This window comes from Neopelma chrysocephalum, unplaced genomic scaffold (genome assembly GCF_003984885.1).
Source record: "Neopelma chrysocephalum unplaced genomic scaffold, ASM398488v2 Primary Assembly neopelma1_95b, whole genome shotgun sequence".
NCBI lineage: Eukaryota > Metazoa > Chordata > Aves > Passeriformes > Pipridae > Neopelma > Neopelma chrysocephalum.
In genome coordinates this window covers 954,137-1,095,882 of record NW_020897758.1, presented here as the reverse complement: position 1 = coordinate 1,095,882, position 141,746 = coordinate 954,137, and the positions used below count along the sequence as shown (strand labels likewise).

The window sequence follows — 141,746 nt, the reverse complement described above, 5'->3', positions numbered from 1 at the left end:
ACACTGACCCAGTGGAGTGTGCAGGAGAGCCCAGGGGCTGTGGGGCACAGAGCCCAGGGCAGGGGGCAGGGGCTCAGAACCCAAGGGCTGTGGGGCACAGAGCCCAGGGGCTGTGGGGCTCAGAGCCCAGAGCAGGGGGCAGGGGCTCAGAGCCCAGGGGCTGTGGGGCACAGAGCCCAGGGCAGGGGGAAGGGGCACAGCCACAGCCCAGGGGCTTTGCAGGCAGGAAATACTGTGAGCTCCTGCCAAGCCTCACCTGCCCAGGAGAGAAGGTGTGGATCATTGTTGTCATCCTGGTGCATTGTTTCATTCTGAGGATTTTTATCAGAGGTGTCACTGGCTGCTCCAGCTCCGTGTCCTCCTGTGACAGGTTGTTGCTGATGGACCACTCAGTGCTTCTCACCAGCAGCAATGGCAGCACCACCTCCGTGGTGAGATGTCCCCATGCAACCCAGACATCCCCAAGGGAATGTGCATCCTGTCCTAGCTTCTACAGAATCATGGAATCACAGAACTGTTAAGGTTGGAAAAGACCTTTGAGATCGTGGAGTCCAACCATCGACCCAGCACCACCCCCCTGTTCACCACCAAGCCATGGCCTCAAGTGTCATTTTCACACATTTTTTGAACACTTCCAGGGATGGTGACTCCACTGTTGCCCTGGGCAGCCTGTTCCAATGCCTGCCTTTCCATGAAGAAATTTTCCCAAACATCCAACCTGACCCTCCCTTGGCACAGCTTGAGGCTGTTTCCATTTGTCCTGTCCCTTGTTCCCTGGGAGCAGAGCCCGACCCCCCCCCGGCTCCCCCCTCCTGTCAGGGAGTTGCAGAGCCAGAAGGTCCCCCCTGAGCCTCCTTTTCTCCAGGCTGAGCCCCCCCAGCTCCCTCAGCTGCTCCTGCTGCTCCAGCCCCTTCCCCAGCTCCGTTCCCTTCCCTGGACACGCTCCAGCCCCTCAATGTCTGTCTTATTGTGAGGAAAATATTGAAAAAACTATAGGAAAACTGTGGAAAACCTAGAGAAAAAACCCCCACAAGCCTATAGCTATAGAAAACCTATAAAAAAGGCTATAGAAAAAGGTTTTAGAAAACTCTGGGCTGCTAGATGGGAGCCATGGGAACTGGAGTTGGGGTGGGTGTTGAGGATGGCAGGCTTGAACCCCATTAGTTTCTGTGCTGCTTTCTCTGATCCTCTGGCCTATCCAGACACTTCTTCCTCCTCCTGATGTTCACACCCCACAGCTTTGTCTGTGCAGCTCGTGGGTGGAATTCAATAGGACAGTGCTGGTTGCAATCTGCACAAACTTTGGGAGAAGCATTTCCAAAGCCACCCGAGGGACTGATGCTTTCCTACACCTGCAAAGGGGCCTCGGGCACATTGCTGGGGAGCAACCATGGCTGGGAGCAAAGGCTGTGACAGAGACAGTGCCCCTAAATCACACCTGCATAGAGGAGGAGAGTGACTCAAGGTCAGAGAAATCACACCAGGGAGATTGGGGATAAATGATGGAGGACCAAGATCCTCTGGAAGGGCTGGAAGTGTTTAATGAGTCATTGAGCATGTTGACTTTATTCAGCAGGATCTACTCTTTGGGGTACATGGTTCTGCCATTTCTTTCATTGCTTCTGGGCCCAAGAGAATAATTTTTGTCCATTAACAAAGGACCCTTTGAACCCCACAAAGGCAATTAAGGGATGGTATCAGTTTTGGCAGCAGCATTTTGCTGCTTTGTCAGGAATTTCTGCAGGTATTTTGGACAGAGACTCCCTCTGCCAGACACAACAACTGCTGTGGGAATAAAATGTAGTGCTTTCTTGGATAAACCCTGGTGCCAAGCAGGAGCAGAATGGAGCAATTACAAGCCAGGTATATCTGAATGTCTCTGAGACCTGCAAAGGGTGGCTGGGCAACAAACTCCCCTTCTGGGGCAGTCCTGACATCTCCGTGCCTGGAGCAGAGCTGGCATTTCTAAATAAGTCCTGAGCTCTTCAGAGCTGATAGTTTCTCTGCTGGGTGAGAAACATATCAGAAGTAAAATATTTGCTCAAAAAAATCCACGAATCTTTTAGTATCCCTTGGAAATAAGTGACATTCGCAGGGAGAGAAAGTGATGCCTCTTCTCTCCACAAGATATTGCAAAAGATCAAAAATCCCTCAGGCAGAACATGGTTTTCCCTCGACTATGTATTGCCACTTGACTGAAATACAATTAAATTATGTCGGGCTTTGATGTAACAAAGAGGTTCCCTGTGTGTTTGTGTGGGCATTAACAGGAGTATTTTCACAAAGGTCAGGCTGATGGGGGGGCAAATACTTTCCTGGGCTTGCTCTGTGGCTGCAGGAGGGGTCTGGGCCAGGTGAAGAATCCATCAGCCCATCCCACGAGGGACGTGCAGGGGGGTCAGTGCCATGGAACACTCCACATGAGCCCTGTGGCTGCTGATGTCTACAGGGGGGGTTCAGAGGGTTTCTGTGTTGTCAGTGTGCCCAGATGTGGGACCACATCTGCCTGCAGCACCTTCTGAGAGTGGAGGCCACGAAGCCCACAGAGCCCTGGTGTTTGTGGGCCGAGCTCTGGCTGGGGCACCGGGCACTGCAGGGAGCACCTCCTGCAGACTCACAGGGGCTCACACACCTCCCGTGCCACGGCCTTGGCTCTCTGCTCTCTGTCTTGTGTCTGTGTTCTGTGGACACCTCCAAGAAGGGCTGCAGATCTTCCCAGGTATCAGCATCAGTGGTTTGCACCTGAAACCCTCAAGCAGAAGAGTCCCAGAGCACTGCAGAGGCTGCTGGCTCCCACACACCAGCACAGCTGACCTTGCCCTTCCCAGGGGCAAATGCAAGGGCTCATTCCTGTTTGTCACAGGTGCACAGCTCTCCTCAAACAAGCCCACTGAGGTGCTGGCTTTCTGCAACAGGACCTGCTGGGTACCACAGAGCATCTCCATGTGGATCTTTACATGGCAGAGTGTGCCAGTGCCCCCCGAAGGCACCTCCACTCGGTTTTGAGAGCTGCCTTAGTCAGATGCCCATTCACAAGCCTCCTGCCCTCACTCTGACCTGTGGACATGCTTCAGAAGCATTTAGGAGCATCATGTCCTGCAGAGGCCTGGAGGGTTTATCATCAGCTTGTCAAAGCAGGATTTGATCACACTGTGGGTGTGCCCTTTGCAAGCAGACTGGGGAGGAAAAGCTGAGTCACCTCCCATTCACGGGCATCCAAATACCAAAATGTCTATGAAACAACTCCAGAGCTGCCTGTTAGATAAACATTTTGGTGGGAGCAAAGCTAAGGTGTTGGTGGCATTTGTCCTACCTAATGAGTGATCACGTTTGGAGTTTGGGTCCTTTCCAGAGCCTGTGAGGAGAGAGACAGGCACTATCCCTGCTGTGGGATGGACTGGTGATGAGGGACAGTGGTGCAACCTCACTCTGTGCTGCTGTCCTGGAGTGGAGGGCACAAAAAACACATTGGGCAGCTCTCACACTCCCCTTCCACTGACAGGGCAGGTCTAAGCCCCACAAAGGAACAGCACAGGGTGGATTTCAGACATGAGTCATTACAAGCAGGGAGGAAAGAAGATGAAATCTTTTTCATGCCAAAAATATCAACGTTGCAGCAGCATCTCCTCCTCAAGCACCATGAGAAAGTGAGACATCTTTACACCTTCCACCTAAGTGTGGTTTGCACTCAGTGCCCCCTCCAGAAGCTGTTTTTACCTGGCCATGCTTTGGGGGATGAGTCAGGCTGCAGGGACACCTCGGAGCTGGGCCTGGTGCTCCCTGGTCAGATCTGCTCAGCACCAGGACCTCTGGCTGTGGGTCCTCATGGACCTTGCCAGCAGCTTTGGGTGGCAGAGAGAGGTCAGCAGCCACAGCCCCACATGGTGGCCATGGAAAGCAGACCCACAGGATCTCTGACACGTTCAGCCTGAAAGGGTTAATGGGTTAATGGGTTCCTTCAACCATCAAGGGAAGCAGGAGGTCTAAGATGAACATGGAGCCGGTGCTGCTGAGACTGTTCCAAGTCAGCAGCAATCCCAGGAGTCCTGATGTGCCTTGGGCTCACCTGTGAAGCAACTGAACACTGGGGCTGCTTCAGACTCACAGCCCTGGCTCTATGTCCTTCTCAGCACCTTCAGCCTTAGGAGGAAGGACCAAAGGCTGCCAGAGGCACTGACTGCCTGGTCAGACTCCTCGAGTAAGGAGCAAACCCATCTCCTGTTGCAGTGGCAGGAGAGTCCCTGGGACTGGGAGGAGAGAGGATGCCCGAGGTGAAGAGGACACAGCTCAGAGGTAAAGATGCCATCTGGCAAGGACATGGAGGTGTCCTCCAAGGTCTGAATAGCCTGTGCAGCATTTCCACTGCTGCACCTGCAGATCTGCTCCCAGCTCACTCTCTCAGTGCCCTGCTCTGCAGACACAGCTGCTCCAAGGCTTTTTGAACAGCTTGAACTTGTGTCCAGGAAAAGTGTCCACTGTGCAGGGATGTCATTGGAAGCATCTTGGACACTGCTCCTAGAAGTGTCTGTAGGTTTACAGAGGAAAACACTGCTACACTGAGTGCAGCAGCCCTGCCAGGACACCTCTGCCAGGGGCACATTCAGGAGCACGGGAGCAATCCCAGCAGGATCAAAAGGCAGCACTGCCTGTGCCCTGGGCCAGGGCTCAGCCTGGAAGCAGCTTGCACAGGTACAGAGGGGAGCAGGTCCCACCTGGGGGATCCAAAGCCCCAGTGATGATTCCCCCACCCTGCAAGCACAGCAGGCTGTTGTTACTGACTCAGGAAGGCTTCTCTTTATGATGACCTGTCACCAGAGGGATGGGATGTGTGGTTTGGCCCCTGCAGTACTCCAGTGCTACAACCTGTAGTCTTTCCTTGTTGTGTTTGTGTGCTGATATAGGTAAGAACAGGCACAAAATACCAGGATGAAGAGACTCAGCATCCTCAGTGCCCTCTGAGCAGGTCGCTGGGGGAAGATGCAGCTGAATGAATCTTGGGAGGAGCAAAAAGAGTCCAGGATGCAACAGTTCTTTAAGCCCTTTTAAGCCTCCACTGTGAATTGCTGCCTGTAGTCTGAGGCTTAGGCCCCAGCCAAGCACCTTGACATGAATCATAGACTGTTTTGCAGAATAGAAAAGATGCCAGAAGAGCAAAGCCAGAGAACCAGTGCCCAGTGCCAGGCTTCCAGCAACTGTGCACCAGTGGGTCAGGCTTGGTTCTACCACCACTGGATGTGGCCCACAGTTCTGAAGCTACAGAAGAGAAAACAAGATCCAAAATAAATGAGGTGAGAAGTGAATGTGAGTACACGCAGGCAGATAGAGCAACCTTTGCTTTTCACATAGCATGTGATACACAAAAAGGTCTAAGAAGGCTAGAGGCTGGTGGGGGGTCCACTAACCAAGTAATTAAAGTAGAAGCAAAAAGAGAAGAAGAGAACAATGGAAAGTTTTGAAAGACAAGGGTAGAGAATTGCAGCAGAGAGCAAGGGCACTTCCTTCAAACAGCACCATGAGGTGGGTCAGCCCTGAAGGGCAGACACAGCCACCCCAGCAAAATGCACCCTCAGATGAATTCAGAGAGGAACTGGGGCTGGATTAATCCAGGAGCTTCTGCAGTCCACACATGACACAAATATTAAACCCAAGGAAAATGTGAGACCCCAGCTGAGCCCTGTGGTTCCTCTTCATGCGCTTGATTCCTTGCTGATCTGAGTCCTGACAAGGTCTGAAATCAGAAAAAAGAGAGAAGCATCAGCTGGGATCACACAAATCATGGAACTGTGCAGGAGTGCTCAGACCCCAAGGGCACCATTCCAATGGCAGCAAGGCCTTGCCCTTGGGTGAGGTGGCACCTTATGTCTTCCCTTGCTCCCACAGACTTCACCATGAGGATGTCCTTCCTGAGAATTGCCTCCTGTCCCTCTCCCTCCATCACCCCTCAGACACAGTCCGAGGGACTGGCTTTTCTCTTTCTTTGTCTTGCTTTTCGTTTAGTGAAGCCATTAATTTCACTCACACTGGCTCAGTACAAATACAGTCCCACCAGCCATAACAGATTTAGACTTGTGGCAAGGCAAAGGGCATCAGGATCTGGTTGTTTCCTTAATTGCTGTTTTTCCTCTCTCCATTTTGAACTGTCTCTCATTGATGAGGAAAGAAGAGGAAAATCTTGTCGTTCTATCTGGACAAAATTAAGCCAGACTCCAGCCCCCCTACAGTTTCCTCATTTTCAACCAGTGCTGGAGGAATGAACCTCTGATGGACCTCTGCCTGCGCTCCGAGAGCACTCCAGCTCTGCCTGTGGAAGACTGGAAGCCCATTAATGGCATTTGGAGGGATGCAGTCCCGGGGTGGACACCTCTCCTTTCCCTCACAGCCCAATGTGGGAGCAGCAGTGCACAGACCACGGCTCCACAGCTCTCCTACAGAGCCAGCTCGTGTCTGCCCTGCCCAGAGCATGGGCTGAGGGACCTGGCACCAGGCCTGCCCATGGACAGACGTGGAGCCCTGCCTTGTCTCCCCGCAGGAGTTGGTCCAAGGGGAATTTGGGGCTGAGTGAGGATGGATAATCAGTGAAGGTCAGCCTTGGAGGTTCATCCTGCGCAGCACATCAGTGCTCTTGGATGGAGCTCGTGTCCCATGACCACAGGAGCCACTGTGGTGATGTGTGAGCCCAGAGCTGGCCCTGTGGTCAGGCAGCACAGCCCCCCTGCAGAACCCCTGGGTGGGTGGGAGCACCTTGTCTCTCTCACACCCGTGTGTCATACTCGGCACTGACCCGTGCAGGGGAAGAGCCTGGGTGAGCTCAAACATCAGCCTTGCTGAACTGAGCTCCCTGCTCACCCAGTTGCTCCATCCCCCACGGCTCTCTGAGAGCATCCCTCCCTCCTCTCCCTCCCCTCACCCCGCTCCAGGAGCATTCCTGCAGATTGCTTTGTGGTAATTAGCACATCGGTGGGGCTGCGAGTGCAGAGCGGGGAAGTGGAACAGGAGGAGAAGCTAACGAGGTCAGAAGACAGCATGTGGCATCCCCGCGAGGAGAGGGAGAGGATTCAAAACCTGCTGCAATCAGAGATGCACCTGCCTGGGATGAATCCCCGGGGCCAGGAGAGCGAAAGGAGAGGGAGAGCATTCCATGCTGGAACAGACGGCGGCGAGTCTTTCTCTCCCGTTTGTTTCAGAGACTAATTAGGTCAATGTTGCCCTTGCAGATTCAGCCTGGAAAGCTGAGTCTGCCTGTGCTGCAGATTGCAGGTCCTGGCAGGCGAGCAGGGAGCAGGCTGGTCCTGGGCACGGGGACAGCAGGCTCTGGGTTTGTACAGGGTGTTTGGTGCTCTCTGCTCTTCGGTACTTGCTTGATTTAAGAGGCTTTTCACCCCCAAATTCGTGGCAGAACAACATTGCCACTTCCCCAGCCCCACACTGGCAGATTGACTGAGAGGCAAAGCAGATCTGCCTGTAAGCCCCCATTGCAGCAGTCACAAGGTGACCAACACTGTGTGTCCCTGGGCTGCTGTTCCCACCACACTCCCAGGCTGCGTCAGCCACGGCCTCTTTCACTGCAACACTCTCAGTGACCCCGATTCTTTCATACCACAGATATTCTGGGAAAGTTCTTAGGGATCATCTCCAGAAACCCGAACTTAAGGAGCATTTTGCTTCTGCGTTTGCTCTCAGTGGTGAAACACTGAGCTACAGAGTAGAACAGCGGTCAAGGAATGCAGCAAAACCAGGACGGGCCAGGAAGGATCAGCATGGAAGAGAGAGCAAAAAGATCCATCAGCATCCACCACAGCCATCATGGGTCTTCTCCAAAAAGATAAAGGTAAAATCAAGATATTACATACCCTGAGCATTTCACAATTTTATTTGACAGTAATATACAAACACAAGCCCTAAATCCCTGGGTATGAAGGTATGAAGGAGATTGCAGAGGGAAGGAGAGAGGAAATTATTTCTTACAGGGGTTATTATTGCCCAGAGAAGTTGCTGATGGATGCCCCATCCCTGGAAGTGTTCAAGGCCAGGTTGGACGGGGCTTGGGGCAATTTGGTCCAGTGGAAAGTGTCCCTGCCCATGGCAGGGAGTGGAACAAAATGAACTTTAAGGTCCTTTCCAACCCAAACCATTCTGGGATTCTATGATTTCATAACCTACCACCAAGAAATCCTTCCTGGCTCCTCTGGAGCACAATGGAGAGCAGAACTGCTCACTCACTGGACACAGCTGTGACCAAATCTGTCAGTTATTACCCTTTGGGATGGCAGTGGCTCCCAGATCTGTGTTGGCGAGGGCTGAGTTCCTGACAGACAGGCAGCTCCCAGCAATCCCATTCAGAAGGGCATTTAACCAGGAGGTGACAACCCCTAGGCAAGTGCAGCTCAATGCTGCTTTATGGGGGAAAAGGAACTGAATGCTGATACCCCCCCACAGGGTCTCCTGTCCCCTCTCTGTGCCCCTCTTGCACACCCAGTGCCTGTGTGCACACACCCCATCCTCTCCTCCCACTTTAGCAGGCGCTGGTAAAGTGGGTCACCCTGTGGCCCCAGACAGCTCCTGTGTGACCCCTGTTCCTGTGGGAACACATCAGCCCTTCAGCAGCTCCCCTGCTCGGTTTGGGCTGTGCTGTCCTTGCCTCAGCTCAGCCCCCGTGGTCTCCCACCCGGGCAGGGAGGGCGGTTGGTTCCCACAGAGGTTCCTCCAGGCTCCAGTCACAGCATCTCCATGCAAATGACTTCCTGGGAAGCTGGCAGCGTCCCTTTGACTGTTCCAGATCAAAGGTGCTTGCCCTGGAAATCAGAGGCAGGTTTTCTTCCCAGCCAGCTTGGCTGGTTGGCTGTTGGTGAGAAACACAGCCCAGGCACTGACAAAACTTGCAGGGTCCAGCAGGAGCCCTTCACCAGAGACACCTTCCTTCACTGGTTCTTCATTTGCACTCCCTTTCTCTCTGGACTTTTGAATCCTGAATTCCTTCCTCTCTGGCTCACAGTGGGGACTGGTGATGGGAAGGCAGATTCCTCCTTGCCCTGGCCCAACTTGTGGGACAGCCCCGAGGACTCAGCTCCTGGGTGAGGAGAGTGTCCCTGGTTGGAGCAGGATGCCCGTGGGAAAGGCTGGCACCCTGGGGCCTGGCACTGATGCTCTCCCCCCTCCTTGCTCCAGGCAGGACCACAGATCTCTCTTCCAGCTCTACCCAGCAGGTCACGCTGCAGTGACAATCCCTGTTCCCTGCTACCTCCCCCTGCAAGAAATCCTCTCCCCACCTTCTCTCCTCCCTTCTCCCCTCTTTGCTGCTGCCCTGGTGTGGCAGGAGAGGGAGCAGGGACAAGACAGAAACCCTGTAAGGACATGATGGCTGTTGATCCCTCCAGCACTGACCTACCTGGCATTTATGTTATCAGTCAGAAGCCCCACAGCTCCCCCAGCCCCACAGCTCCCCCACAGTCCTACAGCTCCCCCGAAGTTGAACAGCACCCCACTAGTCTGGAGGGGCAGGGACAGGACCCAGGGAACGGCTGGAGCTGTGTCAGGGCAGGCTCAGGTTGGATCTCAGGCAAAGGTTCTTCCCCCAGAGGCTGGTTGGGCACTGCCCAGGCTCCCCAGGGCAGTGGGCACAGCCCCAAGGCTGCCAGAGCTCCAGGAGGGTTTGGACACCGCTCTGAGGGCCAGGGTGGGATTGTTGGGGTGTCTGTGAAGGGCCAGGGGTTGGACTGGATGATCCTTGAGCGTCCCTTCCAACTCAGGATATTCTGTGGTTCTGTCATTTGCTGATTTGTAAGTGAGAACAGTTTAAAACTTTGATTTTGTAAAATTCTTTCTCACATGGTTCTGGACAACACAGACTGCTGGCATCTCACCTCTCCAGGAGCTTTAACAGCAAATCTTACACACTCCTGGCCCAGGCTGTGCCCTCAATCTTGTGCCAGTAACAGTCAGGCCACCCTGTCCCAGCAGCTGGCACAGTCTCTGCAGAGCTCAGTGACACACTCACCCCTGTATTTAACTGTGCCGTGGCTGAGGGTGGAAGGGAGTGATACCTCAAGAACCACAAACACCACCTTCTGTAGCTGCCAGCTGGGAGATCAGGTCCTTGGTGAGTTCAAGCTCATGTGCTCACACAGGGTCCATCCCATGCGCTCCCTCCTGCCCTGGGTAGGACCCAGGCTGAGATCCCAGCCAACTACCTCTCCATTTCACAAGCCCTGAAACCCCTTCAGACACAGACTTGGGACTCCAGTACAGTTGTTTCCAATCCCATCCACTCACCCATGCTGCTTTTCATCTGGTTTGTTTAGCCTGTCCCCAGCAAGTGACCCATGAGGAGCCTGGCAGTGTTTGTGCTACTGCTGATTAGCAAATCACCGTGTGACCCGCTGGGAAAATCCAAGTCAAGTCCTTGTCTAGCTACTGACCCATGTAAACACCAAGAATTACTCCTGGGGCTGCAGTGGCACAGGGCTGAGGTCAGGAGATTAAGCTCCAGGGAGTGAGCCCTGCTTTGCTGCTCAGTGACAGCATCTGCAGAGAGCTTTGCTGCCTTACACTGACAGGCACCACCTTCCCTCCTCTGCCTAACTCAGCTTTCCCAATCCTCAGGAGACAAGCCCAGAGCACCCATCTGTTTGATCTGCTCCCCTCATGGGTCTGGGAAACCAGCAAGAGGTGCAAACAAAACAAAAAGAGGTCAGAGAAGAAGGAGAGAGAGAAAACAAACACAAAGGAATGATGGTGTCCCGATGCCAGGGGTGGCACATCACTGCTTTGGAAGCAATCCAAAGGGAAGAGGGCATCTCTCACCCCCAGAGCCTGCCCTGCAGCAGCTCTAGTCTCTGAACTGGGAGTGAGCATGGTGGGATCACTGGGGCACAGAGACAGTGAGGGAGCAGCACGAGCTGATGTGATGGACTCGGTGTGACAATCCTGCTGTCCCCGCACGTCTCAGGCCACAAATGCCGAGTCCACTCGCAGTTGTGCCCAGGCCTCTTGAGCACTTACACCAAGTTTCCAGCTGCACCTCTGGCTGTGTCTTTTATCCTTTGCATGCTTGGAAGCAATTATTCCAGCCAACTGGCATTCCCAGTGCTGGTGATTCCCAGCGCCCCGGCAAATACCGGAGCTGCACTTGTGAACTGACGGCTCTCGGAGGGGACGTCGCACCAGGGACACAAAATGAAACAGTCTCTGCTCCTCCTGCTCCTTCTGTGTCTGCTCCAGTTATTCCACATGAGAGGCACAGGTGGAAGGAGAGCAGCTCCTCTCTGATATTTGCCAGCAAAAGGGTGAGTGGGGCACGTGAAGGGCCAGAGTGACCCAAACTTCATGGACAGAGACCAGGAGGAAAGGGACAGCAGGCATGGCAGGGGTGCACTCTTCAGGATCCACTGGATCTTCATTGGATCCATTGAGGCTGTGGGGTCCCAGCTGGTCTCCATCCCTTTGTGCAGAGGGTGATGGTGTCTGGTGCCTCCTCGCAATGACAGTGTGGTAACACTGAAGTTTTACCCAGAGTCTCTACCCAGGAGAGGTGTCAGCTTGGTTTATGCTAATCTATATTTCTGGGGTTACAGGAAATGGGAGACCTTTCTCCCACAGAAAACATGGGCTTATCAGCTGAAATTCATGTTTTCTAGAGAAATTTCCTCACTTCCCCATGACTGCACCTGGCTGGGGAACCAGCTGCTGGGACACTATTGCTCCTGGCACGGTGCCTCAGACAAAGAGGATGGATTTACTGGGACTTAGTGACATTAATAATAGATAGTTGTCCTGAAATAGTAGTTTTGTCTCTATCTTCCAGCTCCATATCAAGAGAACACTCACCTCCTGGGCAGCATGTAACCACTTGTGTCCATAACAGAGCTGGGAACAGCACAGACCCACCCGTGCACCAGCTCTGGGTCCTGCTCATGTTGGCTCTGCCACACACACATTGTGCTGCCCTGGGTCTCTTGCCCTCTCACCTGAACCTCCAACCTCTCCCCATATCAAGGGGATAATTAATAAGACATGTTTTCCTTCACCTTCATTGTAAACTGATAACCCACCAGTGTCTCTTACATAGTGGAAACATCCTTCACCTGCCCCATGGGCTTATCTGATACCTGCTGCTCACCTTGGCTCAGCATAGGAGCTACCAGTGGGACTCTCCAAGGAGGTGGTTTCCTGGTTTTTGCTGATCTGGGTCACTCATAAATTTAAAGTTGAATAAAAAGCTGTTTTGCCTGATAAATATGTGCACACGGGATTTGCTTCAGTTCAAGAGAAAGTAGCAATTTCTTTGACTAAAATTTGCTTGGAAGAACTGTGGCTTATAGAAATTAGTCTTGCAACACCCCCAACTTGGAGACCTGCTTTCTGCCTCGGTATGGCACTGCTTTGTTATTCACCTCAGCACTCAGAGTTAATTGCAGAGCTCACACTTTCTCTTGGCTCACTCGCTTCCTGCTGTTTCATGATTCATTACTTGTAAATGAGTCCCTGTGGTTCCTGGAAAACTGATTCCCAGCCTCACAAAATCCTCAGATCTGTCCTTTGGCTGAGCTTTTGCTGCTCACGCCTGTGCCTGCCCCTGCTACGGGGGAATCTGTCACAGAGTTACAGGTAGTAGCTGCCCTTAGAAGAATTGTTTCCTCTTCTTGAAAAAAAGAGATCTTTTCTTTGGAGATTCCAGAGTTTCCATTGACTTTGGGACTGTGAAGTGAGATCCCTGCTGGGCAACAGCTCCAGGACAAAGCCACGCATCAGCTCCAGACAGGGAGATGGGAGTAAGATCTAGAGACAGTGCAATTGCACTTCCCCATGATCCCCACATCAGTCCACTCATGTCCAGTGTGGATCTTGGCCCAGAACGGTTCTCCTGAACCAGAACACCACCAGTGCCCAGGGACATCCTGATTGTGTTTCTAGGAAGAGTAATTTAAGCATCACCTCTGAACTAGAGCAATGACTGTTGTCATCCAAGATGGACAAAAAAGAACCATCTCAGACTGGAAAAATGAGTTTTGTTGCAGTTTGCAATGAACCCCCCAATTTCAGGGTGTTTCTCCTGGAACAGATGAAGCACCTGCTCCAGGACTGTGCATATGGTGAGCTCCTGCCACCCAGGAGAGCAGAGCAGGCTGGGATGGGCAGGACACTGAGAACTGGCTTCTTCTCACCGGTCACCAGGTTCTGAGTGGGAAAAGCCTCACCAGGATTTGTGTGACTTGTCCATGGCAGGACAGGCACAGCCTCCTCCATGTGCCCCAAACTCCTGTCCTGTGACCACCACAGCTCCTGGTCTTGAGGGCTCAATCCCAGGATCCAGTCACTTGACACCCAGAGCCTGACACCTCTTTGCTGTTCCCTGGGGAGGACATTGCTACAGCAAGAGCTGCAGTCAGGGTGAACCCTTCCATCTGTCACAGTGGCTGGTGCCCTCTTCCCCTCAGAATACCAGAGTTCAAATTTCTGGAGAATCATAAAATCCCAGAAAGATTTGGGATTGAAGGGATCGTAAAGCTCATCTCATTCCAACCCCCCTGCCCTGGGCAGGGACACCTTCCACTAGCCCAGGTTGCTCCAAGCCTGGCCTTGGACACTTCCAGGGATGGGGCAGCCACAGCTTCTCTGGGCAACCTGTGCCAGGGCCTCCCCACCCTCACAGGGAACAATTTCTTCCCAAAATCCCATCTATCCCTGCCCTCTGGCAGGGGGAAGCCATTCCCTGTGTCCTGTCACTCCATGTCTGTGTCCAAAGTCCCTCTCCATGAAGAATGAGGCAGTCATGGTAAGGAGCACTTACTCCTACGACGATTTTTAGCACTGCAGAGATGATACACAAGACACAAACCAGCCCAAAGAAGGACTCCTTGGATCATCTTCCCTGGGCCCATCTCAGTCTTCCCAGAGGTGAAGTTTGAGGCACAAAGGCAGAGCAGGTCACCCTGTGAAAGATCCTCCCAAGCAAATGGAGCAGGAGCACAGGAATTCCCAGCACTGGCAGGGCACCAGCTGAGCCAGCCAGGCACTGGTGTGTGAGGACAGGATGGTGCCTGCCATGGATGTGACTGTAGGGACATTAACAGGACCACAGATCCCTCTCAGACCTCCTGGAAGTAAAAGGAGGAGGAATTTGTGTTTTCACTAGACAAGAGTGCAAGGTAGGAATAACCTTCTCAGCCCAGGGTTGGGATTGCTTCCAACTAATCCACCACCTCCCAGCAAGGAGTGAGGATTAGGGATCAGTCAGGAGTTTGTGACACAACCTGGCAGTCATTGGGGGCATCTTCCCTCTTCCTGGGGGAACATTTTAAAACAATCTGCCCAGCAAATGTGTATATGCACAGCTCTGCTGGTGAGTACCACGGGAATGGACCATTTGAGGGTGGGTGACACAGCCCTCTGTGCTCACAACCGTGCCCTGTTCCTACATGGATGTGCACAGACTGCTTCCCCCTCTGGAGCAGGTCCCAGGCAGCAGACAGGCATGGGGGGAATCTTCATCTCTGGACCAGCATCCTTCTCCTTTGTAGTCAGACAATGACAATGATTTCAATTTTGTTTCACTTTCTTCCTTGTCAACAACATTTCTTTTGTCCCTTTCTCCCTTTACAAATGTTAATTTCTGTCTTTGTCTCAGCTGTAGCTGTTTCTTATAGCTGTTCATTGTCTTTTGCCAACTGAAATGAAATCCTCCTCGATAGACAGATCTGAGAATATTACCATCATGCTGCAACTTGAAACAAGCACAGCTGCAGCAGCTGCTCAGCTGAAGAGAAAGACGCAAGAACAACAGGACTGTTGGTTTGAAAAGCACCTCCAACCCAGAAGAGCTTTGGGGCCATACTCTGCCTGTGTTCATCAGAGTGGTGTTCCTTTATCATCTGAAGCCAGAAGGAATGCCTAGGGACAGAGTTGGGCAGAGTTTTACATTCCTGATGAATTTGCATCAGTTGGGGCAACAAGAGGACTGGGAACTATGGGCCAGTCTCGGTGCCCACATAGGTCATGGAGCATGTCCTCTTGGAGTCCTTATCCAGACATATGAAGGATGGAGAAGCAACCACAAAGAGCCAGAATGGGTTTACCAAGGGCAAGTCATTGTCAGGCACCCCCACCTTCCACTGCAGGATGGGCAAACCTGCACGTGGGTGGCTGAAAACTGGCCAGACCACTGGATTTAACAGTCCTCAGCACAGACTGACAGCTGGTGGGCAGTGAGGAGGGAGTGACCCCAGGGGGACAGCAGGGTTCACATCTTCAACATCTGAACGGTGACAGAGGGCTCACCCTCAGCAAATGCACAGTGCAGAATTAGGGGTTGTGTCAGAGGAGGTGGGATCAACCACAGGCACCTGGCAACAGGACCTTGGGGGGTCGACAGAAACCTCTCCTAAGAGAGTTGCAAACTTGTGGGGCAGAGTAATCCCGAATATCCAGTGCAGACCCAGCCAGATGAGTGGCAGAATGGGAAGGGTCTGCGTGTCATGGTGGGCACGAGGTTGGGGGTGACCCCACGGGGTGAGCTCTCACTGCAGATAAGGGAACCACTGTGTCACCCTGGGGCAACATGGCCAGTGCCCCAGGTGCAGCCCAGGGACCACCCTCCTTCCTCAGCACTGCTGAAGCCACTCCTGAAGTGCTGCTGGACTCCCACCTGGAGAGGGGATGTGGGGAACCCAGAGAGGGGCCAGCAAAGGGACACCAAGTGCCTGGAGTACAACAAGAAGAGGTCAAAGAGGCTGGGCTGCATTAGTCCAGATGAGAGGGTAAAGAACAATGTGACTCTTGAAGTTAGAAACAACAACAGAGCCAAAATCTTTTTGCTGGGGGCAGATGAGGGTGGGGAGGCCCTGGCACAGGTTGCCCACAGAAGCTGTGGTTGCCCCATCCCTGGAAGTGTCCAAGACCAGGTTGGATGGGGTTTGGAGCAACCTGGGCTAGTGGAAGGTGTCCCTGCCCATGGTAGGAGGGTGGAAACAGATGAGCTTTCAGGTCCCTTCCAACCCAAACCATTCTGTGATTCCGTGCTATTACAGGGGGCAACAGGAAAAACACCTGGTGGTATCCAGCTAATATTGCTGAGGATCCATAGCTACATGTTGGACCCTGAATACCTCACACTGTTGTAGGAGCACCTGATTTCTGAAATGGTTTTGCTCATTGTGGATTCTCTGATGTCTCGGTAGGATTGTGAACTTTTGCCATGGGTGGAGCATTCAGAGTGCAAGCCTGGATTCCCTGGCATGCCTTTCAGAGGAAATAATCCACTTAGTTTAACTTTTCAAATGAAGCAATGTCACAGCTACCAGAGAAAGGCAATACTGCAATACTCTATTGAGGCTTGGGACCTTCCTGAAATCCAAACTGTGGGAGGTTGGAGCAGCCTGGGGATATGTGTCTCCACACACTCTCCTGGGAATCTTCTGTTCTTTGCCATAGAAGAGAGGATCATAAGAGGAACTTTCAGTTAGACCCAGAACAGCTCCATGGGTGTAATGAAGCATCTGCTCAGTCAGGGACCATAGGCAGAGACACCTTAAATCCAGACTGGCTCCCTGCTGGTTGCACACACGACTGGGATCACTGGTCTCTTCCTCGGCCCTTCACTCTCTGCCACACATGGGCACCTGTGGGCATTTTATTCATCCTGTAGCTGACCATGCTCTGAGCAGGAGGTTGAACTAAAGACCTTCTGCCAACATCTCCCAGGGTCATTGTTTCTGCTGACACCCCCCTTGGCTTCCCCCTCTGCTCCTCCCAGAGGGGCTGCTGCCCTGGGTGATTCAGGCAGGGACCATGTGTAACATCCCTGCCAGTAACAGCCTGTGTTAGTAGGGACACACTTGGCACAGCCTTTCACCAATGGATCTTTTATCAATGGACAATGCCCTCAGGCACATGAGGGATTTGTTAGAGTGTCCTGTGCAGGGCCAGGAGTTGGACTCGATGATTCTCGTAGGTCCCTCCCAACTCAGGATATTCTGTGATTCTGTGATCTCAAGACCTTTTACAAAAGTGTTGCTCAAAAAAACCCCTTTGCCACTGGGAAAGAGGAAGATGGGAAATGGCACAGAGTCATCTCTCAAAAGGGGATAGGTCCAGGTGCTTTGGCTTTTGGGCCAGCTGGTCCCTTGTGTCCAGATGTGCAAAGCAAACAGCCACCTGGATCCCCCCTCTGCTTGGAGCTGACCAAATGTATTGGTAGTTGGCATGTGCTGGAGAGCAGAAAACTGTGAACTGTGTATGGAAAGTTGGCTCTGAGGAATTTTATCCCATTTCCCTGGCTCTTGACTCTCTTGACAACAAATAACAGAAACATGGCCTGAGAGAAAGCTTCAACAGATCAGTCTGACAACCAGTTTCTCCAGTTTAATAACAGAATAGGAAGGAAATACCACTTCTGCTGGATCTGAACCTGCCATAATTCAGTTGGATCTTCCTTACTTTGTGTATCACAAGGAAAAATGGATGGCCATTCTCTGCTCATCTTCCCTAGATGACTCATCAATTTTGAGGTCTCTCTTACCCTTTTCAAGGCCTCTTTTCAAGGAGGATGGGAGCTCTGCTCCAGGCTGCTCAGATGGGAGACACTACAGACCTTTCATAATTTTTCTTGCACTCGCCTGTCTGGATGAGGAGTGGAGTGATGGAGTGGCTTTAGTGGGCACTTGGCATCCAGCTGGGGCCAACTCACCTCACACATATTTCCTTGGTGTGTGATTTTCCCAGCCAAGAGCTGTAGAAAACTAGGCCACTGTGCCAGTGTTGAGAGAAGTAAAGTGCTGTGGCAACACACAGAGTAGGATGGAAGAATCTCCCTCATGATGACATATGGAAGTTGAAAACAAGAAATTATGTGAGTTTGGGCTAGCCAATGACTTGGTAAGAGCTGAGGGACAGCTGGGTTGAGATCCTTCAGAACTACACTGTTGGCTGACCACCCAACATAAAGAAGTGCTTATATCAGAGCTAGTCTAGGCTTTCTTCTCGTCAAGTACAGGTGGGACTGGCACACATCTCTTGGGGAATTACATTTCCCATCCTGAGGTTTCCTTTCTGCTTATGGTCCCCCTTCCTGGACCCCCCACTGCAGAGAACATGAGCCAGCACACCCATCCCTCACCATCAGGGTGGGTGTGTGGTACTGTACCTCATGGACCACTGCAAGAACAGGCAAACACCCTCCCTGACCCCTGTCTCCCTTTGCAGACCACCTTTGGAAAGGCAGAAGCAGAGCAAAACCATTATTGTGCTAAGATGTATGTGGAAGCACGGGAATACCCCAGTGAGGCCTGTGCAGTGGGATGGCTCTGGGTTCCAATTCATCTGCCGAGAACTTTCTGTGCCTTTTGTCAGAGATCCAGAGGTCTCAGAGCCCCCAACTTCATGCAAGTATAAACAGCAGCTGCTGGCTGAAACACAAGCATCTCATCTTGAAGACTGTGCGTTCTGCTGGGCAACAGTCAGGGGTTACCCAACAGTCAGGGTCAGTCAACAGTCAGAGTCAACCAACAGTCAGGGGTCACCAACAGTCAGAGCCAACCAACCCACACGTCCTGTCCTGTCCCTTGTCACAGAGAGTGAGTGCAGGGCAGGAGTGGTCATAGCACAGCGTGGGGGCTCTTGGATGGGAGTTGGTGGTACAGGAGGCAGGAGAAGGAGCTGAGCAAGTTGTGTGAGGGCACCCAGGGGAAAAGGGACGTGGTCTGGGGTCAAGAAAAGGGTTTGTAAAATGCAGTTCCACCACCACACAGTCAGTGTGAAGTCAGTAAAATGGAGTCAGGGCCATGGCACAGAGACCTGGAAAATCAGGCTTTTCAGTTCCTATAATCCTGAAAAATCCTGATTCATCTTGAAATAGGGAGTCAGAAAAAGCAGCATTGAGAGGCAGCTCCAGTGGCAGCGAGATGAGGCTCAGGGACCACATGCAGTTCCCATCAGCCAGGCACTGTGCCCATGCACAATGGGGCATTTGTGTCCACAGTCATTGAGACAGAGATGCAGAACTTCCGACTGGGAACTTGGAGAGAGGTTTGGGCTCACCCTCAGTTGCCCAAGCCAAGTCCTGTGTCACTCCCTTGGAAATCATGAAGGCTGAGGCTGATGATTTTATCACCCGAGCTGAGTCTCACAGTGAGAGCTCACAAACATTCTGTCAAGGTTTTCATTTCCCACTTTCTGAAGAGAAAACAGTTTTGGATCATTCAGATTCATACAGCTGGGGATGGTGCCTGGAGCTGTGGCAAGAGCAGCGAGACCTTTATGTTGCTGGAAGGACAACACAGCTTTAGGTATGAAAAGCCTCTTGGCACTTTGAATAATGTACTCTCGACAAGGATATGGGATTTAATGCTGACAAAACACCTTTGGGGTCAGCTTCACCTCAAACAGGTGAGTTACCATGGCAGAGATCTGGTAACTTCCAAGTGTCTGCTCCTTGTGTCCAGCTCCTTAATAATTTAGGGATGAGGGAGGAAAAAAAGGAAAACAAAGATTAAAAAATTGTTGCAAACAAAATTCTGTAGTTGGCTACAAAAGTCTAATAAAGGGAAAAAAGGGGGCTTACAAGAAGGCTGGAGAGGGACTTTGGATAAGGGCCTGGAGTGACAGGACAGGGGGGAATGGCTTCCCACTGCCAGAGCGCAGGATAAGGTGGGATATTGGGAAGAAATTGTTCCCTGTGAGGGTGGGGAGGCCCTGGCACAGGTTGCCCAGAGAAGCTGTGGCTGCCTCTGGATCCCTGGAAGTGTCCAAGGCCAGGTTGGACGGGGCTTGGAGCAACCTGGGCTGGTGGAAGGTGTCCCTGTCCATGGTCTCATGAGATGGTCTTTGAGGTCCCTTCCAACCCAAACCATTCTGTCATTCCAGGATTCTATAAAAATGCAGACCTGTCTCTGCTCCCTTGTCTCAGGACTTTCCTGCTACCATGTTGCCATTCACACCAATCTGAATAAGACCAGGATGAACCAGAAAAGGTTATAGATAATCCTGTCAAGTTTTTGGTTCTACGTGCTATAGTTCAGCAACTCAAATTTACCCAAAGTGCAGTTATTACCTTCCAGCTGCATTACATCCTACAGCTCCAGTGCGCACAAATGCACTGTACAAAGATTGAAATCTCTCTGGGTATTGTATGATTTTGAGAACAAAAACTGAATATCTTCCTAGGCCACCAAGACAAATGGCAGAATCAGAGCACAATCAGCTGCAGCTGCAGAACCAGGACACGAAGGAAAAAAGACTTTTCAGCACTTTTGCTTCCAAAGTAAACTTTCTCCCTCAAGCTGAGCAGAACAGCACTCAGAGGCCCACAAAAAGGGTACTGATCCCTCAAGCTTCCAGCAGCCACCACTCCAGGGATTTCGGAGGAGGTTGATGGTATTTAGTTGTTTACAGGACTGAGTCCAAATGGACTGGAAAGCTCAGACTCTGGGAAGCTGACTGATTATGTTGTGGTAACCAGCAGAATGCCTCAATTAATTCCTCAATTAAATCCTCAATTAACTTATCAGATGTAGGACAGGCTGAGCTGGACAAGGCAGTTGATGCCTCAGCAGAATCCTTTGCCAGGCTGGAAGGAATGTGGAAATGATTCAGGATTAAAATTCCTCTGGCCCATCGAGTTTGCCCCAGTGCAAGCACAGCAGGACCACAGCCCTGGGCGGTGGCAGGGACAAAAGCTGCTCTCTGATCTGCCCCCGTAGCACAGCCCCTGCTCACTGCTGGACTCTTAAGGCCATGATCAGCCTTATGCTAGAGAGATCAAGATGAGAGATCAAATAAAGATGTCAGTGGTTCCCCTTGGAGTGAATATTGCTGAGTTTACATTCCCGACGTTCCCATGGGCCGCTCGCTGCTCCCTCTCTCCTCAAACAGAGGCAATGGATACCTGCAAACAACCCAGGTGTGCTTGCACAGAGCTCCCCTCTCTTCCTGACCCAGCTCCTTCTAGTCCTCCTGGCTGAAAGCAATCAGCCCTGTTGCCCCTCACACTCTGAGGTGTCCCAGGGTTGTGGAACTCCCAGCTGAGCTCTCAGTGTCCCTGATGAGATGTGGGAGCTCAGTCCACAGGTACCGCCTCTCTTTTCTCACCTTCAGCCCCTTTCAGCTCTTTATGCTTTCATGCCTTTCACAGAGCTGGTCTCTTCTCAGCAGGGTTTGGGTTTACAACCCGCTCACATCTCACAGCCTGTCCCTGTGGGCAGGAATGTTCAACTAAACGAGCTGGAGCTGGAAGCAAGAGCTTGGCTGCAGCTCAGCAGGAGAGAGCACCCAAACCCTCTGACTGCACTTGAGGGTTTCTTCTGTAATGACTCACTTCGTGCAATGTAAGAAATTGAGGCAGAAATTTGTAGCACAAGTGTGTGAATTTTTCTTTATTGACAGTTAAGCAAAAACAGTATAAAAATTAGCTATGAAGTGGCCTCTAAATGAAAAACCCATTACATCTCCATCAGCCCAGCAGAAACAGAGTGCAAATGGGTTTGTGTCAAGAATGCAAATGGTTTTATTACAGGAGTTTTGATTGAATTAGCTAGAAGCTCAAATTATCCTGCAATTGAATTAACTGAAAGTCACTGTCTTTCTCACACATTTCACAAAAATTTTAAAGAGCACTTACAGAAGGGTTTGGTGTCTTTAGGGCTGTATGACCTATGAGTGATTTGTCCTTTCCCGTGAAGTGCCTTCTGAGCCGTCCCACACTGCCTGTGTGACACTGTCATTATCAACCAACAAAGCGTGTGTGCACCCAGAAAGGGATTGAAATGCCTCAACTGTTTTGCCCCTTCAAAATTAGAAACTAAATGGCAGAGCGGGAAGGAGAGGCCATCAGCACAATCAGGTTCAAAGTGTAGGAGTCCAAAGAAACCAGTGCAACAGAGTAACAGACATTTCAGCCTGGCAGGTGTCCCTTAAGTGGCTGCTCTGTGGGGCTGTTCTCACCCTTTGGGGTGGGTAAGGGGTGTCACTGGTGGTGACAAGCTGTTCACAGGCACTGTGCTGCTCAGTCATAGCGTGTGTTGTACTGCACCTGCAGTGCACACAGACACATGTCTCACTTAGGATTTTTGTGTTTGATCTGGTGGCTCAAAGCCCGTCCAGCTGCTGAAAGAACCACCCCAGTCCTGCTGATCCCCTGTTCCTGTTACCTGCTGCAGACAGAGGATGGTTGTTAGAGGCAAAGCTTTTTGTCAGACTTCTTTGACTTCGGGCACTGACAAAAACACCCCACCCAACGCTGACCCCATGGGTGTGCCCGTGGAGCTGCCATCCCTCTGGGTGGGACAGCAGACCCCGCGTGACTTGGGCAGAGCACGAGCTCACCTGCCCTGTGAGGTTTCCTTGCCAATTCGGCTTCACCTCTGTAGAAGTCTATCCAAGAAACCCCCAGGGCATTCTTCCTCTCTCAGTGTTCAGTGTCAACCTGCATTTCCTTCATTCCCTGTCTGGAGCCTTTGTTCCTCTCCTCCTCTCACCCAGCTTGCCAGAAAGAGACTCTCAGGAGTGGCACTGTGGGACCTCATCTTTCTCAGCCAGGAACACTGGCCTACAAACAACTCTGCCTGCACATTTGCTCTCGTTTTCTCCAACCCTCTCTCTGCTCATGCTCATGTCCTCTGTTTGCTTTGCCCTTCATCAGTGGAGCTCCTTCTGAGTGTGCTGAGCTGTTCTGAGCTGCTCTCTGGCCAAGGCCAGGTCCCAGGGCTCACACACACCGCTGTGCTGGCAGCACACACTCTCCTGCTGATGATCACATATGCTCTGCTCCGAAAATGGAAGGAGGATTCCACCATTTTACAGGCAAAAAAACCTGAGGGAAAGGGACACTTGAGTGAGAGTCTGTGTCATCTGTTCTCTAAATGACAGTGACCTTGTCAGATTTGTGTTGTGGAGTGAAACACGGAGATCTGATCTCACCCCTTAACTCTGCCCGAAATCCTATGGGGCCTTCAGCAAAACACCGAGTGCCTTCATGCCTACATCACAGGATCATAGAACCACAGAATGGTTTGGCTTGGAAGGGACCTCAAAGACCATCTCATCCTGATGAGACCATGGGCAGGGACACCTTCCACTAGCCCAGGTTGCTCCAAGCCCAATCCAACCTGGCCTTGGACACTCCCAGGGCTGGGGCAGCCACAGCTTCTGTGGGCAACCTGTGCCAGGACCTCCCCACCCTTACAGCCAAGAATTTATTTTTAATATCCAATCTAACCCTGTCCATTGGCAGTGTAAAATTATTGCCCCTTGTCCTGTCCCCAGGAGTCCTTCTCCCTCCTTTTCCAAACTTGTGGGAGAACCCGACATTCTCCCAGAGTTGTCTGGCTGATGCTGGTCCCTAAAAGGTATTTCTTGCACCTTGGAACCCATTTGCAGCTCCAAACCTGCCCCTGTATTATTGGGACAAAGGAGCTCCCTATGCCTTGAGTAGAGCTGAATCCCACACTGAGGTGAGACTATTCCCAGAGGAATGGGAAGGCTAAAATATTCTCTGATTATGCAGAAATCACCTTTGCTACCAGGCAAGTGTTGAGTTCAATCATTACAATGCAAATATTGTCAGTACAGGTTTAGAGACAGGAACAGAAAGAGGAAGCTTGTGGACAGAGCTTTAAGTGAGATCCAGCTGGGCTGTTTCCTGTCATCAGTGAGCTTGTGGGACACTTACAGTCATGTGGCAGAGAAACAGTATTCAAAAAAAATATTCCAGTCTTTGGCACATCCACAGAAGCATCCTGAATTAGGGACAGGTGTAACTTCACATCCCCAAAGCTCCTCTGGGATTCTGGTGTTCCCTCACAGGGTTTCCTGTGACACACAAGTCTCCAGTGGATGGTCTCACCTGATTTACCAGCAGTGGTGGCCTCTGTGTGTGACAGCCCAGATGTGACCAGATGGCTCCCAGTCCCCATGTGGGGAGAGGGCTCACCTTGGAGTCCTGGCTGAAATTTGTCTTTCACTACTGAATATCCTGCACATGGTCACACACAGACAAACACCTTTCCTATAGCACATACCTCAAAATGTTCCTCTTGGATCAAGGCTGAGACATGATGGGAGCCAAAAAGGTGCTGGGGGAACGATAAGCCTGGTGTATGTTTTAATTCAAGGAAAAATGTTAGAGAGACACATTTATTCTTTTCTCTGACTTTTCCGTTGAGGATACGAATTGTCTGGGAGAGATGTGACCCCTCCACATGTGTTTGGGCAGTGTCTCACCTCCTCCTCTGGACCTGGCACTCCTGGCTGGCACAAACAGCAGGCATTAAAGTAAACCTTGGCCACACTGTTTATGTATTGTACACTGCAAATAATGAGGCCAAAACCTGTTTTGCCTCTTGGCACGTCGGCGCTTTGCTGAGTGTTCCTGCCCTGCAGAGCTCTTGCTTCACGTTTGCTAAATCTGACCCTTCCTGAGTGACTGCTTTGTCTTGCACTGCACTGACCCCTGTTCTGTGCCTGGCAGTGAGGCAGGTCCCACCCCAGCAATTCTGCCTATTTACCACACGCCCAAACAGTGTCCTGCACTTCATCAAAACAGCAAGACACGTGGGACTGACAAGGGCATGAGTGGCAGGGATGGCTTGGGTTTGCTTGTGGAACCTTCAGGCACACCCTGCCATCCCAGGGTGAAGTCACCTCCACAAAGGTTCCTGCAGATCTCTCACCTCGCCCTTCCAGCTCTCAGTACCAAGCCTCTTCTTGAAAACTCGGTTCATTACCACAACCATGACTGAAGAGCAGCTCTGTGAGATAATTTTATAATGTCTCCCTCTTGCTCTTAAAAGGAAAGGGAACAATTAGTCTCCTTGGTCAATAAGAACAGAAGGTGTTATCTGGCAGCAGATAAAATTTAAGTCTTGAAAATACAAACCCAACAGTCAGTGCATGAAGATTTGGACTCTGGTCTGAGAGATACCAGAGAAATCCCCCAGATGAGCAAGCTCACAACATCAAAGAGGTTGAGGAAAATATGGAAATATGACAGGCTAAAAACATTAGAGGCGGATGATTGAGTGCAAACCCTGGCCAGCTTGTTCTCTGTGGATAGGATGATCTCTTTTCCCTACACCATTCTTTTGCTTGAGTGACTCACTACAGAGTCCTTGTCCCAGCTTTCCCTGGTCACTCCCAGAGGCACCTTACCAGGCTACAGGACTCACAGACCCATCACAGCACTGCAGATTGTTAGAAACCTAAATCTCATGGTTCATGTACCAGGGCCAGGCAGCCCTCCTGGGAGCAGAGGTAATTAAATTTTGCTCAGTCATGCAGGTAGAGAAACAGCTCCTGCCTCTTGTCCTTGCACGCCTCCGTAACATCCTGTGCCTGGCAGCTGGCCTTGCCTCTCCAAAACCCATGAGCTGGAAATCCAGAGTGCTGGAGGAGCTGAGGACATCCCTTAGGCTTCAGATGGTCTGCCTGGTCTCTCTCCTCAGAAAGAAGGTGTAACAGAATCACAAAATCACAGGATGGTTTGGATTGGAGAGGACCTTAAAGGTCATCTCATTCCATCCTTCATGGGTAGGGACAACTTCCACTAGATGAAGCTTTCCTGGCAAAGCCCCCACCAGCATGGCACCCATCAGGGAAGCAAACTCCATTTTTTAAAGGAAAACATCTCATTCTGTGTCATTCATCAAATCTGCATAAGTCTTTCTGTAAACATGAGGGCTGCAGCTGCACCCTCACCAGCCTGGCCAAACAGTGACCAGCAGCTCGACCAGCATCTGTCCCCCTCTGACACAGCTCCATTTGCCGTGTGGAGGAGATGAGGGACCCAGGACAGGGCAGGGTCAGCCCCTCCACTGTTGGACAGTCCCACAAGGGGGCTAAAGCTTCATTTCTCTGTGACTGCAGGTACAGAGGACACAAGACCACAACTCACCGGCAGAGTCAGTAATGAAACGAGAGAGCTCTGACGGCCATGTTATTGTAGATAACAAAAGACTGTCCCAAAAGGGTCGGAATCCTTGACTTCACCTTACACGTGAGAAACTGAGGCACAGAACTGTGACATGACCTCCCAGGGCTGAGGACTGAGAGCTGGTCTCAGTCCAAAACTCTGTCCAAGGGCAGCACAGGCTTCAGCACACAGACTTGAGAGTTTAAATCCCCATCACACGTCTTCTGCACCTGTAGAACTTTTTCTTCCCTCCCACCTCTTCTCTGGTGATGCACTGTCCCACTCTCAGACAGCTCTGCTCACTGCTGTCTCCACGTCAGGTCACAGTTCTCTGGTCAAAGCATTCCCTTCCTAGTATGGATGAGTTCTGCAGCACCTCAGTGAGTTCAACTCCTTTTCTCCCAGGAAAAAGGCAGCTCTTCACCATGGAGAAAAAGAAATAGATAGGAAGAGGCCTGAAGGTGAAAATCCCCTGCCTGAAAGAATCAAGGGTGCATGCAGTGCTCCAGTATCCGGTCCTGAGTGCAGCTCCGAGGTCACCACGGGTGTCACCACCGCCTGGCTGCCTCCCTTTGTTACTGTAGAAACTCTTTTACTGGTCCATTCCACCATCTAGTGGAGATCTCTGGAGACGACACACACCAAGGCAACAGGGCAAGAGCCACCACAGAACACAGAACCATGGAACAATTAAGGATGGAAAAGACCTCCAAGATCGTCAGGTCCAACCTTTGCCCACCATGTTCACAAACCAGATGATGAAGTGCCACTGCTACTCGTTGTTTGAACACTTCCAGGGACGGTGACTCCACCACTGCCCTGGGCAACCTGTATCAATGCTTAACCACTCTTTCAGTGAAGAAATTTTCCCTAATATCCAATCTAAACCTCCCTGGTACAACTTGAGGCCATTTGCCCTCCTGCTGTCCCTTGTTCCCTGGGAGCAGAGCCCGACCTTCCCCTGGCTCTATCCTCCTGTCAGGGGGTTGCAGAGCCAGAGGGTCCCCCCGAGTCTCCTTTTCTCCAGGCTGAGCCCCCCCTGTCCCCCAGCCACACCTCATCTTGTGCTCCAGAGCACTGCACATGTACAGTGTGCACTCCTTCACACACCCCTTGTTCCTCCCTCCTTCCTACAGTATTTTGTATTTTATTTAAGATCTGCCAAGACCCTTTGGTTACTCAGGGTAACCTGATGTATTTACTTTGCACTTAGATGAAAACTTGATCAAGTTCAGAGCACAAGTGTAGACTTGTAAAGGATTTGAGCACTTTACACGAACCCTGATTAATCCTGCACATGGAAACCTCGAGAAGCCATAGGCAGAAGATTCACAGGGAGTGTCCTGCAATGTGGAAGTGGGAATGGACAGTGTTTGCCATTTGCCAGTGACTCCACATTGCCCCTGTGAAGTTTATATCAATCATGAGGTGAAATCCAGTGGTCAGCACACAGTGGAAACCAAATGTGGAAGAGCTTCACCAGTGTGTTCCAAGGCCTGGCTGGCACTGCAGTGGCTTTGCTCCATGTGCTGATGGGAATTGGTTAGGAAAAACTAAAAAATGGGGATTATTACAGTCACCTCTACAGAAAACAGACCAGCATCATACCTCAGGTAGTACACACCTGAATTACTAAGAATGAGCTTCTACTTCAAACCACCAAAGAAGCCTTTTAGAAGATATTTGGATCACAGCAGGAACTATTTCATCACCGCTTCAGCATCCACAGAGTAAGAAGTGAGGGTGAATCTGGAGTAGGGCAGATGACAATCACCCTCATGCTTTCATTTTGAGATGCCTGAAATATTCTGTACTTAAAAATCAGCCAAGATGCTTTTCACAGGTACTCAGAGGCAGAGATATCCACGGCACTTCAGCAGCACATAAAATGCTCCACCTGGAGGTGTCCAAAGCCAGGTTGGACAGGGCTTGGAGCAACCTGGTCTAGTGGAAGGTGTCCCTGCCCATGGCAGGGGGTGGAACTTTTTCTGGTCTTTAAAGATGGTCTTTAAGGTCCCTTCCAACCCAAACTATTCTAGGATTCTGTGATTCCAAGTGTCCAGTCTGTTCTTGGTGATTCCAACCTTCTCCTGCAAAGCCCTCTGCTACTACCAAGGGATAGGTCAGGGTGGATGGGGATGGTGACAGGGATGTCCTCACCCACACCACTGCCATTTGGAGGGCATTTGGAGCAGGCACCAGCCAGAGGAGCATGAGCTGAAACCCACCCAGCCCCATATGACTGAGACAGGTACTAAATGTAATATCAGACACCTGTGGTGATGAGCAATACCAGTAACAATAAAGACAAAGTGTTTTCTGTGCAGTGCTGCCCAGCATGGGGTGGCAGCCAGCCCCCAGAGCTGCCAGACTTCACCAGTAAGGAAGAATACAGTTACTCCAGTCAGGACATTTGCAGCCTCCTCTTAGCATGGTCCCTCCTGAAGATGACAGTGTGACCTATTGGAACAAAATTTTGAGAATGGGATTTCAGTTCAGGCAGTGAGTCTTTTCTCTATGACCAGTGAAAGAAGTGGCTAAGGATGACCCTGCTCTGGGGTGTTTCTGACAGTGTGTATTGGGTTTGCATGGCCAGGTTTTGATAGCAGGGGAACTATAGGGGTAACTTCTGTGAGAAGCTGCCAGAAGCTTCCCCCATTTCCTGCAGAGCCAATGCCAGCCAGCTGCAGGACGGACCAGCAGCAGCTGGCCAAGGCCAAGGCCATCAGGAATGATAGGAACACCTCTGGGATAACATATTTGAGAAGGAAAAAAGTTGTTGTCCAGATGAAAATTGCAGCCAGAGAAGAGTGGAGCGAGAACATGTGAACAGCTCTGCAGACACCAAGGTCAGTGCAGAAGGAGAGGTGGGAGGTGCTTCAGGAGCCGGAGTTGAGGTTCTCCTGCAGCCCGTGGTGAGGCAGCTGTGCCCCTGAGCCCATGGAGGACCCCACAGGAGCAGGACTCCTTGAGCTCTGGTAGGTTTGGTACATCAGGAGGTCCAGAGCAGTCAGTGACCTCACAGGCACCATGGTCTCACATGAACCCATAGACATGTCTGCCAAGGTACCTGTTTGTAGGACACCCCACCTCACTCCACACTGAGCCAATTGGAGCAGCATTTCATACCAACATGGCACATAAAACGCCATCACCTGCTTCAAAATGTTTGTGCACCTTTGTCTTCTCCATCTGATAATTCTCTCATATCCTCTTCAGCTGGAGGATAAGGGCCCACAGAAGCAGGTTTGGCCAACCTTTTGCTTGCAGAGCAGGGCTTGCATCCTGCAGACATTAATAATAAGCAATATATTAACATAACAACATAGTAACATATTATGTAATTTATTATCACTGTCATTAACACGATATACATGTAACATCACAATAAACCTTTTCCTGTACCAATAGGCCCCTGAATAACAAGGAAGTTCAAGTGAGTATTTGAGGATTCCAGTCTATTCATTCCGTGCATAATCCCAGTAACACATTAACATTCCCCAGAGCTATGCCAGTCCTCCCAGCAATGCTTTCCAGTTAATTTGTTTTGTTGTTAATCAAATCTGGTTAAATAAACAGAGCGGATCCATTTCATCTCATTTTACATTTCTGAAAGGAAAATATTCGGTCTGTATTTTACTGAGAGCTGAAAACAAGGCACTCTGAGGGCAAAACTTACTAAGGCAAAATTAAGGGTGCGACACACACATACACACACACACACATACCTTCCCCCACTTCTCCTCCAAAAAGTTGACGTAATTTTGCATAAGTTGAGATATTAGTGATCTGACTTTTCTGGGTCACTGTTATTCCACACCATTTAATGTTCATAATAGCTCCCACTGAGTGTAGTTCTCTTCTGAGCACTACAGGATGTCTGACCCCTGAGGCCTTAATGAGGCACTGAGAAAGGGATTTGTGCGTCCAAAAGGAGATGCTCACATCTAGGTTACACAAACCCCCCCAAATGAGGACTTGCCTTCAGCCACAAGGCATGAGTCTTATGGCCTACTCATGAAATGGAAAAAGCTGGGACATCTAGACCCAGCCCTAGGAGAGCTCAGCCTCTCTGTGCCTTGTTGGGATATGCCCTTAGATAGTGACAGCCCGAGCAGGAGGCAGGGCACAGGCACACCCTTCCCTGCTAGGCACTGTCACCCTATCTCACTGTCCCCAGACCCAGCAGCAGCATTCCTCCTGCTGGAAATGTTTTTCTCACTTAGGAGCTACTTGCAGAACAGAAGAAAGTAAGAAGGGCACTTCATGGAGAAAGAGATCAGCATGGCCAGGCAATTCTGACAGCAAATGCTTCCTGCAGGGCGGCACCAGGCCCTGAACTCCTGTGCACACTGTGCAGCTCACTGTGCCAGCAGCGGGGGGAGAGCCCCTGGCCCCGGGAAAGCAAGAGACAGCTCTGCCCACAGAGCTGGTCAGCACACAGGGGACCACGTCCACGGAGAAATGTGCTGGCACACTGGCAGAGGAGACCAACAATGACAGAATCCACCTCAGGAGCAGCTGAGGGAGCTGGGGGGGCTCAGCCTGGAGAAAAGGAGGCTCAGGGGGGACCTTCTGGCTCTGCAACCCCCTGACAGGAGGGGGGAGCCGGGGGGGGTCGGGCTCTGCTCCCAGGGAACAAGGGACAGGAGGAGAGGGAACGGGCCTCAAGCTGTGCCAGGGGAGGTTTAGATTGGATATTAGGGAAAAAATTCTTCGCTGTGTTAAGGAAACTTCCCAATCTGACCGTTCCTGAGACTCTCTGGCAGTCACACTCCCAATTCCAGGCACTTTAACTGCTGGGACCGAAGCCTCTCCAGTGACCCAAGGGAGTCACTGACTCCCCACACACCCAACACTCACACAGTCAGACCAGGTTTCCTCACCGGTTCCACCCCAGGTATCCCATAGCAGACCCTCAGATGCCTCATTCCATAATGCAATTTATTCATGGTACAGTAACACAGAAACAGCTCCAAGCTGGTGCCTCAGAGGAGGGGCCCTGAGCAAAGGATCCCTGAGCTTTTATACCCTCACAATCCACAAGTGAGCAAGTCTTGCTCTTCCGAGTCCCCTGCTCCTGTCCCCCTCTCCATGTCCATCCACCTTGCTGACATCACCTCCCTTCATGTCCTTTGTTATCCCAAAGGTTGGCAGTTCACACCCAGAGCTCAATCTGCATCTCAATCTGCAGCTTGCAAACTGAGCTACCTGCCAGAGGTATTCCTGAACTAAGGCACGGGTGGTCAGGCACTGGCACAGGCTGCCCAGGGCAGTGCTGAAATCACCGTCCCAGGGTGTGTTCAAAAAACCTGTGGATGTGGCACCTGGGGACATGGTTAAGGGGTGGGCTTGGCCTGACAAGTGACAAGAGGACATAGTCTCAAGTTGTGCCGGGGGAGGTTCAGGATGGATGTTGCGAAAATTTCTTCACTGAAAGGATTGTTCAGCCCTGGCACAGTGAAGTCCCCATCCCTGGATATGTTCAGAGAAGGTGTGTGTGTGGCACCCGGGGACATGGGTTAGTGGTGGCCCCGGCAGCGCTGGGGGCACTGTTGGCCCCACCGATGTTAAAGGGTTTATTCCAACCCAAACCGCTCCTCGGCTCCGAGGGCTCTGAGGGGGCCGAGGCGGGGCCGGGGGCGGAGCCATCGCGGGGCTCGGCCCCGCCCCTCCCGCCCTGGCGCGCGGGGACCGCCCCCCCCGTACTGCGCAGGCGCCGAGGGGCAGCCGCGCGTGCGCCGCGCCGAGCACCGGCCTCATGCGCTGCCCCGGCGAGCTGCTGGGGACCGGCACCGCGCGCGCTCCGCACCGCCCGCACCCCCCGCCCGCGCCGTGCGCGCGCCCGGCGGACACAGGTGAGGGCGGCGGGCGGGACCATGGAGGCGGCGCGGGGGGGGGGGCGCGGACCCCACGGGCGGCTCAGCGGGGCCGCGGCTGTGGCGGGAATTTGTGGCGGGAGGAGCTGGGAGGAGGGGACGGGAGGAGAGACGGCGGGGACTGGCCCTCAGGGGCCGGGGGGCAGCGGGGACAGGCCCTCAGGGGTGGGCGGGGGAGCAGCTCGGGGGTCGCTGTCGGGAGTGTTGAGCCCCGCGCTGAGGCGGTGCCGGGTGTGCCGGTCCAGGCGCGGGGCAGATGAAGTACATCCTGGTCACGGGCGGGGTGATCTCGGGCATCGGCAAGGGGATCATCGCCAGCAGCATCGGCACCATCCTCAAGTCCTGCGGGCTGCATGTCACCTCCATCAAGATCGACCCCTACATCAACATCGACGCCGGCACCTTCTCGCCTTACGAGCACGGTGAGTGCCCCGCGGGCGGGTGCGGGCTCTGCCGGGTGGTCCCGCGGCTGGGCCTGGAAGGAGCCATCCATCCATGGGCTCTGCACAACCCTTCGTGCCCGCTCCTGTCTGTGGCACCCCGGGCTGGCCGGCGGGGCTGCTGTGCCCCAGCCCACAGCAGGGATGTGCTCTCTGCTCTGTTCCTGCTGCCTGGTTGGGGGGCTCAGTCCCCAATGCACTAGACCTCTGTTGTATAAGGCTTTTAGTTTTATTTACCGCTTCTAAACTTGCCGTGGCAGTCAGAGAAGGTGTTTCTTTGCGCTGAATTCTTCCATTTTTTTCTGTGGACCGTTTGACATGTGTGCTGTGCCCATTGGTGTGTGTGCAGGGGAGGTGTTTGTTCTGGATGATGGAGGGGAGGTGGACCTGGACCTTGGGAACTACGAGCGCTTCCTGGATATCCGACTGACCAAAGACAACAACCTGACCACAGGGAAGATCTACCAGTATGTCATCAACAAGGAGAGGAAGGGAGACTATCTCGGCAAAACGGTCCAAGGTAATGCAAAGCTTGTTTTCTGGTCTTAGAAATACATCTTGTAGTTCAGTCCTGGCTGGATGTTTTTGTCTTTCATCTTCACTTGAGGCTCTGTGCAATCCTGCATGTTGGGACTGTGCTGGCCTTGGGTGCAGCTGTCTAATGTAGCCAGTGATAACTGTGAGCAGACATGCACCTGGGGGTTGGTTGTAAGCTGGATAAAATGGTTATTGTTTTTGGTAATTGTCATGTCTTTAGAGAACCCAGAGGATCTTTGAGGATCAGATCAGTCCCTTCCCTTTTTAACCAATCTCCACAGCTGGTTTGCATTAGGACTTTTACAAACAGTTAAAAACAGAGTAACTCTCTCTGCTTAGAGCAAAGAACAGTTTGTACTTGAATCTTTTAGCTTAAAGGAAATGTTACTTACATGTGTTTAAATTGAGGCAGGATTCCATTTCCTGCCAAGACACTTGAAAGTCACAGCCAAGAATAATCACTTCAAAAATGCATAGTTCTTTAAAGACACAGACCCCTGCTCAAGCCATATGAGAAGCCCTGGCTGGTGATTGTCAGTAATTTGCTCTATAATGAGTTAAGAGGGAGAAATGTGTGTGTGTGGGGGGCTTTAATCCTTGCCTGGCTTTCTTTTCCAGTCGTTCCCCACATCACAGATGCCATACAGGAATGGGTAATGAGGCAGGCACGGATTCCTGTGGATGAAGATGGCATTGAACCCCAAGTTTGTGTCATTGAGGTTTGTAACTAGTAAATAACTGATAATTTTGCTTCTTGTATGGAGTAAACTGAACCATGTGTGTATTTTGCATAGTAAATTTTCTTTACAGAAATGTTCCACTTTGCATGTTATTGAATGGGTTAAAAATCTCCCTTGGTAACTTGACTTACTGGGACTAATCTTTTGAATTGCAGCACTCTCTGTGAGCAGTGACAGGACCCTAGAGAAGGACATGAAGCTGTTTCAGGGGAGGTTTTTGTTGGATCTCAGGCAAAGGTTCTTCCCCCAGAGGCTGGTTGGGCACTGCCCAGGCTCCCCAGGGCAGTGGGCACAGCCCCAAGGCTGCCAGAGCTCCAGGAGGGTTTGGACAACACTCTGAGGGCCAGGGTGGGATTGTTGGGGTGTCTGTGCAGGGCCAGATGTTGGACTGGATGGTCCTTGTGAGTCCCTTCCAGCTCAGGAAATTCTATGAATTAACCTCTAGAATGAATTTTAGGTCTTGTAACTTAATATGCCAAAGTCTGAGTTAATCGTGCTGTGCCTTCTTCTTCCTTGGTGAGTGGAGGCTCCAAGTCTTGTCTTTGTTCCTGCCTTTGTATAAACACACTATATAGTTCCTAAAACTTAGCAGAAATTTTGCTTCTCAGTGCCACCTAATGTTCATAAATCGTAATTTTAACATCTAAATCTTTTCCCTGAAGAGAAAGTAGCGGTAAAGCTGATGTCTCTGGAGAGGTGCTGCCCGTATCAGAAGCTGTTTTTCTTGTGGCTTTTTGATATTTGGGGAAATGATGAAGGTAAAATAATAGTTGGAGTAGATTGGAGGCTGTGGACATAGTGCATAGAGGTGACAAATCCTGGTGCTTCGCATGGAATAGGATCACAGAATATCCTGACCTGGAGGGGACACACAAGGATCATCCATCCAACCCCTGGCCCTGCACAGACACCCCAACAATCCCACCCTGGCCCTCAGAGCATTGTCCAAACCCTCCTGGAGCTCTGGCAGCCTTGGGGCTGTGCCCACTGCCCTGGGGAGCCTGGGCAGTGCCCAACCAGCCTCTGGGGGAAGAACCTTTGCCTGAGATCCAACCTGAGCCTGCCCTGACACAGCTCCAGCCGTTCCCTGGGTGCTGTCCCTGCTCCCCCAGAGCAGAGATCGGAGCTGCCCCTCAGGAGGAGCTGTGTTTGTGTTGATGCTCCTTTGGGGAATCAGAGGGAGGTGCTGGGGAGATGTTTGTGTGTTGTTATGTATGTTTTCATGTGCTGTAGCATAGAACTTGCAGGTGATGTCTTGGTCCTGAATTCTCCTGTGTTTTTCCCAGCTCGGGGGCACGGTGGGTGACATCGAGAGCATGCCCTTCATCGAGGCCTTCCGCCAGTTCCAGTTCAAAGCCAAGAGAGAGAACTTCTGTAACATTCACGTCAGCCTCGTTCCCCAGGTAAAACGTTTTGGTGCTCAGAGGCTTCCTCAGTCCAAAACTTGCTTCCTCAGATAGGTGTTTCTGGAGTGCTGTACTTCCAGGTACTGTTCCTTTTGTATTTCTCTGCAGAAATGCAGAGATTACATGGTTACCTATTAAGTCTTGCAGGAAGTGAACAGAAACTTTTAAAAGTGTGCAAGTGTGTAATAAAGGCTTGGGAGTTGCAGCAAGTGCAGTTTCACATCTCTAACTGCTGTTTTTTTCTCTATGGAATTGTCTCCCAGCTTTTGCAGGTAAACTTGATCTCCAGGGCTGAAAGCTTTCATTTTCATTTCCTTTGCGTGGCCTGTAAAGCTACTTCATGGCCGTTTAGACATTAATAAGATTATATTCCAAGCTCTTCCTGGAGTTCCATAATATTCTTGTTTCTGTTTGCTTTCCTCTTCCCCCTGCAAGATTTACATTAGCTGTTGCTCATGAAATATGCTGGGTTACTTCTGAAATTTGAAAATATAATATTTTGAAAGAAAATCTGGTTGTTTTTTTTTTGTCCTAGACCATATTTTTAATGTGGTTTGATCTTTAACAGTAATTTCATAGACTCTTACATCTGACTGCTGTGTGAGCCGTAACAATCTGAGGGGCTCTTGGGTCAAAGATAAACCTAAGAAAAGGTATTATGAAGTGGTGCTTTGATAAGAATCAGTTAATTAGGAATCACAAAGAAAAATGAAGTATCTTTGTGTGCCAAGCAGGTGAGGTGAACTCCAGTTAATACCAAAAACTTATGAACATGCTTTATGCCATATGATGCCTGATATAACCTCAGCTGTATTATCTGCTCTGGTTTTGGAGACAATTTGCAGTCCTGGATAAACAAAAAAAATCTCTAGTGCAGGAGTCATTGCTGAAAAAATTTTCTGTGGTTATGCTGAATTTGGGAGAGCATGAGCATTCCTTGTGTTGGAACTGCATTTGACAGAGCAGGTTGATAGTTCCTGGAGTGCAGATCAATCTTTCTTCTCTTTCTTTCTGCTTCTGTCCAGGCCAGGTGATTTACAGAGAAAAATCAGAAATATAAAATATTAGGTATTTGTCAGAAGCAGTGGATAAACCTCTGTCCCTCTCCTTCCCATACTCCAGTGCAGACCTGCTTACTGGGCAGAACTGGGACTGAGGTTTCTGCTGGTTGCTTTCAGTCTTGGAGATTAAAAAGGCAGCACACAGGGGTGCATAAGATTCACGTGATTTGTCCAAGAACTGAGGCAAAGCTTTTGCAAGATTAGGAGCGGAGAGTCCTGATTAGCCTGATGAATCATTGCTGTGTATCATCACCATCTGATATCCCAACTCCTGCTCTTCTCTGCACAGCCAAGCTCGACAGGAGAGCAGAAGACCAAACCCACCCAAAACAGTGTTCGTGAACTCCGAGGTCTTGGTCTCTCCCCAGATCTGGTAAGGTTTGCTCACGGCTTGGAATTTAAAAAGGCACTTCTGGCATGTTGCAACAACATTCTTGTCTAAATAATGCTTACGTTGAGAGCTCTTGTGTACTGGTGATAAAAAAGGAAAAGTGACTGAGTTGGTCTGTTTTTCCTCAAATCAGAGGCTGCACAAAGTCAGCTCTTTTTCCAGGTTTATTGTATGAATGCCTGAGTACTTCTGTTGTGCCTCACAGCCCTGATGTTGCTGCTCTGTTAGATTGTTTGCAGGTGCTCCACTCCACTGGATACCTCAGTAAAAGAAAAGATTTCCATGTTCTGTCATGTTGAACCAGAACAGGTAAAGATTGTTTTCTGCACTTCCTTGCAGTGAATATTCCAGCTGTTTGTCAAACACTGAGGGGAGTTTTATATGAGTGTAGTGGTTTTCTGTTCTAGCTCTGTGTTTTGGTAGCTGCATAATTCATTTGCTGCTTTGTCTTACCTCCCTTCCTTACACATGGACCTGGTGCTAAACCAGTCCTTTCTGTGCCAGTACCCAGGTTTTCTTATAAAGGAGTGTAAGCTTAGAGAATTCAATGAAATCCAAGGTAATTTCTGAACACCTGTTTTGACTTTATTTATCCTTCCACTTTCCTTTTGTATTCAAGAAGAATGAGATTTTCCAGTATTTAGAGGCCAAAGAGTTGCCCAAAATTAAGTTTAAAGGATACGTGACTGTGTTTCATACACTGCTCTTCTGCCCAAGATATCATGAGGAGAGATTGCACTGAGAAATTGAGATGGGATTTGGGAGAAGCATTGCTTCACTTGAATGTTATGTATGTGCAGAAATTCCATGTTAGCATGATCCTTCTTATACTGAGACTCAGAGCACAGTCTGGGGTGGACCTTGGAAAATAATCAAAAAGTCTGTAGGCTGAATATTAGCACTTTCCAATCCAGCTGGAGCTTGAAAGATTTTGTCTTTTTGTGAAGGTTTTGAGTGTCACTTCACAGTCCCAGGTTCTGTCAAGTCATTTTAATTAGTTTGCTCTACAACAAGACCGAACTTGAGTCCTGCGCATTCAAGCACTGCATTCAGAAGTAGCTGGCAATAATGTTGATGTGTCATCAGCACAATATCTACCTCCTGTTGGCCAGGAACTCAAAATAAGTTGGCCCTTGTCGCTGTCTGGGAGGTTTAATGCAGCTCTGTGTAGTTGTTGCTCTGACTGCAGTTGTGCAGCAAACAGCCCTGGCTGTAGAGGAGGAAAATGTGCAGCCGGGGGGTTCAGTGTTGAACTCTGCTTTCATTTGAGTCAGGAGAAATGAGGATTTAAAAATAGTTGTGCCAGTGTATTTTGGATCCCTAAAGTACAGCCTCATTCTTGATGGACAGGTGGCAGTTGTCCAGAGCCACGTTTTCCAAGGAAGCCCATTTCAGTGGAGTAGAACTGTTGATGCAGGTTTTCCTCATTGACCTAAGAATTCTTTGCTCTTAATTGTTTAATCCTAAATTGGATGAAGGACACCCTGTAAAATGTATTGCTGTATTGGGATCACAGATTTCCCTGGGTTTAAATCAAACTGGGAGCCCTGGTTAGGGAGGACAGTGGAGGGAAGCAGGAAGCTGGGCTTGTGGTGGTTTGGCTGTAGTTTTAGTTGGGATTCTGTATCACAGGAGTCTCTTTGAAGTGTTCTTTGAACTTTGCTGTGTGCTCACATAACTTGCCAAGCAGCTGTGCCTTTCCTGCTGCTGGGTTGCTGTGTTATAGCCCTTCCCAAGGAGCTCCAGGGAGCAGTAATACCTGGGAACTACTGCAAGATGGCCTTTCCAAGCATATGGAAACTAATATGAAGCTATTCCTGTGCTGCTCTGTTATTAAACACATGTTATTGCCTGGAAGTTTAGGTGGTTTTCTGCTAGAGACAGGAACACTGAATCTCTGTCTAAAAACAATTGCTCAGGCACTGGATTCCTGTGTTTTAATGGCACTTGTGCTTTATGAACAGGTCATCTGTGTTCATGATGTCTCCTCTATCTACCGGGTTCCTCTGCTGTTGGAGGAGCAGGGGGTTGTTGACTACTTCAGGCACAGGCTGGACCTTCCCATCGAGAGGCAGCCCAGGAGGATGCTGCTCAAGTGGAAGGAGATGGCTGACAGGTGAGCTGGGCACTTGGACTTCAGGCTCTAGTTTGGGGTCTCTTCCTGGCTGTTGGTGGTGAGGGGATGAGTATTACTTCCTGTTCCTCAGGTGTTCTTATGTGCTCACACTGTTCCTTCCTCTTTGCTCAGAGCCCCATCCAAACCTTGAATGTTTCCAGGGATGGGGAATCCTCAGCTTCTCTGGACAACCTGTGCCAGTGCTTCACCACTCTCGTTGTAAAAACATTCATCCTGATCTCTAGCCTAAATCTGCCCTCTTTTAGTTTAAAACCATCACCCCTTGTCATAGCACAACACCCCTACTGAAAAGTCTGTCCCCATCTCTGTCATAAACCCTCTCACTCAAAGGCTGCCATAAGGTCTCCCTGGAGTTTTTTCTCCTGCAGGCTGAACCACCCCAGCTCTCTCAGCCTTTTTCCATAAAATCCTGTGAGACAAATGTTGTGTTGATGGTGTCCTGTCTGTGTCAAACCCCGTCTGAAGCAATTAAAAGCTGGACAGCTCTGCCCTCCCTTTTTATACATAAAACTCTCATAACATAACAAAGTGTCAAAATCTTTTGTAGGCATATGGAGACATCAGGAATGTCAATAAAAAGTACCTTTGAGTGTGCTTTCAGGCAGGTGAGACAAGTGTTTGGTACCTGTTCTGTCTGAGAATCCCTGAACACTGCATTTTTTTCTTGTGAGGAGTAGACTCCGTGTTTGGGGGGAAATAGTGAACAGAGTCTTTTCAGTTGACATTCAGGCCCTTTCTGAAACCTTTGTCTCCTTATAAGAGATTAGTTTTCAAGATCTAGATGTTTCCCTTTATTTCTGTGCCTGACACAAGCCAGGCCTGTCAGTAACATTCCCTTTTGATGGGGAAAGCCCTCGGTACCAAATGGGTTGAAGGGACCTGGCAGTTCTGAGATAAACACTAAACAAACTCTTGGCTGTGGCCAGGAATGCTGTGTAAATCCCATGCTGCCAGGTGATGGGGAATGCAGATGTAGGCAGCACAGCCCTAGGACTCCAGAATTCCTTTCTGTGTTTGCAACTGCTGAAGTGAACTCAGTCAGCAGCACCGTGGGAAGATCCTGTGCAGTACAAACATACACAGAGTTGTGCTTTGATCCCCGTCACTGCAGCCTTTGAATGTAGTACAGCTCCCTGAAAACACAGTTTGGTTTGGATCTGCTCAAAATGGCTTTTCAGCATAAGGAGAGACGAGTTAATTTGTATGTGGCTTTCTGCAACTGTTTTCCTCTGTCATTGCTTTGATTTTGATCTTGCTTTGATGTGTTTAAATCATAATTATTATAAAAGGTCACTCTTTCAGAGTCGTCAGCTCTGCTGGACAGACTTTGAAGAGCCCAACTGTTTGTTCCTTGAAAAGCTGAACAGAATGTAAGTGAATCCCATCTTGTCTCCTGTTCCTGATGGAATAACCCTTGTGCTCTGGTTTGCTGTAGGTACGACCGTCTGCTTGAAACGTGTTCCATTGCACTCGTGGGCAAATACACCAAATTCTCCGATTCCTACGCGTCTGTCATCAAAGCCCTGGAGCACTCTGCCCTGGCCATCAACCACAAACTTGACATTAAGGTGGGGCTGGCTCTCTGTGTGTAGACAAAATTCCCCCCCTCCCATCTTCCTTCCACCTGCAGTGCTGCTCATCCTAATTCAGATACTCACAAACCCAGAGACAGTAAGGGGAGAAGTTCCAAATTGTCCCTGGATTACAGCATCTAAACAGCTGTTGTCAGGCCTAAAATGGCTTCAGAGCAAACCAGCCCCTCATGCTGTGAGCTGTACGAGGTGTCTGTAATGGATGGAAGCTCCTCAGTGCTCAGGATAGAAGGAAGGCACTGTCTGCTTTAATTTCTGACATTTGTTGCAAGTGAGCCTTTTTAGGGTTTTTGCCATTAACCTTGTGGTACTTGCAGCTTTTGTGTACTCTTGCCTCAGGCTTTATTAAGGTTTTCATGCTGTTTTGACTGCATAGGTGCTTTTAGGGGTCTTGGTTGTAGCTGGATGCTCTGAAGAGGTGAAACATATATCTGTTGCCAGAAATTTTACTTTCATTTAAATATACTTTTTTTAGTGTTCATCAGTCTTATGTTGCCAGAGAGTCATTGAAATAGGTGATTGCTTTATAACAGCACTGGTCTAGGTTTGGGCTACTTTTCAGCTTCCAAAATCAGTCAGTAGAGGTGAGAAGAAGAAAAACAAGTAGGACTGGTGAGGTGCAAACCCTGCATGAGCAACTCTGGGTAGTCCCTGACACAGCTGTATCTGAGTGGTTCAGAAGGGGAGTGAGTTCTGCAAGCCTTGTATGTGGAGATCTTATGTTACAGAACTGATTAGCAGCACTGCAACCTCCCCTTCCCCAAAAAAAACCCAAAACCGAGGCAACAAAATGGTTGTTTTAAAGGGTTAACAGCCTGCCAGAACATCCAGAAGTTGAGGTACTGGAATACTGGAGATGAGACACTGGAAAAATTGCAGGCGTTTTTTCCATGTTCACAGCACCCTTTAATTACAGAGGCCTGTGTTTTACCATATCCTGTTTCTTCTGCAGTGCTTCTTGGAGAGGATGCATATTTGAGGGAGTGATCCAGTTTTTTTTGCTGTGTGGTGGTTTGTGTCTGCATGGCCCCATGTTCCCACCTCACTGTGCTCCGTTCACACCTCACATTTAACGTTAGAGTCTGAGGTTCTTGTCACAGCAGAGCTGCAGAGAGGGGAAGAAAGAATCCTGGCTTCTCTTTGTGCATTGGTGGTAGGATGGTGGGGAAAGCAGTTTTGTTGGCTGACAGATGGGAAATCAGCCCAGAAAAAACACAAGTATCCATTAGGAGACAAATGCAGAGCTCTCCAGGGGGAATGATGCTATCTTAATTTAATGAGAATTCAGGAGATGCTGTACACTGCTGTGGCAGTATCTCATCATCCTGTTTTTGGATTTCTTCCCAGTACATTGACTCTGCTGACCTGGAGCCCGACACGCTGCAGGAGGAGCCCGTGCGGTACCACGAGGCCTGGCAGAAGCTGTGTGGGGCTGAGTAAGGCTCTTCTTCCCTGGCCATTTCCTTGGAGCATGCCTGATAAACCTGCTGTTATTGACAGCTTTGGAATCAAGGGCCTCCCTGGAGACTTTCCTTAGGCACTGCACCAGCACTGACATGGCCCCACACACCTCTCTGGGGACACTGAGGATAAGATGTTAAATGGAGAATTGTGAAATAAGTGAGGGAGGTGGTGAAAGGCAGCAGTGGGGGAAATGGTCGTGCAGGTGAGGATGTGCCCAGACTCACCTGCACGATCAGGGGGAAACAGGGTGAGAGGAAATAAGGAGAAAGGAAAGGTCCTGATAAAGGCTGTAAAAGCCAGAGTGGGAATGGAAGGTGTAAATGGGGTATAAACTACTTTAAAGTGTGAGAAGGTAGTATGCAGAGGAGTGCCAAGAATTAGCACAAGGGGGGCCTGTTGCCCCTCAGGGTTTGGGTGGAATCAGGAGAACAAAGAACCTGCTGCAGAGTTTGGTGTTAGGACAGCCTGACTGCAGCCAGTGACTTCCTCAGCACAGACCTGGCTGGGTGGTGTGTCTGCAAACACCTTTGGTGCAGAGCATGAGTCCCACATGAACCATTCCAGTATGGTAACCTGTGTTGTATTTGGGGTCCCTCTTGGGAGGGTAAAATCGGCATTTATAAAATATTTCGCTGACAGTTCAGTGACATTTTCTGTGACTGTTCATGTGGAGCCATATGGAAATGGTGCTGCAGCCAGGCCTTGCCAGGAAGGCTACTTCAGAGCCCTTGTCAGGAGGGAGGTCTTGCAAATCCAAGATTTTATGGGAGGGAGGTGGTACATGGGTTTGGGGGAAGCACACTGGTGAGCCCATGTGAATGGACTCTCTTCATCTTCATGCAGTGGAGTTCTGGTTCCTGGTGGATTTGGTGTTCGAGGAACAGAAGGCAAAATTCAAGCTATTTCCTGGGCAAGAAAACAGAAAAAACCCTTCTTAGGTGAGAAACATGCTTCATCCTCAAGAAGAAATAAAGCAAGGAAGGAGGTTGAATAACAGCAAGAGCTCCCCTGGTTTTCATTGGTGTGCAGTTGTGAAGGCTGAGGAGGGCAGGAATCTGTGCTCAGCTGAACTGGGAATGCAGCCTCATCCCCAGTGAGCTCTGAAGTGGTTGGAGTTGGCTGGGATGGGATGACAAGGAATCTCTGTACTAAGGGGGTGGGAGTCTCAGAGGAAGTTTCAGAGGAGGCTGGAGGGATCTTGGCACCAAGAAACTCGTGACTGCATTGCAGTGAAATGGCTGTGGTGAGAGACTGGAACTGAGGTGTGAGCAGGGGCTGGGGAAAGGGAGGGCAGGGCACAGACCCCTAAATCCCAGTTGAAGGTCTGCCTCATCCAGGTGTTCCTCTGGCTCGGGATGCTCTGTGAAGGTGTGTGTGCTTTGCACTGTGGGCTCAGAGGGGCTTGTCCTGACAATCCATGTCCTGCCCTTCCTTCTGCAGGAGTCTGTTTGGGAATGCAGTTGGCCGTGGTGGAGTTTGCTCGCAGTGTTCTTGGCTGGCAAGGTAATGGCACAAAACCCTTCCTGCCTTCTGCTCATTTCTTGGATTGCTTGAGTAATACCTGTGATTATTTTTTTTAAATACCTGTAGCTTTTAATGTTTCCCATCTCCTTTGCTAATTCAAAGGAAAAAGAACAATTGCTTTCTGAGCTCCACTGCTTGGACTGAGCAGGTCCCTGTTAACAAAATTCTGTTCACAGAGTGCTAAATTGAGTTCTCAGCCTGACTCAGTCTCACCAGGAGTGAGGGAGGGGAAAAGGTGTTTCTTGGAGCATTCTGCTCCCTCCTTCCCTGCCTTTATTTCTGTATTTGAAGCTGTTGCATGTGTGTTTTTCCTGAATGACCCTTGTTGTTCATCAGTGGCTGCATGAGGTGGGTTGCCCCAAGATTGCAGCCTCTGAAATGGATACCAGGGAGTGCTGACAGCCCTGTTCCTGCTGCCTGGGATGGGCTCTGTGCCTGTGAGGGGCTCAGCATGGTTGGGGACAGGAAGCAGCTGAACCTGGGGCAGGTCCTGTAAGTGCCTGTCATGGTGTGAGGGAATTTGTAATTGCTGAATGTTATGTTGCAGATGCAAACTCGACGGAATTTGACCCCAAAACTGCTCATCCAGTGGTGAGTTTATGGTGATTTGCTTGTAATATCCTTATGTACTGTGTCAGACTGCTCTGCACATCCCTGGGCATGTTTGTCCAGAGCAACTGTGGCTGCCCCATCCCTGGAAGTGTCCAAGGCCAGGTTGGACAGGGCTTGGAGCAACCTGGGCTAGTGGAAGGTGTCCCTGCCCATGGCAGGGGGTGGAACTGCATGAGCTTTAAGGTCCCTTTTAACCCAAACTGTTCTATAATAGTCATAGTGAATTCCTTGGAACACTGGTGGACAGATTTTTGAATCTGCATTTCTTAGTCTGCAGACTCTGTGCCTCATACAGTGTCCACCATAACAATTGTCTTCTGCTAGAATTAGAAATGCTACTCAAAAGGAGAAAGTCCTCGAAAACCAACCTGTGAAGTTATTTATCAAAGTATAAGTGATTGGGGGTTTTGTTTCTCTAATTTGCTGTGTGTTTAACATGTAGTTCAGTAAATAGCACAGAACTGGTGTGTGGGATCTGTGTAGACTCTGACTTAGGCTGTTTCCTATGGGAAAGCCTCCTGAAAAACCTTCCATATGTTCTGTGCAGCCTTTACTAGAGTAACTCAGCCAACTCACCTGGTTCTGTTGGTCTGCCTTGTCAAGACACTGTTCCTTGGGGTGGTTTGCTTGTTTTTTGCATGAATGTTGTTGGGTTTTTTTCCCTTTAATGTTGCAGAGTCTGCCTGGGACTGTTATTCCTCCCCCATTCCCACCTCTCTGAATGTTTTTCACAGGTCATAGACATGCCAGAACATAATCCTGGGCAAATGGGTGGGACCATGAGGCTTGGCAAGAGGAGGACACTCTTCCAAACCAAGAATTCAATCATGAGTAAGGCACTTCTTCCCTCTTCTGGGAATGTTTCCTGGGAATGGCGTGCATGTGTGGTGGGTATGGGGAAGTTAGACCTGGGAATGTTAAAGCATCCTTAAATGGCAGGTGTTCAGACTGTTCCAGTGGGGAACATGGAAATAGGGGAATTTAGTCCCCTACAGAAGTGTCAGGTGCTGATGGATGCTGTTCATATGGATGTGTTCAAACTTGGTATCACTGCTCTAAGGAACATCTTCCTCTTGGTGCAGGGAAACTGTATGGAGATCATGATTTCTTGGAAGAGAGACACAGACACAGATTTGAGGTAAAAATGCTCTGGTAAGTATTGAGCTTTTCTGTGTGATCCAGACACAAGAGATCATGGCTTTTCTTGCCTCTGCTCTTCTAGGTCAATCCAGAATTGAAAAAGTGCTTTGAAGAACAAGGTCTGAAGTTTGTAGGGCAGGATGAGGAGGGAGAGCGGATGGAAGTGGTTGAGCTGGAAGGTGAGTCCTTAAGCAGTTGGTTTGTGGGTGTAGGATGGACAAGGGAAAGTGGTCAGAGGGTAATTGAGCAGGTTTTTTTGTAGGACCAGACCAGACTCTCTCAGAGTGATTCCATCCATGAAATGACAGTAAAAAAAGAATCCCATGTGCTGTCCATTAGGGACAGAAGGCAGGATAGAAGTGACACTTCCCCATCATTAGGGCTTCAGCATGATCAGCATTTCAGCTGCAGCTCACAGGCTTGAGAGATGTGACCCGAATGTTTTGTTTGTTCCTCCAGAGCATCCTTTCTTCGTCGGTGTTCAGTACCACCCCGAGTTCCTCTCCAGGCCCATCAAACCATCGCCCCCATACTTTGGGCTCCTCTTGGCATCTGCAGGGAGACTCACCCATTACCTCCAGAAGGGCTGCAGGCTCTCACCCAGGTGGGTTTAAGAAGGACCCTGCTCAGCCCTGTCACAGGACACTGCTGCTTCCTGCACAATAGACTGGAAAATCCTCTTGGCACAGATTTACTGAGGATAACTGGTGGCATTGCAGCACCTCTTCTTTCCACTCTTTCTTTGGAGACTCTTGTCTGTGTGCTGGGGCTGACTGGGGCCACAGAGCTGTCCTTGGCTTCAGGGAGAGGAGACCTGCAGCCTCATGCTGCAGGTCAGGGATGTTTGGGGAAACTGAGGCAGGGCCTTGTCTTTTAGATGAGTGGAGACCTCGTGGCTTTTCCCCACGTTCCTCATACAAGTCCCAGGTACAGGTTGGTCTGTAAGAAACTTGTTCCTGCTGCTGATATAAAGAACAGGTCCTGGTGGTTGCAGCTGACTTCTGCTGACTTCAGCTTTCTTTGTTTCAGTTTGCAAAGCAGCTGATGTTCTGGGCAGGTTTAGTGGTGCAGTTACTTGTGCTGCTGCTCCCAGTGCCTGCAGTTCTGCTCGGCACTTGGGCACTGTGCAACAAACACCCACCACGTGCTGGGGACCCTTCTGCTCCTCCCAGAGAACACCGAGGAGCTGCTGAGTGCTGACAGGCACTAAACAAAAAACCAGACTGAATGCCAAGGAGAATTAGCACTGACTGTGTCAAACCCAGGCAAGTGCAATGCCCAGAGGAAAGTGTTGCCTCGTGTGTTGGGCTGCAGTGCAGCTGCACCACGGGATTCCTGGTTGGTGTTGGCAGCAGGGCAGGCAGGTGAGTGTGTCAGGGGTGCTCCAGGGGAGCTTCTTGTGTGATGGTCACTCACTTCAGTGAGGGTTGAGGGATATTTTAATTAGCTGCTTTTGCACATTTGAGGGACCCCTGGTGGCCTAGTGGTTAGGATGCAGGACTCTCACCGCTGCAACCCAGGTTCGATTCCAGGTCTCCCGGGCAGATGGAGCCCGTTAGCCCTGTGAGGCCATCCATCTATGAGAAGGTCACTCTAAACAAACCTACATCCTGAGGACCTCACTGCCATTGTCCAAGCTCGCTTGGCCCCGGCAGATGAACATTAGGATTAAAGGGTGGGCTCAGTTCAGCGCAGGCTGTGTCTCACCTAAAAAATCCATTGCGCAGGCTGGAAAGGTAAAAGACCTTTCCCGAAATCTTCGATCGCGAAGACTGGCCATTATGATTATTTTTGCACATTTGAGTTTGAAATGGCTCCTCACAGCAGAGAAGCTGAAGTTTTCTCTGTGCTGCAGCATCCCACTGCTCTGGGAGTCTCTTGTGTTGTGGTCACAAATGGTTTCATGGCTGGCATGTAACCTAAAAGTATTAGTGGCAGTTCTAGGCCTGTGCTCCCCTTTCTTCCTGTCATCACTGTGTCACTGTGGGTGTCACTGCCCTGGGATGAGGCTCCGTGTGACACAGAACCAGGGGACACACCCTGTACACCTGAGGAGGGGCCTGGGCTGGAGCAGGGGGGCAGCAGGAGCCTCATGAGGCTCAGCAAGGGCAAATGCAGAGTGCTGCATCCAGGAATCCCTCACAGTGACATGGGCCAGGACTGGGCAGGGACAGCTCTGCTCACCAGGGACTGGGGAACAGCAAGGGAATGGGAGGGACAGATGGACAGCATCCTGGGCTGCCTGAGGAGGGATGGATGCATGGACAGCATCCTGGGCTGCCTGAGGAGGGATGGATGCATGGACAGCATCCTGGGCTGCCTGGAGGGATGGATGCATGGACAGCATCCTGGGCTGCCTGAGGAGGGATGGATGGATGCATGGACAGCATCCTGGGCTGTCAGAGTGAGCGCAGCCAGGAGATGGAGAGAAGTGATTGTGTCTCTTGGCATTTGTTAAGAGACCCCATCAAGAGCATTCTGTGCAGTTTGGGATTGCCCAGCACAAGTCAAACATGGATCAGTTGGAGAGGGGTTAGCAGAGAGCTGCTAGGAATAGGAAGCTCAGGAGGATGGAGAACTTGGCCAGTGAGCAGAGGATGAAGTGGCTGGGCTTGCTCAGCCTGGAGAAGGGAAGGTTATGGGGGACCCAAGAGCAGCCTGACAACACTGGCCAAAATGTTATCAAAGATGAAAGCAGGATCTTAACAGAATGTGACAGTGATTTAATTAATTTCATTTAGAGTAACTTTGCCTTTCAAAATGCCCGTTACATGTGTAATCATCTTAATTGACAAACCTTAAATCAGGTGCTGACCCAGCCCTGTTTCCTAAGGGGTGGCTACACTGGGAATTGTGTGTGCTCTGCCCTGAGCTGGCAGCACTCACCCCAAGCCCCTGCCTGCTGGTGCAGCTCTGGGTCCTCAGACACTTGTGCTCTCTAACCCCCCTGTGCCTCTGCAGGGACACCTACAGCGACCGCAGCGGCAGCAGCTCCCCCGACCTGGAGATCACAGAGCTCAAGTTCCCCTCAGTAAACCACGACTGATCCCTGGTAATGTTTAATGATCTCAGCCTCTTCCTTGGGGAAAAAATTACTTGCCCAGTCTTTTCTCCTGGCATCTGACTTGCACATTGTTTGGTGGGAAGCTGGCAGGCCGTGGGGTGTGCTGGTGCTCACAGCCGTGTTCCAGCTGTGCTGAGGGGCGGGCAGTGCCCCTGGGGAACAGATGGGGGTGGTGTTCCCTTAGCAAACTGACACATAATAAAGTATAAATACACAGGCAGGAGTGTGGGATTAAATTCAGGTTAAGAACCAGGGCACCACTGGAGCACACACTCCTGAAAATGGGGGCAGAACTGAGCAAGGGGTTCCTGGATTTAGGAAGCTCAGTATTTTGGGAGCAGTCTCTCACTGATGTCAAAGAACATCTTGGAAGTAGCCGTTCTGCCCATCATCTGGGACAGCAGTTCTGTCAGAGCAGGGGCTCAAGCTCTGGTCTGTAACGGCTGCAGATGTGAAAAATGGAGGTACACAATCCAAGGAAGGAGGGGACACTAAAACCTGGCACTCAGACTGCACCAGCAGGACAGGCAGACTTAAATGTCAAGGGAGTTCTCCCTCTGTGCAGTAGATGATCATGGCTGTGACCTTCTCCTGCTCTGGCTGGTTCATGTGCTGGTTTTGGAGGAGTTGAGCAGCATCTGTGGACATGCCCGTGGGGTGAGAGCTGAGTTCCACTGCTGAGTGCCAGGGGACCCTCCTCCCCCTTCCCTTGCTCTGACAGGCACGTCCAGAGTTAATTGCAGAGGGAAAGCAGGGTCGGCCCCTGTCTGGCACAGGAGTGCTCCCCACGCCTGGGCACAGGACTGGGACTGGCTGCTGGGATCACTGGCTGCTGGGCTCTTCCACAGCCTGGTACAACACTTAAGAGCTGAAGAATTCTCCCTGTAAATTTTTATCCTAAAGACACTCTGAGCCTTTGGCTCCCTGACAGCATCCTGTGTGCTCCGGAGGCTTGGGGGCTGTCCCCAGATGAAGCTGTAGGAGAGGGGCAGTGGCAGTGTGGGGTATCCCCAGGGACATGGCTCAGCCTGACTCCAGTGCTGTGCAGCTCCAGCCTGTGGCTCTCTCCTGTCAGTAACTCCTGCTCCTTTTCCCTCTCCCTCTCCAGGTGTGTCCTTGCTGCAGAGAGGAGTCTCCGTTCGGTTTTCCAGGCCTTCTTACAGCAATAGCTTCAACACCCTCAGCTTTGGGCTCTCCTGACTTATGGGTTTATAATTTTCATTCTGAGATCCTGTCCCTTATTTCTTCAGCTCTTCTGTCCTTCCTTTATTTTCCATGTAGATCCTGGTTATTTGTGGAGGAGAGTTCACACAGGCTCCTCCAGACTTCTTCAGTTCCTTCAGTTTGCACCTGCTTGGAGATCAAAGCAAACTGGGGCATGGGATTCCATGTGGGGGGAATCCCATGGCACACGTCCTTCCCAGCACAGGGAATGCTGGCATCAGAGTGCCTTGGACACTGACAGTGGAGTTGCTTTCTCCAGCCTTTCTGCTTCCTCCTCACTCTTTACTTACTAGTGAAATTATGTGGATGGCACAAGTTTTTGGGGTTTGGCTCAGTGCCTGAGCTGGGCTGTGTTGCAGAGGAGGGCTCTGGGCTGGGCAGGCTCATGCAGCCTTTTTGAGTTTTTCTGGGGGGAAAGAAGGATGATTTATTCTTTTTTGGGTGTTTTTTTCAGTAGTATTTACAAACCTTTGGCACTGGTGCTCTCAGTGCATTCATTGCCACAATGAATTTGCAATCAGGAAAATTCTCCTGGAATACTGTTACTCTGGAACACGATCAGCTCTGCCTGACGTGTCACTGCAGGGATGTGAGTAACTGGGGTCAAGTTGGGGGGGTGGAAAGTAAAGCTGCCGGGAAAGCCCTGACCCGAGGGGTCCTGGAGCTGCTCCTTGGGTTGGGACACTCCCACCCCTTGCATCAAGGGGGAGGTGAGAACAGTGAACCACTGAACCACTTCCACTGCTGCCTTGAGCTGCTCCTGCTGGCCCTGGACACAACAGTTCCTGGTGCTTTTTCATGGGCTGGAAGCAGAGCCTTCCACTGCCTTTTTGTACAGTCGGAGCCGTGTGTCCTGTGCTCCCGCCATTCCCAAGGGCTGTTCCCCATCCCCAGGTGCTGCCTGGCTCTGGGGCTGGTGCTGTGCAGTGCTGGGGGATGGACTCCCTGGTTCCCTGCCTCGTGCTGCTGTGGAACACCGTGTTTGGCTGGTGGGGATGGAGAGGAAAGGAAGGAAGGAATGAAGTGTCTCCACTGTCTGAGGTGTCACACGCTCAGAACTCGGCAGGGCCTGGGAGTCTGGGGAGAGCTGCACAGTCAGACCTGGCTGAGCCACGTAACCAAACCCTGTCCTGTCCCTCCTCAGTGATCTCCTCCCTAGCCCCCCTTGCTTTAGTCCTCAGTTGTTTTCAGTATTCCCTGTAAAGCTGCTGTGAGCCCGGAGAGCTTTGAGCATTCCTCGTGTGCCAATTCCAGCTGTTCTGGAGGAATGACTGAGTTTGATGCTCTGGTACTGCCCAGCCCCTGCCCTTGGCGTGGGGCAGGGTGACATTGTTCCTCAGCTGCAGCACAACTGTGTTTTCTTTCTCCCGAGATGTTTTTGTTTTGGCCAAAACTGTGCCGCTTACTCGGTCATTAAATGCTCATTTGTAACAAACTGAACCAGGAGCCCCGAGTTCTGTTCCTGCCTTGCTTGGAGGGAGGGAGGGAGGGAAGGGACTGAGGTACAACTCAATTTTAAATGAGTCCTCTCTAAGTCAGGGAAAATTTGTGAGCTGTACTCAGAGTGGTTTTAGATGTGGATTTCCAAAGGCTGGCTGAAATCATCTCCCTCCAGCAGCAGAGAAACCTGGGCTGCGCCTGCAGGTGCTGCAGGGTGGAGGAGTCACTTCCTAATGGAAGAACGAGGCTGCACCTCCCCTGGGAGGGTTTGTCCCTCCTTGCTCCACAGCTGGGATTGTTGGCCAGACCCCCCCTGCTGTGGGGGTGTGGGGAGGGTCGGCCCTATGGCAGCCCCGGGGCACGGGTAGTGCACCCAGGGGGGTGGGGGCTCTGCTTTGGTGCCCACCCTGAGCTGCTGCATTTTAGCTCCTGTGCTGGGCAGGCAACAAAAATGAGCATTGAAAGTTGAAGATGCAGTGAAATGCTGCAAATAAATTTGGCCTGCACAGGGCTGGTTTCAAGGGCTTGGGAGTTTGATGGCTGTGGGACCTGGCCAAGGCACCACTGTGCCCCAACAGCACCGTCCCCTTCAGCCCAAAACACAGATGGGTCCAGCTGCCACCCAGGCTCTGCTGCTGTGGGCTGGGACCCTGCACTGTGACAGCAGCCCCAGGGGTGAGTCTGGGCCAGAGGCACCTGAACAGGGACCCTGGGGTGCCAAGTGAGCCCTGAGGCTGCAGGAGAGACCTGAGGCTTCTGCCCCCTCACCTGGGGCTGGACCAGCCAAGACTGCCGCACCCACCTCGCTGCCCTCCCTGGGGCTGGGTGTCCTCGCCTCCCTCCCCCAGCAGCCCCTCAGGGCTGTTCCAGGTGCTCCAGGTGCAGCTCGAGCTGGGACACAAACCCTGGCTCAGCACATGGGATGAGACCCCCTGAGCTGCACCCCCCGGCTGCGGTGCTGTGGGGGAGCAGCCCCTGCTGTGGGGCCTGGCCGGGCCGGGCCCCCTCGGCCTCGGGCCCCTCCCGTGGGACGGAGCAGCCCCCGAGGGCCCACAGGGGCTCTGGGCCGACCCGCCCCAGGGTGGGGTCCAGGCCATGGCACTGCTCTTCTGGGGAGCAAGGCGGGGGCTCAGAGCTCATCGTCCCCCCCTTCTCCTCCCTCCCCGTCCGGCCGCAGGGGCTGTTTGCCCATCCCCATTGCCTCAGGGCTGAGCTGTGCAGGCAGCGATGGGTTCAGGATGGGTTCAGGGGCTGGGCCGGGGCTGCTCCTGCCCTAGCACCCCCCTCAAGCTCCAGGCAGGAACAAGGAGTCGCAGAAGCCTCTGTCAGCACGGGCAGCACCGCGGAGAGCAAGAGGGGGGTCAGCCTGGGGGGACGAGAGGGGCTGGGCGGAGATCGGAGGGCACCATGGATGTCATCCCAGCACCACCCTGCGAGCGCCTCCGCTTCCCTCCGCCCCGGAGGAAGGGCAGGGAGGGCAGGGCAGGGCAGGGCAGGCAGAGAGCCGCACGTCTGTCCTGCACCAGCACCCGCTGCCTGTCCCTGTGCTCCCCCCATGGCCGGTGCCTGTGGGAGCCACTGCAGGGCCCAGCCCAGCGCTCAGGGCACAAACAGCGGGGAGGAACTTGGTATCCTTTTATTTATAAACAAATCAACGTAAAATAAGTGCAGAGGAAAGCACTGGCTGACCCTGCCAGGCCCTGGGTGCAGCGGGACCAGCGCGGGTCACACCGAGGGGTGTCCAGGCCGGCAGCACGGGCTGCGCTCTGTGACAAAAAGCCTTTTGCCTTCTCGTTACTTTGGGCGTTGGGTTTTTTTTTTTTTTTTTTTTTTTTTGGTTTTTTTTTTTTGCAACTTTGCCCCTTAGGGGTAAACCTGACCCAGTGCAAGAGCCTGGAGGGTTGGTCACCGCGGGGGCCCGTCCTGCTGCTGGCCAGGGCCCTCGAGGCTGGCGGGGGGCTGAGCCGCGGCTCTGGATGCAGAGGGTGAGCTGAGGGCAGGAGGAGGAAGTGCTTGGAGCGGAGATCCCGTCCCAGCCCTTTGGTCACTGCAGGGGAGCGTGTACAGGGTGGGTCCGTGCTGGGGGTGTGTGGGGGCACAGCGGGGTCAGCCCCGCCTGCCCCACCAACCCTGCCCTGGCTCGGGGGTCTGGGCAGCCCCTGCCCCACAGGCAGCCCCGAGCTGGCAGCTGCTGCCCCGGGCACACGGCGCTGGCACAGCCGGTGGCCTCCACACTCCTCGTGCAGCTGCAGGAACGTGTCTGGGACCGCGGGAACCGCTCAAGTGCCATCAAAAATAAATACATTAAACTGCCTGAGACCAAAAGGGGCCCCGGGCAGGACAAAGCCCTCACAGGAAGAGCAACATGGGGACGGGTCACCACCCCGGGATCCTCTGGGCAGACCCAACACTCTCTCACACGCTGAGCTGGGACGGACCAAAACTCTAGAGGAGCGGGAGTGCCCCTGGGAAGACAAACCTTGGCAGCTCTGGTTAAAAATCACCAAGAGTTGCGAGTTCAACATAGGTAGAAAAATCATCTCATCGTTTTAAACACACAACTCCTTAGTAAAAAAAAAAAATTCCAAAAGAGAAAATTAAAAAAAAAAAAGGCGAGAAGAATCAGCCGAGTCCTGCAGCATCCGAGCAGCCTCCAACACGTGCCAGGGGCACCCAGCCCCGCTCCTCGGCTCTCCCAGCTCACTCCACGCTCCCAGCCAGTGCCGTGTGGCCTTTCCAGTCCGGAATAAATATGGAAGCTTCCCTCCCTGGCCTGGCGAGCCCAGCCGGAGTCGGGTCGGACGCCAGGGGCAGGCAGAGCTGAGGGGGTGAGTGGTCCCCGGGCTCCCCCCGGTGTGGAAGGCGGGGCCGGGGCGGTGGATGCTCCGAGCTCACCGTGGATGCTCCGAGCTCACCCCAGTGCCTGCCCCGAGCAGGCGAGAGGGAGGAGAGGTGGTGCAAGTGCCCAGTGCCCACAGACACTGCCCAGAGCTGCTGCTCCATCCCGGGGAAGCAGGACCGGGAGCCCACGGAGGAGCGCTGGGAGAGACCCTCTGCTTCCAACAGGGCGCCCATGGCTCGAGTCTGGCGTGAAGCCCAACTGTGCCGGGCTCCTCCCGCCGGGGGCGGGGGCAGCGGGACCCGGGGAGGGCCGGGCTGTCAGCGAGCTGTCCGTCTGTCCCCCGGGGGGGGCCGGGCTGTCAGCGAGGTGTCCGTCTGTCCCCCGGGGGGGGGCGGGCTGTCAGCGAGGTGTCCGTCTGTCCCCCGGGGGGGCGGGCTGTCAGCGAGCTGTCCGTCTGTCCCCCGGGGGGGCCGGGCTGTCGGCGAGGTGTCCGTCTGTCTGTCTGTCTGCGGTGTAAATGGGGTGTGTGCATGCGAACCTGTCGGCAGGTGAGCGCGGGTGGGGGTGGCCAGGAGCGGAGCTTCCAGGATCTGTCCTGCCAATGTCCTCTCAGAACTTGCCTTGCTTTAGCTTGTCGATGTGGTAAGTGAGCTTCAGGGCTGGCCCCAGCTTCAGCCCCATGTACTTCATCATCATGTCGCTCCGCAGCAGGAGCAGGGCCTTCCCGTCGATCTCCTGCAAGGAGGAACCAACAGTGCTTGTGACGCCCCTGGAAGCCCCTCCCTGCCCGCTGAGCCAGGCCAACAGGCAGCAGCGGGGCTGGCTGAGAGCCCTGCTCAGAGCATCCCAACAGGGACATCTCAGCATGGACAGCACTGCATCCACCCTGCTCCAGCACAGGCCTCAGCCCCAGACCCCATGTGCAGTGGGAAATCTGCTGGGGGATCAACATCCAGGAGCCTTGACCAGAGGGGCAGCAAATCCTGAAGGGAGGTGGGGAGGGAGGAAAAGGGAGGTTTTTCTGACAGGGGAATGTTGGAGGCAGGGGAGCAGTGGCTCATTCCAGGGCACTGTCACCCCAGCACAGGAGCAATGGTGACAACAGCCCTGCCATGACACACAGCTCTGAGTCACGGATGAAGATGGAGGTGAAAGAACAGACCCTGAAACTCAAAGAGTCTGCACTCTGTGACTGCATATTATGAAAAATTTTGTCCCTGAAAGGGTGGTCAGGTACTGGCACAGGCTGCCCAGGGCAGTGGTGAAATCACCATCCCTGAAAGTGTTCAAAACCCTGTGGATGTGGCACTTGGGGACACGGTTTAGTGGTGGCCTTGGCAGGGCTGGGGTCTTATTGGACTCTATGAGCTCAGAGGCTCTTCCAACCTGAATGATTCTGGGATTCTGTTCTGTGTTTCTGGAAGTTCACAGCACTGTCCCAGCCACTGGCAGAGAGTGGTGAAGCTCCTCATCCCCAGCAGGGCTGATTCCAACACAGCAGCTTCCAAAGCAGCTGATGCTTTATAGCAGAGTCCAGGTGTGTCCCACCTGAGGCTCAGGAGGGGATGGATCATGAGCTTAGAATAACCAGAGAACAGCTCTGTCCTTGGCATCTGCAAGTGGAAGTCTCCCAGTCCCTTTCAGTGCTCCTTTCCATGACCCAGTCCAGGCTGGGGCCAGAGCTTTGCATTTGACAGTTTTCCATGAAAAAATGTTAATGGACTTATAAAAGAAAAATAAAAATCACCACCTCAAACAACACAATGTCCTGCCCTATGTCAACGCCCAGTTAGGTTTCAGCCTGATGAGATCTCCAGAGATCTCCAGTACCAGGTTTAATCTGGTTTTCCCTTCTGCAGATAAAAGCAAGGTTCTCCCCAGGATTTCCAATCCAGGGCACTTCCCACCCTTGGCAGCTTTTGCATAATTAAAACAAACATTTTTCAATTACTGGTGGTTCTAAAATAGAGCTAATTAAAAAAAGGAGTGTTGTGTCAGCACAGCCCAGAGCAGGATGCAGCGCTGGGTGTTTGCTCCCAGGGCTCTCCCGACTTCCCAAGCAGCACCAGATAGAACATGGACTCAATCAAAACACAGAGGAAAGACAGTTCTGGCAGGAATCAGGACATGGAGCTGCCAAACCTCTTGTAGCTTTAATGGTACAAACTCCATGCTGTGTCTGCAGCTGTTTTACACTTACAGATGTGCACAAGGAGCAGAGCCTTAGGGGACTCCCTGTTATAGGAAACGGAGTTGAGCAGCGATGCACTCCATGAATCCCACTTGGAATGTGCTTCTTGACAGGAGAAGTTTGCCATGAGGTGAGTATTAGGCTCCAGGGCGAGCAGAGTCTGTGTTTTCAGCACTGGGATTCAAATGCACCTGAGCTGCAGGTCTGCCCCTGGAGGGGTCTGAGTGAGGATCCCAGTCCTGGACAGGGGATGAGCAGGATTTATGAGGATATTTTTATTAAGCACAGAACTCCAGCTGGTCCAAAGTGCTGCCATTTTCTGACTCTCCTGCGTTTTCCTTGTGTGCTGATTTGCCCCCCCCACACGTGACACCCCCAGAGGCACTCACGTGTTTTCGGAAGAGGTCGGCGTGGGGGCCCAGCTGCGGGTCGGACTCACGGATGAACTGCATCACCTCCTCCACCGACCAGGACGAGGGGTCGCGGCCGCTCAGCCGGGACACGTCCCGGGGGCCCAGGTACCTGTCGGACCCTGCGGGTGCAGACAGGGCTGTTATTCCAGTGTCCCACAGTTACTCACCCTCAACCCACCACTCAGCCTCCTCTCCCACAGCAAGGGCAGAGACACAGCAAGGATCACATCCCAGTCAGGCCCCACATTCCTGCAGCGCAGGTCTGGCACCGAAGCCTTATTCCCTCTTCTTTTCAGGGCAGCCTTCTATACTGAGCCCTATTCCTCTCTCTTAACACCAATTTCCCCTTGTTTGCCCCCCCATTCCCACTCCTCCTTGCCTATCAGCTGACAGGTCCCACCTCTGCAGAACACCCTCCCTGCTCCTACATCTCTCCTCACACAGTTCCTCCTCCACTCCCAACACCTTTAGCATATTTAACACAGCAAAGCTGGTTTATGTTTTCATTTTCTGACAGGTTGAGCCCACAGGTGAGATCCCGCTGTCCCGAAGCACGGCCTGAGCTGACACAAGTCCTGTTCCCAACGTTCCGGCATCGGCACAAGCCCCTTGTCCCAGCCCTGCCCTCACACACGGTGGGGGGGGGGGGGGAGGCACCAGCAGCCTGAGCTTTTGAGAGGCTTTTATTGACACCATGCACCCAAAATCACACTTTTTGCAACCTGATGTGCTGATGTGCTGCACTGACCAGCTCAGCTCTCCTGCCCCTCTCCCTCCACACAGACAAGTGCTGTTCACACATCCCACCCTCCCAGCTCCCCCTCAGCTCCAGCCTCTCCAGGCAGCTCTTGACTCCCCAGCCATTCCCGATCCGTCCTCACAGACCCAGATGCCCATTTGTCACTTGGACACAGTTCAGCTCCTGCCTGCTCCTTCCTCTCCACCAACCCCCAGGTCCCCTGGTCAGCAGCCACAGGAGCAGTGTCACTGTCCACACTGCCCACACTGCCCAGGTGCCATCACACCTCACAGAGCTGGGGGGCTGTGCAGAGCCCAGGCTGGTACTTGCTGAAGTCAGAAAGGTGTAACTGGAGTTAGGAAGGCCCTCTATTGCCACTGTGCAGCTGCAGGGCTGTTCTGAGCTCTTACCCCCAGAGCTAGGCCTGCGCAGGGCAGAGGTGCCCTGGCTGAGGCTCGAGGGTTGGTGCAGGTGCCTGTATCCTGGCAGGCGACAGTCTCTGGAGCTCCTGCTGTGGCTGGAGGAATTGACAGAGTTCAAGGCAGAGTCCATAGGGTCCAGGCGAGGCTCCAAGGGCCCTGGGAGGCCATCTCCCAGGACAAAGGTTTCACCTGGAACGCACCAAGCTGCAGTCAGTGCACCCGAACCCCACAGCCCGACGCTCCTGCTCGGGGACAGAACTGCAGCACTCATTGGCTCTGACCCCTCTCACTGGTCTCCACAGCACAGGGATCAAACCAGGCACTGCGTGGTGTTCACCTGGCAAACACCAGCCCAACTAGTGGGCAGTGACAATGGTTGGTGCCCAGACTGAGGCAGCAGCTCCTCTGCTCGTGCCACCACCAGCTCTGGCCCAGCCCTGTGCCCTGACGGCCCTGGACCCCTCCATGGCAGGGCAGGCCTGCTCCATCTGAATGCCAACAGACACAGGACTCACACACAGCCCTGAGCAGGGAGGGAAGGGGAGGTTCCCTGAGGGATCACACATTGCACACCCTCGGCATCAGCGTGCAAGGGACTGGCCCTGGTGGTTGGGATTGGGGTGTGGGACACGTGGGATCCCGGAGGCAGCACCACATGCAGGGCAGGAGGGGCTGCACTGTCATGGCCAGGCAATGCTCTCCAGCCCCAAAAGCAACATGCTGGTGACCAGCTGCTCATCCCTCCTGACCTCCTGCCCTTTTCCAGCCTAACCACGTCGGAGACCAACTCCCTGTGCTGGTACATGCCCAGGAGGGACTGGGCTGAGGGTTCTCCCCAGGCAGGGTCCCAGGGCAACAGCAGCTTCCTCACCTTCCTCACCATCGAATTTCCAGTTGTTCATGGCACTACTGGGATGGAAAGGCTGAGGAGACTATCCAGGGTTGTATGTGGGCCAGCAAGACCTGCCTCTGCTGTTACACTGGGACAGCGTCACCTCAGGGCCACGTGTCTGTAGGTTTTACTATGGCACAACCAAGTCTCAGCCCACGTGGCCCTTGAGCCTCCTGAGTCATCCTTCAAATACCTGTGTTCTTTCCTAGGAATTACCTGGCAAGTTCTTGGACCGAGGAGGAAAGCAGCTCCCACACTGAGGGGCAGGGCCAGTGCACTGCGGGGCCGGGGCTGGGGCTGGGGCTGCAGCTCCCCTACCAGGGTCTGCAGAGACCCCGAGAGCAGCTCACAGCCCTGAGCTGCTGCCACTCCAACACACAGCAGGTGACAAGGGGCAAGAAACCTGAGCCACTGCTCTGGCCAGCGCCTGGGTTTGCTCCCTGGGGCTTCCCAGACCACAGGAGCAGCAGGTGAGAAGCCAGCACAGCAAAGCTGTGCTGAGCTGGGTTGGTGGTGAGGGTGCAGAGTCGATACTGCAGCCTGTGAGATCCAAAAGCTGCTGAGATTTTCCCAAATTCCCTGCTGACATGATAGTGCCAGGCTCCAGGGAAGGGAGGTGCAGAGCCTGAGCCTAACCCTGAGTGCTGCTGACACAGGCTCCCACCCGACTGGAGCAGCCTCTCCTGAAGGCACCTTATTTGCCGTGGTTTCTGTGAACTATGGGACTGTTGGGTGAGCTGGGGTCCTCTGGTCTCAGTGTTCTGCTGTCTGCGTTTGAGCAGAGATCCCAGAGCCAGTTCAGCTGAAAATACCCAGCCCTGACCTTCCAGAGCTTCAGCTCATAAGGCCATGGATTGGGAATCCCCTTGTCTGGCTGTTGGCCAGTTTGGTGAGGCCAGTGGGAGGTTATCACCTGGGTAACTGCTGTTCTTCCACCTTGGGGGCTTTGTCACTCTGCACTTGAGGCACTGCTGCTTTTTTTTGCTTTTAGGTCTCTGGGACATGCCTAGAAACAGCAGCACAGCCCTGCAGTCTCACCTAGAAACTGCTGGTGTTAAGACTGTACCCCCCTCCGGTGACCCATCCTGTGTCACTCACTTCCCACATGGGCAGGTGTGTTCTCACCTGCTCTCAGTGCATAAAAGGTGGTTTTCTGACTCATGGCTTTTCCTGAATAACTGTGAACCCCTCCTGCACTCCCAGCATCCCATTTCGGCTCCAGGCTGGACACAAAGCCAGCACAGAGTGGCTGCTCTGGCCCAGGGGTGGGTGGAGATCCCCTGCCCAGCCAGACCCACCACTGGCTGTCCCTTACACCAGGGGGTCTCCACTGGAGCCGCTTCTGAGGAACTACACTTGGTCTCCTCTTCAACTGGACAGTTCTGCTTAAACCCCAAACGACTTCCCATTAAACACCTGGGAGAGCGTGCTGTCTGACTGCCAGGGAAGGGCAGAGGCAAGAGAGGGGTCAGTGGGCACAGCCCTGTGCACTGCCACAGGACAGGCTGTGGGCATGGGAACAGCTCCATGCTGCACGTCTCCAGCCTCCAAGGAAACACAGCCCCCCCCCCGAGGTGACACACAGCTTCAGGAAGCCCCAGGACACTCCCCCAGATGTGCTGGGTCAGGCACACGTGTCTCTAACTGCTCCCCAGGACCCCAAGGCTCTCCCCGTGGGGATCACTGTCAGCAGAAGGCCCAGCTTGGGAGGTTGGGAGAGCACATGCACAGGTTCATGTCGGTGCCATGCTGAGGATCCAAAACTCAACCCCAGCAAATACTTCACTCAACAGTCAACACACTGTTGTTATCCTGATGGGAATGTGATGCATTCTGCAAATATGTGGTCCTGTTCTCACAGGAACTGTGATCACACCCCCAGAGGCCACGGGCGAGGCCAGGCCTGGGGGCAGCACGTTGCTTTGCCCAGGAGGTGGAAGTGAAGGTGCACACTGACCCCCAGGTTCCCTATCCCAGCTCAGGGCAGTGCTTGGCTGGGCTGTGAACTTTGCAGCAGAGCTGGAGGCTTCCTGGCAGGGTCAATGCAAGAGAGACTGAGGGTCTTCTTAAAAATACAAGTACACAGAGAACTGCTGAGATGAACTGACACCTCTAGGAAGGGGAGAGGGACATGAGGCAAGAGGGCAATGATTACTGTTCCTGTGAGTCATCTGCAGCAGAAAACAACATGCTCCTGGGCATGGGCAGGGCAAGACTGTGCTCAGGCACGATCTAGGATCCTTCACCCTCCACAGCCAGTGTTGAAGGAGGGAGGAGGTGGTTGATTTTTAGGCAGATTTCCCTACACAAACTGCTAGAGTTAACTAAAGGCTGGCAGTTGGCACATTGTAGGGAAACACACCACAATTAGTGGCGGAGAGGCAGGGAGCAGATAATTAAAGTTTAATTAAACAAATAGTGCTACAGACTCAACAGTGCCATTTTACTGCTAAAACACAGGAGTTTGGCCACAAGCAAAAATCTGATTTGCACAACTACTGAACACCCACTGCTTCCAGCAAATGCTGGGCTGTGAAGGCAGGTCCCCACTGTGCTGGGACTGCAGCGTTTCAGCAAAAAGCAACACAAGTGCCACTGGATGCAAGAGGAAAAACAATGTAAGAGGTGAGATCCCCTCCTCATCTCTCTGCTTTGCCAAAGGCATGGTGAATGGGATATCCCACTGCTGCTCACAGCCTTCCATTTGGCAAACTGGGAAGTGTTCAGGGGCTGCTGTCTGTCACTCTGCTGAAGCCAGAGTTCAGCTCCATGAGAAGATGTACCTCCTTGCTCAAGAAATATTCAATATCCAAGCATTTCAGGTGCATATTCTTAAAATATATCCTCTGAAATGCAAGTATTCCTGCCTGCACTTCAATTTCCTGGTGGAGGAGGACATATTCATTCCAGCTTTTAGCTATGGGATAAGAATGAATTTCTAGGTGGAATCTGGAACTGCACCTTGTTCCTCCCTGCTTGGACCAAGCACAGAACCAGACCAAGCTGCTGCAGGAAGGTCACACACTGACAGGATCACCCCCCTCACACACAGACACACTTTCTGCCCACTTGTCTGTGTTTTTCTGGAAGGGGCTGGAGTACATTGCATCCAGATGGCACAACCCATTCAAAGGCCAAGGGATAACTGAACAGACTTTGAAGCAGACCAAGAATCAATCTTGTAGACAACCTAATGTAGATTCTTCCTTGAAATTACCCATTATGGAAGCCTTCTCTATTCACTGACAATACAGAGTGTGCAATATTCACCACCCAGCTAAGGCACCTGAACCTTTGGAGCAGACCAGCACTTCCAGAACAGGCTGAACTGCATGTCCCACCTGCTGGGGGAGGAGGAGGGGCTGGGCCATGCTAATGGTACCTCAGTGCAGTGGCTGATGGATCAGAGGGGAATGGCAAAGAGATCAGCACGGATGTGTGTTTGGAGGTGAGAAACAGAGGGGGCCTCAGGGAACAGTTTCTGACTTGTCAGTATGCTGGAATAAATGAGACAGTCCCCACATATCACCTTGGGTTTTGTTTCAGCTCTGTGACAAACCTACAGTTTTCTTACTGTAGATACTGAGGCCACTAAAAAGTGTCCACCACAGAATCACAGACTGGTTTGGGTTGGAAGGGACTTTAAAGCTCATCTCATTCCACCCCCTGCCATGGGCAGGGACACCTTCCACTAGCCCAGGTTGCTCCAAGCCCCGTCCAACCTGGCCTTGGACACTTCCAGGGATCCAGGGGCAGCCCCAGCTTCTCTGGGCAATCGGGTGCAAGTTCAGAGCAGCTGGGCTTAGTGACAGGGTCAGTGATCCTGCAGAGCACAGGACACAGTGATGGATGGAGACCAAAATCACCCACAGTGATGGCAGGCTGGGCACTCACACCTGGGATCAGCAACCCCAGCAAAGCCAGGGAGATGGGGATTCTAAAGGGACAGCAACAGAGCACGAAGCCATTGAACTGTGAGCCCACCCAGGAGTCTCCAGCACTTTTTCAGGGATATATTACAAAGAATTGTGATTAACACCTTGGCAGATTTCACCACCCATTAATTAAAAGGCCTCAGTAAGATTAAATCTCCAGTCTGCATTATGGAGGGTTTGCAGTTCGGAACAAAAGTGGAAGTATTTTTACTGAAGGTTGCTCAGTTCAGGGAGTCCTCCAGCTACCTGGACCTCCTGGAAATGTCCCACCTGCACATGCAAGGGACACCTGTGGATCAGACAGCAAAGAGGACATTCCAGCAGCTGCTGTTGGGAACATGTGGGCCCAGCACAACAGTGGCATCCCAAGAGACTCTGTGGGAAGCAGCAGCAGGATGTGAATAATCTGGCTGAGCCAGGGGAGCACATGCCAGTGAGACCCCCCCAGCTCTTTCAGGGAGGACTGTGAGGAACAAGATGAGATCCTGGGAAAGGGCAGCAGGTTCCTGGCTGTCCAGCTGCACATCAGCATCTGTACAACACACCCCAGCAAACCCTGAGGGAACAAGCCAGGGCAGACTGACTGGAGCAGCTGGGCAGTTTAAGGATGTTAACGCCATGCATGGCCATGGAAGCCAAACCACGGGTGATTAAACCCCAAATTACACGGTAGGAGAGGATGACTATCAGGGTTAGAAGGAATTCCCACTGCATTCCACATGCCTTACACATCTGTGTGGGGAACCTGCCTCACCACAGAGCAGTTCCCTTCCCTCTGGAACACCAGGCACAACCCATGCCAGGGACAAGCAAAGCAGCTCCCTGAAGCCATGGCTCAGTCTGGCACGGCAGAGGTGACCCTGCTGAGCCAGGCCAGGGCACTGTGAACAGCCAGCTTTGGGAAGAGACACTGTGCTCACCTTCCAAAGGGTGACGGTCATTCTTTGGTAACTTGGGGGAGAGAGGAGCAGTGTATGGAGGGGAATCTTGGGAATAGCGCTTTGTACCCCGGCCTGGTCCCTGCAGAGAGCCGTCTAACGAACTGCTTCTGTCTAGGAAAAGAGAACAAGCCCTATTTAGGAGTGGAGATGTCCTGGGAAATTCAGTCTTGCCAGAGTCCCTTGAGCTCTGCGTGCACCGCCAGCCCTGCTCAAGCTGCAACTCAGAACATCTGAGAGGGCTCAACAAGTGTTATCAGAGAAAAAGGGTGGCGAGAAACCTAACAAAGAATCTTAGCCATATTTTGCCATATTTTACCCCAAATATCACCCCTAGTTGACTTAATTCCATTTCTCCTCATTCTACCCTTTGGCTCATCCCACACAATCCCTGCTCATCCCACTGTTCACCTTTCAGATGCACATAACCCTTGGACAATTGGCAAACAACCCTGGGATGACTTACACACCCTCTGTGCCATACACAGAGCTGGATTAACCCCCACTCTGGTTTGCAATATTCCCCCCAGTGGATCCCCAGCTGTGGCTGCTGCTCCTGTCCAAGCACACCCCAAGGATGGGGCTCTGTGCTGCCCAGGGCACACGGGATGTCGGGATGGGCTGGGACAGCTCCTTGCACACACAGTGTCGTGGGTGGATGGACACAGAATGGAAGTGCCAACGCTGATGGGGACAGAGCCAGGTGAGTGACACAGGGGGTGGCAGACCATGTCCCAGCTGAGGTGACCCTCCAGCTGCCCCCTGCCCACATGGGCCACCAGCTCCCAGGCCCCTTCCAGGTGCCCTGAGCACAGGCCCCACGAGTGAGCCCCCAGCACTGCACGCTGGGCACAGAGGGGTGGAATGGCACAGACACGTGCCAGGAGCCAACACCAGCCCAGAGCAGCCCCCAGAGCTGGCACAGGGTGCGGGAGGGGGGACGGGCACGGCGGGGACCGACACTGAGGGAGATGCATCACACCCAACACACGGAGGGACAGGCGGGTGGGAAGCACCAGACGGGCACAGTTGAGCTGATTAAGGTGAAACACAAAGGTAGAGAAAAGGACCTGTTGTATCAATATCCTTCAGGAAAGACAAGCTACTTGCCCTGGGACTCCATGTGAGTATGACCAAAAATCACTGTGACATTGTTAAAAAGACAAATTCCATCCTCAGGACAAGTCCCTGTAAGAAACATTTACTGCCCAGCAGAGATGGGAACAAATGCTCTTGGTAATGTCTCTGGATATTCCTGTGTCACCCAACCTTCTTCACCCAGCAGCCACAGAACCACAACACAAGGTGATGCTTTGGAAAGGTTTCATCAGGTTTTGGTTTGGGTTATTTTTTTAAAGTGGTTGATGTTAAAAGTCATGCAAACACAGAAGGTCAGGCTGTAGAAGACAATTCAGCAATCAGAAGTGAGGTTGGTGTAAATTCATGAAAGGATAAACCAAAAATAGAATTTTGGTTTTAAAGGACAAATTTTAAGAAAATAAAGAAATGGAGTAACATCCAGAGCTGCACTCAGCAGATCATTGGGGCAAAAAAGAAAATACCTTCAGTTCAAAGGTGCCATAAACATCATGAATGTGAATCATCAGAGAGGGAATAATGTGAGAGGGAAGGACCCCAAATCTCAGTGGACAAACGCTCACTTTGAGAAGGATGCTGAGAACAAGCAGATCATTTAGTGGGATAAAAAGGCCCTGCTCAGCACGGAGCTGTGCACCTCAGAGCACGGGGAGTGCAAGGAGGAAGGGAGGCTTTGAACTCATCCTGTGTTTTGAGACAGTGCAAAGGCAAAGACAAGCCCGTGCTTCAGCTCCAGGAGGAACGAGCCCAGGGGAACAGAGCGAGGGGACACTGTGCACAAAGGTGAAGAGAAAAGGGAAGCACGTTGTCCTTGCCTGCAGACGATGGGACAGCTGTGAGGGGCATTTCACATCCCTGACTCGGGAGCCTGGCAGGAGGAAGAGAAGCCCACCTGCCCATGCTTGCATGGTGCTGTGGGCCACCCCAAGGCCATGGGATGGACACCTTCACAGGCAGCCAGAGTCACTCACCTCATCCTGTCAGGCCAAAGTCACTCCAGGCTCCCACTCTGGGACACTGTGCCTTGCACTGATGGCACTGGCACTTCCTCCCTGGCTGCAGAGCACACCCACACACCTGGCTCAGGTGTTGCTCCATCTGTGACACCCACCTGCACTCAGTGCATTTCAAGCTCAAAGAGGGTAGATTTAGACTGGATATCAGGAAGAAATTCATCCCTTTGAGGGTGGTGGGGCCCTGGCACAGGTTGCCCAGAGAAGCTGTGGCTGCCCCATCCCTGGAAGTGTCCAAGGCCAGGTTGGACGGGGCCTGGAGCAACCTGGGCTAGTGGAAGGTGTCCCTGCCCATGGCAGGGGGTGGAATGAGAGGAGCCCTCATGTCCCTTCCAACTCAAACCATTCTGGGATTCACTTCCATCTGCAGCCAGGCTGAACACTGGGGCAGGGCTCAAAGGATAAAAGAAACAGGACAGGAATGAAAATATCCACCACTGACTAAGTCAACTGAATGTTCTCAAACTGGGGACGTGAGGGCGCAGAGGAAGCCAATGATGGTGCACCTGAAACTCTGCAAACTCAGCAAACTGTAACAGAACTCAGCAACACACTACTCAGAGTGACTGGAAACGTGGTGTCAACATTTGAAACAGAAGGTGAAAGAATGATTTTGGCAACAAAATGCCCATGTGTGACCTCAGCAGCACCACAAGGCTTGTGGCAGGCTCTGAAGGAAAGGGTAGGGAAAATCCACATGGTACATACCATGGCAGGTGTCCACCAGCAGACTGACCCAACAGCTTCCCTACCATGGGGAAATCCTGATCTGTCACATGAGGGAACAGAGGTCAGTCTCATTTCCCTGGAATTCAGCAGATGTTAGATACAGAGAGCCACCGGCTGAGACTGAGAACATGAATTACCAGAAGCCTTGTTCTATGCACAGAAATCTGATTTGAGAGGAAAGGCAGTTGGCAGCACTGAGTGACACATGAGGCCGGGGAGCAACCGCCAATGAATCTGCTTGAAGATCATTCTTGAACCCAGTTGTCATTTAGTATTTTTTTTAAACCTTCGGCAGAAATTTTAAATAATGAAATGTGCTGATGTCTTCCCACATCAGGCCAGACAACGTAACATTTGAAATTAGGCAGAATGAAGAACCAGTCAGGAGGTAAATCCAGCAGCCAAATGAAGATGTGCACTTGAAACACTGTCCCATGAGCTGGGAACCAGCAGGTGACAACAGTGGATGAGAAGAACAAGGTACGTGACCAGGACAGGCTGATCATCATCTGTTACAAGGACACACTGACTGAAAGTGGCTGTAGAGAGATTTCTTGTGACCATGGTGGTGCCAGTGCTGTGGCACCAGGTCCCCACAAGCTCCTCCCCAGAGGGCTGGGTGGTACTCTGGTCACCCCATGAAGTTTAAGTCAAACCAACACTGGCTGAGGAGAGCAAAAAGCAGCCAAAAGGTGAGTTTTCCAGAGGGACACAACTGCTTTCCAACTACTTCCAGAAGAAAGAGAACCAAGTTGAGCTAAAAGACAATGTTAAGACCAGGAGACACAAATACCAAGTTGCCCAAGAATAAATTTTGGCTGGAAACTACAATATAGTTTCTAAATACTCGGCAAAAAACCTTGGAGCAGCCTCTAGTGGAAGAGCAAAATCTGTAACTCCAGAGTTAGAAAAAGCAACACCACGTGCTGTGGTGCCTTTAACAGCAGGACCCAGGGCTCAGGGGGCCAGAAGGTCCCTCCAGTCCTGTGTTTTCAGATGGCTCCAGGGCAGATCTACCCATTCAGAACATTTCCCAGCCCAGGCACAGCAATCAGCTTCCCCAATCCTTGCAAACTACTGTTCCTGACCTGTTTTCCCCTTGTTTCCATGACCATGCCTTACTTGGTAAGACAGAATGGCAGGACACAGCTGACCCAAGGGCTGCTGCAGATCTTCCTTCTGCCCCAAGCACACACACCAATTCTCCACAGCACCCAGGGGTGCTCCTGGAAAGCCAGTTTGTTCTGGGAACTGAAAGCAGCTCCCAGCCCTAACCAGTGGCTGTTTACTGGAACAACCAGCCCCATCCAATACATTCCCATCCTGCAGAGGAAGCAAGGCAGGACATGCAGAGCTGAAGGTGAGACCATGGCACCTTGATGCTTGGCATGATTTAAGGATGTACAACTGCACTCTCATTCCTCCATGACCAGCCCAAACCTCCCAAAATTGCCGGGACTCTTTCTTTGCCCTCACCAGAAGCCACTGTAATGTGTAGATAGTAATGTTTATCATCTTCTTTCAGGTGTCTGAGAAAGGTGTTAGATGACCAGATGACCAACAAGCTCTGAGATGTCAGTATGAACTGCAGGACTAGGTGCTGTCACTTCTCTAGACTGTGGTTAATTTTTCCTTAACCCCTGCAACCATTCAAGAGTTCAGGACGGGCAGGTCTCAGCATTGTGTCAGAACTGGTGCTCTGCCTGAGCTTCCCTGAATTCTGATTTACACTTCTCCACCCTGCCTGGCAGCCCAGCTCTTGGCAGAGCCTCTCTGGGAGGCTGGAAACCCTGTGTGTGAGCTACAGGACACTCTTATCCATGCCCACATCTGAGTCCTCTCCCTCCCACTCTGGTTGTGCTCTATCTCTCAAACAACAGGGTATCTCCACACTGAAACATGGAGATTTCTCCTATTTGAGGGTTTCCCAAGGGGCAACCTCCAGTCCCAGTAACTCATCATGCTGCTCCTGTCCTTGCATTTCCTACAGCTCCTCACAGCACAGCACAGCTCCCTGCTCCTGGCACTGTTGGCTCCAGCACGGCTCTGCTCAGCCATGGAGGAAGCAGAGGATCATCCTCGCTCTCTAGACTCTCTCTAAAGATCCTCTTGCTCATCCCCTCCCAGAGGCTGCTTTGTGAGGTGCAATGAACAAAGCACTGTGGCATTTGGCTGTTGCCCCTACACCTCATGCTTAGCAACTTCTTCTTAAACAGTTCTTCCTAAGTGCTCATCCTTTCACATTCCAAACTCTTGCTTTTCTTGTCAGAGCCATAATTATCCAAAGGATTAACTTTGGAAAGACCTCAAAGAATACAACAGGTATTTGCTGACTGGAGAGGCAGAAAGCAAGACAGGAGAGGAGATGAGCACTTGTCAGCCACCTAAGAGGGTGCAGACAGCTTTGATCCTCTCCACAACTGGCATTCCTAGAGCAGGAGCTCCCCCAGAACCCCCAGAAAGCCTGGGGGGGCAGACAAGCCCCAGGACTGCTGCCACTACCCAGCACTGTGGGGGGAGCTACTGGGCTTGTTTTGGCTTAAGAGCAGTTTTGCAGCCTGATGACCTGCACTGTGGCACAAACTGTCTAGCTGGGGTGTGCCAGTCAATGCAGCAGAGCATCAGCCATGGCAAGGACAACAAAACCACCTCTGCCTCGGATTGCTGCGTGAGCATCACCCGTGAAGGGCCACGCTGGCACCGAGGGCTGGACGCGCTGGCAGCGGGTCCACGGCCAGTGTGGCTCTAATTCATTCCTGATTACAGTTCACCTGCTGCACGCTATCACTCTCATGCACTCGCTCACCTTATTCCTCACTGTATGAAGTCACCATAATCAGATTACAGGGAGCAGGGAGGACTGGGGGATGAGGAGAGGAGGGAAGACAAGGAGACAGCACGGATGAGCGGAAACCTAGAGCGGAGATGGAAATCAAACTGACAGGCAGAAAATGCAGCTGGAATCCTGCAAGAGCCCTGCGGGCATCTGCACGACACTGGGTGTGATGTAATGAACCCTGTGAGAGGGCTCTGGAACACAGCCCTGCCTCCAGAGATAGAGATAAAATCTGGGTTAAGACATGGAGCACTTGGGGTCCCTACAGCGCCGCCCCCGCCCCAGCTCCTACCTGGTAGATACCTGTCGTGGTCGTACTCGTGTGAGCGCTGCATGTGGCTGTTCTGAGAGAAAGGCTGGTTCCCAAAGAGGTTGTCACTGCGCAGATTGTGGCACAGCTTCTCCAGGAAGCGGAGGACGTAGGTGATACTGTTTACTGCTGGCAGGTTCAGAGTGTGCTGTTCCCGATCAAACACAGCTGGAGACAGAAACAAACAGAGCCCGACACGTGAACCCCCCGCCAAGGCGGAGGCTACGCCCAGGGCCGCACAGCTCCTGATCTCGGCATCACTGGGCTAAGTCTGGAGCCAACAACAGCCACTGCCTGGGGCTGGCACAGCGCCGGGACAGGCCGGGACCAGCCTGCTGCTCCCAGCACCGGGCGAGCCACGGTCCAGGGAACTGAAAGGATTCCAGGAGGGGCCTGCACTCCCAGACCCGGCTACACACAGGCTTAAAAGGACCATTAAAAACCGAAAAACTGGGGTAGTTCTTTTCTTTCCATGAGGAGCTGTGAGAATCCCCCCCGTTGTGCCTCCTCCCGGGGCTGGGGCAGCACAGGGGCTGGTCGGTGGGGCAGGATGGTGCCCAGGCTGATGCCAGGGCTGCTCACTGCCTGCTCACTGCCTGCTCCCGCAGCTGTGCCCGCAGGCCATGGGAACTGCTCTGCTCTGAGTCAGCCACCAGCTGCTGCTTCACTGACACAGATGTGTGGCAAGAAAGAGAAGACAGAACTCTTCTGTCTGCCCCCGGCCTGTGGCTGCACCAGGCTCCAGGACAGACATCTTCCAACGAGAGAACTCTTGCAACAACCTCTCTGAAGGCAAAGTGCTGTGGGCCCATTCTCACCTGAGATGACCTCTCCCCCGTGGCCTTGTTTTAAGAAGGAGAAGACTGTTTTCTGATGATAAGCACAATCAATGCAGGCCTGTACTGCTTGCTGCAGGACAACAGAAGCTCGAGCTGGTCCAAAATGGTCTGGCAGCTGCTGAACTTTCTTCTTGTCTAGGTGGGGCCCAGTGCTGCCGTTCTTGTTCAAGTAAATGCAAACTGCCAAGGTGAGAAATGTGTTTGCCATTAACCCACTCCAGAAAGCAAGAAACAGATGCCTAAAATCCAACTTGAGAGATGCTGAGATTTTAAGATTATCCAATGGCTCACAAGGGGTAATCCACCACGACTGCCTGTCTGCATCCTCACAGTGGAGCTGCTTCTAGAGGGGAATCGCCTCCAAAACCTTCCTGCCTCACGCTCACCTTCCAAGCTGCTGCTGTTTCTCCCTGCAGTCAGGCTGTAAAGTGGTTTCCACACCAGCCAGGTCATGTTCAGAGGGGATGAAGGAATGCAACTCCCACTTTTTAGGGGTTCCTACAGTGTTTTCTTTTTAGGGAAACTCGGTTCTTTAGGTTCCTCTGAAAACCGGCCAATTACATTCTGGGGAAACAGAGGGCTCAGCCCATATCCAGAGCTTGACTCAACATGTCAAAAGCAGCTTTGCATTAAGACTTTCCTGGCCAGATTCATCCTCAGCTGCACTCACATCTGCAGCACTGCACATACTCTTCACTGCCATTCTTCCTCCTCCCCTGCTCCCTCCTCTCCCTGAGTGCCTTGATATCCTGGCTGGACCTGGACAGATCACAGCCCTTTGGTAACTGCCCCTTGTGCAGCTCCAGCAGCTGTGCCTGGCACGGTGTGGGAGAGCTCAGGAGCTCGAGTGCCCCCAGGCATGAAGGGCCATGAGCAGTGTCCCTAGAGAGCTGTGGAGTCACCAACATGCACGTGGGAACTCAGGGAAAGGGGTCTCTGCACTCAACAGGGGGCCTTGCAACCTTCCTACGACTTCATTATTTCCAAATGGGCAGAGAGATAAACGAACAGCTGATCTGGACTCAGTGCCTCTCTCAGGTCAGCCCTCCTGGAGTTGTAAGGATTGCTGGTTTACAGGCTAGGAAGAAATGGGACTCTCCTGGGGTGTCACTGTCTGCCTGCTGCAGTTCCTAACTGTGCAATCCTGTCAAGAATGTGGTCTGAGACCCTTCCTTACCTGTGGGAGCCTGCATGGCAGAGCTGGGGATTGTAGCAGCGTCCTGGGGCACAGTGCTTGTGTCTGGCTCTGGGGTACTGGTTGTTGGAGAGGTGGGTGCTGGGTTCAGCAATGTCCTAGGTTTCCTCTGCAGAAAAAGAGGAGATATTTCTCCTTTTATCCCTGCTCTCCTTTACCACCCGTGATCACTACACTCTCTCCTCTGCATCCAACAGACAAGGCACTGTGGAACATGACACACTTCTGATGGTGATGACGGGGTGTCCCAAGAACGTAGTAATCAATAGGTGTGTATTTTATAAACCACAATCCTGAAAAATAACAAGCCTGAGATCTGCCACCTCAGTTTGACTCAGACCAGCCACATACGAGGACGGGAGAACTTATTCTACCGTTTGGCCACCCTGTCGTGCTCCCAGCATCTGCCATGCTACTCCACAGCCAATGCACTTCCAAAGACACAGTTTCTTGATGGAAATGATCTTTAGGACACAGACATTCTCTACAGCTCTGGGGTTGGACTCTGAGGATGCTCCCAGCCCACATACCCCTCGGGTCTCCTACTTGCTGCAGTCACACAGCCAGAGGCTGAGACAAACGTGCACAAACACACGCATGCACCATCCCATGGCAGGACCTGCAGCACCTGCTGTTCACCCGCCTGCATCAGCATCAGCTTTTACCTTACTGCCAGGCTTGGGGCCTCTCTTTCTGGGGAATTTCAAAGGCTCCACTGACTTGGAGGGTGTAGGCATGGGGTGGTGGATTAGCGCTTTGGTCGTTCGACCACGCTTCTTCCCTGTTTTGCGACGCCTTTGCCCTTGTTGATGCCCCAAAACAGTCTTTGTGCTACTGTGCATGCTAGGTTTCTCCGAGTTTACTTCGGAGGCAGGTAAAGGGCTCTTTGGAATCACAACTGAAATAAAAAGAGAAAAAGCAAATATAATTAAATCAGGCGAGAATCAAAACAAGAGCAGCCTCCATCTTTATACAGAGTCACACGGAAAAACCTGGAGTACTCACAGCCCCCTGAGCGGGGGCACTGCCCTCCATGCCACAATAAGAACCAAACACACAGATCCCTGGCTTAGCACTCGAGCTGTGGGACACTGGGGCTTGGCCTGGATGGGCTGAACTCCAGAAGGATCACGCTTTCAGCCATACCTTCCTTCCTGAAAATAACTGGCACCTACAGCTCTTCCTTCTGCGAGTGGTGACCTGCCAGCGACCACGTAAAAGGCTCTGAGAGCATTCCTAGGGAAGGATCAGCCAAGACCTGCCTGATAGTCAGGACTGTGCTGGAAATCCCCTCCCTCAAGGCTGAAGTCAAATTTGCTCTGTCCCTAAATTTCCACTGAACTGCAGTGGAAGGGACCAGCTCCATCCTTGATGCCTGCAAGGATCACTGCTCCTGTAATAGCTCATCTCAGCTGGACCAGCTGTCCTCTCCCAGGTACTGCCAGCGACAAGTCTGTTCCTTCTTATCTTCTCACACTTTCCAAGACAAAACCAGGTTTCTGGTAAATTTGCCCACAGATCCTCCAAATTTGGTCATTCATCTTTCCCAAGTCCTGCTAAAGGCTAGAGATGAGCTGGCCCAGCTCAGCAGACCAATATTTCCTTCAGTTTTAAAATTCTGCTAAAGAGAAACAAACAAACATCCTCCTGTATTCTGAAAAATGCAGTGACCTTTAGGATGTCTTGTTTCTCACACCTGGAAACCTCAATGTGTATTCAACATAGGGGCAAGGAGTTAGAAAGACACAAACACTTTTGAAGTGAGGGGCTTTGTAGTTAAGGAAAAAACTCTTGGCCAAGGAAACAGAGTGCAATAAAAGACTGATACCAGGATGGCACAACTGTGGGCACATACAGAGATTTTTAAGGTTTCTTTAATGAGGATTTTATGAGCAGTTACTGTGAGCAAGGACTCACTCCCTTGGCACAATGAAGCTGTGGCTGCCCTATCCTGGAAGTGTCCAAGGCCGGGCTGGACGGGGCTTGGAGTAACCTGGGCTGGTGGAAGGTGTCCCTGCCCACAGCAGGAAGGAGATGAGCTTTAAGGTCCTTTCCAACCCAAATAACATAGTGCATGCAGGATCCAGCCCCATTCTGCTTGTTGTGTGGGCAGGGTAAGATTTAGTTTGAATTTTATTTCCTTGCTTTTGTGCATTAGCATTCTGTATCAAAAGCTGGGAAGAAGCACACAGTCACTCAGAATCTGTCTGACTTCCCAAGTAATGACTTTTTTGTGTCAGGCTGATACAAGAAATCGTGGGAGAAAGAGGGTTTTACTACTCCTTGTCTGAAATGTTAATATTAACAGCAAGACTTTCTTTGCTGGTAAGAAAATGAATACGATAGCTCAAGTGCTTCTTGCAGCTGATGGTTTTCCAGGAGAATCAGTGTCACCTGCTACAGCTGACATCTGGCACTGAGCAGGGAGGAATCGTGGGGGCTCTGGCCTCGTGTGCACGGCTGAAATGTTTGCATTACAGGATTTATCAGAATCCCCCAAGCTGACAGAACAAAGATAAACACAAGTAAAATGGAACAGGTTGCCCAGAGAAGCTGTGGCTGCCCCTGGATCCCTGGAAGTGTCCAAGGCCAGGTTGGACAGGGCTTGGAGCAACCTGGGCTGGTGGAAGGCGTCCCTGCCCATGGCAGGGGGTTGGAATAGGATGAGCTTTTAAGGTCCCTTCCAACCCAAACCAGTCTGTGACTGCATGATTCTAAAACATTCCATACTTCAAAGCAAATGTCAAACATCAAAGGGATGTGGAAGCGAAGGTGGGGGGCATTTCATTTGAGATCTGCACAATGCTCAGTGTCTGAACCAAGTGCCACAACGAGCTTTCTCTAAGCTAGAGGAGAAACTGAGGATTCTACAAACAAGCAGTGAAGCAAACCCACAGTGATCTCAGTTTTTCCAGTGACAAACCCACAGAAATGGTGCATTTGGGAAGTTGGGATGCAGTTGGCAGAGCAGCTGGACTGCACCCTTGGCTCCCAGGCTGGGACCACGTTGCTGGGAACCCAGTGCCAGGGAAAAAGAAACTGCTGCCAGGTGAACTCCTGGCAGTTTTTATAGTAAAAACTGACTTCATCTTTTGGTGAAATAAATGCAAGAAACATCTGTTGCCCACTTCAGCTGTAAAGATAACACAGGTAATGGTAATTTGCCAGGCTCAGAGAATTGGTTTTGGGCAATAAAAGCCCATAAGTGGGTGCAGGCAGATCCCATGATGGGACACCTCATGTCATTCAGCCACCCAGAGGAGTTCCCACTGTGCCTGTGCCCCTGGCAGCACATCCTGGTCCCTGCCACAGCCACAGCTCCTGCAGGGATGCAGGAGCTGCCACAGCTCGGGAGGTTGTTCAACGGAACAGGCGAAATGATGTGTAAATGTGCAGCCAGCCCAGGGCAGAGACACAGCCTGTGAGCTCCACTGGTGCTGTGTGCCCAGCAGTGGTGCTGAGCACAGCCCTGAGCACACTGCAGAACAGGCACTGCTCTTCTCCCTGGGGCTGCTGCCACCACACTGATGCAATGCACATTTTCCTGACCCAGAGTGCTTTAATGAAATGAGGTCTTATACTCCCATGATCCAACACCACTCAGCAGATTGCCTGGATTTTTGTTGGATTTTAACCAGAATGTGAGAAAACAAAGCCGGTGCTAATTCCTTTCTCTTGCCCTGCCCAACACAGAGCTGCACTCATCCTGAGGAGACACCAAGAGCTCCAGAGCAGAGTCATCCCACCAGCTGCACCTGCACAGCCACAGTGCAGCCCCCAAAACACAGGGATACTGCTGCCCATGCTCTGTCTCATCCCCCAGGCACTGGGGTGACTGGATGCTTCCTAAAGAAGCCTGAAGTTTCCCTTCAGTGGCCTGTTATTTTCCTGCAGGATTTCAAGCCCTGCTGTCACATAGACCTGGTCCAGAAGCACAGGATTGCTGTGGAAGGAGCAGTGCTGAGCACTCAGCCCTGTCTGCACCCAACCTGGCATCCACAGAGCTCCAGAGGTGGGAACAACTGTGCCCAGCAGGCAGGATTATCTCACAGCTCCAACCACTGCTCACATGTCCTTTAACTGCCAAAAGCTTCCATTTACTGCAACTTATTCATATTATTACTGCTTCTTAACTATTAAGAAACTAAAGCTATTAAAGAGTGTCCAAAGAAGGGCCACAAAGATGCTGAAGAGTCTGGAGGGGCCACACAAGGAGCAGCTGAGGGCACTTGGTGTGTGCAGCTGGAGCAGAGCAGGCTGAGGGCAGAGCTCAGCGGGGGCTGCAGCTCCTCCCCAGGGGCAGCTCCGATCTCTGCTCTGGGGGACCAGGGACAGCACCCAGGGAACGGCTGGAGCTGTGTCAGGGCAGGCTCAGGTTGGATCTCAGGCAAAGGTTCTTCCCCCAGAGGCTGGTTGGGCACTGCCCAGGCTCCCCAGGGCAGTGGGCACAGCCCCAAGGCTGCCAGAGCTCCAGGAGGGTTTGGACACCGCTCTGAGGGCCAGGGTGGGATTGTTGGGGTGTCTGTGCAGGGCCGGGGGTTGGACTCAATGATCCTTGTGGATCCCTTCCAGGTCAGGATCTTCTGTCATTTTGTGATTCAGCTGGAGACAGTGCCAGCCCAACAGTGAGCAGCTGCCAGAGACATCCCCACTTCCTTCTTCCTTGTAGAAGCCACTGAGAGGAGCCACATTTTCGGAAAGTCAAGCAGGGCCCTTCTTACTTAAAAAATCCACAGTTTGCTTTTGCTGAGAAAAGCAGCATCTCTCTGCCCCACAGCTTTGGTGCTCACCTGAGCTCTGAGCAAACTTAACCAACTCCAAAGCTGGCCTTGCTTTAGGTGAGGAGCTGAGCCAGCAGCCTCCAGAGATCCCTTCTGACCTGAATTATTCAGTGATCTGAACTCATGGTTAACCATTTCAGTTCATTAAGGGAACAGAAAACTACTCCACAGAAGTTTTCTGCTGGCTGAACTGTCTTGTTTTGGGTCACACAGGCATCCAGCAGCAGGGCAGACACGGAGCAGTGAGCTGGCTCCTTGTTGGGGCACAGTGAGAAACATCCCCCTAAACATGCAGGACCAAAACCAGCTGAACTTAGAGCCAAAGAAAAGTCAGACACCACTCATGGTGTTATTGATCACTGAAGGATTAGTTTACACAAGAATTCTGAGCTCCTTGCAGACACAAAGCGAATTCAGGATTTCAGGCTCTACTTCCTCATGCCAGCGTGTCCCCTGGCAGCTGACACATGGCACAGCAGCACCTGCAGCTGCCCACCACACTGTGACTCAACCTGTCACCTACAGCAGGCTCTCACAGTTGCCATTCACACTCTGAGGGTAGTCAGAGAAAGCAGCATTTGTCACCCAAGCTTATCTCAGGCTTGGCACAGCTTGAAGAAGACAAAATTATGTCCTTGGGACAAGAATTACAAAGCCAAACCATGTAGGAAAATATGGAACAGAAATACTGAAGTTGCAGAAGGTTTCCTGCCTTTCTCTACTACTTACCAGCCTCATTTACCAACAGCTGCTGAAGCCCAAACCCCACATCTCCATTTTCTGTGCCAAGAGCTCTGTACCCTCAGGTGCAGTTGGAGCTGCCACACTTCTCCCTGGAGATCTCAGTAGTGCCCACTGCAGTGTCCTGAGGGGTAGGGGGTGGTTTCTGAGCAGCCTGAGCACACCACTCATGCCCATCCCAAAGCCCCTCTGAAGGCTGTCCTGCAGGCCACCCCTCCAGGGGTTCTTTGGTGCTCAGCTGCCCCTTGTCCCATCCTCAGCACTGCACAGGAATCAAAGAGGTGGGTTAGAGAGACATCTCTAAGAAAAGCAAATTTGCCAGAGAGCAGAAATCTTGAGATCTGGCTGAATCCTTCCCTGGATGAGGCATTTCAATCCTAGACATCCTGAAGGCTGGAGCTGGAGAGGAACCAGAGCTCAGTGCCTGTCCAGAATAATTTGTGAAAGCTTCAAACTCCTGTGATTCTTCCCCAAGCAAAGACCATCATCAATGGCCACCACGAGCACAACTGGGACAGAAATACAGGCTCTGGGAAGGCTCCAGACAGGGACAGTCCTGAGCTCTCAGCAGGCATGGAAGACACAACACAGGAGAAAAGGTCAGAGCATGGGTGGGAGACATGGGCTCCTTGCAAGGACAGGGATTCAAAACAGGACTCCAAATCCTGGAATTTAAAAGTCAGAAGGCAACTATTCTGGTAATTGAGTCATTCCTGCAGGGATTCCTGCTCTCCAGCCTGGAACACCTGCTTGAGCTAAGGCTGAGGTCAGAGGAGATATCCAACACAGTAACACAGCAAGAGGATCCAAGCACTGCTGGATTCTACCTGTTCTCACCATCAGCAACCTGAACTCCCAAAGATAGTTTCTTTTTACACAAGATTTGTCTAGTTTCAGCTTTCCACTACTGAACTGAGGTTCTTTATCCACTGATCCTCTGCCAGACCTCACTGGCCAGTGGTTACATGGCAGCACACAAAGAAACCCAAATCCGTGGTCCCCAAAACAGTCTCCATCCTGCTCATCCTGACCATCAGGTTGCATTTTAATGTCTTTTTTGGGCAGCACATTCACAAGCACATGAAGAGTTGTTGCTTCAAACTAAAACAATGCCTTGCACATTTATTGAACCTGAGACAGGCTCAGAACATTCATCATGAGTGTCCCACTTCTTAAAGGCTTAGAGACCTGCACGGTCCAGAGCAGCAATTTTCTCATCTTAATTGCTGGCATGTGCTCAGATGAGCTCTGTCACTGCAGATGCCACTGTACACCCCACTGGCACCAAGTCTGGCATTTTTATGGTTGTTTTATTTGTTTTTCCAGTTGCTATATTTATAAAAATTTATAAAAATAAAACAATTGGGGAAAAAAAAGAAGTCTCAGGAGTCACAGTGATACCATCAACTGCCGTTTGCTATTTGCACAAGTCTTACATTTTCAGCTCTCACAGCAGCATTCTTGTGTGCCCCAAACCACCCTGGCTCTCTCTGAAGCAGCACAGAGGGATCTTGAAAGTCTTGCCAGGTGTTGCTGCACCTTGTCCCATGTCCTAGTGGTGCTGGGCTGCATCCCCAGCCTTGGGGACTTGCCTCAAGTGCCAGACCAGTAACAGCACTGCAAAACAGCCCAAGTGTCCCACCTCTGGTTACAACCACCCATGGATATGTGGAAAAGAAAAACTGGAGACTGCAGTCAGTGCTACTGGAGCTGAAGACCACAAACCCCCTATTCTGGACCTGCAGGGTCTGCTTACACCAATAAACACCAGAAGTCAGGGCCCAGGAGACCTCTCCACCCCCAAGTCTGCCAACCCCCATTTACCCAGACACTTGCTGAACCCAAGGAGCTGATTCCACCCAAGCACAAGGTGCCTCTGGCTAAAACATTTTCCAAAACAAAAAGGAGGCTTTTTCCAATATCATGGCCCCCAAGAGGAATCTGACCTACTTGGGAAGTGTCAATCCAGCTGCTGTAACAGAAACCTGGAGGGGGCTGGACTGGACAGTGCCCACGTGGATGGATGTGACACAGCCCACCTGCCTTTCCACAAAGTCTCCAAGATCCTCACCAAAAGCTTTTATAAAACTTCTAGAGCCATGGGATAAGAGGAAAGATTTCTACAGGGACAAATCAAGGATTAGAAGAGGTAGGGGTAAAGAACCATTCTTGTAGAGGAGAGAGATCTATGTGGGGAACACAGGGATGCACACCAGGATCTGCACTGCTCATCCATGAGCGACCTGGAGAGGGGATGAGAGAGGTGAGGAAGCCTTCTAATGATTCCAAGGGCAGACAGGACTATGGCAGCCCGTGAGCAGAGACTGAGTTTCAGGGGAAGAACAGAGCAGGTGACCATGACACTGATAAATGGAAAGCAGTGAGTGTGGAGAAACCCACTGCTCCCTCCAGCTGCACAACACCAGGCTCGGAGCTGCCTCGTGCCCCTTCAGGACAGAGAACTTGGGCTGCAACATTCACTGCACAAGAACATCAGCTCAAAGCACAGCAGTGGCCAGAGAGAGCCAGGGAGAAAGAGTCCCCTTTGGAAAAATGAGAGATCAGGACATTGGATGTCACCAGTAGAAACCAAGTCAATAGAAATCCTCATTTTACTGGTTACAAATCAAACAAAAAGCCCCCAGACCTACAGCTGATTCCTGGAGTCTCGTTTCCACAGAATTCCAGCCTGTCTGGGGACATTTCAGCCAAGGCTCAGCTCTGCCTTGCTGAGACCCTCCCAGTCTGCCCTTCACTGGTCCTGTTAAAACTCTTTGATCACATTAAGCATTTTTGAGAGTTCCTTCACACTGCTTTGGCTCTTCTGCTTAGCACACAACATGCAACATCTTTTAATGGTTTTAACCAGTTTCCAGCATCACTTCAGAGGCAGTAACTCTTATTGTTACTTAGCAGTAATTGATGCTTTTTAGAGTATAAACATCCGTGTGTAGATACTCCTCAGGGAGGGGGAAAGTGCTTTGAAACTCGGCACAAGAAGCGTGGCAGGATGTGCCACACAATAGAGTATCCCCCAAAATGCCCCAGGGTCAGCACCGTCCCTGTTCTGCTGAAGGCAAAACAAACAGAGAGAAGGGACTGGCTCCTGATCAGAGACACACAGGGACAGCCTGGGAAGAGCAAGGGTGCCCAAACTGTTGTCCTCAGGAAAAGACATTTTCAGTTTTGTGCTGAGCACACAGATTTCCTCAGTCCCAAACCCAGGTCCTCACTTCTCCCCATACCAGAAAGAAATGAACTGCTCTGTACCCCCTGGGCAGCATTAGGAAATGAATGGGGAGACTGAGTCTCACACCTTTTCTGTAAAACCCTGCAAAGGCTGGTGCTTGGACAGGGAAAACTGTCTCATGTCCTGCCACTGGAGCAGCCAAGCACATTCTCCCCCAACAGCAGCTCAAAGCCCCTCATCTCTCAGCACATTTCCTGTGGAACACCCACACAACCAGCCACAAGCGTCTTGCTGCCAATTACACCTCTGGAGCTTGGAGGAGCAGCACATTCCTGCTCCTTCAGCCCCTCTTTTCCTTGCCATCCCCTCTTTCAGCTCCCAGAAGGCAAAGGAGCAGAAAGGTCATCCTGGGAATGAACCTGGCACAGGAGAAGAATGGCAGTTCTGGACAGCAGGGCTGGCTCAAGGGACTCAGTGTGCACACCTGGACTGCACAGGAAGCCCTCAGCAGAATTACAGCCCAGACTACAGCAGGGCTGTTGTTTATTCTGTGTATGCTCATCAGCCACAGAGAAATACTTACCTGTCTGAGCCAGCATCCAGCAATCTGTGCAGCCCCAAGCTGGTGGCCTTGGTTCACACTCTTTGTGCCAGCACCATTTTTCATTTCTCCAGCACTCAGACTATTGAAGTCTAGGTCCAGTTCTCCAAGGCCTGTCAGATGTTCCTGTCCAGGTGCAGCCAAGAGCACAGGGGACACCAGTTCCCCCAGCCTGCCCGAGCACGGCTCCTCCTGCCAGCCCAGCTCCAGGTCGGACAACAAGGAGCTGCAGAGACCCTACTGCAGCACATGGTTCAAGTGCAGAGGGAGGGAAATACCAGATTTGTCTACAGTCACCCTCTTCACTTCCAAAATCAGCAGTTTTCCTCCTGCTGATCCTTTCCTCCTCCTCCACCCCATCACCTCTTATTTCAAATAAACTAGCTGCAACACAACCTGGGTTCCTGCTTGCTATCAGTCTCATCTTCTCCACTGCAAAAATAAAGCTATTATAACAGTGTGTTGTTTTAATCAGCTGTGAAAGCAGCTTTGGAATTAAAACAGAAATTCTGAACTACAGAAAGCAGATGAGAACTGAGCTGGGCAGCTCCAGCCTGAGAAATCCATCAGCAGAGTTGAAACTCAAGCTCCTGATGGAGGGGATGCACCAGTGGGTGAAAGAAAAGATAGAGGGGTAAAATCAGGGAGCTCCAAGAAAAATAACAATGCTGATATTTATTGGCAAAGTCAGAGCAGAACCAATTAAAAATCTGAAGCTCAGTACCCAAGCTTAATTTGATTCCCCCAAAACCAGGCTGAGACCATCTCCTGCATGGGAATGCCTGTGGGCACATGGTGAGTACCCAGCAGCAATGACAAGAGCCCACCCGTGACCCCTGGAGCTGTTCAGCAGATGGAACATGAGCAGAACTGGCACGTTTGGTCCCGACACAGACAACACAAATCAATTCACTTCCACACCTTAAGAAAACCATCACTGCAGCTCTTCCAGGCTTGGTGCTTCGAGAGGCCACAGAGTCTGTCCCCACAGAGGGCTCCAAAAGCACCAGGGACGACTGACACGTCTGGTCCTCAAGGAAATCCCAGAGTCAACTCTTGTCGAGCAACCAAGCCACAGGTTGGGTGAGCCCTCAGCCTGGGCAGCGCGTCCAACCCACCTGAACCACTCCTGCAGCAGCACAGAGAAACTGCTTTCCTCACACATTTACACCCGTGGAAGTTTGCATGGTTTTACTGCTGTTTGTATCCAGTCAGCTCAAGGACACACATCAGTGACAGATGTGCCATGAGACCACCACAGCCACACCGACTGACCCGTCCTCTGCCCCCGGAAGGGAACTGCCAGTGGATTTCCAAAACCCCCTGCTGGGAATGGTTCTGTACTCCCCCCATATTCAGGTTATTCAGGGCTGTTCCTGGGGTTTCTGCTTGCTCTGATCTTCTCTGAAGCTCTTTTTTTAGCTTTGGCTTCTGGGTTAAATATTAGCAGAACACCTTCACCTTATCAGTGCACAAAGAATGAGGAGACTGCCAGGTGGGTGCAGTTTGTTCACCTTCTGTTCTTTTTAAAGCCGTTCAGAAGTTATAAAAATACCAAAGATCAAGAGAAGAGCATGACAAGCAGCAAAAGGTCCGATATTTGTAAGAAGTGGGGCTGTGTGTTCAGGATGAAGTTCCCAGATTCCGTAAAAACACACACCGTGGCAACCTGGACCATTCACCAAAGCCAGGGTCAGAGCTGGGCCCACCAGCATTTACTTCCCCTCTCCAAAAAACAAGGAAAAAACAAAAAAATTAAGAACTCCCCCAGCAGGTCAAGAAAAGACAATGTAATGTTCTTGCTCCCATAGAGTCACTGTCAAAAGTCCCACCACAATGGGGCTGTTTATCCTATATACACATGATCAAACCCTGTCCCACTAACCAATCACAACCATCCCACTGTGGATGCTCCAGCCCTGGAAGTGTCCAAGGCCAGGTTGGACAGGGCTTGGAGCAACCTGGGCTAGTGGAAGGTGTCCCTGCCCATGGCAGGGGTTGGAATAGGAGGGTCTTTAAGGTCCCTTCCAACCCAAACCAGTCTGGGAGTCACTGTTTGCAGCCTTTACAGACCTGTGTGAGGAGAGTCAGGTCGATCCTTCTGGCTGCTCAAGCACTTGCCCACACCAGAATCAGCACCCCTACAAGGGGCCAAGCTCCTGTCCCCCAGGGCTGGCACATGTGTGCTGGTGACAGGCAGAGACATGGTGTGGAGCCCTAAATCCTTGAAGTGACCCTTCGTTATACTGAGTGTTTAAACCCCTTCATCTTGATGGGAAACTGCTGTCCTTATTGCTCCCCTAAAGATATACAAACTGTCATCCTGGACACACTTCAAGCTTATTGAACTCTGCTTCCAACCCTGGCAGCAGAGGATGGCTGTGCAGAGACACCAGCTCTGCCTGTAACCGGCAGCTCAGGACATCCCGAGTCTGACAATCTTAGACCCCCAGAAATAAAAGCCCTGGAATGCTGCAATTCCATCCTGAAAGCACTCAGACTTTGACCTGCACAAGGCACAGCTCTGCACCATGTCCCAGTAGGAGGAGTGCTGTTTCTGGTCAGAGATCCTGCAGAAATGGAGTGGTGACCCCAGTGCTATTCACCCAAAGACAGGGAGGTTCCAACTGCAGGGTCCTGCTAAACCTCCTGCCAAGCCTCAGTAAGGCTCAGTTGAGATTTTTAAACTTTGTTTTGGGCCAGGAAGCAGGGTGGAAAAGGGAAGGAAACATCCTGAACACAACCCAGCCTCTTTGGGATACAAAATACTTTAGAATAAAACACATGAGGAAAAGTCAAGCTAGGAGGGAAGCCCAGACACTGCTACTAAGGACAGGCAGAGAGAAGGAGGAAACTCTGCCTTTTTCAGGTCAGTTCCTCTTCTCAGGAGGCTCTTGCCAGCCCCAAGACATCCCACAGTAACCTCAGGTATCTGACACACCACATTCATGGTTCCCACTGAGCCACAGATTTGCTGTTTGCTGAGCCACAGGCACTGTCAACATCCCAAGAGTGTGGCAGGAACAACACATCCTCCTGCAGTGCTGGGCTCTCTTATCCAAGCCCCCAGACCTCCAAACCCAGTGCATATTCCAGGGCACACATCTGAACCAAGCCAGGATCACTGCTAAGAGCCTCTTCTCCAAACAGCTCAAGACATTTCTTCCAACAGCCCTCTCACAGGCAGCCCCACCCAGGTACCACGGCTGCTCGTGCCTCAGACTCAAAGGTGAACCACCATGAACTCCTGTGTGCACCCTCCTCCCGCCGTCAGGGCAGCAGCTCTACCTGTGTGCTCCCAAAACCAGCCACCCAATGCAAAGAACGTCACCCAGCTTGATGTGTGAGCTCCAAATCCCAGCTCAGTCCTGAAGTGACAGTAATGACTATTTTCCCATCTCCTCCAAGCAGGAAAGCACGTGAGCTCACCTGAGTGCTGCTCTGCCAGCTACTCCTGACAAGGCTCCTCCACCCACTACTATGTTCTCACCCCAAAGAAGAGAAACCAAGCAACATCCAAAATAAAGTCATAAAACACACATTACCTTCACCCCTGGGCAGGAAATCTAGCAACTGATCATCCTCTTCCTTTGAGGGCACCAAGCAGTCAACCAACAAATCACACAGTGAGAGATGAACTTCACGGGTCTCCTATCCAGGGTCAGCATCTCATAACCCCTGGAGTTCCTGCTCCTGGCACACCCCAGCCCCTCGGCAGCAGGCTGAGTAATGCACAGCTGGTGAGTCCAGGGAGAATGGGAGCTCCACTTCAGCCTATCCCCATGGTAACTATCTAAACCCATTAACTTTTGCTTGCTCTGCAGGCAGAGGGAATGCTCCGGAGCAGCCGAGCCCAGGGACAGGGAGCAGGGTGCTGACAGCCCACAGCAGACCCACGCAGGCAGTGCCTGCTGCTAACCAGTGTCCCCAGTGCCCTCCCCACAGCTGCCACCAGCCCTGGCACAGCAGCAGAGGACCTGCTCTGTATTAGCTCTGCTCTGCCCTGCTGGGCTCGGGGCATCTCTGCCAGCTGGGCTGGTGCCAAGGCAGCAACTCCACTCCTCCAAATTCCAGTGCTGGAGCTGCTTCCAGCTCTGCCCTCTCAGCCTTAACGCTTTCACTGCTGCCCCCCTCCCACAGCCAGCACGGAATCACCCCTCTCTCTGTCACAGAGCATCCACAGGGGTGGAATAGGGAGTAGCAAACCCACTGGGGAACTCAGAGGAACTCGGCATCAGCTGGGGGCACAGCCCAAAGAGGAATGGCACAAGGACCTTCGGAGTGACAAACACTGAGGGCAGGGGTGTCCCTGCATCCTTGTGTTTCCAGTGACAGTATTTCCCTGCCCTCCAACGTGGGAGCAGACATAAGGGACACTGTTACAGTGGAAGAGGTGGGGGGGTGTGGGGATAGTCCTTTCATAGGTATGGACTGAATCTGGATTTCTCAGGACCTAGAAAATGAGCTGCTTCTCAAGAGTCCAGGGAAGACTATCCCTGCCACAGCATCTCCCAGCAGCAGCACTGCTGGGATCGTGCACACAGCCACTGGTACTTGGCTGTAAGAGTGTCCTGCAAAGGTCTCACACTTTTTGAAACAAATCCCATCTAAAGGTCCTGATACTGTGGCAGAAACCCCAGAAAAATGCATGTGTTTCTTCAAAATTTAAAGCTGGTGTTTAAATAAGAGCCCTACCTGCTTTCTTGTGCAAAGACCTAGATCTTGCAGAAATTCTCAGTTGCCTGTGCCCACAATCACAGGTCACAGAAAGCCCCCATCCTGCCTGCCCAGGCCCTTTTCCCAGCCCTGTGCCTTTACCTGGCAGAGACAGACCCTCCAGTGCCCCATCTCCCCAGGGGAAGAGCTCAGAGCTGGAAGCTGCCTCACAGAGGTACCTGAGAAGATCCTGCTTTGGTTTCTCTTCCCCCAGGTGCTCGCAACTCTCCATCCCACAAACCACTTCACAAAGGAAAAAAACTTCTCATGGATCCTCTTCCAACGTGTGCTTCCCTGACTACAAAGAACTGAACTTTCCTCTACTCTGTGATGGGTTGTGAACCCCCAATTTCCCATGAATTACAGAGGCAGAAACATTTCTCTATAAGACCATGCCTTGGCTGAGGGGGATTTTCATCATCCCACCTCCCAGTTGAGGGCAGGTGGCCCCAGAAACTACAATCATTAACCAGCCTCTTATCTCTTTCTTCTTTCTTCTCACTGATTTTTATCACAGTTATTTCCTTCTTTGTTTCCCTGAAGCTCAGCAGCAGCACCTCCATTTCTGTGTGAGTCTCTCTCTCTCTCTTTCTCTTTCTCCCCAGCCATGATTTAAAGTAACTAAACAACAATCCTTATTCTTTAGGTCGATCCTAAATATTGATTTTCTGTAGTGCTTATAATGGAGAGGGACTTTCCAGAGCAGCTTCCCCAGTCCATGCTCCACTTACGGCAGTGACCTGAGAGCAGGATTGTTTCTGTCCTGTTTAGGAGCCCACAGGCTCCTCAAGGACCAGGAAGGTTAGAAAAAGTAAAATGCATGCAAAAGTTTTCCAAAAGCACTGGGTCTGGCTGAGCTGGGTTACTTCTCTGCACTAACAGCTCGGGGACTGCTGTGTCAGGGCTCACAACTCACCACGGCTCAGCTTTGCTGGGCCAGGCCTGCTCAGAGCCAAGCTCTGCTCTGGCCTCATGGGCAGTGCCAGGCTGGGGGGGCACAGGGAGGTGGGAGGGGGCACAGCTGGGACCCCACTGCCCAAGGGATATCCCAGAGCAGAGGGCCCCACGCTCAGCATGTGAAGCTGGGGGAAGGAGGAGGAAGGGGGATGGAGTGGTGGGGTTTGTTGTCCCCAGGGGTGCTGAGCCCCTGCCTACAGTGGGGAGCAGTGACTGAGAGCCTGCCTGGCCCTGCACCTACAGCTTTTGTTTCCCCTGGTAAACTGTCTGTACCTCAGCCCACCAGTTTTCACCCCTTTACCCTTCTGATTCTCTCCCCCACCTCCCTGAGGGGGCTCAGCCGCCCCCCGGACAACCCACCACACCTGACATAAACTCCTTCACTCTCTGCTTTCCTCCCAAATCACTCTTCCACCAAACACTGGTACAGTGCACAGACTCGTGCACTCTTTATGTGCATCACAACATTTAAACCTTGAAGCTCTGAGCTGGAGGAGCATCAGCCACCTCCTGAATGTACCTGCTGTGATGGCAGCTGGGTCACAGTATGAAAGCACACAGACCTGGCAGGGGTGGGTAACTCCTTCCCCACCCAACACACCTTCAGGGCCTTCTGTTGACAAAAAGCCACGTTGTTAGTAATGTGCACACAGTGTATTCTGGCCTTGCTTTTGTGTGGTGCAATATCTAAAGATGGGGAAACATCATTCTCTGCTTTGCCCTAATTCTAAAACTCTGCAACAGAAAGCCCAAACCCTCTGCAGGAAGTTTGAAGGGGTTCAATGCCCCATGAACCTTAATTCAGCTGCTTTATGTCTTTGTGCTGTGATAAATATTTCTCAGCCAGTATTTCCCTAGGATGAGTGCCTGACTCAGCAAGAATGACCACGCAAACAGCTCTTCAGAAACAGTAAAAAAAAAAGTAATTTCTGAAACTCTGAAGTGACCTCCCAGGTGCTGAGCAGCTCCTGAGCAAGGCAAGAGCAGCAGCTGTCACTGTCACTGCCACTGCCACTGTCACTGTCACTGTCACTGTCACTGCCCAGCCTGCCCTCTGAGCAGAGCTCCCAGCCCTCAGCTGCAGCTCAACACGGAGTCCACCTCACCTCGGATTCCTAAAAGCCCAGATATGTGTTTAAGGGTAAGAAAGCACGTGTGTAAGGGGCATGAAAAGCCATGTAAGATGCTGTACACCACATGTGAGGAATGGAGTGGGGATTCCTGGACAGTGGACAACCCCAGGACGCCCTGCTGGTGTGAGTGGGATGCCGGAGGAAGTCTGCTGCACTCCTACAGAACTGCCTCTCCTTTCGGGATGGCCACTGGGACCTGCCTCCCCCCAACGGCTGCTTGGCTGGCGTGGAGAAGCTGAGGATGCACAGGATGAGCTCTCCCACATTCCACCTGGTTCTGCAGCCCAGCAGAGCTGACCTCTAACCCTGGCCCGAGGCTGATGCGGAGACATGACCAGGACCCCCCGTGTGAGGAGGCACCCCCAGAGCTGCATTTCCCCTGGGTCATGTGCTGGGTTGGACCCTCAGCTCCAAGGTGTGCTGCATCCAGACAGGACAGGCTCTCCTAGCAGGCTGCTGCACAGCCAGCAGGCAGCAGTGGAATTACCAACTTGGCATCCAGGCTGCTCCTCCTCGCCACCTGACCTCCCTTTCCTCCCCTCACACACACTCAAGTGCCCTCAGGAAAGCTCCCCTCAGCATGGCTGGCCAGCCCCAGCTCCACCAGCACCCTGCCCAGCCACCCCAGCTAAGCAAACACCGGTGGGAGTGGGAGGCCCTGGAGCCGGAGAGAGGCTGTGCCTGGGAGAAGCCCTGCACTCCTCCACCTCCACTGGCAACCAGCAGCAGAGACAGATCAGAGCTGAATGAAGTTACCAGCATTAAGTAAACAAGCCTGCCCTCTTTGAAGTTCTGCTTCCCTTGAACATGAGCTCATTCCACGAGGCCTCTTTTTGCTCAGCCCCAGGAAGCCATCAGTCTCCTCGGAGTTAACTCCTCACAGGATTCCTCAACTTCCACGAGACCTCACACAGTCAGTTCAGCATGTGAGCAGAGACTGGTATAACCATGACTGACCCCCTGCATGTCTCTCCAGGTCTCCCTCATTTCAGAGGAATTCCCACCAGGAAAGGGAAACTGCCTGACTCCACTGCATGGTCCCCCAGGCTCCAGGCTGGCACAGGAAGAAAGTTTATTGGAGCAGCACTCTGAGGCCTGGGAGGACCGTGCTCAACCCTCCTCCACAGCAGGGCTGAGGAGTGAGGAAACAAGGGAGGAATTTCATAAAGAAAAGAAAGTTCCCAGTACTCCTTTCTTTTGGTTTAATCCCACAAAGTGGAAGTCAGAAAGTCTTGGGCAGGAAAGGGAGGCGACAGCCACAGAGGGGGAAGTAAAATACCACAAAGACAAGGCTGATCTCAGCTCCATAGCATTTTTGCATGGCTCATGCAACGCCTGCCAATGCCTGCTCGTCTCAGGAGTTCAAAAAAATGGGAAAGAGAGCAGAAATCTGCCTGAGCATGAGGGCTGCCTCTTCCTGAGAGTGGAGAGTCATGACTTTTGGGGGTCACTGTCCATGTAAGTGCAGAGTCGCTGCCGATGGAGCTGATGTGAAAGGGAGAACCTGTCCCTGCCACGTGCCAAGGGGGAAGCACATACTTCCCAGGATGGCTCCACGTTACCCCACCATGGGACACTGGTTCTGGATAATTAACTAGGCTCTGCTCACTCACAGCTTCAGCCCCTGGCAAGGGGAGGCTGGGCAGGAACAGAGCTCCCTGTGCCAGTGGCCACAGGACAGACGGACGTTCCCACTTCTCCCGGGAAGGTTCTGAAACCTTCTGCTCCTGAAACCTTCCACCCCCAGTTTGCTGCCAGGAAAGCTCCCACCAGCACAAATGTCTTCAGCCACTCGAGCAGTACCTGAGAAGCACCCTGGAGAAGTCAGGTGAGGGCCCCTGACTCCAGGGCGCTGCCGGAGGGGTGAGGCACCGGCTGGGAGGGCCCCAGTGCTCTGCAGAGCCCTCAAGGCAGCAGCAGGCAGGACACAGACAAGCAGCAGGAAGAGAGGGAGAGGCTGGGAACATCAAGGCAAAACGCAGAAACACAAGATAAACAGGAATCATCCCACCCAAGGGGAGCCTCGGCTTGGCCTGCACACAGGCCATGGGAGATGACCCCAGGCCATCCACTGCCACCAGCCTGGCAGCACAGAGCACAGCCCTGGGACACACCAGGGGACACACAACAGCACCAGCCTGACAGGGCAGCACCAGCCCACCCTGGGTTTTCCAGAGGGACAGTCTCGTCAGAGAAATGCCTTTCCTAAGCAATCCTTCAGCTCTCCTGCCCCTCATTTCAGTGACAGGCACACGCAGGGCTTGCCAGCCAGCAAACACCAGAGGGATGTGCTCAGTACAGTGACAGCTCCCCTGGGCCCAAACACAACTGCAGTGTGAGCAAGCCAGAGACACGCCCGAGAGTCCAAACAGTCACTGCTCAGGCCTTGGCAAGGCAGCAAGGCCCCAGTCCCACTCCTGCCCCACAGTCACAGTCCTGTGAGCAAGGCAGGTACATCTGCTCCACACCTGCTCTTCCCACGTTCACAGCACAAGGTAGAGCAGGGAAACTGTCCCAAGTACAAACAGGCACATTCCTGCAACTCCACAGTGCTCATTATCCCAGTCCCCCTGAGAAAAACTCCACAGGAATATGTGATTCAAAGACGCAAGAAGGACTCCAAGGAAATTCCTGGAGCAGAGCAGACCTCAGCAGTGTTGTACAGCACAGTCCCTCCCCAGAGCCATCATCCTGCCCATCTCTATGGAGAGCTGTTCCTCGGCACCTTGAGCCAGGCTGCTCCAGTGCCGTGGGTGTGATCACATGTACCTTTACCATGCATGAAGCAGCACAAGAAAGCCAGACCGGGCACCCAGGTGTCCTTGCTGCCAGTCTCTGCCTGTTGTGCTGCATTTAGAGAGCTGAGTGGAGGAGGAAGACAGCAAAGCAACAACGTGGGCCTTACCTTTTGTACCAGGGGGCTGCAGATTATCTCCAGTCAGCGAGCACCAGCCTACGGGAAAGATGTCCCGGGAATCATATCGGCACCAGTAATCGAAGGCACCTCTCCAGCCATCAAATGTTATGAGGACCTCAGAACCTCTCACCTCCCCAATGGTGGCCGGGCAGATGAAGTGAGGGTTCTTCCTGTCCACTGCCTCCAGCTTCATACCTGTCTTGAAGAAGTTTTGGGATGGAGATGGTGGTTCCTACAAGAAGAAGTAGAATATGTGTTCAAAGGGGACATGCCAGTGCTTCCCCAGACCAGGGCTGTGCCCTCATCAGCAAACTAACCTTCACTGAAGGGAGTTAGTGGGCTGGATTTGAACCCCAGCAGGTGTGGGGTTCACTCCACAACACACTGGCTGAGCTACACAGCCCCATGCCCTTAACCAAGAGGCAACAAAGTCCACTGTGGATTGCTCTACCCTCAGCTGGCTGCTGGACCGGACCCAGGATGTGCCACGTGAACACTGTGCCCTACAACAGCTCTGTCATGCACCACAGGCAGAAAACAGAGCTCCAAAGAAGAGCCTCCAGAGGATACCCTCACCTTATTATCTCAGAGCTGGAAACCCTGAGATATGACAGTGTCTCTTCCGTCTTTCTTCCCCCACCTTCAGCTTTGCAAGACATGTGAGAGATCCACCATCTACCCTTATCTGGGGCTTACTCTTGAGATCCACTAAAGCCTCACCAACCATCCCATCCCATCCCATCCCATCCCATCCCATCCCATCCCATCCCATCCCATCCCATCCCATCCCATCCCATCCCACATGTCTGTAGCCGGTTTCTCTCTCTGACTGCACTAAGAGTGTGAGAACACAACCTATGAACTCATACTGTTGCCTCACAGCAATATCTGCTCTACTTGCAAGCTCTGGCACATTAAAAAGTTTCAGAGGTGCTGACTTCTCCACCTTGCATTCCCCACTTGGAGCAGCATCTGCAGCCCTGGTGAAAAGCAGACTCATGTCTCAAGCCTGAACACTGAAGCCCAGGTTACTTGTTTAGCACAGTTCTGGCTGCATCCTGACACTGCCAGGACACAGCTGGAGAGGGCACAGGTCCGTCCTAGAGCAGCAGCACCAAGGCAGAGCTGAGCAATGTCACCTCCCCTGGGATCAGCAGCTCTAAGTTGGGTGCTCTGCAGCGAGGGGGCCATGCCAGAAGGATCTGCACAAACGGTAAAATACCTTGTGAAAAATCCGGACAGGAGCCATCTCTGCTCCATTCAGAGTCTTCAGAAGGAACATGGGCCAGGAGGAGGCATTCAGCCGGAAGCCTGAGGAGAAGGAAGCAGAGAGGGAGACTTTTAGGCTGTGGGGGCCACTGGCTCTGGCAGCACATGCCTGCTCTGATGGGAACTCACACAACTGTGATTCCACACCACCCTCCTCCTCATGCTGCAGTCAGGTTTGACCTTTTCCAGATACTCTGAATGCAAAGTAGTGTGTTGTTGAAAAGAAACATCTGGAAACAGCTGTCTGACTGCAAGGTTCACTTGTCATAACAAAAGCCTGCCCATGGAACATCCAGGCAGAGCATTTTGTGCCAGTGCTGGCAGCTCCAGGGATCCTGCTACGGGGAGACATGAATCAGCAAGTGCACACTCAGCCTATGGAATTTCTTCTTCAATAGGGAATCACACCTTCTGGGTGGCCTCCTCTACCTTCAATGTGAGTTGCAGGCAAGCTAACCTGAAGAAATAGAGGCTGTGACTTGGCTGGGAAACAGATTTAACCCCTACAGGGAAGGATGGCAGGTTTTGGCTCAACACCTTCTGTGAAAAAAATAGAGAAATAACAAGAAGGTGCTTATGGGAAGAAAAAAACCCACATTTCACAAGCTCTGAGTCTGCAGCACTGAGTACAACTCCACAACTGACAGGAGGCCCTGGATATCATAAAGCATCTTCTTTGCTAACTGTGATCTTCCTGCACAGCAGTTTCTGCTGCTCAGCTGTGTTTGGTCTGTGTTTGTGGGGTTTTGAGGGTAACCCTGGGACTGGACCTGGACTGAGAACAGCCCATGACGAGCAACATGGCAAAGCTCTGCCAGGGTTGCAAGGCTCAGCACAGCCCCTCTGCAGCCCTCAACAGTCTTATCAGCTAGGACACTAACCCGGACAGCCACGAGCTCAGGAGATGGGAGAGCTCAGCTCCCAGAGGGGCAAAGATAACCTTTTGTGTGAATCACAGAATCACAGAATCTCCTGAGTTGGAAGGGACCCTCAAGGATCATACAGTTCAGCTCCTGGCCCTGCACAGACACCCCAACAATCCCACCCTGGCCCTAAGAGCATTGTCCAAACCCTCCTGGAGCTCTGGCAGCCTTGGGGCTGTGCCCACTGCCCTGGGGAGCCTGGGCAGTGCCCAACCAGCCTCTGGGGGAAGAACCTTTCCTTGAGATCCAACCCGAGCCTGCCCTGACACAGCTCCAGCCGTTCCCTTGGGTCCTGTCACTGGAATTATCCATGTAAAGAGGGAGCAGCAGCAGATGTGTGCACATGGAAAACACTACAGGGAACACAGGAAATCCTTGCTGGATTTTCTCAGCCCTTGCACTCTGCAGGCAGAAGGACAACTGCAGCACCAGCTCTGTTACCTGTCTTTATGCTTGGTGCAAGATCATCCCATTCCACCCCCTGCCATGGGCAGGGACACCTCCCACTAGCCCAGGTTGCTCCAAGCCCTGTCCAACCTGACCTTGGGCACTTCCAGGGATCCAGGGGCAGCCACAGCTTCTCTGGGCAACCTGGGCCAGGGCCTGCCCACCCTTGCAGGGAAGAATTTCTCCCCAGTATCTAATCTAAAGCTGCCCTCTTCTCTGGTGTGAGGTTAAGCAGGCGACACAGATCAGAGCTCTCAGACCTGCCCCAGAGCTCATCCCTCACCTCCAGCACAGCCAGGAGTGAGTTTTATCTGCAGCTCCTTAAACTTGATGCCATCTGCTGGCAAATTCCAGGCAAGGTACAGGAGGAACCCACAGCTGCCAGCCAGGAGAGGCACCCACAGCTGTTGGGCAGGGCACCAGAGCTGGAACCTGCACCAGGGACTGAAATTTCTAAGAGATGCACAACAGCAGGCATGAAAGTAACAGAGAAAGTGGCAGCTTTAGTGTTAATAAAATCACAGAATGGTTTGGGTTGGAAGGGACTTTAAAGCTCATCTCATTCCACCCCCTGCCATGGGCAGGGAGACCTTCCATTAGACCAGGTTGCTCCAAGCCCCGTCCAACCTGGCCTCAAAAATATTATTTGGGGATGTGCTAATTGAGAGAGATTTATGAAGACACTAAAACTAATGGGCAGCAGAATGCAAAAGCAGGTTAATCTTGCTGATTATCAGGAAAGAATCAGCAAATCAGTTCATCATTTGGCTAGTGTCAAAAAAAAAGGAAAGAGTTGTGTGTTTAACTGAAGACTAGACTGGAAGAACTGTTGGACTGACCAGTCTATTCATAAAGCTGTAGCCAAGAAAAATCAAATAAATAAGCAGGAACTACTGCAAGTGTCCCTTCACATGAGACAGGACTTAAATCACTGGGATTTTTCACATGTTATGTTTCCTGTGCAGGTAATCTGCTATTGAGTCATAGGACAGTTTGGGTTGGAAGGGACGTTAAAAGATCATTAAGTTCCACCCCCCTGCCATGGACAGGGACAACTTCCACTATCCCAGGTTGCTCCAAGCCCTGTCCAACCTGGCCTTGAACACTTCCAGGGATGGGGTAGCCAGAGCTACCCAGGGCAACAATCCCGAGCTTGAGCTGCAACAAGGGCAAGCAGCTCACCTTGGTGCAGAGACCTCTTTCATCTACACTCTAAAGCATCCCCCCATCCACATCACAGTGTCCACACGGAAATACAGGCCTGGTCTGGGAAACATCTGTTTCTATATCTTATCTCCAAATGTAGGCAGGGGCAGGCCACGGGCCTCTGTCCCAAGCACAGATCTATGAAAACCCCCCAGTTTTGCCCATAGTCAGTGTAACCCCAGCTCACCCAGGGGAGGCTGCAGCATCCCTCCATTCTTCTCACAGTTCCCAATGGGCTGGATCTCAGCAGAGTCCACCAGGCGCCAGAAGTCGTTCTTGTTGTCGCTGCCGTCGAGGCGCAGGCGCAGGCGCGCGCCCGTCAGCCCCACCACGGTGGCGATGCACGTGGACGTGGTGTTCCGGGGGTCCTGGGCCTCCAGCTTCATACTGATCTTGAACTCGTTGGCAGGTGGAGTGTATGACTGCAAGGAGAGGAACGGGGAGCAGGTCAGAGCCAGGACTGCCAACACAAGCACCAGCTCAGGCACAAAGCTTAAGCACCAAGGGCATAAGAACGGGGCCCAGCCAGGACTGAGGCGTCCCCCGGGCACAGCACAGGGACAGCACCACAGACAGGTCAGTGAGCCCTGGCAGCTCTGTGACACACAGCACTGTCCTTCCATACTGCACCAGCTCAGCAACGACACTGAGCCTGTTCTCTTGGAATTACAGCATCACTGAGGTTGGAAAAGACCTCTAAGATTATCGAGTGCAACCATTCCCACAGCACTGCCAAGTGCACCACTAACCCATGTCCCCAGGCATCTACATGTTTTCTGAACTGCTCCAGGGACGGTGACTCCACCACTGCCCTGGGCAGCCTGTTCCACGGCCTGACCACCCTTTCAGTGAAGAAATTTTCCTGATATCCAACCTAAACATCCACGGGCACAACTTGAGGCCATTTCCTCTTGTCCTGTCCCTTGTTCCCTGGAAGCAGAGCCTGACCCCCACATAGCCCCACCCTCCTGTTATAGAGAGTGAGAAGGTCCCCCCTGAGCCTCCTTTTCTCCAGGCTGAGCCTCCCAGCTCCCTCAGCTGTTCCTGCTGCTCCAGACCCTTACCAGCTCCATTCCCCTCCCTGGACATGGATCAGCCCCTCAATGCCTTCCTTGCAGTGAGGGGCCCAAAACAGAACCCAGAATCTGAGGTGCATCCGTACCAGTGCTCAGCACAGGTAGGGCTGCACCTGTTCTTGGAAGGTTAGCCCTGTTCTTGGAAGACTCATCCAGCCAACCCCAGATCCAAATAAACCCCTCCCTGTGCTACTCCCCTCCACCCAGACCCGTGTCCCACAGCAATTTATCCTGCCAACTCTGTACTCAGCAAAACCACCTCTGTGCTCAATGCCTGCTGCCCAGGGGGCTGCTATTCCATTCACAAAGATGGGTGAATTCTGCAGAAAATCTCCTTACTGGGCAGGATCCACCAAAAGCTGGATCCCAGCCTACTCAGGACACTTTCTCCAAGGGTCTCTGCTTGGCAGAGTAAGGGCACACTCATGTTCCCATTGTGCACATCAAGAGTAAAATCTCCTGTTCTACTCTAAATGTATCTCTTTAATCTTTGCTTCAGCACACTTAGATTTCTGTTAAGTCTCCAACATCCTTAAGTATTTTCCTCGCCAAACCAGGGGCCTACCCCAGGCACAGAATTCGGGGGTCCCCAGTGGACCATCACCCTTGACCTTTCTTGTTTTCACCCTTACCTGCTTGAAGCAATGGGCAGGAGCTGGGATGGCACATGTCTCTTTCAGGTATTTCTCCCAGGTGAAGTGACCTGAGAAGTAAAACCAAAAGGAATCAAACAGGAATTGATGAGCAGATTTCTCAGAAAAGGAGCTGGCTGGACTCCTGATGCCGGCAGTTCTGCACTTCTCACAGAGGAGGTGCTCACAGGCAACATGTTTTCATCAGGAACCTCTGATGTTTGTGAGCACAGAAGATTTACAACTGCAAGTGACAGGCAGAACAAAGCTCAGCGCTGCCTTCGGCATCTTCCTGCCTCTGTGCTGCCGAGAAGGGGCTGCACAGAGCCAGGGTAACAACCTACAGCCTAATGGAAAACACCCAGCACAGATGGGAATCTGCAGGGTCTTCCAGACAACTGTCCCTTGAAAACCATTCATTAAACACATCACTCAGTCTGGGGCTTATGAACAGTCACCGTGGGCTACAAGCAGCCCAACCTGGGGGCTGGAACAAGATGATCTGTAAGGTCCCCTCCAACCTAAGCCATTCTGTGATTCCATGATTCTAAATCAACAGGAACCTGCTCTGTAGTGACTACATGGTCCCCCTGGTCCAGCACACACAGCCCACCCAGCAGCTCAGAGCAGGGATCAGCCCAACCCCAGCAATCAGTACAGGCCAGCAAACAACTCCCTGAAGTGGCCAGGGAGTCCACAGCATGGGCAGGATGGGAGCAGGGATCCTCCAAACGGGGATTTACTGAGCTCAGCACCTCACACCCCACACAAGTCCCCTTCCACCGCGTGCAGCACATTTCCTCCTGCCTGCCCCTTCCACACGTCCAGCAGGAAGGGTGACAGCAATATGCCACCCAGGGAAACCTGTTATTAAATGAGGAATTAAAAGCTCCTGTGATCTGAGCAAATCATGACTTTTGCCATTTACACTGAGCAGCTGGGAGAGGATCCTTCCAGGATGACATTCGCTTGTATTCATCCCAAGGGCTCCCAGGAGACTGCTGTTTGTAAGGCATTTCAAGAGCACTGGTGGCAGCACAATTAAAGTCAGCTACCACTTCCCCAAGTCATGGCAAGTTTTTAATCAGCCTATTTTCAAAACAAAAGCTACATTAAGAGCCACTTCAGCTACTGCAACACACACCACACCTCTGAAAATTCAGGCAGTAAGGTCAGCACACATTGCTTCAGAGCTGCCTTGTGTGCACAGAGGAGCCTTCATCATCTATGAGCTCCAAATAAATACAAGGAATGCTGCTTTCTTGCCACCTCCCATGCAGATGACTACCACACTGTTAAATATAGGGAAAATGAACAGAAAAAATACAGTTTCATTGCCACACTGGCTGAATATTGCTGTTTACAGACTGACAGCAGCCCTCCATGCCCCAGAGTACTCTGTTCCAGCCACTGGCACATATTTGCCTTTCAGCCACAGCCTCACATTGGGTGAATGAAGAAATTCAGTGAGTTACTGCAATGATGTTCTCATAAAACCAAAAATCTTTTGGTTTAATTGAAGATACAATTTTACACTCAGTTACCTCAATGAAACTCGTTGAATGAATTAAGTGTAGTAAACACCCAGGCAAAGCAAAGCCAGGCACTCCTGGCCTGGAAATGCCTTATGCATCCCACCCCTTAACTCTGGCTGCTGATCTGGGCTCATCTTAGACCAGGGTAGCCCTTCTGAGGCCCTGGAGCACAGGGGGTGCCCAGGTGACAGCACCAGGTCCTGATCCAGCAGCTTGAGCAGATCAGCTGTGCTTGACAATTTATTTGTTTTAAAAAAACCCCACTGAACCCTCCCCTCTCCTCAGCTGGTTGCACTCCATTTTAATCTTTCCACTTTTCATTCCCTCCACACCAAGCAAGGCCCTCCTGCTTCCCACAGCAGCTCACCCCAGAGCTGGGATCCACCCTGCACAATCCCAGCGGGAGCAGGGAACTCCCGAGACAGCTGTGGGCCTCCAAAAATAGTGTTTGGACATGGAACTTATTTGAGATTAATTCTAGAGCCCATTGGGACTCAACCACCATATGAAGACACACACAACACTAGAATTGCAAGTTCTTTAGGACCTGAGGGAACGGCTGGAGCTGTGTCAGGGCAGGCTCAGGTTGGATCTCAGGCAAAGGTTCTTCCCCCAGAGGCTGGTTGGGCACTGCCCAGGCTCCCCAGGGCAGTGGGCACAGCCCCAAGGCTGCCAGAGCTCCAGGAGGGTTTGGACACCGCTCTGAGGGCCAGGGTGGGATTGTTGGGGTGTCCTGTGCAGAGCAGGAGTTGGATGGATGATCCTTGAGGGTCCCTTCCAACTCAGGTTATTCTGTGATTCTCTGAGTCTTACGACTCATAGTTCTGGTGATTTATTTTGCACAGAAAAACAGGAGCAGCAGAAATACTTCTAAAAAAAGACTGAGCTGATACAGCAGCATTCAGCCTTCCCTCCCTCCCCCTCTGTTCACTATTGGCCATTCCCCTGCACAGATGGCACAACTAGCACAGGTAGAGCCTGCACTTCTTTTTCAGGATTACTCTCAAACCAGGATAAAAACTGCAGACTGGAGGCTGTCATCACTCCCTTAGCATGAGAGGAGATCCTGCACAGAATGTAGGGAATGGGTTTAAATGAATTCAGTAATAGTATCACAATATAATATTTTCAAGCAGGAATTTCAAAGTACACAAACTTAACCAAACACAATCAGCTTCAACCTAAGGACTGCAGGAAGAATCAGACAAAAATGGCATAACACTAAAGTTGGGGGTTTTTTACAACAAAGCATTGGTTGCCAATAAAACAGAAAAAGCAGGATGCATTGGGGGTTTGTTAACAGGGGAGCAGAACACAAGCCCTGAGCTCTGTCCTCGAGGAAGGGCATGTGGTTGAAAAGGGACACATCACACCCGACCCTCTCAACCTCAGCTCCCCTGTACCCAAACCCTGCTCCCCACACTGATCCCCGCTCACTGTCCACACCCAGCTCCAGACAGGTCTCCCCTGGAGCTCCACACCAGCTGTGCTGTCAGCCAGGACACCACAGCTGCCTGTGCTGCTGCTGCCATTCCACAGGCTCGCTGGGGATGGAGCTGCAAGGCCAGAGGGAAAAACTGACACTGTGTTGCCTGGCTTTCTCCTTAGCACTGACCAACTGTCTCGTATTCTATATTCTCTCAATATTCTTACCCATATTGATAAATTGGATGCCTTACTGTGGAGGGACAGGACATTTTAGTCTGCAAGATGCTTGTTTCTGACCTGGCCTGGGCACGTAACCCTGGTTCCTGAGTGTTGGTCAAAAAACTCTGATGGCTTTTCCCCACTTGCCAGTGAATCACTTTGCTTCCTGAAGAAACATCAGCCAGTCCTTTTTACTGGTGACAGAGCAGGAGTGTCCAAGGCCAGAGCTGACTGTAGGGAATGAAATCTTCTCTAGCCCTGAAAAGCAAAGGGGAATGCTTGCTCCACTGCTGCTGGCTTCCAGCACCACATGCAAACTGTCCTACCAGCCCTAAAATCACCCTCTATTTCATCTGGTCTCTGCCTGCTCTTTCATGTTCCCTCCCTTGCCTTGCAGAACATACCACTGGAAGGATCCCCATTGGAAAGGACTGTTCCTCCAGATAACACACACAGAATCATATGATAAAATGGTTTGGGTTGAAAGGAACCTTAAAGCTCATCTTATTCCACCCCCTGCCATGGGCAGGGACACCTTCCACTAGCCCAGGTTGCTCCAAGCCCCATCCAACCTGGCCTTGGACACTTCCAGGGATGAGGCAGCCACAGCTTCTCTGGGCAACCTGTGCCAGAGCCTGCCCACCCTCACAGGGAAGAATTTCACCCTAATATCATCTAATATCATCTAACCTAATATCATCTAACCCTGCCCTCTGGCAGTGGGAAGCCATTCCCCTTTGTCCTGGCATGCCAGGCCCTTGTCCAAAGTCCCTCTCCAGCTCTCTCCAACACATCAGATCTTTTTCACAGGAAGAAATGGGAGAAAAACACTTAATGAGAAACACCCCATTTTTGCAATAACATCTGTGAGCCAAATAAAAGCCAAGGACTGTGAACCTGTGTGACTCCCTGGGACTCGGCCCTGGAAATGCCACTGGGGTGATGGTCTGTCACTTGTGCTTGCCTTGGGAAAGCTCCCTGCCGTGTGCTCGTGCCGAAGGGAGATATTACTTGCAGGCAGAGAGTCAGATTTGGGCTCTGATGTCTTAACCTTCAAAAATATTTACTCCAAACAAAACACTCTGCACACCCAAGGGGTCAAACTCCAGTAGTTGTGAACAATGCAGCCCTGCACCCTCATGTTTGGATTCTCTTCATGTTGCATTTAACGTTGAACCTTTGCCCAGAATTTAAATGAAGATGGAGTTTCTGTTTATATCTTTAACTAAAGTCTGGTTTGGGCTCCATTAGCATTTCGGCTCCTGAGGGGTCATCAATCCAACTGAAACAATACATGTGCGTTTCAGGTCACATCTGTGAAGGAGAACGTGCCCTACTCAGATCAAGGCATCCCATTGAAGTCTGCAGCCCATATGTGTGGCTGCTAAGGAGCAGCAAGGCAGCACATGAAAGCAGCCCAGTATGAAAACGAGCAGAGCATCGTCTGGGCTCGCAGATCTCGGGCCACGGGGGCTGTCCCTGATGTCTGAACGTGGCTCCCGGGGCTCAGCTCTGCCACCGGCTCCGCACAGTTCCTGCCTGTCCCACCGTTCCCATTCCCAGGCACTCTGCCCAGCCATCAATCTGCCTGCACATGCTCCACTGGGAACAGCTACAGCCCACAACAGGAGTCCCATCACTCCCTGTCCTGCTCAGCAAAATGTGAGAACGTGTGAGTCAAAACTAAGAGGTTTCAACCACCAGGACTGTCTGCTCTGCTCTGCTCCTCCTCAGAGGAGTCCCAATTCAGTGTTAGCTTTGAACAGAAATCCTTCCAGCCATGCCAGAAAGATGCTGCAGTTTCACCCCCTCACTGTTTAGAATCACAGAATCGTAGACAGGTTTGGGTTGGAAGGGACCTTAAAGCCCATCTCGTTCCACCCCCTGCCATGGGCAGGGACACCTTCCACCAGCCCAGGTTGCTCCAAGCCCTGTCCAACCTGGTCTTGGACGCTTCCAGGGCTGGGGCAGCCACAGCTTCTCTGGGCAACCTGTGCCAGGGCCTCCCCACCCTCACAGCCAAGAGTTTCTCCCCAGTATGCCATCCAACCCTGTCCCTGGCAGTGGGAAGCCATTGCTTCTTGTCCTGTCACTCCAGGCCCTTGTCCAAAGTCCCTCTCCAGCTCTCTTGGAGTCCCTTTAGGCACTGGAAAGGGCCCCAAGTTCTCTCTGGAGCCTTCTCTTCTCCAGGCCTCAACTACCAGGATGTACACCCAAGTTTCGGGCAGTGATGAGCTGCACAGAGGTTCTTGCAGGAAGGTGACCTCTGATCCTCACTGCTCACCACGCACTTGTTGAGCAGCCGTGTGCACCCCAGCCCCCCTGCAGCCCCCCTGGGCCACGGCCCTGGCATGCAGTGGGTGCAGGGTTGGGGTGCTGGGTCACCGTGAGCGCTGCATTTCACAGGAAGCTCCATTTCAGGTCAGTGTGGCCACTGAAAAACAGCCCATCCTCTGCCATCTGCCAGTGGTGCAGGACGTGGAGCACAGGGAAACTGCAGTGGAGCCCCCAACACCCCAAAGGCTGAGTGCACACAGCCCATGTGAGCTGGGGGAGAGAAAGAAGGCGGAAGGAAGGAGCGGGGAAGAAGAAGGGAGAGGAGGAAGGGGGAGAAGGGAGCTCTCTTACCTTGGTACTGGGAGGGAGACTCTGACGGGCGGCTGTACTTGTGCTTCTTACCATCTTTCCAATCTATGGCTGAGACAAGAAATAGAGCATTTGTGTGAGGGAAAGGAGCCAGCTGATGCACCCCTCCACACTGCCTGCTTTACAGGCCCTTCAGAGGAGCAGAGTGAGCTCCCAGTCATGCCCCCAGGTGACATGGATGATTTGCTCCCATCTCTGGGGTGTGCTCCCTTCCTCCCCACAGCTCATGCACATACCTGACATGAGGTACCTGCGTTTGCACCTTGGTCCCTGCCTAGTCCCCACCAGCTACTGTTCTCCCCCAGTGATCAGCAATAACACAAAGAGCAGCAAACTGCTAGAGCTCCATCATTTTAGCCATGAGAAGAAGAGCTCGAGAGGAACAAACACAACAGCCACTGAAAATGGTTCACATGGATCCTGGGCACCGAGAAGTGGAGCCTGAATCTCTCCTTGGGTATCAACTCCTGGTCATTTCACACAAACAGCCTTGGCCCTCTCTGGAGATGGGGAGAGGACCTCCCTGAAAATCTGCACAACTGCCCTTTCCATGCACAACACCAGGTTTCCATGTGTCCTGCCCAGCTCAGAGGAGAGCACAGCAAAGCAGCACCAGCTCTGGAGAGCAGTTCCCAAAAACAGCTCTGGAAAGGGATAGAGCAAGGAGCAGGGAATGCTCATCCCTGCCTCCAGCAGCCTCCAGCCCAACGGAGGGATGGCAGATCTCTGTGCCAGCTCCTCCACCTGCTGCTGCTCGACTGGGCACCCTGGGAGTGCTGCTGCACTCCAGCTCCTTTATTTTACAGAGCACTTTAGGGCTACTGTAAACAGCAATTTGGTATTGCCCTATTAAATGTGCCTTGCCCCCACAAAAAGCACTTCCTTGTGAAAGGAAGGACAAAGAAAACAGGAAAAGTTTCAAAACCTCCTGACAAGCAGCTGGAAGAGGCAGGCCAGGAGCTGCTGCTGGAGTGACCTGGGGTGCCTTAACATGTCTGGAATTGCTTTTGGACAATTATTTTTGCAATCTTCTCTTCCTGACATGCTCTTTTTAGCACAGTGGGCAGGATGGCATACAGGTTTTACAGCTCTGGAAAGTGACAGAGCAAGAAGCAGGGGATGCCCACCCCTGCCTCCAACAGCCTCCATCCCAACGGAGGGATGCCAGATCAGCATCCCTTAAATGAACATGAGGGACATATGGAGTGTGGCCACAGCGTCACCAGACACAGACCAGACAAAGAACCTCCTTGGAGAGACATAAATGAATGAAAAGGATTGAAGGACACCCTTCCTACAAATGCATTACCATGAAGGACAGTATTCTGCCACCTCCCTAAGAAAGCAAGAATAAAGGACATAAAGTATTTAAGTCAGAAGCAAAGAGCCCCCTGGGTGGGTAAGGCTCCCCTCAGTGCTGCAGGACAGCTCTAATAGCATCTGTGCACTCAAAGGAGCCTCTCACCACACTCTGCAGGCGAAGGTACATTTTGTTCTTAACCTTTAGCATGCAAAAATCCTCATTAAGCATGATACAAAAGCAGCAGAGAGGGAGAGAAACACAAGAATTTCTGCAGACAAATAAAGAAACAGTGAAAGTTCAATGCATTATTAAAAAAGCAGGTAAGTAGGACAGAAACCCACGTGTGCACGATGCAGGTGTTGCCTTTGCAACCTATGTCACAGCACTGGCAGCACAGGGCACACAGCCAGGCTGGCTGCAGGCACCAGGCTCCATGAGCACAGAGAACAAGCTGTGTATGAGGCTAAATCCAGTCAGCCCAGTCCACAGCCACACTGCTGACTAATCAACCTGCCTCCTTTATTGCCAAGCCCTCCAGCTGCCTCGCAGCAGGGTCTCCCCATTCCCTGCTTTCCTTCATTTATTTTCACTTCATTAAAGGACAAGCAGTGTTAGGAAGAGGCTAATGCTGCCGTAAGATGAACCACCACAGAAGCAAAGGAGACACTTAAAAAAAAAAAGGAGGAGAGAAATTGAGCATAGAAATCTCCTGCAATAAACCTCGGGAGTGTGGAGCAGATGTGAACAAAGAGCTGCGGAGGATGCTCCGTCCTCCCGCCCTCCCTTCCCCCAGCCCCGGGAGCTGTGATGAGATCACTGCAGCCCAAGGCACACGCAGGGCACAACACCAACGGAAATCAATAGTGCTGTGAAGCACAAGAAGCCAGAGCAGCTCAGCTGCAGGCAGCAGGCTCGGCTGCACCCTTTTCGTTGGGGATGCACATCCCAGGTAGCACGTGTAGGGCTGCGAGGGGCCGAGGGACACCAGGGAGCCTGGGACAGATTTCCTCTCCACAAGGTAGGCTGGTCTCTGGTTTCATGCCTCATTAGAAGGGGGAGGCCTGTGCCAGCAGAGCCAGTTTGCCTCACACTGGGAGCACTGGCAGATGGTGTGTGCCGTGGGTTCTGCAGAGCACCCTCGCTGCTGACACTGCGCCCCACGAGCCGCAGGGGTGCCCCAGGAAGGGACTCTGCTCAGCCCATGCTGGGGGTGGATTGATGGGCTGTTCTCTGCACACTGATGGAGACAAACGCAGGTTTTGGGCTTCCAATCACATCTTCCAGCCCACCCCCGAGGCACTGGGTCCTCCAGGCTGCCCCAGCTCCCGAGCAGCCCTCGGCTGTGCCCAAATCACTGCTCACCTTTCTGAGGGCCTGGTTTCCGCATTCTACCACCTGCTGCTGTCCTGAGCCCGGGACTGGCTTGCTCTTAGAGAACTGAAGGTGTCTAGGACAAAAGAAATAAAGATGAGAAAATTCCCCGTTCTGGAGCACACTGAACCATGAACTCATCCCACAGAGGGGGAAACACATGCTCCGTCACCCGGGGTTGCACAGAGCACTCACAGTTCATGTCACCCCCTGAAACTACAAGACTTCCTCCAATTTGTGGACAACTTCAAATTCATGGCAGCAGGAGCAGCATAAATAAGCACAAGGAGCACATGCCCATCTCTGTGCTCACCCCACAGTGGGTCTGGAGCGTGTGTGCGGAAGGAGAGGCTGCTCCCACCCACTAACAAAGGGAAGCAGAGCTGAAATTTATGAAAGAAAACACATGGAAACATAACATTAACTCTGGCAAAGCAGCACAGCAATCCCCAGCTCTCCACTTGCAATTCAAATTGCTCATAGAAGTTCTGGGGAATAAGGATGAGAAACTGGACAGTGACCCAAGAAATACTTTTGCTGTTAGCACTGCCCCGAGTGTCCAAGCTGTGCTACAAATTCTTTTTTCCTGGTTGGAGGAAAACTGGCTGGACTGTCCCCAACAAGTAGAAGCATTTGCATTCTTGTTATAAGCAAATATTCCTGAGAATCAGGGCTCTTGGGAGATGTGTGCTGGGCACACAGAGGGAGCCCAGTGCCCAGCACAGCCGCTCTCCCAGGGCAGTGCCCGCTGCACACCCCGAGCCTCACCACGGCCTGCCAGAAAATATCCAAATGAATGGCTGAGCCACAAACAAGCCCTCGGGAAAGGCAGGAAAAGCATGTTTTGACACTCCACTAACTAATGAAAGATTAATTGTGTCAATATAACTCCATTTTGTTCACAGTGGGGCAGTCAGGAGGAGGATGGAACAGGAAGCTGTCACAGGACACAGTGCCGAGTCGCTGCTTAAAGGGTTATTTACAGCTCCAACTTGGCAAGAAGTCGGGATTTTGAAAACCAGGCTTTTTCCAAACCTAAGAGAAATAAAGACTTTAATTTTCTGTAACAGCACTATAAACTACAGCCTTTACATGCAACACTGAGCAATACTCTGAGAAGAAAAATACGGAAGGAATTAAATACTAAAGGAAAAAAATCCCTGGTTGTTTTTTAATCCAAATCAAGAGGTGCACAGTAGTCACTTATTGCCTCTCTTCTAAATACTGTGTGTGTCTGTACACACTTGTGAAAGGAGTAAAGTTTCTTTCCCTTTCAATAGTGGAAGGTAACCTACATGTGAAAGGTTATTTACAACATTTAAAGCTTCTTTTCATAATTTTCTTCATTCATTTTTATTAAAGACTAGCAGTCTGGCAGGAAAAGTCCCCCAGACATAAAACCCAGGCTGAAAGGCGTTATATAAAGGCAGCAGACAAGCATTTGCAATCTCTGGCACTGCCCCTCTTCTGTCTGTGGGACTTTCTGAAGTACCTACACACACAGGATTGTGGAAGCCTGTGGCTGGAGACGAGGGTGCACTGCTGCACCTTCCACCCTCAGGCAGGGAATAACCCTAATTTGGCTCAGGGAGCACCTTCTCACTCTCTACAGCTCCCTGGCAGGACAGTGGAGCCAGGGGGGGTCAATCTCCTGGGTAATTAGTGACAGGATAAGGGGAAACGGCCTCCAGTTGTGCCAGGGGAGGTTCACAGGGACATCAGGAAGAATTTCTTCACAGGAAGGGCTGTCAGGTATTGGAATGGGCTGCCCAGGGAGGTGGTGGAGCAGAGTCACAGTTGGGAAGGACCCAAAAGGATCATCCATCCAACCCCTGGCCCTGCACAGACACCCCAACAATCCCACCCTGGCCCTCAGAGCATTGTCCAAACCCTCCTGGAGCTCTGGCAGCCTTGGGGCTGTGCCCAACCAGCCTCTGGGGGAAGAACCTTTGCCTGAGATCCAACCTGAGCCTGCCCTGACACAGCTCCAGCCGTTCCCTGGGTGCTGTCACTGGTCACAGAGAGCAGAGATTGGAGCTGCCCCTCTGCTGCCCCTGAGTTTTACTAACACAGGCCTTGGGAATTGATAATTCCCACTGATTGTAATTTATAGTTGCCCAGAGGAGCTGTAAAATCTCCACTCTTGGAGATATTCCAAACATCACCAGCTGCCTCCCCAAGCAGCCTGATCTAACCTTGTAACTGAGTCTGATTTCAAAGTCAGGCCAGCTCTGCATGTGGTGCTGGACAGACAGCCTCCATAAACTCCTTCCAACCTGAAACACCCAAGGATTTTATCTCCCTGACAACAGATTGGAAGGCAAGAGGAATCACTGTAAAGGTTTCACCAAGGCTGAAATGCCCCGGTGAGGACAGACTTCAGTGCAGAGGGAAGAAAGGGAATGGCAGAACAGGCTCTCAGAGCACTGCAGGACAGGAGCACGGCAGTACCCAGGGACACGGCCTCTGCTCCACTCAGGCACTGCAGACCAAAAAAACATGGAAGTAATAAATAGCAGGAGATACAGTTTGGTATCCAAGGGGGGAAAATGATCCATCCACAGAGACAGATCTGGAATGACCTCAGACACAAACATGTTGCTGCTGGGGACCCGTTGGCTCGGTCCATGGCACAAAGGACACAATCTTACTGCTGCCTCAAACAAAACCTCTGGGGTTCCCACAGCCCAGCACACACTGCAATGCTCCATCTCCAGAACCTGACAATTATACAGAACTGCACACCGGAGTTAAAACTCCCCTTGTTTTCAAAAGCTGTGTTTGTCCTGCTTGTGGAGATCAAGATAATCTCCCAAGCACGGACCACAGTGTTACAGTGTTGGTTTCCAGAATTTATAGCCTGAAAGGACAGATCAATGTGCAAATTCATTTCAGCAGGATGCTACCTTAAAAATGTAAAAAGGCCAACTGATTTGCTGTCTTTAGTAGCAGATAAAGTGCCTTTCCCACAGTTTCAAACAACTTTCACTCACCGAGATATCAAAAGTGCCAAGGGCTCCACTGAACTGTCATGGGCTCTAGTTCCCCATCACTCCTCCAAGACAGCAGAGTCAGTACAAACACTGCGGCATAGCAAAACCTGAAAGCAGAGAGACAAAATGAAAAAGTTTGCATTTAATTGCAGAAAGGCTACATTACCAGCTGCATTATTCATGTTCATATTTAATTCATTTAAAACATCCAAATTTAAATTTAAAGACAGCTGTAACAAACATTCCCACTTGCCATCGCAAAGCAGAGCAGAACTTGACACAATTTAAGTTCAGCTTGCAGTGAGTACACGGGACTGCGGCTGTTAAACACCTTTGATATGAGTAAGATCACATCAACTGGGCTGATAGAAACTAGTTCAGCTTTTGTAAAATGAAACTATCACACAAAGGAGGATTGAAAAGACTAGACCTGATTAGTAATGAAAAGGAGAGAGACCACATGAGAGGCACATAAAATAATGAGTAGCATGAAGGGAGTGAACTGGGGACTCCAAATTATCCCTTCCCAGTGCAGCAGAGCAAACCTACAAAACTAAAAATTCCCAAGTATATACCAGGGAGAAGGAAATGTTTATTGGAAACTAACAGATGTGCAACTTTGTCATGGAGGAAGTTGTCAAGAGAAGCAAACCTTTAAATAACCTTAAAAATGACAAAGACATTGAAAAGCAAACGAGCACTTATAATGGTATCAAAGCATAAGATGCACAGGCCAAAGGCACCCAAACCCCAAGCAAGAGCTGAGTGAAGGTGGGGTGCCCAGCTGGACCCTGCCCATCACATCCCTGCCCCAGCTGGACCCTGCCCACCACATCCCTGCCCCAGCTGGACCCTGCCCACCACATCCCTGCCTCGGCTGCTGGGTTTGGGGAGGAAAAGCCAAGCCCTTGCCTGGCTGTGGGTCCCAGCTCACAGCCAGAGGTAGGACACCAGCTCGAGACATGGTTTGCTCACACCCTGGTGACCCCTGTGCTGGGTTACACCGAGATCCACACCTCTGAGACATGGGCTTTTTCCTTGGCAGAGAGGCAGCCAGGGCTGGAAGAGTATCCCAGGGCATGCCCAGCTCTGAGTGTGGCTCCCTCCGGCAGCCACAGAGCACAGCCCACAGCACAAGCACTGCTCAAATGCATCTTAATCCAATTAAACTCTCACCCCCACTGCTCTTACCAACGGGCTCTTCCAAAAGCTCATCCCTAAGGGGAGACGGATTCAATTTACCTGTGCCAGATTGGAAGGGACCTGCAGGGTTAGAGGGGAGCCTGCTCTGCAACATTCTTCCCCCAAATGTGGCAATTGCAATGGCAGTAAAACAAAAATGAGAAAATGTGGGTAGAAGATGCTGTCCCATCTCTGCAGACCTCATGAGATGCATGTAATCCCTTTATCTCCAAAGCCTCCGCTCCTTCGGAGCGCATAATTATGAAAAGAGTTAAAGCTGAGGCTCTTAATGTCTCTTCTAGGCACTTCTTTATTCCACTCAAGGCACCAGTCACATCTGAATTATTTCCTGGGGTTGTTTGGACTTCCTATTATACAAGGATGATTATGGTGAACCTTGGGATGGAATCCAAGTTGGATCTCAGCATTACCATGTTTGATTGAAAGGGGAGCTGAAGGTTTGTTGACAGTGTGCCAAGCTTCAAACCTCGCTGGACAATGCTGCTGCCAGCAGGCCAGAGGCTCCCAGAGAGGAGAGGGAGAAAACTACTAACAGTGAAGCTGAAAAATGGTTTTATGAGGTCGGATGCACACCCCACAGATTAGGATGGGGGAAAAAAAGGGAACTCTGCATATTGCCAGAGGACTGTGAGAATGACGCTTCTTGGAAATCCCATGGGACAGCCACGAGAGAATCCTGATGGTTTCCCAGGATGTAAAGTGCCCGGAGTCATTGATTTTTTTCCCCACGAAAGCACAGGTCTGGAGCACCATGACCACTGCAGCCAGTAAAAATCCCTTCCATGTAACCTCTGCTTCAGATGAGGTTTCCCTCACAGTCATCTTTCCATCAGACACTATTAATGTTTCCAGCAATAAAGAGCTGTCCTTTACAATTCCCTCAGGAAATGCCAGGGCAGCACTGTAAGCTCCTGCCCATCGTGGGTGATGGTGCTGCTGCCATTCCAACCTCCCAGCTGGAGGCTCAGGCTGTGCCAGGTCCTGTTTCAGCTCCGTTCTGGAAGCCCATCTGTGCACCATGGGTTACATGGGAGCATCCAGTGGCATCTCAGCCCCATGAGAAAACCAGCACAGACACATGATGAGCAGATCATTCAGTCATAGAATATCCTGAGTTGGAAAGGACCCAAAAGGATCATCCATCCAACCCCTGGCCCTGCACAGACACCCCAACAATCCCACCCTGGCCCTCAGAGCGTTGTCCAAACCCTCCTGGAGCTCTGGCAGCCTTGGGGCTGTGCCCACTGCCCTGGGGAGCCTGGGCAGTGCCCAACCAGCCTCTGGGGGAAGAACCTTTTCCAACCTCAGCTGCTCATTTAACATCTTCTTTTGCCATTTTTAATCTCTGTGGTGGAGAAAGAAAGGCACTTTCAGCCTACCTGAGAAATGAGAGGACTGTCAGCGCGACACCTCTGATCACTTTGGGTTTTCACAGCACACTTGACTCCTCAGATTTCTGCCTAACCTGTGGACACCAGAACTTTTGCTGGTCTAAACCCACAAACCCAAGGTTTTCCTCTTGAACTGTGCTCTGATGAGCTGACTGACCCCCCTCCTGGGCAGAAGCCAAAGACCAGCAGGCAGCTCCCAGGACTGAGCACCATCCTGCTCGGAGCCAGACATGCAGCCGAGGAGTCCTGAACCTAAATGCCAAACAAATGCTTATGTGGGACCCGAAGGAAACTCTCAGGAGCGGAGCAGCTGCAGAGTTTGAGGAGGGGAGTCAGAAGCTTTCTTGACCAATGAGTTGATTTCCTTCCATCTCCCTGTTATCATCCTCCTGGACGAGAGTGGAGTTGTAGTTCTCCTTGTGTGTGCAAAGCCACATTTTTGGCAGCTCCAAAAAAAGGTTGATGAAGCTACACCACCTCTGGAAGCACCTCCCTGATCAGGGGGAGGTGTACTGTACAATGAATGTTGGTATTTCCATCTGGAGTACTGATCCCCTTGTGTGAGCTGAAATACCTGATGGCTGCAAACCATTACTCCTCTTTCTACCAGAAGGATTTTGTGTCATTTCCAACATCTCTCTTTCTCTGGAACTAATTTTATCTTTCTACCATGTAAGAAGTGGACTGATAAACTCCAGACTACACGACAAGCTCCTCACAAACACATTCTTGTGTTAACACACTGAGGTGTCTCGAAGATGTGATCACAAGTAACACACTTCCTCAGCCCCTGAGCCAAGTCTCAGGGGAGCACATATTTTAAAAGACAAAAACACGTGAAGAATTTGGATAGATCATGTCTGTACAATGAAAATATTAACTTTATTACTTCCTTTTGAACACCTTCAGAGTGGAAGGGAGAGGAGATGGGTCAACCTCCAAGAAAGTGGCAGCTGGACCATCACACACTGCTGAGTTGAGCTCAAGGGATCACCTTCAGCATGAGTGTGAAAACCAGGGACCAGTGGGAGGAATCATTACCATGAGGGAACCTACAGCAGTTACCACTGCTCATGACTGCAGAGGAAATGAAATAAAACCTTGTAGGATTCCAGTAAAGGTTTTCCTTCCCTATCAAAAAAAAACCCAGCATGGGCCTTGGCTCAAACCAGAAATATCCTGATGTGTATCACTGTGAGCAGACCTGGCTCTCCATGAAGACTCAAGAGGCTGCAATAAAGACAAGCTTGGCCCACTCCAGGAGCAGGATACCCAGGCTGAGAGAAACTGAGAGAGGAAAGGGCTTACAACAAAAGCCAGGTGAGACAATCTGGCTCGAGTCTCCTAAAGGAAGCCCCTTAACAGGATGAATCTTCTCAGTACAGACATGTTTACTCACAAGCTGGGAGTTACAGTCATCCTGCTCCATGGCTGCCATTTCTGCAGTGAGGGGAGTGGGCCCTCCAGCCCCTCAAATCCCCCTTGGAAAGATGGGGCTTGACTGCTGTAAGAAATCCACACACTGGGGAAAAAGCAGAACTGCTTTTGTTCTAAGACTGGTGTTGGTTTGTTTCTTAAAACCCAAACCCATTCCTCTCTCTCAAACAGAAAGAAAACAGTGCAAAACCTAAGGCCTTCCCATTCAGGACAACATGGAATCTTGGAATGATTTGGGTCAGAAGAGACCTCAAAGATCCTCATGTTCCAACCCCCCTGCCATGGGCAGGGATATACAGCACTCAGAGGATCCTGTGCTGCTCCTCCCCAGGGAGAGCCATGTTCAAGGCTTGGAGCCAAGGCCCGGGCTGCCTCCCATTGTCAGGGATAGGGAATGGCCCACCATGAACACAGACTTCAGCTAATCATACAAATCCCCTGTGACTACAGCTGGGGTTAAGGAAGCTTCACTGTGTTTCACAATTATTTCAGCGACCCATTCATGGCTGGTCCTGCTGCTGAAGTCACTCTGAGGTTCTGTGTCACTGTTGTTTCCCCTGGGGTGAGCAATGCCTGTATCCCACATCCCCACGTGAACGAGGCCAGCAGCACCATGGCTGTCCAAAACTGCTCTGCACAAGCTTAAGGAAAAGTGGCAGGTCTCTGTTTCTGGGTGTTAAGCAGAGACATTTCTGACCTGCACCACCACTGAATCTCAGTGGAGCTCTCCCAGATGCACTGCAACAGCACCCAACAGGGAGGACTGGCTTTTTGGGCAGGTGAGGCTCCTGTTCCATATAGAACAGGACTTCAGTGCCATATGGCAAGAACATGCCAAAACAAGCAAGTCAATCTGTGTGCCTTAGGCTGCTGTTTCTGCCACAACCATCTGTGTTTCAGCTATTTGGTGTCAGCACGACTCACACAGCTAAAAGTTCAAGTCTCCTGCTTTTAGAAGAGCAATGGCCTGGGTTACAGAGTGGCATGGCAGTGCACCCAACACCCAACCCACTGAGGACACCTGGAAGCAGAGGAGATTATCATGCCTGGGCCACTCTGTAGCCTGATTCCAGCATGTTCTGACCATACCCTGATGACCAGGGGCCAGGCCACAGGCCAGTTCTGCACATACCTGGGTCTCCTTTCATGACAATCCCAGGAGCATGGAGAGGTGCAGAATACGGTGCACCCCACACACCTCTGGGCTGGGTCCTGCCTCCCCCACTGCCCAGGGACAAGCTGGAGGGTGCCCACCGAGGGCAGGGTGTGATGCAGAGCCCCCCAAGGGGACACCCAGCCCATGGGGCACAGCAGGGAGGCCAAACTGCTGCAGGCAGTAAAGGAAGTTTTGCAGCAATGGGGCTGTTTCAGTGTGCACTGAGCCACACGCCAAAGCCAAGAGCTATTACTGAAAGCAGATGGCTTACAGGGGACCTTGAAATGGGATTCTGCCCGTGGCAGTTACAAAGTCACCCCACACAAAAGCACACAATAGGATGCTTCAAAGTCTTTAAATAAGAATTTAAACAGGAGTACATTAAAAACCAGTGCATGGTTTCCATATCATCACCAGACAGGCCAGTAGAGCCCCCCTCCCACAGACAACCATGGCTGCTTTCCCAGACAGCAGTTACACACGTGATGGATGTGGCCCCAGAATGGGCTCCAGTGTGGAAACGATGCACAGGTCAACATCCAGTATGTATATCTATATAAAAAATGTTTAATTAACCTTATACTTAATTCTCTACTGGACTGTATCTTATTAAAAAATAAGCTCTTTACAGGATGAAAGATATGGGAGGAGAGGATCAGGTGGATAAATATATAGATGGTTTGTAATATTAACTAATGAAATAAATACATCTAAATGCCAGGACAATGTATTCCCTAGTAAGGGGAAACAGGAGGCAATCCAGACAGAAAGGGCTCTGACTTCCAGTCGTGTCTCTATTGGAAATGTCACGACAGAGTGAACATCGATGCTGCAAGCAGGGTGTGAGAACTCCTCAAAGAAGATTTTGCATTAACTATTTCTGGTAATGTCAGTTTGACACAGTTTCAGCAGAACATCCTCAGGAGACCATAAGCAAGGAAAGGCAGCTTGAGGGGGAATAAAAAACCAAAGGGATGGTAATTAGGGGACAAAACAGAAATGTAAATGAGGAAAACCTTGGAAAGAGACGGGAAGGAGATGACCCAGTCCCTTACAATACCCTGTACCTCACAAGCACAGGGGAGGAGGATGATCCTCAGGGACAGACAGATGGGGGCAAGGGTTTCCACTGAAACGGCAGGAAAGGAGATGAGAGCTCCAGGAACAGAGGAGAGCAAACCAGCCCTGAGGAAAAGGTGAGGGACGAAATCACCCCTCTCTAATGAGCTACATATTGAGATGTGGGGGATGATGATCATTACATACACCTACAATTACATTTTCCTTTTGCTTTCCTTCTATAACCAATCCTAACAATTAAATGGAATGCTTAGCAATGTCCCTTGGGAAAATACACTGGATGAAAACTGTCATCCTGAAGCCTCTGATGGCATCAAAGCAATCACCGAGCGTGTTACTGGAGTGTGCAAGGTGCTCTCTTCCCTCATCCAGCACAAAGCAACCACCTTCCCTGGAGTTAAGTATTTCTTAACTTCCTGGGGTCCAGCACCAACACAGGCCTGTCCCTACTGACAAGGGGTGGGGGCCCCACGACTTCAGTCACACTCAAGGCTGAATTCTTCACAGATCCCTATACAAGCCCCTGTCCCTGACTGAACAGCCACACAGCCAATCTTCCCAAACTTTCCAAATAGAACTCTCTCTGCCCTCCTGAAGCTGCTCTCTCAGAGAAGGTAAGGTAAAATGATCCCTTCAGTGTATATATATATATATATATAAATCTATCCTTAGAGTGACAAAACGCAGGGTCTCCCTGCCAAGCAGCAGAGCCAGACTCACAGTCAAGCTCTCCCCTCCAGCACTCCCAGTAACTGATTCTTCTTGTGCAAACGGAGGACAGATGAGAAACAGTTCCTACTGATCTGCCCCATCTGCTAAAGAAATGAGAAAGATAAAACATCCAAACCCTCAGGGTATGGAGCAGAGCCACAAAACCTTTATTTACCTCTGCTAGAGCTGAAGAGGAGTTGGTCTCTGCTACTTGGAGCACTGAGACAGAGATAATCCAGCCCTCACAGGGGGAAAGAGGGATGTCTGAGAGGGTGAAGGGAGAGGCTGTGCCATTCCTCCTGTGCCCGCTCCAGCCCAGCAGCAGCCTGCCAAGGCAAAGGGCTGCCCGGGAGAACAGCTCCCAGAAACTCACTGTACCCCAAGGGAATGGCGTGTCAGGGCAGGAAACAAGCATCTTTGTTTTATTTTCTCACTCATGTAGAGAGATATTAATTTGTCTGTTTCTTAAGAAAAGGAAAGGAAATTGCAGCAGTGCAACATGTCAAGAGAAACCAGGCTCACTTGAGGATGGGTATTAATTACTGCTTGCTATTTTTATCCTGTGTATAACTCTGGTCTCGTCTATGACTTAAGGAGCTAAAATCCCAGGAGCCAAAACTGTGTATCTACTGAAATAGGTGAAAGATCCTTTAAGGGTGCAAAGTCTGCATATAGAGAAATTCTAACAAGTGCCCATCAAAACTTCAGTCAATTTTAATAAGAAAAGAAAGAACAATCTAGCAGTACACAGAAATATTATCTCAGGAGAATTACTCCCAGAGAAGAAAAATCACTAGCCAGTTCCTGCAGGAAACCCTGAACAGATGACTGTTAATTATGGAAAGAAAAAGTTGTTAGGCTGCTTTACATTCCTGAAGGGCCAAGAGTTTGGACAACTAAAAAGTGTACTGTGAGGCCCTTCACTGTTTTCTGTACAACACACAGTAGATGCCAATAAAAAAAAACAACAAACCATGACCACAAGCAACCAAAAGTCCATCCTGCAGCTCTGCAAGTATGTTCAGTGTCTGCCAACGAGCTAATGAAAACAAGGCCCTCTTACAGACTGTATCTGCTCGACATTCAAGTACCTGCTGGACATTTTGTACAGCTTATAAAGCCATAAAATATCACAGGGTATTTACAGATTTTCCAGCTGACAACGATATGAAATAACTGAGCAGTCATGGAACACCCCGAGTCCTCTGGGCAGGCAGAGGATAACACTGAACAGACACTGCCACACACACAACTGGAGACTCTGCCAGCACTGCACAAGATGAGACCAAAGCTCAGGGTGACGGACAAGGAGCCAAGATTCCAAAGCCATCCCTTAGCCTCACTGTAATGGTGGAACAACAGCCCAGATCTACAGTGCAGGGCTTGGACAATGCCAAGTGGAAGCAGTTCCTCCTGCCCTCTCCAGGCACAGCAATTCACTGCCAAGTGAGCCACTCCCTCCTGCCGTGCTGGGGACATGTGGATACAGCCACCCAAACCCCTCCAGGCTGGGGCTGTGGAAATGACAACTGTGGACTTCCCCTCTGGGGGCACGGGAGCAGCCAGGAGATGGGCCAGCTGCCAGGGGTTATTGCCCTCGAGGTAGGAGTCAAGGGCTCCAGGTCAGCAGCAAGGTGATGGCCTGGCTGGATAGAGCTGATACCTGCCAGTCAGTGATAATATCCTCTGTGTCAGCTGTACATAACATCAGGCACAGCAGGGACTCTGCTACAGAAAAAAATCAACGTTTTATTGCACACAAGGATGTGCTAAGCACCAAAACTTGAAAGATTTGAACTTCCATCACCTAGGGAACAACATGGGAACCATGTATTACACAGTTACTGAACTAGGAACCACTTCCAACACAGATGTAAACTAACAACAATCACAACATTTCATGGCTGGTGGCCCTTCACTACATCAGTAGGTCTCAGTTCTCCACCCGACGCTGACACTCTAACAGAGACCCCACCTGAAAATATTTTTCACTGATGCCATACTACCTCAAGAGTTATTTTCTTTAAGAGTGTGACTAATAACTTAGGACACCACCTGATGAGGAGGATGTCTCCATGGCCTTTTTGAAGGCAGGCACAAGCTCCCCAGACACCAGAAAATTTGAGCTGGACTCATGCCATCACAATCAGCACTGCCCAGCCTGAATGCAGCATCCCAGCTCCTGGGTCAGGGCTGCCTCACCCTGGGCCTGCAGCCAGAGACAAGCAGGGAGTTTGGCACTGCCAGGTACCTCTCACCAGTGCCACAGGTCTGGAGAGCTGGTGTGTGCACACACAGAATCACTGAACAGCCTGGGTTGGAAGGGACCTTAAAGCTCATTCCACTCCAGCCCTGCCATGGGCAGGGACACCTTCCACTAGCCCAGGTTGCTCCAAGCCCCATCCAGCCTGGCCTTGGACACTTCCAGGGATGAGGCAGCCACAGCTTCTCTGGGCAACAACATTTTGAACTAACGGTTTTTAATGACTGCTAATGACTAATGACTTTTAATGTCATCTTCATAAAATGTATCACTAACAAAAAACTCTTTAAATGTTCAAGACATGCATTTTGCTACAGAAGTATAAGACAACTGGGGAATTTGTGATATACAATTTTAATAAAACCCATGTCACCTCATGCACTGCATTTTCTGTGACATCAGCACAGATCAAGGACTGTTAGTCATGGCCAACACAACACACGGATCTGGGACTGGGGCTGCCCAGCTGCCACACACGTGTCATTAAATCCACAGCAGTGCCCGAGAGCCAGCAGATGCTCTCTGAGCACAGAAGGGAAAGGCAGAGAGGAAGATCAAACCCTATGATTGTTTTTCCATTTACAGAATTTTTCTTCTCTTTGTTAGCCTGCCAAAGAGAAGGTGAAATGTCGAAATGATGGGGTTAAAGTGCAGCAATACCAGCCTGAAATCAAGCAAAGCTTCTTAATCTCAGAATAGTCAGGCACTGGAATGGATTGCTGAGGAAAAGTCAGAATCATCATCATTGGAAATCTTTAAGAAGAGTTTAGACAAGCCTCTAGGAAACATTACATATAGGTGATCCTTCAAGGTCACTTCTAGAAACACTGAAACCACAAGACTTTCTCCATAAGCACCTCTCTGATCATACAGCCACTGCACTATTTTGATGGACTGCAGCATCTTTTTTAAGATTTTCTGGAACAAGAAATAAAACCCCAAAGCAACCACAGCCAGCATGCAGGGAGCAGCAGTCTCCGGGCTGCAGGAACAGTCACTGGACTTATTTTTAGAAAGTGGAATTGGTACAACTTCCTCTTCGGTCCCGACTCCATCAGCTCCTCTGCCTGCTCTCCGTGCCTTCGCTTAACTAACGTGGAGAGAGCAGAAGTTCCTTCTCCCTTATAGGTGCCACTTGGGCAGGAAAGGCAAAGGCAGGGACACGGCAAGGGCAGGCAGGGAGGCTCCCACAGCCGGGAGGAGCAGGGGGAACACCAGCTGTCCCCCACTCGCTGCTCACACAGCCGGACACTCCCAGCGCCGTCAGCGCGGGGCACAGGGCTCGGCGCGGGGGAGGAGGCAGAGGCTGCTCCAAACGGGAAGGGAGAGAGGCCCAGGAGCAGGGATAAGGTGCGGCCATGGCACGGGGTGGTGTTCCAGCACTGCCTCGTCCGGGTGGGTGACAGCGGGGTGACTGCAAGCAGCAGCCAAAGGGACCGTGGCTCACTCGGTGGAGAAGCGCCGGGCTTTGTCCCGTGCAGCCTCTGCCAACACTGAACTCCACACAAGCATCCTCCAGGTCCCCTCAGGCACAAATCCCACTTTTCCCAGCAGGACATTTCCCCGGAGTCACACATCAACAGCCCTCTGGGGAGATCAGAAGGTGCACCTATTGCCCTCACCCCCAAGCAAACTGCAGCATGTGTCACTCCAGCAAGGGGTGAACCAAACTTGTTCCCTTGTCACAACACCCAGGAGAAAGGACCTCGCACAGCGTCCAGTGAAACCCTGGAAGGGCCAGGAGAGGGGAGGAATAGCATGAAACTCAATGGGCAAAGATTGAGCTTCACAAATTTCCACTGGCATCTCTTTCTACAGTTTCCGTTGCTGAAAACAAACCCAAGCCATGGGGAGGTTTCTGGACTGTTCACACTGTCAGTCTGGAAAACAAGCTCACTGAAGCTGGGTAACTCATGCACATCAGCTGGCAGGAGGCACCTCCAGGAGTTCTGCTGCTGACTGTGCTAACACCATTCGATTTAAAACACTTACAAAAAAACTTCTGACCAAGAAATGGAGAGGGGAGGATGTATTTCAGAAGCACAAGCTTATCCCAGGGAAAAACCTGAACTGCCATGCCAGCTGCCTCGTGTTGGTAATGGCCACATCGATTCTGCTCTGCTCTTCGTTCCTTACCTCCAGTGATGATAGTAACCAGACCCTGGAGCTGCAGGGGTGACTTCCCAGCCCTCAGGAAGCCAAGGGCTTTCGGCTGCTCTGCCGCAGCTCAGACATCACCCGTCCATCTGGCCTGTTGGACACGGCTGCCACGCAAACAGCCCAGGCAGCAAAACGGACGTTCATCTTTTCCTTCAGTTCTCAGCCAAATTCTTGATTTTTTCTCAGGATGAGTCTGCACAAAAGCGTGAGACTCTGCCCAGTGAGAGCAGAGGCACAGACACAAACTCTGCTTAAACCCCTGCTACAGAGGCAGAGACATTTGGCAGGTGTCTGAGTGAACCCTGCAGACTGCAAACCCCGTATCACAGCATCTAAATCTGCCAGAGGTGGTGTGTCAGAAACCTCAGTAAAAGAGCTAAGTATTATTCTGGTTTTTTAAGGGAATTTAATGTAGATAGAGATCTCTAGGAATTAAAGTTTTCAGCACCAACTATACTAAACTCTCCTGCTCACAACTGAAACTACCTCTGAAATGTTAAGGGACATGGACACACAGGACAGAGCACAGCTTCACAAAAAGGACGAGGTGCTGATCTCCAGTGCTCAGGTGCTCCCACCAGATACTGGTCTGACACCACCAGTCCAGGTCACCAGGCTTGTTTGCTCCAAGCCCAGTGAGATCTGGTGATACAGAAGGAAGTTTTCTTGTGCTTGCTGCTACTCTCAGACTTATACTGTCAGCTTAAACACTGAGCAAGTGTTTTATAACAACCTCCACTGTTAGGTATTGAAGCTGAGTAAGAAAGGAGTTCTTCACAAATAAACCAAAAAACCCATTCCTTTAGGATTAGGCCCTGTTATCCTGCAAATAAAGTGTGATGAAATGTTCATGTTGCAGCTTGGAGTGCAGGTGTTACACCAGGGCATAGAGCTGGGTGAGGGAGGGGTCAGAGTTACAGTTCTGCTACACTGAGAGTTTAATTGTGGGGATGATTTTTACCTTGGCATGTCTCTGAATTACATATATGCAGGAGATTAACCACCTTGCAAGACAAACTGGCAGCCAGAGCTGCTGCTCTGCCCTCAGTGCATCCTGCCTCATTTCTCAGGGACCCCTCCTTGCTAGGAAACTTTTCAAACACAAATGGAGGCATAAATGACTCCAAATCTGTTTGTGTCACCGCAAACTGACTTTCAGTTGCAGGCAAGAAAAAGAAAAGGAAAAAAGACTGGAGGCTAGATGCAAACATTACTATTCAAGAGCCCCAACTAACTCAGCCCAGCTCGGAGCCCTGGTCACCAGCACGCTGCTCCAGGAGCAGACAGGAGCTCAGGAGCATGCAAAGTCCTCTGTCACAAACACACAGTTCAACCTGCAAATCTGCAAACATGTGATCTGCATTCCTTTTCACATAACAGTACTCAGACATACCCCAAATGGGGTCATTTGGGCCCATTATTACAAGTGCTCTGCAGAAGCCCCACTGACACAGTCCTGCCCCGACTGACCACGGCGCTTTAGGCAAAGTGTGGATGGAAGCAGAGCCCAGCGAGGGGCAGAGACCAGCTGGGCAGGCAAGCCCATGTGAAAAGAGCAGAGAAACAGAGCTTGGTCAGCTCAGGAAGAGAAGACAAAGTCTTCAAATGCTTCAAATTGAGCTGCAGAGATGTACGGAGTGGAGTGATGGAGGGATGTAGAGTGTTCTCCACGTGCTCTGGAGCTCAGAGAAGGAAGAGGTTTAAAGTGACAAAGATTTAGATTAAACACCCCAAAAAACCTCTCTAATGGTGAGGAGGCCCAAGTGTTGGCATACATCACCTGCACAGGATGTGGAATTGCCAGCAGGAAGAGCCTTATAAAAAGAACCATTACTTGGGAAGGGTTTAGATGTGTGTGCCTGACCTTACTCAGGGCTGGAAAAAATGAGGACACCTCTGGAGGTCCTCTGTGTCTGAGGCCATGAAACAAAGTTTCAGAGATTGCTTTAAATTAGACATAGGGCAGGGACACAGCTCCCAGAGCACTCACACCCTAGACTGAAGCACAGCTACTTGATGAATAACATCACTATTTCATACCCCAACAGCATCTTTCACTTGAAGACACCTAATTGTCCTGCAAAATTCATTAAGTTTCTAGAGAAGTGCGTCAAGAGTTAAACTTCATTAAAATTTTAGGCACAGGAAAAGCAGGGGCACAGGCTCAGCACTTGCAGGGGGTGCCACTGGGCCTCCTGTTCTAAACTCTGCATTTGCTTTCTTTTAATTAGCTAATCACCTGATTTATTTCATACCAAATATTTGACTGAAAAGCAGATTATCAAGATGCAGAACTGTCACTTGCTGAGATGCAAATACCAAACCGGGAGGACCAAGGTGTAGCATATCTCTCTAAAACAAAACAGACTCGAACCTTTAACTAAATAAATCCTTTAAATAGCACAGAAATACCTGCATTTCCCTTCTGCCCTTTTGTAAGGGACTCCCTGATTTCCATCTGCATTTTCATACCATCTACTGGGCAGATCCTGAACTACCTGCTGGCACATGGAGGCCCTGCAGGGCTGCAGCCCGTGGCAACTTGACCCAAGCTGAGCCCCCCACAAGCCCAGTTTTATTCCCCATATTAACACCAAGCACAAGACAGTGCCTGGGATGAAGCACCATCCCATACACCAAATATTCCTAGCAAGTGCATGGGGACAGCACAGCCTGGCCAGCAGAAGTGTGAGGATAAGGAGAGGAAGGCAAGAGGAGGAGGAGGCCCGGCCCAGCCCAGCCCACGCCGTTGCTCAGGCGTTGAACCGAGGTGGGAGAACATCTTCCCCCAATATTACTGGCTGCGAAGAGCAGCGACCACATGGCTGTTCGCAGCCACTCAGTGCACGCTGTTTACTATAAACAAAAACAGTAAACAGAAACTCAGCCAAAAAACCAAAGCCGGGGACCCCGGACCTGGGTCTCCATATCCTGACTTTCCCCATGGAAATAATTAGTTTCATATTCAGCCGCTGAACCCAAACCACCCGAGGCCCGAAGGAGCCAAGCTGCTCAGTGCATCCCAAACTCGGGCCGCCTGTTTGGATTTGCCAGCTCTGCCTTCAGTCATCCAAACTGCTGCCACAGTTTCACACGGGAGCTTCAAAGAGCCTGCAGATTAAACCTGCGCGGCAGGAGCCAGCCGACACCGGGGTTATTTTTAAACATCTCAACTGTGCACGAAACGCTCGAATGTTGTCTCGCTCCCAGCTCTACCCCAGCACCCGGCTCGGGGGGGGCTGTGAAGGAGGCGCAGATTTTCCCCAGGGATGGTGGTTATGGGGTTTCTCCGGCAGGTCCCGGGGGTCGCCCCGACACCTCCAGCTGCAGGATCCCGCGGGGGTCCCGCTCGGAGCACCGGGGTCCATCCCCGCACCCCCGGGGTCACAGGACGGTGTCACTGAGCCCGCAGGGCTCGACGGGCAGGAAGGGCACAAACCCCCCGGGCACAGCCCGCAGGCGGGGGCCACCCCCTGCAAACCTCCGGCAGCTCGTCCCGCTTCCCCTTTCCTGCCGGGAGCGTCCGGCCGACACCGAACGGCGCCGGGGCCGGGGGAGGCTCCGGCCGGGCCGGGCACCGCTCCGAGGCCTCGGGGCGAGGCGACACCGCGGCTGCCCCAGGCCCTGCCCGGGGACACCCGGCAGAGTAACAAAGCCCTGGAAGCGGCGTCCCCGGGAGCCACAGCCCGGCCGGGCAGCGGCGGGGCCGGGGGGCCCGCGGGGCGCTGCCTCAGGCCGGGGGGGCCGGGGCCGGGCGGTCCCCAGCAGGTGCGGGCGGTGACAGCCGCCCCCGGCCCGGGCACCGCGCGGAGGCGGCCGGGCCGCGCTGACAGGCGGGAGGAGATCCGGGCCAGGCTGAGGGCCCGACCCGCGCCCGCCCCCGTCGCGCCTTCCCGGGCCGGGCCGGGCCGGGCCGAGCCGCCCCCTCACCTGCGCGGCCGCCGAGCGCTGGCGCTGCTCAGTCCCTCAGTCCCTCGCCGCCGCCGCCGCCGCCGCCATGTTCGCGCTGCGCAGGGAGGCGGGGAGGGAGCGGGGGGAGCGGGAGGAGGGACCGGACAGCCCGGCCCGGCCCCGCCGCCGGAGCGGCTCCGGGGACAGCGGGGCTGGGGGGGCCGAGCGGCCGGGCTCGGCTCGGGCTCGGCTCGGCCCGGCTCACGTTCGGCTCGGCCCTCACAAATTCCGCCCTGCCGACTCCGGACTGTCCTCCCTCGGGGACAGACCGCCGTGCTCGCTCCGGGCTCGGGGCAGACCCTCAGTGTCTTCCCTGTGCGTGGGGAGGGACCCCCGTGTGCCCACAAGGGCCCCTCTGGGACGGGGCAGACCCCCACCGTGATCTCCAGCCTGGGAACAGCCCCCCCGTGCCAACTCAGGACCCTTTGCACCCCCACTGTGAGCCCCAGCCTGGGGACAGACTCCCCCGTGCCATCCCAGGACCGCTGGCGCAGGACAGACCTTCCGTGAGCCCCAGCCTCGGGATGGGCCCCCCGTGCCCACCCAGGACACAGGGGCAGGGGGCAGACCCCCACCACGATCTACACACCCAGAGTGGTGCCCCAGTGACTGCCCAGGACCCTCAGGGCATAGGGCAGAGCCCCACTGTGACCCTCAGTCTGGGGATGGACCCTCTGTGCCCATGAGAGACCCCCTGGGTACCGCAGAGTGATGTCCATCCATGTCTGGGGCCCGCTGGAGACGGCCTGGCCCCACACAGCACAGCCAGGTCCTGGGGACAGGCAACCCCCAGATATTTCCTTTCCTCCGACACTGGGCAGGGCCTCTCCCTGCAGCACCGGTCCAGCTAGAGAAACCACAGGTGTACACATGTATTTGGGGACTATTTGGAATTTAGTGTCCTAAATTCCCCCAGGCAAAGTAAGACCCCTGTGACTCCCAGCTAAGAGGATCCCTTGTGCCACTGTTGTACCTCATTACCTTCACACACCATCTCCAGGTTCCATGCAAACAGACCCCTGTGCAAGCTGACCCCATGAACACCCATGGACCTTGGTGGTATCTCCTGACCAGAGACTTCTCTGTGATGTAAAGCAACCAGAGCCTGCAAATGGTACCTGAAAACCATTCCCTGTCACCCCTTATCTTGGGAACTCCCAGGAAACAAGCGATAGAACAAGAGGAAGTGGCCTCAAGTTTTGCCAGGGGAGGTTTAGATTGGATATTGTGAAAAATTTCTTCATGGAAAGGGTTGTCAATCCCTGGCACAGGCTGCCCAGAGCAGTGGTGGAGTCTGATGTGTAGTGGTACTTGGGGACATGGGTTAGTGGTGGCCTTGGCAGCACTGGGTGAGTGGTTGGACTCGATCTTAGAGGGCTTTTCCAACCCAAACGATCGGTGGTTCTGTGTGACACGTGGCTACTGCAAGGGCCACCTTTGCCCTCACATCCTCTCTCTGCTCCTTGGATTGCCCAGAGAAAAAAAACCCAACAAAATTCTTGTGTTCTCGAGATTCAGTTCACATCTAAAAGCTGCTCATGTGAGTGGTAAGTGGATCTAAAGGACCTCTGGCGGTAGCAGTGACTTCTCATGACCTGGGTATTTCACTGGGACATTGGAGGCATCACAGAATCACAGAATGGTTTGTGTTGGAAGGGACCTTAAAGCCCATCTTGTTCTACCCCCTGCCATGGGCAGGGACACCTTCCACCAGCCCAGGTTACTCAAAGCTCCATCCAACCTGGCCTTGGACACTTCCAGGGATGGGCATCCACAGCTTCTCTGGGCAACCTGTGCCAGGGCCTCCCCACCCTCACAGGGAAGAATTTCTTCCTAGTACATTTTCCTGTATATTTTCCTACATCCTCTTGGAGTGACACAGGCATGTGACAAGTCTTCTCAGGGAGAAAGCATCTGAACCGTTTCCAAAGTACTTATAGTGACATGGCTAACGTTGGAGTCTCTCCCTGAGTGATTTCTTGTGCTGGGAGATTACATGGAAACTTGAGTGGTTTAGGTCAAAACTGAGGCAGAAGATCAGAAGGAAACATTGCTAGTGTGGACAGGGTTTAGTGGAGTCTGGAAAGGTTGTTCCTAGAAAACCCTGCTGTGTTTGGGGGCTTCCTGCAGTGAGTGGCTTTGTGACCTGTGATGGAGGGAAGGCAAAGCCAGGATTCAGCTGTTCCCTGCCTGCTGCCAAATCTGCAGAACCTCCCGGTCCTGGCCGGGAACACACACTGGGGCCAGCCAGGGAGCACAGGTGAGTGAAGGCTCTGGGCTTCATCGAGATGGGGGACCTCCCTACCACTGCTCAGGCCTTCAGAAAGGGCTGGAACCACCTCAGCCCACTCCTGTGCTCCTGTGCTTCCTCCTGTGCTTCCCTTCAGAGGAGTGAATGCCATGGCTGTGTTGGGCTGAAGGCTGCAGGATTCCCAAGGGACTGGATCTGATGGCTGGACTCTGTCTGCTGAAGACAAGAGACACCACAGAGGTGCTCACACTGGCCTGGTTCAGGTGCTGAACTCAGTTCAGCCCCTGTAAGGCTGAAGGTCCCGCCCGAGGCCAAAGAAGCTTCTGCCTGACTAGCAGCTGACTTCTGGGGTACAACAACTAATCCACAGGTCTTCAACCCCCTTCTCAGGGGAATAAAAAGGAATCAATACTCTCAGAGCAAAATAAACCTGTATTTGCCTCTTTCTTCCCTCCCCCCCCCCAAAAAAAGGGTCATAGTTCATCAAACAGAGCTGTTCCAGAGCTGCTGTTTGGAGGATTCTCGTGTCTTCTGAACGGTGGCACTGACAATGCCAGGGACCAGCACTGGCCTGGAAAACCTCTTGTTCCTAAAATATTCACATTGAGAAATGGACAGTTGGAAATTCTGGTAAGGACTGTGCACTCCATTTTAAGATGTGGAGCACACAGTTATGGTAGAACACGGAGGTATGTTTGCTTCCTTCGTGGTGCTGCCTCTCAACCTGGCACCTGAGCACCTTCTGTATAAATTCACAAGTATTACCAGTGCTCTTCATGGGTTTCATCAACTCTGGTATTTCCTCATTTCCACAATAATCAGGATTTCATGAATGGAATAAATGCACAAGAACTCAGAGCTGCAAGATGGAGGCAGGAGCAAAATTTCTTCATTGACTTTAATTTGGAATGAGCAGCAGCCGAGTTCAGAGGGATTTACATATGACATCCATATGAGCACCACAGGAATTCAGTTTGATTAATACTACAATGGAAACGAGCTGCAGAAATGGTTTGCCATTTATTCTGAAGTGTTGCCAGAAGAGCTCAGCACATTTGCAGCCTGGTTTGGGCCAGCTCTCAGAGAGTGCCGGGGTGATGGATGGCCGGGAGGGAACAGCCCCAAAGGGGCACCGGTACCCAGTGCCCGCTGAAGGAGAGAATACAAGGCAGGGGAATATAAGGCAGTGACTGGGAAGAAAACCTCCTGGGCTGTCCTTCTGCCCTCCCTGTGCCTCCCACATTATTGCCTGCCAACACCCGTCACCAAACACCCTCCTAGGCTGGTTCCCACTATTTGCAATGTTCCCATTGATGAACTGTGTTTTCTGCCGCAAATTGATCCTCAGTCTGGCATGGATGACATAAATATAAACCATATTCGGCTTGAAAGAAAGAAAGAAAAAGCCTAATGTCCCCTGGTCTGTGACTTTCTTATCCTGAATCTGATACTTAATAAAAAGGTGAGTAATAGGGCATCAGGAAGATCTAGAGGAACATGTGCACCCAGTATTCCTGCCTCTCTCATCCATATGTTCTGCGACCTGACATCTCCCTTGGAGACGAGACATGGGAGTCTTTTCCCCATGCCTTGAAAGGTTATTTACAGAGATTAAAGCCCCGACAAGCAGCAGATCACCTTGCAGGACCTCCCATACGTTTCCTTTCCCAAAGCAGTCTCATATTGAGACCAGCTGTTGAATTTACCAGGGTCTGTCTGCCCCAGAGAGTCTATTTTTGTAGTGAAGACTTCGTGGCCTGAAAAATCACCTTTGTGAATACCAGTGCAGTGAATTTTGGTAGTGGGAAATTGCCTGGCCCCATGCCCCAAATGAGCAATCACAATTGCAGAGTGACCCACTGCGTGAAGGCTGCCCACTGCAAACCCATATGAGCCCCCCTTCCACCTCCTTGTTAGGCAAAAGAACACATTTTCTCATTATAACACGTCTCTCCTTCTATTTCTCATGGCTCTTTTCAGCTGTTTCTGTCTTTTCCACATGCCGGGTGGACACCGAGTCTGGGTGCAAAGTGCCAAGGTGTCACCGTGCCATGTCCAGGGCTCACTCCCTTCCCCTCCCCTGCCTGGTTCAACATACCCCTTTCTGTCAGTAAATGCACCCAAATTTAAGCCAAAACCCCTCTGTAAAGAATCACTCTTGCAGTTCAGATCTGCTTTGCTCACCCTGAACTTCTTCCCAGAGTTGCTGCTTTCTTGATCCCACCCCTCCTTTGCCATTAGCGCCCCGTCAAGCTTGGGTACATATTTATATTTCTGTTATTCTAATATGAAATGATTATATAATTATTACTTAATATCAAAACTCAACCCATAATTATCTGATTTCAGGCTGACTCAGCAGTTGACTGGTATTTCCAAAGCCTGCTATATTCTTCTGTCAACAGTTTAAGGATGCTTCTGTTTGGGTTATCCAGGTTTAGGTGTAAAAAATCAGTTTATTTTGAGTATATATTGTTTAAAGTTCTTGGCTAATAACAGTCCTGCAAGTACTTCATCAGCCTTATGAAAAAAGATCCGTGTTCTCTCCAAAGGCAGAATTTAGGAAGTTATTGAACACTTGATTTGTTGCCGCTGTTAATAAATTTCGTGTGTCTATTAATAGACTCATATGGGTTTGAATTCCCTTTGTTCCCAGCGTCTTCTAAACATTTCCTACTGATGCTCTTTGATCCTGCCAGCCACGAATCCTTCCTCTAATAGCTCGTTTCTTCTGTTCGTACCCTTCACAAATTACTGCACGTCTTAATCCACGCCGACCCCTCGTCCTCCCGTAGGGATTCACGACTCAAGAGCCCTCTTTGATCCATGTGCTGGAAAGAAACGCTGTTCCCCAGGATACGAGGAGCTGCTGCGATGGGTCATTAGTGCCGTGGCTGCTGGTGGGCTCCCAGCCAGCGGCGAGGGACGAGCCAGGGGCTCGGGGAAGGGGCAGGGGCTGAGCCGCTGCCCTGCAGGGACGGAGCAGCAGGGACAGGAACGAGCTGCTCGCTGCTCTGGGCCGGTGCCCGCGCCTTGCCCGTGCCAAGAGAGCGGAGGCATCCTTCCCAAAGGATGTGGGAGACTGTAAATCACACCTCTGAGTCCCGTCCCACAGCGCCTGGCACGCAGGGGCAACACCACGCAGGTCAGAGCTGGAGGAACGTTTTCAAGTTTTTGACCTTTCCACCCCCTCCCAAACTTTGAAATCAACTCTTTGAGGTATTTAATGTAATTTAATAGGAACATTCTCATGTTCAGTCCTCCCCTTGCACTTTCTCCCTTCTTTCCTTTTTGCCATTTTCCCCCAACACAGCCTCTGCTCAGCTTCTCAAATGACTGTAAAAAATTTTAAGCAAGAGATTTTTCAGAATCATAATAAACCATTGGACAGAGGAAACAGCTCAAGTTATTGATTCAATTTGAGTCATCTTTTCTCAAATCACCCATTGAATTTCTGGCATTGCTTAGATTCAGGGTCATCTTGGACTCACTGATCAATACAAAATATTACCATTTATATGTCTTGCTATTTGTTTGCCCTTACTGCTCTTCAACACATACATGTCAATTTGGGATCATCAATTTACTATTTTTTCCCCTCCTTTTCCAGTGAAATAGGACAGATTCCAGCTGTCGCTCTCCTTACGTTGTGACCGTTTCGAGTATCTGAAAAAAGTTTCTCCAGGCACTCCCCACCTCCATTCAATTTTTCTGACTAAGTTCTGCCCTCCAAAAAATACAGCCAATAGCTTGCAGTTCCTTCAGAACAAGAGTCATTGTCTGCTGGCTGGACTCACCCTCCAGTGAATGTGACACCTTTCTAGTCCCTTCAGAACAGAACATCCCTTTAGAATGCAAAATAATATTAATTATTTTATGCTAATTGATAGAATGCATAATCAACAAACAAGAATGTAGAGTCCACAGGTGACTGAAGGTTGTATTCATCTTTTCTTTGTGACAGGACAAGGGGGAACGGCTTCAAGCTGAAAGAGAGTATGTTTAGATTGGATATCAAGAAGAAATTCTCTGCTTTGAGGGTGGGGAGGCCCTGGCACAGGTTGCCCAGAGAAGCTGTGGCTGCCCCAGCCCTGGAAGTGTCCAAAGCCAGGTTGAATGGGGCTTGGAGCAACCTGGGCTAGTGGCAGGGGAGTGGAACAAGGTAGTCTTTAAGGTCCCTTCCAACCCAAACCATTTTATTGTTATGTTATTCTGTGAAATCTTGCTCTAGCTTAGCTGGTTTTCCTTGGAAAATCAGACATTTTGCACTGAGGAGGGTGCAAGCTCAATGACATTCAATATTTTAGAGCCTAAAGCCAGGATGCACAAGGGAGTCAGCTGGGAAACTGTCTGAGCTGTGAACCAAGAGACTTAGCAAGCCTTGGAAACATGGAAAATCCCAAGGGACTGAGGGTTTACAAAATTGTGATGATTGGAGAAAGGAAGCCACAAACCCAGATCAGATGGTGGGAAGGATAATTGGGTTCCTGGCTAAACAGCCAGGCTAAACAGCCCAATTAATGGCTTTTGGCATGAAAAATAGGTCGGGCTGGACAGACTCCTGGTCTTTGCTGTGAGGGACTGGGGATGGTGAAAACACCCTCGCTGGTCCAGGCCATGCCTGAGCAGTTCTAAGCAGGCACCTTGGCAGCACCATGAGGTGCTGCCTGAATACAGATCAGGGAGGAAACAGCACCAGCAAGGAAATCATTAAATGCTCTAAACTGGGAATGCTAAACATCAGCTGTGCTCTGTGACAGAGCTCCTGACCAACACCAGTGTGTGGAGAGGTGCTGCTCCTACTGGGACCACAAATTAGAAAGACTGAGCTATGGAGTCATGTTAGTAAAGATGTGGATGACAATCATAAAATCTACAGTAAGGTTTGCAGGTGACAAAAAGCTTGAGCAGGACAGGTTAGTGCTGCCAAACCCTCATTAAATAGCCCCAGTCCAGCCACTGCATTTGAGGAGGCATCCACAAATCCACACCTGAGAACCTGGAAAATGCATTCCCCAGGATGAGAGACTCTGTCTCACAAGGCATCACTCAGAGCAGCTTCAGAGTCATTCTGTGCATCCGCCTGACACGGCGCTTATAAAAGGGGAGCAGCGAGGAGTGAGGAGTGACCCAGATCCTTCACACGCATCGGAAAAGCTATTCCAGGAACAGCACGGCAGCTCTGCTGCCAGCCCCCGACAGGGCCCGCAGGAGCACAAACGGGGCTGCAGGAAAAGCTACAAAGGTCTTCTGGGGGCTAAAAAACACCCTTGAGTCAAGGTCAAGGAGCTCTTCACCCTTGACACAGAAAGCTGAAGGATCTTTGCCATGGCATGTGCCTGCTTGCACAGAAGCAGTTGGAAGTCGCAATGAAATGCAGGAGCTGGGAATGAAAACGGGAGTGATGGAGAACGGGAAGAGGTGTCAGTGCCAGGGGTGGCCTGACCAGGGCCAGGGAAGATGAGCATCTCTCTCCCACCCTGATCCTAGTGGAAGAGGGAAATTCCTGCCCCAGAGCAGTGATTGCATTTAACAGAGCTTCTGTTTATATCTGTAGAAAGACTTGTCTTGCCTTTCTGGGTTTTCCTTTCTACAAATTATTGCAAGCCTGTCCCACTTGGAGATGGAGCACCTACGATGGAGAGCCTCCGCTGGCCCTGAGTGATGTCTTTTACTGGAGCACAAACCCTGGCAGGGATCTGCTCCTTGTGCTGGCAGAGACCTGAAGGGTTTCCATCTCACTTGGAGCGTGCAGTTTGCCAGGCTCACCTGGGGGGATCATGATGGATCCTAACCAGTCCAGTGGCCCTGCTGGTCCCCTTCTGCTGGCAGCTGGGTCTGACAGGATGGAAATATCCAGCCTCACTACAGTCTTTGGGCTCAGCAGAGAGCATTTCTGTGAGACTTATGACAGATGAAAGTTGCAATAAGTGGTCTCTAACAGTCACTTTTGGCTTTAATTTTTACAGCCCCTCTGTGGGTAGGAATGGCTGCACAGCCCATTCATCTCTTCCAAATTAAATAGCATCATTTCCTGTTTGCATGTGATGAGCGTCTCCCAGGTCAAGAGATCTTGGCTGCTTTCCTTTGCCCCGGGGGGGATAAACCCTGTAACCAGTGATGGTGGGAAGGCAGGGCCAGCCCTTGGTCAATCCTGCAGGGCTGGCAGAGCTTGGACTCCAAAGCTCCTCACTCTCTGCTCTGGCAGCATCACCGTGGTGCCACAGGGATACTCCTGCCAAGACTGTCCTCTCCCTTGATCCATAGCTGGCAACCATTTCTACCCAGCATTGACCTTTTCCTCGTCACCACTTGCAGCAGATCCTTGACTCCGCTTGGAGCTGGCTGGGAAATCATTTTGGTGAATTAATTTGTGAGTTGTTCCCTCAGATTATTAACGGGTGGCCGGGCTCTGTGGGACACGGCTCCCGTGCAGGAGGGGGCCGGGGGCCACGGGCAGCTCCTGGGGTTGGCAGCGTTTTCCAGGGCATCCCTGTGCTCTCCTGCAGATGTGTCACTTGGTTATTTATTGCCCGTGGACACAGATAAGAACCCAGGGAGTGTGTTAGACAAGGGGGCGGTTCCTGTGCAATCCCGCTGGTAAATGGCTCCCGGGGCTATTTCAGGACACGAACTTGGAAGTCGGGCTGTTCACTATGGAAATGGAGCTGTCTGCTCTCAAAAGTACTTTTCCTACGTAATGTCTTCGCTCTCCTCGGGATGCTGCCAGCACGCTGAGAAGACTTGTACGAGGAGGTTTTTGCTTTCTGAGGGCTTTGCCTCTGCCCAAACCATGGAGCAGAGGGTCCCACCCTGCCCGCAGGGGGCTGTGCTGGGGGGGACATTGAGGAGAACTGGGGGTTTCCTATGGCCTCCACCTCAGCCTCAAGTTTTCAGGCTCCCGAGTTTGTCCCCAGCTCGAAGCTTTCCAGGGTCAGCACTGGGGGCCTGGGGCAAAGTGTGGCCACTGCAAGGGCTTCAAATGAGGTTGGTTTGGGGGATGAGAGCAGTGGAGAGGCCAAAGCAAGGACACAGCAGGGGAGAGATGAGGCCTCCAAGCGATGGGCAGGTGTGTGCCCTGCCCACTGCACCGGGCACTGCCTGCAGTCCTGGGGCTGCCTGCACCTGCTCTGCCTGTGACACTGGGCACTGCCTGCACCTGCCCTGCCTGTGACGCTGGGCACTGCCTGCACCTGCCCTGCCTGTGATGCTGGGCACTACCTGCACCTGCCTAGCCCAAATGCCACTTCCCCCATGCCCTGCCTGCCTTGTGCACTGCTGGCAGTGCCCTGCACTGCTCTGCACTCCTGCACTCTGTGCCCTGTGCTGCCTGAAGTGCCTGCCCTGCTGCTGTTGCTGCCTGTGGCACCATTCTCTGCCTGCAGTGACACACAGTGCCAGCCCTGAGTGCTGCCTGCTGCCAGTGCTGCACCCTGGGGCACCCTCACAGCCCTGCCTGCACCAGGCACTGCCTGCAGCCATGGACTCTGCTGTGCACTGTCTTCCCTTGCACTGTCACAGAACAGTTGGGGTTGGAAGGGACTTTAAAGCTCATCTTGTTCAAACCCCCTGCCATGGGCAGGGACACCTTCCACCACCCCAGGTTGCTCCAAGCCCCTTCCAACCTGGCCTTGGATGCTTCCAGGGCTGGGGCAGCCACAGCTTCTCTGAGCAACCTGTGCCAGGGCCTCCCCACCCTCACAGGAAATTAAGCAGCTTGTTTTTATGCTGGTGCCTAAAATGATCTGTGCAGTTCCTGGGAGAGCCTTTGGGTGGACTTTGGGAAGCTGACCTGGTGCTGTTGGAGGAGCAGAGAAGGATGTCCCAGCAGTGCAGGTAATTTTCTGGAAGTCCTTCTCCACATAGCTGGGTTGGTGAGGGCAGGACAGGCAGAGCAGGCAGCACAGGCTCTGTGGTGACAGAACCACACTGGTCACCCTGCCAGGCCCAAACCGCCTCAAACCTGTGTGTGTTTGGGCTACCCAGGGGGAGGAGAATGCTGTTCCCTCTACCTTCCCTCTTGCTCTAGGCCTGACCTCATGGAGCATGAAATTAGGGTTGTTTCGGGCACTTACCTGAGTTTGTGGACAGCCAGCTCTTCTCACCCAGCCTGGCAGGTGGTGCTGGATGCGACTGTACCCGGGAATCCTGACAGCTGGGAAATGTGAAACAGGGATGAGCTGCTTTGCTCTCACCAGCATGCCCGACCTCATCTCAGGTCAGGCATGAGCTGAGATGCTTCTCCAGCAGGTCAGGGTGTTGTTTGCTCTGCCTGGGGGCTGTAACACTGCAGCCCACAGGTCTTGTGTGGGCTGTTCCCAGCATCTCCCCGGCCATGCTGGAGGAGCTGGGTCCTGCCCACGTAAAATCTGAGTGTCCTGGAGCAGATGTGTCCCTGTTCCAAGGCAACACAGAGTCCTGCAGTGGCACCTTTTGGGTGTTCTCCCTACTCCAGTTGTGCTGCTTTGGCTGCAAATGGGGGGGAACAGGGACACCAAGGGGGAAATGGTCCATAGGATTGGTATGAGGATCCTTCCTTTCTCCTGGCACTAATTACCAGGCTGGTTGTTTCCAAAACACTAAGAAACACAAGTTCCTTGGCCATAGAATCACAGAATCATTACTGTTGGAAAATACCTCTAAGTTGATTGTGTTCAACCATTAATCACAAAGCCAAACCTACACCTAAAACGTCTCCTTTTGCACATTTCCAGGGATAGTCACTCCACCTCTGCCCTGGGCAGCCTGTTCCAGTGCCTGACCACCCTTTCAGTGAAGAAATTTTTCCTATTATCCAACTTAAATCTTCCCTGGCACCACTCGAGGCCATGGCCTCTTTGCCACAGGGCCCTGATTGTCTTTTAAGACCAGCTCCCTCGTTCCACTTAAATTAAAATTGCAGCATCCTGCTGCTTCTGTGAGCATAAAATCCAGCGCTTACATGCACAACTGAGTGACATCACCTGATTTGATTCAGATTTTACAATCTATAGAGCTCAAACAAAATGCACTTAATAGCAGGCAGATTACCGGGGGAAGTGTCACCCACCCCATCAGCAGTGTCAGGAGGGGGGAAGTGCTGTTCTGTGACACAAAGAGTGTTTCAGGGCATGGCTGAAGCCTCTGCCTGGCTTTTTAGGGGATCTCTGTGTGTTTGGGGTCTTGCACTGGTCCACTCTGGAACACTGAGAGAGGCCGTGCCAGACTTTCCCTCTTCATGGGAACTTCCTTCGCTGAGAACGGAGGGACCCGGGGATGCTAATTTGCCTCTCCCAGAACATTAATTGAATTGCAGATATAAATTGATATTAAGGTATTCTGGAAATAAGATATAAAAAGATTTCCTGGCATGGTGCTGCAGATTTTTCTCTATTAACATTTTGCAGAGAACGAAACATGGCTCACAAATACCTGCTATTAGTGGCAGTGTTTATTACAGTGTCACCAGCTGTGCCAGAGACATGGGATCTCCAGGATGCTGAACATGGAACCTTGGAGCCTGTGGTGGCCTATGGGAGGCAGGAGAATGGGCATTGCCAGTGCCTTGAGTTCCTGCTCCTGCTTTCCAAAAATTAGGGAAAATAAGCCAGCTGAGTAGGAGGTGAGGAGTGTGAGTGCTCCTGATGTGAAGGAAGTAAAAACTCCACTGGTCTTTGTCAGGTCAGGGAAGGGCAAGTCCCTTTTTGATTGAAATCTTGTGGTGGAGAAGACACTGGAGTAGTGTTCATGCAATGGCTGAAAATTAAAAAATTACTCTTTTTCAAGAGCTCTGCCTCCCCCTTAGGAAGCAGCTCTTATTTTAGGGGCATAATAGTGCTGAGCTGAGCTTGTGGCTGCTTGTGGCATCCTGGAGCATGTCCAGCAGTGATTTCCCATTAATAATCCAAAGAACATGATGTGTCTTGGAAAGGGTGGAATGAGATGAGCTCCAGGAGGCGCTCAGGGATCAGACACTTTCCAATGACTGTGTCAGTGAGCGGCTGTGGCAGCTTGAGCACAGGAAGAGATGTGTGTCCCTGAGCAGTGTGGAGGTAAAAACCCAGGGGAATTTTAGTAAGGGAGAAGAAACAAGGCCATAAGAAAAATCCTACAAAGAGCGATCTGCTGATGTGTGAGTCCCTGGAGCTGTGTGAGCTCAAGCCAAGCTCTTCCCACCCCGTTAGGCTCCAGCAAGGGATGGCAGCAGCAACCTGCTGAAAGGGCTAAAAGCTGCAGGTTGCTGCAGGAGAGAAATACAGCCCATAGTAATAACAAACATCCACCTCCTACCCCTTTATAGAGGCTGTAAATCCTGCCAGACCTTCTCCAGCTGACTCCTGCTTGGCATAAGGGGAGAGCTGAGCTCCGGCTGCCCAGGAGCCGTGGGATCCCCCACTGCCATGGCAGTGCACTCACCAGGGGAAATATCTCCAAATTACACAGTTGATCATGGCACAAATTCCCAGCAAGTGCTGTTGGAAAGCGTGGCTCAGGGAGAGGAGCGGGTGGTCGTTCCTCTCCTCATTCCAGGCTCCTGTTCAGCAGCTGAAACCACCAGACGCACGGGCAGGGATTCAGGCACTTGGAGGTGGGAAGAGACACAGTTCCCAAGAGCTGATAAAAACATAAATGGCTTACAGTGAGTGTTGTTTCAAAACCCATTGGAAGCAATGAAGGATTAAGCACCAGGCCGGTGTTGCCCTTCACTGCTCAGCGTGGCCTTCCTTACGTGCCTCTGGGGCAGCTCAAATTGGGTCTCCTCACCAAGGCCTGAGGAGGCTTCATCTCCTGGAGCTGCTGAGCATCATCTCTGAGCAGGAGGACAGGGCTGGAGGAAGGCTGACATCCCTGCCAGGTGCTGTAGGGCAGTTCCAAGGAATGGGACTCAGCTCTCCTCAGTGCACACAGGTCTCCTGCCTCGTGCCTTGGGACAGACACTCTGCTCACTGGAGAGTGGGTTTATGGGCAGACTGGGGACCACTTACAGATATTTCTGTAGATGCTCATAATTGTCTGAAACACTCAGCTCAAATCCCTATGTGCTGTCTGTGCTAGAGGATGAGCTGTTTTGGAAAAAACAAAGGAAAATGACCATGATACTTCTGAGGACGTGAAGAGACAGATATTATTTCCCCATTGTTTATAAACAACTTCTTGTCTTTTCAGAAAGTTCAGCTCTGCAGCTGGAAGAGCCCATGGGAGATGCTGGAATCCACACCACGTGCTGGCGAGGGGCTCAGTGCACCCAGCACCTCCAGCACCAAGCCCAGACACTTGAAATCATGGTTTGGATGGGTCACCAAGCTTGGAAATGGGAAATTGTGGGGACTAGTGGCCTTGGAAATTGTGGGTAGTATTGTCTTGGACATGGGAAATTATGGGGAGAGGTGATCTTGAGCCCCTGGGGCCAGGCAGTGGCAGGGGTGGTCTGTGCCCAGGGGGGTGCAGGAATGTGTGGGCAGTGCCAGCAGCTCCTGGAGCCTCAGGACATGGTGTACAGCTGTGATCCCACATGGTGCATCAGCCACACAGAGCTGTGACGGCCTGGCTGGAAACGTGGTTCAAGGAGAACTTTGGAACTGCAGCCTGGAGAACTGTGATTTCCTGACGGGCAAGGGAGGTTCCTCCCCAGCTTGATTTCCTGAAATATGAGAGTGGCTCAGAGCATTTGAGGCTCTCCAGCCCCTTGCTGGGACTCCTGGCAGTGACCTGCAGGATGTTCTCCTGCCTCCCAGCTCCACTCTGCTGGCACTGGGAGCCGGGGCTCCTCCGCTGCCCGGTGCCTGCCAGGCTGGCAGATGGGCACCCGTGGTTCCAGGCTGGCTGAGTCCTCAGCAGCTTGCTATGCAGGTTGCTACACAGGGGGGTTGCCAAACCACTCCCCAGCTCACCAGACGGACCCCTGGCTGGCAGGGCTCCTCTGCTCCGTGCTGGCTGTTGGCATCCCCGGGCTGGCCCGTCCCCAGGGCACTGACCCAGCTGTGGCACCCTGGGAGGGTGCTGAGCACCCGGGACCACCGGGACTGCCAGGAGAGCCAGGAACTTGGGGAACCCCAAAACTAAATCCTGTGTCTGGTACTGCAGTGCTTTGGGGTCTGGACTCTGCTGCTGCACTCGCTGGCACCCCTCATCCACTGTCAGAGCCCTCCAGGCTGAGGGGCAGCTCAGGTCTCCTGGCAAGCTCCTGAGAAGGATCTGGGTGTTATGGGTGTGCATTAGGGAGCTGCACAGCTCTGAGCAGAGGATCCTGGTTCCTGCAGAGCTCACCCACCCCCTTGGAGCCATGCTGAGGGGTCATCCCTGTCCATGCTCACCCTCTGCTCTCCTCTGCCCATCCTCCTGGGCTCTGATGGTGCAGCCAACACGGGCTGGGGGCTGTTCTGGGAGATTAACAGGAATTTTTCCACACTCCCCCTCACCCTGAGCATGCAGGGACCGACAGTCTGCCAGGCAATTCCATCCAGGAACATAAGTGAGTTATTGAAAGCCTTGCTGGCAGAAACATCAGGATCTAATTTCAGAGTGTGAGTGAAAATATTATTCTCCAGTGTGAGTGGAGAAGTGATGAAAGAACAAGAGGCTTTTTGAGATGAGTTGGGAACACCAAGTTACACCAGGACAAAAGTTGAGCGGTGACTTCCCAAACCCAAACTTCCTGCAGAAAGGTTTTGGTTGTGATTAAACCATCGTCAAGAGCTTCCCTCTGGTCTAGAGCGTGATTCCTGGTCTTGGGAGACTGCAGAGAAGGTTGGCCAAGGCTGGAGCACAGTTGTGACTTTGGGGGGCTGGGTTGTGCGTGGTGTTGGGCAGTCACTGTGAGTGTGGCCTCACCTGCTGTAGGTCCAGGCAGGAGACCTGTGCTGAGGCACTGTCTGGGGAACAGAAGAAGGAGGTTGCCCCATGCCATGGGTCTCCTGGAGTGCAGGCAGTGCAGCCAAGGCAGGTTTGTAAAGCAGAGTAGTGGGTTAGTGGTGCATCAGAGCCTCAGGGTGGCACTTGCATGGCCCCTGCCAGAGGATGGTCCTTGTCTGCTTCGGTGCCAGGCTGGCCTGGCAGAGGGTGTCCTGCCTTTGTCTGGGAGAGAGTTAATTTTCTTCCCCGTAACTGGCACAGTGCTGGGTTTTGGAATGACAATAATGGTGATAAAGTCATGTTTTAGCTGTTGGATGAGTTCTCTGAATCAAGGACTTTTCAGTGTCCCGTGTTCTGCCAGTGAGGAGCTGCATGAGAAGATGGGAGGGAGTATGGCCAGGAGAGCTGACTCTAGCTGGCCAGGGGATATTCCACACCATAGGGCATCATGCCCAGCATAGAACCTGGGGAGAGTTGCCTTGGGGCTGCTGATTGCAGCTGGGGGATGGGCTGGGCAGTGGGTGGTGAGCAATTGTATTGGGCATCACTTGTTTCTCTTGGGTTTTATTCCTCTCTCTCCTCTTATTATCTTCCTCTTCATTATTATTATTATAATTATATTTTACTTTATTTCCATTATTAACCTGCTCTTATCTCAACCCAGGGATTGATACCTAGTTTCAGGCTGAGGTTGAACCCCGAGGGAGAGGCAGGACAGCTGGTGGTGCCCCAGGCAGGGAGTGCAGGAGGGGCTGAGGTTTCCAGGGACCAGTCCCTGTGAAAGGCCAGGACAGTGGGAGAGGTGTTGGGACAGTGCTGGGGGGCTGAGATGCTGCTTCTCCTGCTCCCACATTCCCACACACGAGGCCCTTGGAGCCAGTGCTGTCATGTCTCCAGCAGCCCCAAACCCAAGCCAGGCCCCTTCCTGGGGTGCTGATCCTCCTAAGTGCTTGCAGCCCCCAGACCAACCTCAGCCTTCCAAACCCCAGTGCCCAGGAGAGCGGGAAGGTCACACGTGTGGCAGGAAAAGGCTGAGGGGGCAGAGAAGGACATTTGTGTCCTTGAGCTGGGCTTTGGTTGCTCATGAACTGCCACCTTTCATGTGCTTTGAAAGGTAGTGCTGATGTCTGGAGAAGCAGCTCCTTCAAACCCCAGCCCTGCTCTGCTGTGCTGAGCTGTAATCCCGGGTGGAGCTGCAGGGAGGCTCCCAGGGACACCCCCCACCATGGGCACACACGTGTGAACAGGCGTGTGCTTGCTCACACACACACAGATGGATGCTGGGAGCAGGGCTTGGAGCAGACCATCTCCAGAGGTTTCTTTCAGCCTCAGTGTTCTCTCACTCTGGGAATGGTTTGGTCTTTGCAAGAGGTGCGGGGAGAGATGGCAAAACTGGCAGCTGCACACACAGCCTGGCTTGGGCTCCTGCTGCAGTGCTGGGCTCTGGGAGGTGTGCTGGGGTGAGCTGAGCCTCTGGACAGGTTGTGTCTCCATGGACATCCTGGGCAGGACCTGTGATCCCAGAGTGGAGCAGGGCCTGTGGTCCTGGAGCAGAGCTGTGAGGGAGGATCAGCCCAGCCATCCCTCCAGCTGCCTGGAGCAGGGCTCCAAGCCCGGGACAAGGCAGGAGAGGGTGGTTTGTGGAGTTCAATGCTTTGTCTTCCTCCCCAGCACACAGGACACCCACACTGAGCCCTGCCTGGGCTGTGCACAGTGGCAGGAGCGGGGGTGGATGATGGGTTATCCTGGCTGCCGTGGTGGAGCTGTGCTCCAGCTCCACCCCAAACTGTGTGGGAGGCAAATGCTCTGGGGATGCCCTGGGCAGCTCCAAGCCCTGGCTGGTGTCCCCTTTGTTGACCACACTCCTCTCTGCTGTGACCCCACACCAGCAGCACGTCCCAGAGGGGCCGGGGGGGGCTGTGCTTGGCTCTCCCGTGGCATCGACCACCCTGCCCTGGTGCTGGTGGGCACAGAGCTGCAGCTGGCAGGATGCAGCTGATGCCACAGGGCTTCTCACCATGGGGCTGAGCTGCCTGGGCAGCACACCTAACGTGTCTCAGGGCGGTGGAGGCTGTGGGGGCTGGTGTCTGCACCCCATTGCTCTGGATCCATTTTTGGCCCACAGGCAGTAGTTGAGGCTGCCAGGTCTGGGGGCAGGATGGACCTGACTGGACACAGTGAGGGATAAAGGAGATGCAGGTGGGAAGAGCATCCTTGGGCTGTAGCAGAGTCAAAGATGAAGGGATGAAGTCCTGGAGGGACTGGTCTGGCTGGAACTCTGTGTGCCAGGCTGGGACTGAGCATCAGGCAGGGGCAGCCTCCCGGGACTGCACGGTGACAGGGACCTGGGAGAGAGATGCAGGTGCCTGAGCATCAGGGATTCTGCAGGCCCTTCTCCCAGGTGGCAGTTTGGGGGCCCAGTTCCTCCATTAGAGTGCTCTTGGCGTGATATTTTATTTGGAGCAGTGGAGAGGACGGGAGCCAGCAGTGCCAGGCTGTCCCTGCTGCCAGCTGGGACTGAGGCTGTCCCAGGGAGTGCTGGGACTTCCCCCACCCAGGCTCCTGGCTGCCAGCACCCATGGGAGGTTTGGGGGTGGTGCACATCAGCCTCCAGCAGCCTGGACCCATTGGGGCAGCTCCAGGATGAATAAATAATCCCTTCACCTCCTCTGCCTGTTTTCCTGCCTCCTGCACCCCTTCTGTGGGCAGTGCCCATCACTGGGTGTGAGCCCTGGTGCAGGAGCAGTGCTGGGCACGGCAGGGGCAGGGCTGTGCTGGGCTGCCTGCAGCTGTCAGGGTTGTTTCCTCCTGCTCCTGCCATGGGCTGGCACTGCCCTGCTGCTGCCTCAGCCCCACACCCCAGGGCTGGGTCAGTTTGCACAGGGCCAGTGAAAGATGTGTCCAAGTGAACGCCCAAACCATGGAAGAGCTGCCTTGGATGAGGAGGTCTTCCCAAGAAGATGTGAAGAAGGTAATGGAAAGAGGATTCTTCCTTTTCCAAGGCCCCAGCATGACTCCAGGGCCTTCCCAGGTGCACATTCCAAGCACCAGGAGACCTCCAGCTCCAGCTTACCCTGGCCCCCAAACCCCTGACTGCTCTCAGGGGATGGGGAGGAGACTGGGGCTGATCTTTGTCTCATTCCTTCTGAAGTGAGACCAGCACAGGTCTGCGAGAGGCCCTGTGGGGTTGGAGAAGCTGCTCCATGGGCAGGGGACAGCTGGGGATGGGCATGGAGTGGTCATTGGCTTGTACCTTGGTGCAGGGAGGCACCTGCCCAGCCTGGGAGAATGGCATGGAATATCCAAGGAATGTCTAAAGAGTGGGAGGAACAAGACTTGACTCGGTGCTCTCCCCTGCTGGGAGCAGGAGATTTTTGGCAGTGGGAAGACCATTGCACTGCCTTGGCAGTGGCCAATGCAGGGCAGGAGCAACTGGAAAAACCCTGGTGTTGGACCCAGGCTGCCACCAGGCCCCTGTGGCCCCATCCAAAGGCTGTATGTGTGTGGGTGTTCCCAAAATGAGCAGGAGCAGCCTGAAAGGAAGGATGTCCTGAAGATCAGGGCCTTTCCCCCAAACTGAAGAGGCAAGTGTGTGATGCCTCTGCACAGTGTCAGAGCAGGGGCAGCTGGAGAGGAACCAGGACCTGAGTGGGAAAAGGGCCACTGTGCTTTGGGGTTTAAAGGAAAAGAGGGAGAGTGACTTTTTACATGGGCAGTCAGTGACAGGAAAAGGGAGGAATGGTTTTGAGCTAAAAGAGGAGAGATTTAGATTAGATATTAGAAATATCTCACAACCCTGTGAGGGTGGGCAGGCCCTGGCACAGGCTGCCCAGAGAAGCTGTGGCTGCCCCACCCCCGGACGTTTCCAAAGCCAGGTTAGACGGGGCTTGGAGCAACCAGGGATAGTGGAAGGTGTCCCTGCCCATGGCAGGGGGTGGAATGGGATGGTCTTTAAGGTGCCCCCCAACCCAGACCATTCCCTGGGGCTGCAGATCTGTGGGATGGGGCACGGGCAGCCGTGCCCTCGCCCAGCCGCGGAGAAACACCCTGGCAGCGGCCCCTGCGCGCCCACCCGTGCCAGGAGGATCGGGGTGTGCCCCCCCAGCCCCCGCCGTCCCCGGTGTCCCCGCCGGGTTCGGTGCTGATGGCAGCGGAACATCCCGTTTCCGTGGCAACCGCGTGTCCCGGCGGCCGGTCCCCACCAGAGGGCAGTGGCCGCGCGTGGATGCGCCGGGCCCGGGAGGGGCCGGGCCGGGGGCGGCGGAGCGGGGGGGACCCGGCCCTGGGCCAC

General features: G+C 52.0%; 2 protein-coding genes across 4 annotated transcripts; one reads left to right on the top strand and one right to left on the bottom strand.

Moving 5' to 3' along the window:
- Window positions 1-31,714: 31,714 nt before the first annotated feature.
- On the top strand, window positions 31,715-50,545 carry CTPS1 (CTP synthase 1). The gene is made up of 19 exons (XM_027694015.1): window positions 31,715-31,752; window positions 32,019-32,195; window positions 32,563-32,733; window positions 33,369-33,469; window positions 34,777-34,893; window positions 36,247-36,330; window positions 36,577-36,657; window positions 38,313-38,464; window positions 39,921-40,053; window positions 41,425-41,513; window positions 42,385-42,479; window positions 42,982-43,044; window positions 43,613-43,656; window positions 44,412-44,508; window positions 44,760-44,815; window positions 44,900-44,996; window positions 45,277-45,421; window positions 47,779-47,869; window positions 48,990-50,545. Exons 2-18 carry the CDS (start codon window positions 32,030-32,032, stop codon window positions 47,861-47,863), a joined length of 1,776 nt encoding a protein of 591 aa, XP_027549816.1. The 5' UTR covers window positions 31,715-31,752; window positions 32,019-32,029; the 3' UTR covers window positions 47,864-47,869; window positions 48,990-50,545.
- A 3,349-nt stretch (window positions 50,546-53,894) lies between these two features.
- Window positions 53,895-122,444, bottom strand: SCMH1 (Scm polycomb group protein homolog 1). 3 transcript variants are annotated; one of them, XM_027694012.1, is made up of 16 exons: window positions 122,353-122,444; window positions 107,022-107,128; window positions 104,020-104,104; window positions 101,337-101,405; window positions 95,527-95,597; window positions 94,006-94,240; window positions 91,196-91,284; window positions 89,962-90,205; window positions 71,603-71,835; window positions 70,920-71,046; window positions 69,722-69,922; window positions 68,886-69,071; window positions 62,900-63,031; window positions 57,141-57,341; window positions 55,968-56,110; window positions 53,895-54,122 (listed from the first exon to the last, which is right to left on the bottom strand). In XM_027694012.1, the coding sequence occupies exons 3-16, from the start codon at window positions 104,042-104,044 to the stop codon at window positions 53,997-53,999; spliced, it is 2,082 nt and encodes a 693-aa protein (XP_027549813.1). In that variant the 5' UTR covers window positions 104,045-104,104; window positions 107,022-107,128; window positions 122,353-122,444; the 3' UTR covers window positions 53,895-53,996. The 3 variants fall into 3 exon arrangements, with proteins under 3 accessions (XP_027549813.1, XP_027549814.1, XP_027549815.1); XM_027694013.1 differs by lacking the exon at window positions 62,900-63,031; XM_027694014.1 differs by lacking the exons at window positions 101,337-101,405; window positions 104,020-104,104.
- Window positions 122,445-141,746: the final 19,302 nt, after the last annotated feature.

Excerpts from the sequence above, each read along its gene's own strand:
- CTPS1 (XM_027694015.1), top strand. The coding sequence starts at position 32,030 with ATGAAGTACATCCTGGTCACGGGCGGGGTGATCTCGGGCATCGGCAAG. Across the intron at positions 40,054-41,424 it reads ACCACAAACTTGACATTAAG|TACATTGACTCTGCTGACCT; the intron begins GTGGGGCTGGCT and ends ATTTCTTCCCAG. Across the intron at positions 43,657-44,411 it reads CCAAAACTGCTCATCCAGTG|GTCATAGACATGCCAGAACA; the intron begins GTGAGTTTATGG and ends TGTTTTTCACAG.
- SCMH1 (XM_027694012.1), bottom strand. The coding sequence starts at position 104,044 with ATGCGGAAACCAGGCCCTCAGAAAG. Across the intron at positions 69,072-69,721 it reads CGGGGGAGAGGTCATCTCAG|CTGTGTTTGATCGGGAACAG; the intron begins GTGAGAATGGGC and ends TTCTGTCTCCAG. Across the intron at positions 56,111-57,140 it reads GCGCAGGCCTAGCTCTGGGG|GGTCCGACAGGTACCTGGGC; the intron begins GTAAGAGCTCAG and ends CTGCACCCGCAG.